The sequence below is a fragment of the Heteronotia binoei genome, chromosome 8, assembly GCF_032191835.1.
Source record: "Heteronotia binoei isolate CCM8104 ecotype False Entrance Well chromosome 8, APGP_CSIRO_Hbin_v1, whole genome shotgun sequence".
Taxonomy (NCBI): domain Eukaryota; kingdom Metazoa; phylum Chordata; class Lepidosauria; order Squamata; family Gekkonidae; genus Heteronotia; species Heteronotia binoei.
The window spans coordinates 12,133,748-12,277,926 of record NC_083230.1 but is presented as its reverse complement, the minus strand read 5'-3'; the positions used below and the strand labels follow the sequence as shown (position 1 = coordinate 12,277,926).

The 144,179-nt window shown below is 46.0% G+C and overlaps 1 protein-coding gene across 1 annotated transcript; it reads left to right on the top strand.

The window, feature by feature from the left end:
- Positions 1-44,860: 44,860 nt before the first annotated feature.
- Positions 44,861-125,689, top strand: CERK (ceramide kinase). The gene is made up of 13 exons (XM_060244772.1): positions 44,861-45,120; positions 66,788-66,901; positions 73,233-73,355; positions 77,493-77,618; positions 86,126-86,189; positions 90,272-90,417; positions 94,954-95,028; positions 98,527-98,679; positions 107,223-107,328; positions 115,374-115,441; positions 118,582-118,793; positions 121,660-121,865; positions 123,911-125,689. Exons 1-13 carry the CDS (start codon positions 45,000-45,002, stop codon positions 124,023-124,025), a joined length of 1,629 nt encoding a protein of 542 aa, XP_060100755.1. The 5' UTR covers positions 44,861-44,999; the 3' UTR covers positions 124,026-125,689.
- The last annotated feature ends 18,490 nt before the right edge of the window (positions 125,690-144,179 follow it).

Here is a 144,179-nt window from a genome sequence, read left to right as displayed (position 1 = left end):
TTCCCTTCACTAACTGTATTACTCTGTAGGAAGGGGAAAAAAGCACAGGCCATACATGATCATTTCAGCTCTGTGTGCATATGATGCTGGGAAGCTGTAGACAATTATATGCATTTGTCACATGTTATTATATGTGCATGGTTCTACATAGCCTGGGATGGCATTGGCTTTGTGTTGTTTGAGGGCCTACAGATAGAAAGGTTGTGAGGACCAACCAGGCATATTGATCCTCACAGTCGGGATAGCGCTCAGCTTCCAGCGTTTGGAGGCTATCAGAAATTATCTATATATCCTTTGCCTAGCAACAAGCATTTTAATTCCTGCATCTTGGTCCCAGGTCTGGAAGGCGGTGATGTGACGACTTTTGGAAATACCTTAAATTCCCAACCCATCTTGGAAATAGTATGTACATTAAAGTGAGGGTTCTTTTGGAGGATTCCGATCACTCTGATGCTTTTGAAGAGCATCCTGCAGCTAAGGCATAGACTAAGCAGTTTGGTGTGGAGAGCCAGTTTGGTGTAGTGGTTAAGTGTGCGGACTCTTATCTGGGAGAACCGGGTTTGATTCCCCACTCCTCCACTTGCACCTGCTGGAATGGCCTTGGATCAGCCATAGCTCTGGCAGAGGTTGTCCTTGAAAGGGCAGCTGCTGTGAGAGCCCTCTCCAGCCCCACCCACCTCACAGGGTGTCTGTTGTGGGGGAGGAAGGGAAAGGAGATTGTGAGCCGCTCTGAGACTCTTCGGAGTGGAGGGCGGGATATAAATCCAATATCAAAAATGTTTAAAAACCAACGCAATAGCACCCTTGTGGCCTACTGACAGATTAAATTTGCAGAGCAAGAGTGCCTTCTCAAGATCTTGTATCGGCCCACAATGACTAAACATATATTGTACTTCAATAATACCACCACCACCCTCGCATGAGGAAAAGGATTCATGCAGTTTATTAATATGGCTGATTCTTATGAAGTTGTTTTTCACTCACTCTTTACTGTTGTTGTTACATCCTTTCCATAGTTTGTTCTCTAGAAAATTGTGAGTGAGGACCAGCAAACAGGGACAAATGTAAATTAAGGTTTTGAGGCAAGGGCTCTTGATATAAAAAAATGAATGCTCCTACATGGCTTTTACTGTCTACAATAAAGAGAGAGATGCTTTGAGTGGGTGAAATGGAATAAATAAAATACTGAGGTAACTTCCTGCCGATAATTATTTCTGGAAATCTGAAATCATATTCTGTGTGATTGTTGTGAGGATAAAATGGAAAAGAAGAGAATGATGTTGTAAGCAGCTTTGTGTCCCCCTTGAACTGAACTGAACTGCAGCAGCATTCTACAAATTAAGAGAGCTTTTCTGCATAAAATTAAACTGTATAGACTTACTCACAAGCTCACAAGCTATAAATAGGCCAGGCTTCCTGTCTGCAGATGGTTTGAATTAAGTTCCTATTAATCTCCCTCCTAAGCTTCAGTAGCATGGGAGGTGACAGGCATAATTTCTTACACAGTTTGGCAGCATGTTCAAACACAGCCCCTTTGTCTAAGAGATCCAGGTTCAAAATCTCCATCTTCTACAGAAGCTTGCTGGGAGACCCTGAGCCAGTCACAAACTTTTAGCCTAACCTACCTTGCAGTGTGGTTTTTGAGGATAAAATGGAGAATAAGATAATGAAGGTTTGAGGGGTAGAAAGCAATGCAAGGTGAGCAATTTAAATTTGGAAAGAGGAAGCGACCTTACAGAAAAGGCCAGGGAAGAAAGCATGGATTTCTAGGGTAGAAATACTAATTTTGATCCAAACATCATTCTTCCTGCTGAAGAATGCTTGACATTGTGTTGATAGAACTGGTCTGTACAACAGCTGTAATTTCTTTTTAAGTTCGAAATTTGACAGGAAGCCCATTTGAAACACAAACCACCAACATACACAAACACAAGCAGGAGAAGTGATGAGCTGCTAATGGGACAGCAAACATTGAACAGCTTTTTAATTTATTTTGACAGCTTTTATATCAGTGACAACATTAAATATAGAAGGGAGCTGAACCTAAACGTTTGAGTTGCCTAAAGTTTCCAAATACGAATGCCAGCCTCCAGGTGCGATCTAGGGATCTCCTGGAATAACAGCTCAACTGCAGACCGCAGGAATCAGTTCCACTAGAGAAAATGTAGTGGAGGGATGTCAAACTCATTAGAGCAGGGATGTCAAATTCATTTGTTATGAGGGCCGGATCTGGCATAAATGAGATCTTGTCAGGCCAGGCCATGTATGTCATAAAATGTAATGACAGGTAGCAGAGATAGAAACTTTAGAAAGGACACAAACACAATTAGATATTTTTTAAAAAAAAATCCTGAAAAGATTAGCACTTGCAATATTTTTGTTTATTTAATAGTTTCTGATAACTATCACCTCTTTGCTCTGAATTATTACATCAAAATCTGGAGACGATGTCCATGGTGTAGCAATCTTGAGTATGCTGTTCTGGTGTGTGTCTGTAAGTAGCAAAGCTACTTTTGATTTATTGACATTCATTACAGAGATCTCATAGTCAGTGCTTTGAGCCTAAGACCCAGGGGAAAACATGAAATGGCTGGGCATTGCGAGCTTTTGTACACAAGTTGCTTCATGTGCTGGTCAGCCAATGGAGAAAATAGAGGCTTTGCTCTGTAGCTCCTGTGAGATTGAGCAAGCCTGGCAAAGCAAGCTGTGATGCAGAAGGACGCAAGAGAGAGAAAGAAGGAATCAGGTGACATTGGGTTTCTTGTGGTCCTGATACGAGCCCTCCAAGGGCCTGATCTGGCCCTCAGGCTGCAAGTTTGACACCTCTGCTTTAGAGGGTGAAATGGTGTTGGTGTTGTATCCCACTGAGGTCCCTATCCTCCCCAGGTTCCACCCCCAAATCTCCAGGAATTTCCCTCTCTAGAGCTGGCAACCCATGGCTTGTCAACCCTAGAGCTGGCAACCCATGGCTTGTCAAGGGGGATGTGACAACTCTAGGGCTTTTTTATTACATGATGGTAACTAGAGCTGCTTGTTAGGGTTTTGGGTTTACCTTTAATCATGTATTCCTCCCCTCCCAGTTGGTAGACACAGAGGAGCAATAATGAATCCCAGCATGCATAGACACCATGAAGTGCACAGAAAAGAGGAAAATATGATATGTTTTTCTGTGCATACAAGAATTTCCTCTGCAGGTTGGCTGTGGTTATTACAGAATTTTCACATCATACAGGTGGTACTACAAAATTAAATCAATATACAGATTGCAGTACCAAAAAAATCAGTTTATTTGATAAAATATCCTTGCAACTTACTGTATACTAGGAATAAGGCCCATTGTGGACTAAAATACAAAGGGCTCTAGAAAGAGGCTCTAAGCAAGCGCCCCCCTACACTTGCTGTCTTCCTATCCACCCACCCAACTTTTCACCACCCTCCAACTACCACCCATTCCCAACCACCTCTTCCTCTCTACTTAGGCTTCCCAACCCTCCCGCCCTGGCGGGCGACCCCAGGATTTTCAGCCTCTTCCCCCGCTCCCCCAAAAAATGGTTGCGGGGGGAGGGGGAAACGGCGCCAAGGAGCGCGGCGAGCCGCCCCATCTCGGAGCGGGCGGCCACTGCACTGCTGCCACCTCTTCTCGGCTTCATTTTAGCTGCTCCTCCGAGATGGGCTCAGGCTGAGCCCATCTCGGAGGAGCAGCTAAAACGAAGCCGAGAAGAGGTGGCAGCAGCACAGCACCAACGCCCGCTTCCCCTCTGAGGTAAAATCAGAGAAGAGGAGGGTGGAGGCAGGCCAGGAGCGTGGCGAGCCGCGAGTCCAGGTCCTAGAAGGGTGGGTCCTAGAAGGTCTTAGAAGGACCCAGATTCGCGGCTCGCTACACTGGGTCCTTCTAGGACCCACCCTTCTAGGACCCGGACTCGCGGCTCGCCATGCTCCTGGCCTGCCTCCACCCTCCCCTTCTCTGATTTTACCTCAGAGGGGAAGCGGGCGTTGGTGCTGCACTGCTGCCGCCTCTTCTCGGCTTCGTTTTAGCTGCTCCTCCGAGATGGGCTCAGCTTGAGCCCATCTCGGAGGAGCAGCTAAAATGAAGCAGAGAAGAGGTGGCAGCAGTGCAGTGGCCGCCCGCTCCGAGATGGGGCAGCTCGCCACGCTCTTGGCGCCGTTTCCCCCCTCCCCCTAGCTCCACCCCAGTGTCTCCTGGCTCCACCCCCAAAGTCTCCTGGCTCCACCCCCAAAGTCCCCAGATATTTCTGAAATTGGACTTGGCAACCCTATCTCTACTACCCCTGCATCCTTGGCACTCTATTACTCCCCCCACCCATGACATTCACTCACCCTCTACCCTTGCTGTCTTTGCCCCCCAGCCCTTGGCCTTCACTCACCTCCCCAGCCTTGCTGTCTTCCCACCCACCCCCATCCGTTGGCATTCACTCAGCCCCTGAAACCTCACTGTCTTCCCACTCACCCTGAAGCTGAATCAGATGCTGGCTTCCCACTCCCCCTTGCATATATGTGTGTGTGTATCCCCATGTCTGTTGTGGCTCAAAGCCCTGAAACAGTCCCAGAATGGAGAGAAGGAAGAATAATTATGGTGTGGGGGAGGTGTGGGGGGGGCATGACAACGGTCACACAGATGCTGAAGCTCAGCATTCCTTTTGTTTGCAGTGCATTGTTACCACTTTTCCTGTCACATTCAGCCTTGTAAAAAACAAGAGAGATCGCTCAGGGCTATTTAAAGATACACAACCCTCAGGTTATAGTGCCCACAATGACTAAACATATATTGTACTGCAATAATAATTATTACAGGCAAGAACAGACAATATTCCAAAAATACATTCACATCTGAAAAATATATAGTCCCAATAAAGTTCAAAGTCCCAATGTACAGGAAGTCGACTTGGTATTCCTGCTTCGAGAAATCGTCTAGCAAAGGTGAGCTCCGCTTCTTCCCCAATAAAGACAGCTTCAATCAATGAAGACAGATCTAAAATCTTCTTCCGTCATACTACAATACTTTACTTTAAAAGTACATTGAGTGTCCTCTATTAACGTACTTTAAAAGTATTGCAGTAACTTGTGTGAAAAGGAAGATGAGTCCATTCAGACTGTACATAGTATAACAACAGGATTTCTTACTAGATGCTTATGCAAGCGATTCTTGAGAAAGGGGAAGTTGAAACGGAAGGAGACAACCGGGGCTATCCCTTGGAACACAGTTAAGCTGGAAGGAAAGGCTTACTTTCTACATTATAAAGCACTCTTTGTCATTCTTAGAGAAAGAATATTGTTGTTTCAAAGTGCATTGTTAGCTTACAGAATATATTCAGACTGCCTTTTCAACGTGGTGTTCTATAGTTCATTTGGTGTGTTACTCACCGACAGGCCTCAGGTTCAGCAGGAGCTCACAGGAGCACAGCTCCTGAACTTCTCTGAAGGTTCCCCCTCTTCCTCCCCACCTACCTTGTCCATTGAAAGTAGTTGCAGCTACATAACAATCCCTGCATTAGGAGAGCAGGCAGGCAGCCAGCCACCAGGAGCTTTGCCCTCGTTTACCCCTGGAGAAGTCCACACCACCCTTTCTCCACTTCCTTTGTGATTTTGGTGGCAAGTGGGTTTGCTGGCCTTTTGTCTGGTGGCCCAGGAGAGCCCCAGGCGAGCAAGACCTGCTTAGGCTGGCTGGATCTCTAGCCAGCCCAAGCAGGCCTCACTTGCCCAGGGCTCTCCTTTCTTGCATCAGGTTGCTTTTGGCTGGGGGGGGGGGGGGGCAGAATATGCTAATGAGTTCTGCTAATGAGCTTCCCCGCCTGTTTTTCTACAAAATGACCCCTGCTCATTGCATTTTCCATTTGTATTCACTGTCACCCTCAGGTAGGGTTGCCATATCTAGCTGGGACCTCATCGGGACACCCCACCCCAACTCCACGCCACGTTGCCCAGAAAGTAACGGGAAGGCAATTGGGTGACCATTAATTTGTTTAGCTGAGGCGCGTGCAGCGGCTGCTCCCCCGCGACATTCTAAAGGGGATCTCGCGCCTCCTCTCAAACTGCCTGAAGAGCACGCGCCGCTGCCGCCACTGCAGCCACAGCAGCCACCGCCGCCACTGCTGCTGCTACCTCAAATGCCAGTTTCGAAGTGGGAGGGGCGGGGGGAGAAAATGAGCCAAACTCTCCTTAGTTGTCTTCATCCTCCCCCTCCTCCTGGCTTTGGCACATGCGTAGAAGAAGCAAGCATTTCGCCGGCTGCTGTTGCCGGGCTTTCTGCTCCTCCAAAAAAGCCGCTGAACAGGATGGAGGGGGCAGGGCTGTGTCGAGAAGCCCAAGAGCGGTGCGAAAAGGCTGCTGGGGGCTGTAGTTTAGCATTTCAGTCAGTGTTCAAAGCGCTTTGCACGGTGCAAATCGGGACAAAATTGGGTCTTGTTGGGATGTCGGGACAAGGAGGTCCATAACGGTGACGGTCCCGATATATCGGGACGGATGGCAACCCTACCCTCAGGGCATCTTCCCTTTTAGACCCATACTGTTCTGGCCTCAAGAGGCACCATTTACTGCTGTTCTTCCTGTCCCTTTCTTGCAACCCACCCCCCCCCCCCACAAACGTAAAAACAACCCAACAACATTATTTCTTATGGTCTCCATGGTTCCTTCTGTCAGCTCCCTCTTAGTCTTATCCTCCATACCAGCATGTTGGCCATCCTGGGTGCTTTGCAAGGCAGCAAACTCAGGTACCCATACCACTCAGCTTTTTCACTTCCCCCCTCCATGCATTACCATGTTGAAAGCTATATATGTGTGTGTAAGGAAGATAAAGCAGCTGTGTGACTGGGTACTGGAGACGTCTGGCCTGCTTTTGCCAAAAAAAAAGGCATGAAAAGGACAGCAAAAAAAAAGACACGTGTTTTGCATACCAAACGTTTCTAGAGGCTCCGCCCATCAAGACTCCTGCAACTGAGTTCCAAAGTTACTACAGTTCTTTCTCAGCTAGGACTGCTTACTGTGACTTCTTGCCCAGCTCGCTTCTGTCTCTCCACCCCCACCCACTCCAGCTAGGAGTCTTCCATTCATCAGTGATTGCAGCAGCCGGTGAATGGCCCCTCGGGTTGAAACTGAAGGAGTACTCTCTTAGCAGGGAAACTTATGGGATTCCCTTTTCCATATCTTCCTCCAGCCACGTTCCCCTTCCCCAGCTGCCATTTTGCTTCTCATAAGTGAGCCTTGGATGGCAGGCAAGTGCTATGTATGTATATTCTGCATGTAATTTGAAGCCAACTTAACGGCATATCCTCTGCTCCAGGTGGGAGGCTGCCCTTTCATTCACTTTGTCTCTCTACCTGCCCTTTTTGGGGAAAGCCCCTCCCAATTTTAAAAGCAGTACCATGTGTAGATTTAAAACTCGAGTCAGTATGTATCCTTTATAATAAAAACCTAACAGTCCTCTGGTGAAGCTAAATCCGGGCCCCTCATTGGCTAAGCCTGCACTCCATGAGCCACTGGCCCATCATGTGTCCATCAACCCCTCTGGCCTCACATTGGCTCACTGTCCTGTCCCCCGCCCTATGCCCTCCCTTGCCCACCGCCAGCCCCGACAGGCAAGAACACCAACAGATGGCCACTGACCTCTGATGCGGACAGTTCTCCGCTGCCTCTCCTCAGGACCCTGTCTCGTCCTAATTATTTTTCTTTCTCTCACTCCTTTCTCCCCCTCTTTTTCTACCTCCCCCTTCTGTTCTTTCTCTCATTCTTTCTCTGATTCTCTATCTTTCAGTCTCTTTATTTCATTCTGTCTGTCTACCTTCCTCCCTTTAATCCACACAAACAGTAGCAGTTAACATCTCTTCAACTGAGAAGGAAAGTTCGTTCACAGCAAGGAGGGACCACTTCAGGGGGAGCGAAAGGGAGGCTTGCAGTGGCTTTCCTCCCAGTGTCAGCCATTTCCTCCCAGGGAACCACTGTTGTCAACCTCCAGGTACTTGGCTCCCTCCCCCACCCTGTGAAGAAAGACTGCCTTTTTCCCATGTAGAGGCTGCCAGGTTGCCAGCTCCAGGTCACCTCCCCTTGAGGTATGTATGTATGTGTGTGTGGGGGGGGGGAATTAATGCCTTCACTTGGATGGGTGGGTGGGAAGACAGCAAGGCACTCCAGAAACCATTGCCTGACCACAGCTCAGTCAGAGTCTTTCGCCTCTGCTCCCTCACCCAGTTTGGTGTAGTGGTTAAGTGTGTGGACTCTTATCTGGGAGAACCGGGTTTGATTCCCCACTCCTCCACTTGCACCTGCTGGAATGGCCTTGGGTCAGCCATAGCCCTGACAGAGGTTGTCCTTGAAAGGGCAGCTGCTGTAAGAGCTCTCTTAGCCCCACCCACCTCACAGGGTGTCTGTTGTGGGGGAGGAAGGTAAAGGAGATTGTGAGCCGCTCTGAGACTCTTCGGAGTGGAGGGCGGGATATAAATCCAATATCTTCATCTACCTCACAGGGTGTCTGTTGTGGGGGAGGAAGGTAAAGGAGATTGTGAGCCACTCTGAGACTCTTCGGAGTGGAGGGCGGGATATAAATCCAATATCTTCATCTACCTCACAGGGTGTCTGTTGTGGGGGAGGAAGGTAAAGGAGATTGTGAGCCGCTCTGAGACTCTTCGGAGTGGAGGGCGGGATATAAATCCAATATCTTCATCTACCTCATAGGGTGTCTGTTGTGGGGGAGGAAGGGAAAGGAGATTGTGAGCCGCTCTGAGACTCTTCGGAGTGGAGGGCGGGATATAAATCCAATATCTTCTTCTTCTTCTTCTCCCACTGGCTGACTCCCCTGACCTCGCCTACTCGGGCCCAAGTATGTTGAACAAACTGCCAAAAGCAGTCTTACATCTCCCACTCTTCTCTGTGTCCTCTCTGTCAACTGGCCTCAGAAAGGACTGCTGCTGTACTGCAGCCTCATAAAAAGTGTCATGGCTGCCACCGGCAACAAGCCTCTTCCATCCTATCAACCGCCCACACAGACAGCCTTCCAATATAGACAGCCTCTGAAGGCTGCTAAAATAAGCCAGGGAGCTTACTTCCTTTCTTTCCTGACTCTTTCTTCATTCCCTGTCTCCCTTTACCGTCATCCCACGATGGTTGGCTAAGAAGGAGATAGGGTTGCCAACTCCAGGTTGGGAAATTCCTGGAGATTTAAAGGGTGGAGCCTGGAGAGGATTGGGTGTGAGGAAGGATGGGGCCTCAGACAAGGCCACCCTGCAAACCAGCCATTTTCTCTTGAGGAACCTTTGTTGCCTATCTCCAGGTGAGGGCTGGAGACCACTCAGAATGGCTGAGATCATTTCCCCTTGAGGTGGGGGGGAGTGAATGCCTTCACTTGGGTGGGTGGGAAGACAGCAAGACTGAGGGGGGCACTCGCCCAGAGGCCTTTAGTGATACTTTTCCAGGTTGGTGGGAAATTCTTGGAGATTTTGTGAAGGACTTTGAGGAGAGCATACATGTTAGAGCTTCAGGGTGTGGTCTGCCAGACCCAGATTCTTGCTGTGTTAGCTGACTGGGTGATTTTGGACCAGTCACAGAATTCCAGCCTAACTTGCCTCACAAGGTTGTTGTTCAGATCAGAGGGGGGAGAGGAGAATGATGTAAGCTGCCTTGGTTCCCCCCACACACTGTGGAGAAAGACTGTCTTTTTCCTATATAAAAGCTGCAGGAGGGGGGAAGGTGATGGAAAGCTGAAGTCAGACGGGCAGATAAAGGGAAAGAGATAGGGTTGCCAACTTCAGGTTAGGATTTAAGGGGTGAGGTTTGGAGAGGGTGAGGTTTGAGGAGGGATGGGACCTCAGACAGGTACAATGCCATTTCTTCCTGGGAAACCACTGTTGCCAATCTCCAGGTGACAGCTGGAGAACACTCAGAATTACAGCTGCTCTCCAGATGGCAGAGATCCACTCTTCTTGAGGGTTTTTTTTTTGGGGGGGGAGGGGGTGAATGCCTTCACTTGGATGGGCGGGAAGACAACAAGGGTGGGTGGGGTACTCACCCGAAGCCTCCTTCTAGAGTCCATTGTATTTTTCTTCACAACAGGCCTTGCTCCTAGTTAAGAAATAAATTACACAGTATTCTATATACTTAAGATTGCAACTCTGCCATCTGGTAGGTTGGACTCATAATCCATGTTGAAAAAATTCTTCCTAGCCTGTGCATATGACCCAAGACTCCTGAAAATTGTAGTTGCGCTGATGGTACAAGAAATGTGGTGTTAAATAGCAGAACTGGTGTAGTTGCAAGAATTAATGAATATATATTTTAAATGGTACACTTCCCATGCAATTTCACAGCGTCAGCAAGCCTGTGTAGTAAGATCCTTCAGTGGGAAAGTGTGATGCTTATTGTCGTACCCAGCATTAATTACATCAGGCATTATGGCCTTGCTCATCATCAGTTTCAAAATTATTTCTCAGAGATAGATGCAGAATATGGAGATGTATTGCACCATGTAGAGGTCAGATGGCTTAGCAGAGGCAAAGTCCTCTCCTCAAATGTTCTTTTCAGTCTTCGTCATGAAGCTGATGTCTTTCTCAAGGAGAAAAGAAAAGGTCAATAGGTACTTTCTGGATGGATCTTTTATTTGGCTTTCTTAACTGACATCACAGAGCATTTGAACACACTGAATCTAACATAGCAGGGGAAAGGAAAGCTTGTTTGTGACATGTATTCTAAATTGAAAGCTTTTGAAGCAAGTTAGCGAAAGTAACTTTTCAAACCTCTCATGCTGCAGTGGGAGGGACAGGAATTTGAGACGGACAGGAATTTACAATTCAGTCGAATTGAATTTGCATTGACAACTGAATTTACAATTCAGTTTACAACTGAATTTACAATTCAGTTGAAAGTCCAATTAAAATGCTGAACCTTTCTGCAAGTGGAATTCCAGAACAGATCCACTGATTGCCATAAGCACGGAAAGGAAATATTGTTTCAGAATCCATTTGATGTAGCACCAGAAGATGCAAGTAACTTTTTCCCCTTTTTAGGTTGGCCTTTGCGGACCGCTGATTAAGGATTGCTGAACTGATGGATTCGCCTAAGTGATTTTGACTGACAGAATAGCGCCAATAATACCAGTGTTATTGTTAAATTATGTTAATTCTATTAAATGTGAATTAGAACGGTTTTTAAGATAATGCTGATTTTAAAGTTTTTGTATAGCTATCGTATGGATATGTTGTTAGCCGCCCTGAGCCTGCCTAGGCGGGGAGGGCGGGATATAAATAAAAATTTATTATTATCATCATCATCATCATCATCATCATCATCATCATCATCATCATCATCATTATTTCAGATGGAACTGATTGACTTGCAGGCCAGTGAGAATCTCAGAAACATTTAGAAAGAAAATAGTCTGTTGGATTTCTATTCTGGTGTGCCTGATGCATTTATCAACCTAAATAAATTTGGAACAGGCATGTTCACAGTCTTTGGCACCACATACACCTGTGAACAAATTTTTCCTAAGATGAAAATTGTGAAATCCAAGATTTGGTCGAGACTTACAGATGAACATTTACACGACATTTTAAGGGTGTCTGTCACAATCTTGACTTGGATATTAATGCCTTGGCTATAACAGAAAACAGCCACAAAAATCACACTGACTAGGTAAACGTGTGTAGGTAGATAAAAGGATTTCACAGTATATACCGTTCCAAAATGGACTGCATTCAAGTTAACATTTCGTCATTGATCTCTGAATGTTTACTTTCGATCGAAATACGTAGGTTAGACATTTGTTCTATTTTGATGTAAGATGTGGCCCTCTTTAGGCATTGGGCACTCTGATGTGTCCCCTATGGGCCAGAAGGTTGGGGACCCGTGATGTAAGGACATTCATAAAACATTCACAGTATATATCCTTATGTAGCTCGAAGACAGTTCTTACTGTCAGTCACATGGGCTATTCCAAAAGGAAAATACGCTGCCATTTGTACCTGTTTTTTAGTCAAGTAAGTGGATGAGTATGGACCCGATATACAAAAGCAGTGACTGGATGCCATTATGGGCAGAAACACGGTGGGGAATACTGTTGATTGTTTTTAATAAAAGTGAACATGATGCATTAATTTTATAATTGCCACTTAAAAAAAAAAACAATAGTAAAGAATGAAGCCCTGTGTCACGGGCTGGGGCCAGGCCAGGCGAAGTCCAGGGGCAGTCCAAGGTCTGTAGCTGGGTAGCAAGGAGGGTCCAAAGCGCCAAAACCAAATCACAGTCCAGGTATTCGAGGTCAGAGGTTCAGAAGCCGAAGTCAGGGGGTCCAGAAGTCAATGCCAGAGTCAGGGGGTCCAGAAGCCAAAGTCAAAAGCCGGAGTGGATGCTAGAACATCAGGTAAGTGACTAGTTGCTTCCACAAAGCCTCCTCCCAAAGCCCACAGCTATATAGCCCTCTGCTGTCTGTTGCCCATTTGGGCTAATTGCTGGCTCAGAGGGCAGCCAGGATCCTGCTGAGACTCAAGCACCCTCACTCCTAGAAGGGCCAGAATCCTTTCAAAACTCAGGGCTCAGGGAGCGTCTTGCTCGTGAGCGTGCCGCCCTCCTCCGATCCCTGAGGTCCTGACGAAGGCGGTCACGCACACGAGCCACCCGAGAGGGCGAGGCAAGGGGGCTTGGATCTTCTCCAGCAGGAGGCAGGGGCACTGGTGCAGGTGGCAGGGGCACAGTTTCTTCTGCAGGCTCGGCTTCTTCTGCATGGCCCCCAGCACCCATGACACCCTGAAAATGTATAATTACGATGGTGGCTGCATCCACACACACAGTTATGTTGTATCAGTCACTGCCATATATTTGTCCCAGTGAGCACTACTGGTATGCTGCCTGTTGGATATGGAGTGAGCAGAAGCCGCCACTGGAGCCCTATCTGCTGGTATTTTTTTTTATTAAAAAACAACAACTTTGCGATCCCAGAAGTAGAAACCAGAGGTCTCCTGATGCATAGCTCTGTGTCTGAGGATATGTGAGAAGTATGAATATGAGAAAGCAAATATAGCAGCACTGTGCTATGTTATCATCAGCAAGCCCCACAGTATGGTAGCAGAAGCTACACTGGCTGAGGATGGCTGAGATGATATCTTCTGGACAGGTGGTTGTTTCATTGGTCACATGAATGTCCTTGAAAGGACTGTGTCAGCACTCTGGAGGGAGTTTGATTGGTCAGAGCCCTCCAGGGCTGAATTTTTAGCCAGCAGGCTAGCTTTCAATAGTGAGGGGAAAAGGGGGCTTATTTACACCTAGTTCCTTCTCCCCTGTGGACAGTCTAGGCACTCCCCCCAGCATCTCTGGGTTTCTTCCTTCCTTTGCTTCCTAAGTCTGCCTTGTCCCTTCTGTTTAAATCTCACCAATCCTTCCCTCCCCAGGGTGAGATTCGTGAGACTGAAGGCCCCCAAACCCAGTGGAGTACTGCCATTCTGTCTCCACCTCCCTCTACCCCACCTCAGCATTGGCAGGGTTAGCATTGGGAGGGGCTATCAGTTCACTGCTACAGTTCACTGTCTCCTTGGAGGTGCATTGTGGGACAGCAGCATGGCTGCTACACATTTTGTCCCACTTGCCACCAATCTTCCTCCCCTCCACGCTGACCCTGGGAAGTCCTGGCTCATCAGGCCTGGGGACATCTTGGGCATGACATGGACTATCAGTGGTCTCCCTGAGAAGCCAGCAATCTTTCTCTCATTCCTCCACTGTTTTCTTCACTCCTGTTTCCTCACTGGCCACATGATTACCCTCGAAGATAACTGTTTGACACCCTTGTTCCAGCCACTGTTCTTCATTAGCTGCCCTGTCACGTAGAACACAAGCTGACATGGGAAAGGTAATATACATGCCACTGGGACCTCTAGATTTACATCAATCATCTCTCTACCTCTTGGCTTCCACAGACTGTTCTCTATAGGTATTTTGGACCCTTTCAAAGTGGGAAGGATGGTAAATGAGGTGAAAAGCCTAGAATAGCCATGGTTGATTATTTGCCATTCCTTTTTTTTGTCATTTAAAATTTTTTATTAAGTTTCAGTACAATGGAAAGGAATGATATGGGGATACAGAAGCAAAAAAGGGAAAGAGTTGGGGGAAGAACAAAACAGGAAAAAAAGAAAAAGAAAAGCAGTAAATATAGCTGTTACATTTCTACCTTCCAAACCTGATACTAAATTCTTTCTGCCTGCAAGTTTTAACAATACAACCATTACCTTATACAGTCTTATTATTTTATTATATATATATTTTTACTGTTAATTTTAACAATATTGACAATAGTCATAAGCAGAGAAGATGAATATAATTTCTTTATCAATACTACCTTAATTGCTTCCAACAGAGAAAAAATGAAAAAAATAACAAAGGACCAAAATAAAACCTAGCAGTACTTTATTTATTTCAATATCAACAGGTTCTATTGCTAAAAAAGGGGGAAAAGGAAAAGAACCAGGAGCAGAACTTTAACATTTTAAAATACCTGTGTTGTCTACCTTATTATAAATTGATCCAAATTAATTGTTTGTTTAGGTTGAATGTTTAAAATTTATTAAACTTTTTGGAGATTATATCTCCTATTTTCATATTGCTCTAAGAAGCACAAGTTTAATAAACAGTGACAGCCTCATTTCCCATACTTATTATTTTACCTAAGTAAGAAATCATACAATCTCTATAATCCACTCTCTATTAAATTGCTCTATTTAACTTTATAAAAAAAAGTAGGATCCCTAGATGAAAATGGCCCCCTCTCTCACGCTTATTTATTTTTTCCTATGGAAAAAATCATACACCTCCATAACCCTCTCTATTAAATTGCTCTATTTAGCTTTGAGAATATACGATCCATAGATAAAAATAACAAACAGAAGAGAAGCATTCAGATTTTAAATGTCTCGTTTGCCATTTCAAAGCCATACACCTCTAGAAGTCTCGCTTGTCATTTCAAAGCCGTTTCAAGGCCATACGCCAGTTCCCTTTTATTAATTCCATGTTGACCAATTACAAGAAAGAGCAACAGTTTATAATCCCTTCTTTTTGAAAGCTTTCCAAGCCTTGATCTTCATGAAGTAATCTGCCTTTTCTCCCTTTGGCACATAGATCCATTTTACTAAAAGCGATGAGATCTCCATGCCATCACTTCCTTCTGTAAAAACTTTAATCAGGCTTGATTTCTGCCTCCTTTTTGTAACTGCACACAATGTCTCCATTTTGATTTCTTTCGACTCCTTTCCCACTGGATCTTTATCCACCTCTCTCATCTCCGTAGACATCACTGGGATCCCTTCACCACTTCGCTCATGTAAATTTTCAGTTTCGCTGTGTTTTAAAATAAAGGTTTCCACCTTGTCTTGTATCAACTCTGTCAGCAGACTGATTTCCTGCTTTAAGGAGGATATGGCAACCATAATATCTTTTTTATCAAACACTTCAGGTTGATTCGCCATCTTCTCCACAGTATAACTCAGTCTGATAATCAAAGTTATAAAGCAACTCAAAGTCCCAGATAGTCTCTCTTTCTAAACCTCCTCCAGTCTTGTGCTTTTTTCTTACAGTCCGGTTGTAATCATTTCAGTCCCAATAGGGTATCAAAAGCATTTCTCTTAAAGATATATCTGACTTTTATTCAGACCGTATTGAAATAAAATAATGCTCTCATTATAGCTTGTTTAATTGTAAGCCAAATCCATTCAAATATGCATGTTCAGTCCAATTTAAATTATTGAGAGTTCTTAAATTTGTTCTTTGTCTTTTGGAAGCCTCCCTTGGGGGAAAAAGGGGGAATATCCTCCTCTTCCCCTTTTTTTTGAACAGTCCCAATTGGCGTTATAACAAAAGATCCATTAATCGGTAGTAGTAAAAAGAAAGACTTACTTGCATGATAGCATTTTGATTATTAAGGTAGAAATATGATGTGATAGAAGCTTGTTAAAAGAAGAAAGCAGTCGGATGTTTATCAATGAAAATCCATTGCAAGTGACACCATTGTTGTTAAAGAAAATTAAAGAGTATGGTGAGTTAGCAGGTTTTCATATTAACAAAGAAAAATCAAAAATCCTTACTAAGAATTTGTCATCAGGCAAACAGAAAAAGTTACAAAATGTTACAGGTTGTGAAGTTGCTTCAAAAGTAAAATACTTAGGTGTAGAAATTACGATGAAAAATATTGATTTATATAAGAATAATTATGAAAAACTTTGGCATAAGATTGAAGAAGATATGCTAAAATTGAATAAATTGAACTTATCTATGTTGGGGAGGATATCTGCAATTAAAATGAACGTTTTACCAAGAATTATGTTTCTTTTTCAAACCATTCCAATTGTGAGAGATAAGAAACAATTTAATTGTTGGCAAAGAAAGATCTCAGAATTTATATGGGCGGGGAAGAAACCAAAAATTAAGATGAAAATCCTGACGGATGCAAAAGAAAGGTGACTTCCAATTACCTGATTTAATGCTATATCATGATGCAGTATGTTTGGTATGGATTAAGGACTGGATGACTTTGATCAACAAAAAATTATTGGCTTTAGAAGGGCAAGGAAATATTTTTGGTTGGCATGCATATTTGTATTATGGGAAAGAGAAGATGGATGGTTTTTTCTCACACCATTATATAAGGAGGAACTTGTTGAATACATGGAAAAAATATCATAAATATGGTGATGAGAGAAAACCGCTTTGGATAGTGCCGACTGAAGTTATAAAATTATCTCAAAGTCCACAAGAGAAATACGTATCATATGAACAACTGCTAAAATTTCAGGGAGGTAAAGTAGAAATGAAATTGGCTGAAGAATTGCAAGGAAAATTTGATTGGTTTCAATTGCTTCAAATTAAAAGTATGGTGGGAAAAGATATTAGAAGTACAGGTATAAGATGTGAAAAAACGGAAATGGAAAAAATGCTGTTGGGTGAAAATGAAAAATTGATTTCAAGGACTTATAAGTTGCTATTGAAATGGTCTACAGAAGAGGAGGTTGTGAAACCTCAAATGATTAAATGGGCAATAAACTTTAATAAAGAAATACAAATAGAGACGTGGGAACACCTATGTAAAAACTCTATGAAAATTTCAACGTGTTATAATATAAAAGAGAACTGTTTTAAAATGCTGTATAGGTGGTATATGACACCTAAAAACTAGCAAAAATGAAGAATCAAGCTTCAGATAGGTGTTGGAAATGTAAAAAACATGAAGGTTCTTTCTTCCATATGTAATGGACTTGCAAAAAGGTGAAACAATTTTGGCTAATGATTCAACAAGAGACTTCGAAAATCTTGGGATATAATATTAAGAGAGCACCGGATGTCTTTCTGGTGGGATTACAAATGGAAAGCTTTCCGAAGCAAGATAGGACATTGTTGTGGTACTTGCTTTCAGCTGCGAGGACATTGTATGCGCAAATGTGGAAGCAAGATAAATTACCAGAAAAATGGGACTGGATCTTAAAGGTTCTTAATTGGAGTGAAATGGACAAACTTACTAGAATCTTAAAAGACTGTAACCTGGAGAAATTTAAAGAAGATTGGAATAAATTCCAAAACTATGTGGAAATACAATGGAAGGTGAAGAGCCATCTAGTGGTTTTTGATAATATTAACTGAACTTTAAAAGAAAAAAAAGGACTGTGATTACTGAGTATTGTTCTAGTAGTGTAATATAAGTAGCTAAGTTTATATAGTAAGTTTATGTGAAGATAAGATTAAGATTTGAATAATTTTTAGTGATGATTTAATGACTACAAAATTTATGTTTAATGTTTAACAAGTAATAATTGAATTTTTAAAGTGCTAAGAAGAATAGATTATGGCTATCTGATTAAATGTGTAATATTGATGATTAAGTAGAAAGTATTAAGTAAAGGAATAAGAATAGTAGTTATATTGGAGTTAAGATAAAGCTAAGTGAATGATAACGTTTAGTTAAGATTTTATAAATGTGAATTTTTACTTTTAAAAGGCTTTTAATTTGTTTTGTAAACCGGCGGAGGTCACAATTTGGAGGGTGGGATGGGTGGGAAATTGTGTAATGTATTGATGAACTATATTTAGATTCTGATGATAGAATACTTTTCAATATATTGCAAAATAAAAACTTTGTTACAAAAGAAGAAGAAGAAGAAGAAGAAAGCAGTCGGGCATTCATCTCTTACTGCCATCATGGAGATGCAATGGTGAAGCATCGGGGCAGACAGGAGGAACAGGGACCAGCCACCGCTGTTTCCCTGGCTCCTGTAGAGCCTCTTGCTGTCAGAAGACCCCACCAGGGTCCCCCTCAAGATGCCACAGCTATGGCACCCCTCCTACCGCCCGGTTAGGAGGGCCGCCAAGAGCGAGCTCTGCAGACCCCACCGAGCTCAAGATGCCAAAACCCAGGAGTCCCCTTTATTTGTCATTCTTCATACAGTAATAAATCTTTTGTGTGCTAACTTTCTGTTTATTATGATAAAATTGTGGAGACGCTCGCCAGGACAGCTGATGACCATAACTGTGCTAAAGAATGTGATACTTGTACAACCCTCTTTATATACTTCCAAACATGGTAATGAAAATAATGCCAAGGCAAGATCGCTTAGTTTCTAAACCTTCAAAATTCAGCGTCAAGCTCCCATGAAAGAGTTTGACAGTTGCTTCAGGGTCTTTCTATCTTGTTACAAGCAGTGTCCTTAGAATAGTGACAGACTATCACCCGAGAATCTGTATTTTCCTGGAAAGGAGCAGTCGGGCTACCAGAATTTATCAGAAATCAGAATAATTCTTAATGGGGAAAAGTTCACAAGATTAATCTCTTTGAATGAGATACTAAAGTACTATAGTATTACTTCTGGCATGTTATCATCATTAAAATGAGATCTCACAAGTAGCCAGAGGAAAGGAACACGTCATTCGTCATCATCTTTGAGAAGTTTCTCCAAATTGCAGTCAAGAAGAAAAATGTTTCAAATACAGATAAAAATTCTAAATGTTCTTCAGTACCTTGTTTTCCTATCCTGAAATTCTGTTGATGAGTTGTTAGGGTATTTTTAGTCTGTATTCACATAACCTGCTACATACATTGACATATAATTAGAGCCAGGAGGAGTGAATGGGAATGCTATTATTATACCACACATTCTCACTAATTAATAGAGCCAGCATGGTATAATGGTTGGACCGGGATCTTGAAGATCTGAATCTGAGTCTCCACTCTGCCACAGAAACCTGCTGGGTGGCTTCAGGCTAGTCATTCTCTCCCAGCCCTACCAGCATCTCACAGGGTTGTGGGGACAAAATGGAGAATGAAAAATGATGTAAGCGCCTTTGAGAAGAGCATAGTATAAATATCAGAATAAATAAAAATTAACTTAGTTCTTCTGTACAAGCCTCATTGAAATGAATCAGAGCCTATTTAATGAGGCTTCCATAACAGGACTTCAAGGAAGGTCATAGGCACAAAGGTCAGAGCTGTTTGTAGGGTTGCCAATCCCCAGGTGGGGGCAGGGGATCCCCCGGTTTGGAGGCCCTCCCCCCGCTTCAGGGTCGTCAGAAAGCGGGGGGAGGGGAGGGAAATGTCTGCTGAGAACTCTGTTATTCCCTATGGAGATTTATTCCCATAGAAAATCATGGAGAATTGATCTGCGGGTATCCGGGGCTCTTGGGGGGCTGTTTTTTGGGGTAGAGGCACCAAATTTTCAGTATAGCATCTAGTGCCTCTCCCCAAAGTACTCCCCACGTTTCAAAAAGATTGGACCAGGGGGTCCAATTCTATGAGCCCCAAAAGAAGGTGCTCCTATCCTTCATTATTTCCTATGGAAGGAAGACATTAAAAAGGTGTGCTGTCCCTTTAAATGTGATGGCCAGAACTCCCTTTGGAGTTCAATGATGCTTGTCACAGCCTTGCTCCTGGCTCCACCCCCAATGTCTCCTGGCTCCGCCCCCAAAGTCCCCAGATATTTCTTGAATTGGACTTGGCAACCCTACTTGCAAGTAATGTCATCACTCTGGCAATATTGAGAGGGGATCCCCTACTGGCCCACTGCGGGCCAGTGGGTTGGGGATGTCCAAAGTGGGAGAACCTCCACCCTGCCCAGGAGTTTGGCAGCCCTCCCTGGCAACCCTGTCTACAGCCCATGGGTTGAAGATGATTCCTATAATTTTCAGTATAGCATCTAGTGCCTCTCCCCAAAGTACTCCCCACGTTTCAAAAAGATTGGACCAGGGGGTCCAATTCTATGAGCCCCAAAAGAAGGTGCCCCTATCCTTCATTATTTCCTATGGAAGGAAGGAATTGAAAAGGTGTTCCGGCCGTTTAAATGTGATGGCCAGAACTCCCTTTGGAGTTCAATTATGCTTGTTACAGCCTTGATCTTGGCTCCACCCCTAATGTCTCCTGGCTCCACCCCCAAAGTCCCCAGATATTTCTTGAGTTGGACTTGGCAACCCTAGCTGTTTGCCTCCCCTATGCCACTTCTAATGGTGTCCCAAATCTTCCATTTGAGGCAGTGTTATGGTAAAGCTGACACTCCAAACATAAATCTTCTTCCTGCTGCTTTGCCTTTGGCCTCAGATGGGAGTCTTAACTTGGTTTAAAGGCAGGAGCAGGCAGCTTCCATCTCGCATGCCAAAAGCCTATTACATCAAAACATTTTGCTCGCTCAGCAGGGCCCGTCCTCTGTGCCAAAGCAAACCCCTGAGGTCCTGGCAGGGCCACTGGTGCTGACACTACGGAAGAAAGGAATGAGGGCGGCTTATGCTTGCCAACGCCATGCCAAATTACTTCAGGAGACCATGTGATAAAAGGTTGAAGACAAGCTCTTGAGGAGACGAACAAGATCCACGTCCCTTGTGAGCCCCAAACACTGTCAAATGGACCAGTCCACTCCACTTATTTTTCAACGTGTCTATCTCCTACAGATAGACCAGAACTCAGGTAAAGACGTGCAATTAAATGAAACATAAATCGACTCTTTCTGCTCGAATACATGCCTCCATCCCTCCTGCGTTTTGAGGAACACTGCAGGTTCCCATCCAGCACTCTGGCGAGATCACCTGAGGAGAAAGACAGGGTGCGGACACCAGTGAACTCGGTTTGTGGTGGCCAGAGTCTCAGAATATCTTGATTTGATCTCAAGATTCCCAACTGATTTTCAGGGCAAAATAATCCAGTTAAAATCTATATGCATTGTTTTATTTTTATTTTTTACTATGTATTTTTGCCTTTAAGATAGCAATTCAACGTGTGCCATGAATAAAGATGTGTCACTGCTGCTATCCCTATCCTGCCATTTTCCCGAGGAGCTCAGGGAGTTGTACCTCATTTCCCCCTCTCTATTTTATCCTCTTAATATGAGGTCAGTTAGCCTGAGAGAGAGAGTGACTGGCCCAGGGTCACCAAATGATCATGACGGAGTGGGAATCTGAACTCATGACTCCCAGATTTGACCCTAATGACTACACCACACCAGTTCTCTTTATGCGAACTTTTTAAACAGCCACTGCTGCTGTGCTTGTAACAAAAACTAGGTCAGCAGACTTCAGCAGAGATTCCATGCTCCCAGAAACTTCAGTGATGGATTTCTGCAGGTTCATAAATCATAAGAGGACGGCAGAAAACTTTTCCAGGTAAGCTAGTCCTAATCTATGACTATAAATATCTCCATCCCTTAATGTTTCAGAAGCAAGTCTAACTGACTGTTGCCTAATCCAGGTGGGCAGCCGTATCTGAAGCAGTAGAACAGATTTTGAGCCCAGTGGCACCTTTAAGACCAACAAAAGTTTATTCAAGGTAACTTTCACGCGCACGCACACTTCTTCAGACACATAGAAATGGAAGCTAAATTTTAATATATATAGGCAGATGCCTCTACATAGGTGAACAGCAAATTAGCATACAGCTTAACGACATCTTCATTAAATTGTATGCTAATTTGCTGTTCACCTACATAGAGGCATCTGTCTATCTATAATAATTCTTTTTTTTTTTCATTTTTTTTTTTATTATAACATTGCACAACAACAAAAAGAAGACAACAACAATAAACAACCAAAGAAGTAACAACTAAACAACAATTCAGCATTTACAACAATAACAACAACAAAAAAATATGTTATTCATAATCCTATATACATTTTATCTTCTGGAGCGAATATACAAGAAACTAAATATTTGTAATATTAATATCTCTATTCAAGACCAATCAAATCCCAATTTTTTTGCCCATTCATACATTGGATACCACGTTTTCTCACACTCTTCCATGTTCCCGTCATTCAATCTGCATGTTAACATATCCATTTCTGCAGCATTTAAAAGATTTAACATAAACTCTCTTTTGGATGGTATCTGAGACGTTTTCCAATATTTAGCAAATAAGGTCCTCGCTATTGTAGTAATATAAAACAATAACTTTTTCGCTGTTTTAGATATAGGGATTTTACATATGTTCAAAAGGTACAATTCTGGCACATGCGGGATATTAATCTTTAACATCTTTTTACACCAAAGCGAAACTTGCACCCAGAATTTTTTTGCAAGGTCACATTTCCACCATATGTGGAACAAAGAACCTTTTACTTTACCACACTTCCAGCATTTATCCGATACATTTGGGAAGGCTTTGGAAAGCCTTTCTGGGGTAAAATACCATCGATGAGCCATCTTATATAGATTTTCTTTTAGCTGGGCAGATTTTGTCAATCTTAAATTCTCTTTCCATATTTTCTCCCATTCGCTTAGTTCGATGGTATAACCAAAATCCTGTAACCATTTAATCCAATTTTCCTTCACATTTTCGTCTTGCATTTTCAAATCGAGTAACCAGTTATATATTTTTGAAGTAAGCTTCCGGTCAGTTCCTAGTATAATGCAGTCAAATTCATTTAACTTTTTGGAGAATCCTACTTCATTGTCCTTTTTATATCTTGATTTAACTTGCATTTTAAGCCACCAATCCATATCCACATTTTCCTCGATTTTCAATTCGTGTTTGGGATCCAGTAGCGATTCATAAGTAAGGTGGTTTCCCCAACAAAAAAGATTGGGGTGCACTGAAGCTTCCACTGGGGAGAGCCATCTGGGAGTATATCTATATACTTGTTTTTTAATTTCAGCCCAAATCTTGAACAAAGACTTTCTTATTTCGTGTCTAAAAAAGATGCTCCCTTTTTTGGGGTCTTCGTACCATATATACGAGTGCCAACCTTTAACAAGGTCCGCACCTTCCAGAGTTAAAAGTCTTTTATTTTCTAATAACAGCCAGTCTTCGATCCAAGTCAAGATGCACGCTTTGTGGTAGATCTGCCACTCTGGTAGGGCAAACCCACCTCTTTCCTTCTTATCTTGTAGGACTTTCAGTTTGATCCTAGGTTTTTTGTTTTGCCAAACAAATTTTGCCACTATTTTGTTAAGTTGTTTGAAAAAGGATTTTGGGAGGATGATAGGGATCATCTGAAATAAAAACAGCACTCTCGGCTATAATTATCTATAATAATTCTCCTGCCATGGTGGCAAATCTGACCATCCTGATTGGTTGTGGCTCAGTGGGACTGTGGGGTATCAGCTTTGGCCCATCAAACTGTCAGTCAAGAGTACTTGCGTGCCATCGGTTCAGTCTCCCACCTGAGCCGCTGTCGCTACCCAGCAAAGTTGATTCTGTCAGTAAAAGGCAACCAACATTAGCTCTGGCAGTTACTGCAGGAACACACTATTGGCCCATCACACGACGGTCACATTCTCTGGCCTCTCATTGGCTGACTCCCCTGCCTCCACCTACTGCTGGACCAGGAATGTTGAACAAACTGCCAAAAGCAGTCTTACCTCACAGACAGCCACATCTCCAACTCTTCTCTCTGTCCTCTCTGTCAACCAACCTCAGAAAGGGCTGCAGAGCTACTGCAGCCTCACAAACGGCTTCCTAGCACATGCAGCCTCCAAAGGCCACAGAAATAGCCAGGGAAGCCAGGCCCTGGTAGGAGTGTCTCCTTAGAGCCCATGGCTGCCCCCTGGGAAGTGCTAGCCAGAGGCTGTTGCTAGGCAACCCAGGCTGCTTTTGTCAAGAAAGACAGAGGCCTTGGAAATATAATACCATACAGTCCACTCTCCAGATCAGTTATTTTCTCCAGGATGGTGAGAAAGATCTGTTGTCTGGAGTTCAGTTGTGATCCCAGGAGATCTTCAGGCTCCACCTGGAGATTGGCTACCCTACATCTGGCTGCTTGCTACTGTTCAACAGCAGCCCCCCTATGACAGTCAGTGTGGCATAGGAGTTAGGGCTTCAGAGTGGGGTCTGCCAGACTCAGGTTCTTGCTGTGGAAACTGACTGGGTGATTTTGGACCAGTCACAGACTTTCAGCCTAACCTGCCTCACAGGGTTGTTGTTCAGATCACATGGGGGAGAGGAGACTTATGTAAGCTGCTTTGGTTTCTCTCCCCACACACACACACTGTGGAGAAAGACTGTCCTTTTCCTATGTAAAGGCTGCAGGGAGGGGAAAGGCGATGGAAAGCTGAAGTCAAAGGGGCAGATAAAGGGAAGGAAATAGAGTTGCCAACTCCAGGTTAAGAAATCCCTGGAGATTTAAGAGGTGGGGCCTGAAGAGGGTGGGGTTTAAGGAGGGATGGGACCTCAGACAGGTGCAATGCCATTTCCTCCTGGGGAACCACTATTGCCAATCTCCAGGTGAGGGCTAAAGATCCCTCAGAATTACAACCGCTCTCCAGATGGCAGAGATCAGCTCCCCTTGAGGTGGGGGGGGGGGAGTGAATGCCTTCACTTGGGTGGGAAGACAGCAAGGGTGGGGGGAACTCACCCAGAGCCTCTTTCTCGATCCCATTGTATTTTTCTTCATAATGGGCCTTATTACTTGTGTGTGTGTGTATGAAATGTTAGTTTCCATTTCCATGTGTCTAAAGAAGTGTGTGTGCACTTCTTAAAGGTCTTAAAGGTGCCACTGGATTCAAAAGCATGAGGGAAGAAGAAGGGGGGGTGACGCCTTCCAGGCACTCAACTATGCTGAGGGAGCCAGAGCAAAGGAACTAGGAGAGGACGTATGTTTGTATTTAAAGTAAAAAAGGATGTGAGGGGTATTTGTGATTTTCCTAGAAATAAAGTGCACAATTGTATTATTCCGAAACCATGGCTTCCCCCACCCCAGTCCAGGAAAAAATCATCTTATATAAATCCCTGTTGCCAAAAAGGCTGGGGACCACTGCTTTAGAGGACCTATTCGGGACTAGATAGAAAGCCAAAACCTACTATTGCCAGAGTATTATAGGAGTGTGAGAGACAGAAGTTGTCAGAAAGTTGTGTCAGGAAGGAGGATTTGAAAGTGAGGAGTGTGTAAAGTGAAAGAGTGACACCTCAGTCAGACGTTACTATTATTCACTGACGATTGAAACTATAAACATCTTGAAACCGATACGCTTATTGTACAAATAAAGTTTTATTTTGTTTTCTATTAACCTGGAGTCCTATGATTTTAAAATATAAGTGTTTCATCCTCCAGTAGGGTTGCCAATCCCCAGGTGGGGGCAGGGGATCCCCCATTTTGGAGGCCCTCCCCCCGCTTCAGGGTTGTCAGAAAGCAGGGGGAGGGGAGGGACATGTCTGCTGGGAACTCTGTTATTCCCTATGGAGATTTATTCCCATAGAAAATCATGGAGATTTGATCCATGGGTATCTGGGGCTTTGGGGAGGGGCTGTTTTTTGAGGTAGAGGCACCGAATTTTCGGTATAGCATCTAGTGCCTCTCCCCAAAATATCCCCCAAGTTTCAAAACGATTGGACCAGGGAGTCCAATTCGATGAGCCCCAAAAGAGGTGCCCCTATCCTTCATTGTTTCCTATGGAAGGAAGGCATTGAAAAGGTGTGCCGTCCCTTTAAATGTGAAGAAGAAGAAGAAGATGAAGATGATATTGGATTTATATCCCGCCCTCCACTCCGAAGAGTCTCAGAGCGGCTCACAATCTCCTTTCCCTTCCTCCCCCACAACAGGCACCCTGTGAGGTGGATGGAGCTGGAGAGGGCTCTCACAGCAGCTGCCCTTTCAAGGACAACCTCTGCCAGGGCTATGGCTGACCCAAGGCCATTCCAGCATGTGCAAATGGAGGAGTGGGGAATCAAACCCGGTTCTCCCAGATAAGAGTCCGCACACTTAACACTACACCAAACTGGCTCTCCACAGTGATGGCCAGAACTCCCTTTGGAGTTCAATTATGCTTGTCACAGCCTTGATCTTGGCTTCACCTTTAATGTCTCCTGGCTCCAACCCCAAAGTCTCCTGGCTCCACCCCCAAAGTCCCCAGATATATCTTAAATTGGACTTGGCAACCCTATCCTCCAGGCCACATGAAGGTCCAATGAAGAAGCCTTAGAGCTTGGGCACAATTCAGTTGGGAACGTTAAATAAAGTGTTTGGAATTAAATTCCTGGTTGGTAGCATTGCGTACATTAAGAGGGAAGTTCTCCAGCGCAAAACACAAAATTAGTATAGGCTTTGTTCCCTTTTTTCAGGCTCTTAAATTTACATGGCACATCAACAATTTACAGACAACAGATGCGGTCATCCACGTTGTTAATTAACATATAAATAAGATGGCTTCATTTGGCTTCAAGGAGAGGTTTCAACAAAGTTTTGAAAGATCACACACACTTCTCATATGAAGATCTAAATTCTAAATAAGAATTCACCACAGAATATTTTGTTCTCGTTATTTTGGGCTTCCAAAGGCTGTTAACTTGAAAATATAGAGGGCTTTTCTTTCTGAAATTAACGTTTAGCAGTTTAATAGCCGGAAGAATTTCACAGCAATCGATGAAGCTATCAAAGGAAGGGCAGGAAGCAGCTGGGCTCCTTCCGCCATGCTGAGTCCAGTTTCAATCATCACCAGGGGACTGGATCGTCAGCTTGTCTGGAGAATAATGTCCTGTCCCTTTAAATCAAAAATGTGTGGAAATGGGCAGTTGAGGCTGTTCATGGCATGGAACAATGACCTCTGCCTTCAAGCCAGTTGGCAACCATATCAGTAAAACCATCTGTGAGAGGGCAGGAAACAGCTAGACTCTGTTCCATCATGTCTGGATACATGTACTGCTATGGTTGCCAACTGGCCTGGAGAAATTTGTTTAACAGAGGCTTAGTGGAATGTCATTAACCAAGTGAATGGTATTTATTAACACGATGGGAAAAACCGTAGCTGTCTATTTCTGCATTAAGCCTCTATTCAAGGGACACAGCATATTTTTTTTTCCAGGCCTGTTGGCTACCCTACCCCAGTAAGCAGAAACCCATCAGTTGTTTGAGAGGGTGACTGTTTCAGACTACAAAACAGAAGGAAAACTGAGAAAATTCCTTTCCAGTTGCATATGGCTTTGCTGATCTACAGGGCTATTTGAAACTCATCAGCCTATTGCCGCAAGGTAATTGCGCTGACTGTTCAAGTTTGAAGAGATAGGTAGGGTATAAATAAAGTAAGAAAGCAGGAGCCTGCTAAACTGAACAGTATAGCTAGCACAGGAGGGGACTGTAGTATTGTGCTGCGTCAGAACGTTTGGGAAGATTAGGAAATATCTAACTCTGACTCCTAATCTCCCCTCTTTCAGAACATTATAAAAGTCTGTGGTCTTCTAGCTTTCCATACCTGCGACTCACTAAGTATGGGGAAATCAGAAGCATGACAGGAAGCCACCTGACAGAAAAAGCCTGCATCATGATCTCAGCGATGTCCAGGGCTTTTTTTTGTAACAGGGACTCCTTTGCATATTAGGCTGCACACCTCTGATGTAGCCAATCCTCCAAGAGCTTACAAGGCTCTTAGTACAGGGCCTACTATAAGCTCCAGGAGGATTGGCTACCTCAAGGGGGTGTGGCCCAATACGCAAAGGAGTTCCTGCTACAAAAAAAGCCCTGGTGATGTCAATGAAAAGATCCATGGGCAGTAGATCAAAATATGTGAGGTCAGGAAATATAAGCAAAACATTAGAAGATGTATCACACTGAAGGGCAGGTTAGAGTCCTGGTGGAACCCTATCCACCACTGTGTGACCCCTCACCTTGCCCCCCTACTGTTCCTTTCAGCATACTTGGAAAGAAACAAGAGGCGTAGAAACTACTGTCTACACAGCAGGTGGTTCCAAAAGACAAAACAATAACTACTGTAGAGAAGCTCATGACCCATCTGAGGGTACCAACCTCTTGTGGCTACCCAACCTCAAGTTTGGGCTTGGAGTTCTCCCAGAATTACAACTGATTTCTAGAGTACAGGGATCAGTTCCCTGGATGAAACAGCACCCTCAGAGAGTAAACTCTATAGTGTCACATCCCTCCCCAAACGCCATCCTCCCCAGGAGCCAGCCCCTAAATTTCTAGGAATTTCCCAAGATAAAGCCATCAACATTTCAGCTAGGGTTGCCAGACCTATATAGCAGGAGGTTTTTGGCTGGCAACCTTCACTGCTCACCACCACTCCACACAGCAGCAAAAAATGTCATAGCTCATCTTAAGTCCTTTCTTTACCACTGTGTTGTGAGGGCATTCTCTCTCCAGATCTCACTTCTCTGGGGCTGCTACAGCTTCAGCTATGTCACAGAAGTTGCTGTTTAAAAAAATGTGCCCAATGTGGTACTAAAATGACTTGCTCAGACGAACACCTTTTATGCCTTCTCTGTCTTGATGAAGTCCATAATGACAGCCGCGTGTAAGATCTACCTTCAATTCACTCCTAAAGCCTGCTCTGATTGAGCAGCTCACTTAAAGGCCATTTAATGAGAGAAGGGCTTTCCTGCTCCAGTAGCCCAGCTACCGAAACCTCTGCTCCAGTGAAGCATACCCAATAGCTGCTGTCCAAATCACCAGTGGAAACTGGCAGTTTTACAAGACTGCCATCAAGCATCTCAGTTCCATTGGTTCCAGGTTCCACTTCCTATATAAGGGGGGGGGGGAAGCCCTCCATCCTGGGGAACTGAACCTGATTTGTGAGAAAATCTCCAGGAAAGTCCTGGAGACTGCCTCCTAGGGTGCATGGGAAAGAGACCTATCTCTTGGAGAGAAAGGGCAGCCCACTTCCTCCAAAAAGTGTGTGAGGGGAAAGCCCTCAGTCCTCTCCCCTGGGGAACTGACCTGATTTGTGGAGAAATCTCCAGGAAAGACCCAGAGGCTGGCTCCTTTGCTGAGAGAGGGCGGGATGAGAAAAGAAGATATAGAATCCCCCTGCCCCCTCCAACAGAAGACTCCCATTCACCCAGTAGCCCAGGATGGCTGGGCAGGCCTTGCATGGGCAGGGAACTTTCCTGCACCCCCCCCCCCACACACACCTGAAAGGTGAAAGACCTCCCCCTGAGATCTCTGCTCTCTTGGCAAAGTGTAGGCTGAAGGCGCCCCCCACCCCACCCCAATGCTTCCTCCGCCAAAGCCTGGTTGACAGGGCAGGCCCCAGTCTTGTCCTGCTGTGGTGGCCCAATGCACTTGCCTTCAGCAGAGGAGCGCTCCTCCCCCGAGGGCAAGTGCACCCAGCCAAGGCAAGGGAGGCCTGGCCTGCAATGGAGACCAGAGATCACACACACACACACCACCGCTGCCGCCCTTGCCTCAAGGGCAAGCGAACCCAACAGAGCAAGTGAGGAAGGCCGGGGCCTGCAATGGCGGCCAGAGATCACACACACACACCCCACCGCCGCCCTTCGCTAGAGGACAAGTGCGCCCAGCTAAACAAGGCAAGGAAGGACAGGTAGGGTTGCCAATCCCCAGGGGGGGGCAGGGGATCCCACGGTTTGGAGGCCCTCCCCCTGCTTCAGGGTCATCAGAAAGCGGGGGGAAGGGAGGGAAATGTCTGCTGGGTACTCATGATTCCCTATGGAGAATTGATCTGCGGGTATCTGGGGCTCTGGGGGGCTGTTTTTTGAGGTAGAGGCACCAAATTTTCAGTATAGCATCTAGTGCCTCTCCCCAAAATACCCCCCAAGTTTCAAAAAGATTGGACCAGGGAGTCCAATTCTATGAGCCCCAAAAGAAGGTGCCCCTATCCTTCATTATTTCCTATGGAAGGAAGGCATTGAAAAGGTGTACCGTCTCTTTAAATGTGATGGCCAGAACTCTCTTTGGAGTTCAATGATGCTTGTCACAGCCTTGATCTTGGCTCCACCCCTAATGTCTCCTGGCTCCACCCCCAAAGTCCCCAGATATTTCTTGAATTGGACTTGGCAACCCTAAGGCCAGGCCAGCAATGGAGGCCACAGATCATCTCCCCCCCCCCCATCCGCTGCTGCCCTTTGATTGAGGACAAGTGCGCCCAGCCAAGCAAGGCAAGCCAGGCCGGGCCTGCAATGGAGGCCAGAGATCACACACACAAGTGAGCCCAGCCGAGCAAAGCAAGGAAGGCAAGGCCTGCAATGGAGGCCGGAGATCACCCCCCACCCCCGCCGCCCTTCCCTCGAGGGCAAGTTTGCCCAGCCGAGCAGGGCAAGCAAGGCCAAGGCTTGCCTTTTAGTGTGGGCTGATGACCACCCTCCCGCATCCAAAAAAGTCCATCCCCCCCCTCCTCACAACTTACTGAGCAGTAGCAAGTCCAGCAGGATCACCAAATAGGCAGGAACTTCAAGCAAGGCCTCAACCTCTCCCTTTGCAGGGCTGAGGGGGTGGGGCCAGATTTACAAAGAGCCTGCCTTTGAAGAACTCATAGCCTTTGAAGCTCCAGCTGACTGCAAGCGAAACAGAGCTGGAGCAGAAACAGGCACAGAGAACTTCACCATGTGCTGCTGCCTTATTAGGTAATAAATACATAAATACTTTGTTTCTTCTCTCCCAGAATGTTGTTCCTGTGCGTTCCTGCTGGAAATGAGCCCTGCAGGTTAGGAAGCTTAAAATGTTGCCATTGCACTCAGTTTTACAAATGCCGACATTAAACTGTTGGTTTTGCATACTTGACTTCCAGGATGCTTATTTTCACATTGCCATTCACCCTGGTTATTACAGATTCTTGCACTTTAAATATAACCACATATCTTACCAACGCATAGCCGATCTCCTTGGGCTGGCAACTGCCCCATGAGTATTTTCAAAGTATGTTGCTGTGGTGATAGCCCACCTAAGACTGAAAAGGGTGTTCTATTTACCCATAACTTGATGAAGGGCTCATGAAACTAGAGTCACAGATGTCCTCGATTATCCAGACCTATAAGGAATTAGGCCTGATAATAGGGGGAGAAATCACATCTGCAACCATCTCAGAAAGCTTCCTTTATTGGTTCCCTTCTGGATGCCACAGTGGCCAAAGCATTCCTACCAGGGAAAGAGCATTACATATTAAGGCTCTGATCAGCCACTTACTTAGCAATAGGTTCCGATTAGCCTTATTCTTTCAGAAGCTATTGGGAATCATGGCTTCTACCACAGCCGCTAGCCTATCTGCATGCCTGGGAATGAGAACCCTGCAAAATTGGTTTTTAAGTAAATTCTGTCCAAATTTGCATTCACAACACACTAGGACCAAATTCGCACTAGACCTTTAATCCTGGTTTAGTCCTGTCCCCAAGCTGACATTTTATACTAAAATCATAGAATCATAGAGCCATAGAGTTCGTTTCTGTGAATCTCTGATTCTGGTGTAGAATGTCAGTTTGGGGACAGGGCTAAACCAGAATAAAAGGTCTAGTGCGAAATTGGTCTAGGTTTACAGTGTCCAGAGCTATAGTGTGGCTGTTGGATTGGTGGGCATGCAATAGCAACCTCCTTGAGGGGATTCCATTTGGGGAAAAGTGCCCCAGCTCTCCAGATGCTTCATTACAGGGCTATGGCGCTCACTTTGGGTCCTTTTCAGCACAGGATGTATGGTCCCCAGAAGAAAAAGGCCTTCATATTAATCTTCTAGAATTGTGTGTGATATGTTATGCTCTTACCTCATTCCCAGGGAAGGTTGTCCATACAGACAACATGATAGCAGTGACCTACATAAATTGACAAGGGGGCACAGCATCATCAGTTCTATGCAGGGGAGCCAATCTGGGAATTGGTGATGACTCAAAGATCCTCCCTCCGGGCAGTGCATACAGCACACACTGCCAATACTAGGAAATCTTAGAAAAACAAATGGACTCATTTCTCTAATTGGGCCAGAACACAGAGTTCAGGCAGAGCGTTGCCCTGTTGTTTTAGTTTTTGAATATCTACTGCCACTAAAAGAATCTGGCTTGGCAGTCTCCTCACTTAAGGTTCATTTAGCTGCCAAATCAGCTTACCATACTAGAGATCAGGACAAGGCACTATTTTCACACCCTGTGTCCAGGAGTTTTTTTTAAAGGTCTTTCTTGATCAATTTATTCCCATGTCCACCGATAGTTCCTCAGTGGACTCTGTTGTTCTTTCTCAACTTATGCTAGCCCCATTCAGACAATTAGGTTCTTGCAGCCTATGGCTCTTGTCCTTTAAGACTGCGTTTTTAGTGGCTATAACATCAGCCCAAAGAGTGGAAGAGTTGGCAGCTCTGAAGTCTGACCACCCATTTATTAACATATGAAGCTGCCTTATACTAAATCAGACCCCTGGTCCATCAAAGTCCGTATTGTCTTCTCAGACTGGCAGCGGCTCTCCAGGGTCTCAAGCTGAGGTTTTTCACACCTATTTGCCTGGACCCTTTTTTGGAGATGCCGGAGATTGAACCTGAGACCTTCTGCTTCCCAAGCAGATGCTCTACCACTGAGCCACAGCCCCATTCATGGCTCTCCAGGGTCTCAAGCTGAGGTTTCTCACACCTATTTGCCTGGACCCTTTTTAGTTGGAGATGCCAGGGATTGAACCTGGGACCTTCTGCTTCCCAAGCAGATGTTCTGCTACTGAGCCACAGCCCCATTCATGGCTCTCCAGGGTCTCAAACTGAGGTTTCTCACACCTATTTGCCTGGACCCTTTTTTGGAGATGCCGGGGATTGAACCTGGGACCTTCTGCTTCCCAAGCAGATGCTCTACCACTGAGCCACCGTTCCTCCCCAGTTCCAAGTTAGTCACATAGTATTAAAGTCCAATGTAAGGCTCTTGCCTAAAGTGGTCTCAAAGTTTCATCTGGCACAAAATATTGTTCTACCAGTATTTTTTCCATCCCTTACTTCAGAGGTTTTGACTTAGAACAATGGGTTTTAGGTAGTCCCAGAGAATTTGTGTGTGTGTGCGCACACCTGGAAGTCATGGTGACCTCTGGTGACTGACGCCCTGGGGACATGGAGGATATTCAGAGAGGTGGCTGAATAAAGTCTGCCCCTGACTCCCAACTGCTGATATTCCAAGAAGATCTCCCATCCAAGTACTTGCCAGTCAGCCCTGCTTAGCTTCTGAGATCGGATGAGATTGGGCTTGCTTGGACTATCCAGGTCAGGGACAGTCCCACAAAATTTTGGTCTACTACTCTGGTAGTTCTAAGGCAGAGCAGTTTCTTCGCAACCACTTCTAGGTGGATAGTTTCAGCCATCCATTTGGGGTATGAAAAGGCCAATCCGCCATGCCCATTGGAGCTCCGAGCTCATTTGACATGAGTGCAAGCAGAATCTGCAACATTACGGAGAGGCTCTTCCTTTGAAGACATCTGCCGAGTTGTGATATGGCCATTACCTTCGTAAAGCAGTACTCTGTGGATATGAATGTGAGAAGAGATTCAGCAGTTGGCAGAGCTGTGCTGCATGCCTTGTTCCACTGAGACTCACCCCACCTCCAAGCTAAGGAACGTTGTAGTCTCCCAATGTGGGACTGAAGAGGAAAACAGTATTGCACTTACCTGCAACCAGGGCTTTCTTTTTTTTTTAGCAGGAATGCAGTACAGGCTGGCTTGGTGTCAGAGGGTGTGGCCTAACATGCATATGAGTTCCTGCTGGGCTTCTTCCACTAAAAAAGCCCTGCCTATAACTGTTGTTCATCAAGGTGTCTTCTGCGTAGAAACACATTCCCTCCCTCCTACCCCACTGTGAGTTCATAGTACATTAGAATCATGATGCTCACAGTGGCTCAGGGGGACTGAGGAAGAGGGGGACTCCTCCCTGCAGAGCATGTGACCATTGGTGGGAAAATGGCCTCTAACGAGCTTTGCAGGGGAGGGCCTACCCAGAGTGCTAGAATATACTAGAATAGCTGTTGAAAGCCTCCATTGGCTGGCCTGGCAAGCACAGTCCCATAAGACACCTCAGTGAACAACAGTTAGAGGTAAATTAAACAGTTTTATCTGTACTGTGCTGTCATTTCTGGAGGAAACCTGGAAGTGATGTCAGGTAGCTCTAGGAATTGCTGGAATTTCCAGTGATTTCTAAAGCTACCCATCATCACTTCCAGGTTTTCCCTAAATGTGACATCATGGTGCAGATGATGATGGTCCCCCATGTTCCCACCCTCCAAGCTCCCACTGGTTCCTAGACATGGCCTGGCAATAGGGTTGTCAAGTCCTCCATGGCTTTCAATGGGGGACATCACAAGTCACAAGTGATGTCATCATGCCGGTGATGTTGTGAGCCAGCCACTCTAGGAACTTCTGGGGAAACTCTATGGTTTCTCCAGATGCTCTAGCAATTGGGGGAGCGCTATAGTTTTCCTCCCAAATTGCTAGAATGTCCAGGATAACCATAGAGTTTTCCTAGAAGCTCCTAGAGCGACTGGTGCGCAATGTTGCCGGTGCGATGACATCACTTTCAAGTAGGTTTGCCAATCCCCAGGTCCCAGTAGGGGTTCTTCCACTTTCCCAGACTCCTTCCTGCCCCCAGTCAGCTGGCCGGCAGGGGGAAGCCCCGCCCCCAGAGGACCATGTGCCTTTGCACCTCCGGAGGCTTTAGTCTCCGATTGAAAGGCTTCCTCTTCGGATGGTGTTTGTGTTGCTGTGAAGAAGTTGGCAGCAACTCGTGAGTAGAGAGGTCAATCCCCTGCTTCAGAGTCACCAGAAACGGGGGGGACGGGGACGTCTGCTGAGCACTTCATTATTCCCTATGTGGAGATCAATTCTCATAGAGTGTGATGGGGAATTGATCTGGAGGTTTCGGGGGCTCTGGAGGAGCTGTTTTTTGAGGTAGAGGCACCAAATTTTCAGTATAGTATCTAGTGCCTCTCCCCAAAGTACCCCCCAAGTTTCAAAACAATTGGACCAGGGGGTCCAATTCTATGAGCCCCAAAAGAAGGTGCCCCTATCCTTCATTATTTCCTATGGAAGGAAGACATTTAAAAAGGTGTGCTGTCCCTTTAAATGTGATGGCCAGAACTCCCTTTGGAGTTCAATGATGCTTGTCACAGCCTTGCTCCTGGCTCCACCCCCAATGTCTCCTGGCTCCACCCCCAAAGTCCCCAGATATTTCTTGAATTGGACTTGGCAACCCTACTTGCAAGTAACGTCATCACTCTGGCAATATTGAGAGGGGATCCCCCACTGGCCCACCGCGGGCCAGTGGGTTGGGGATGTCCAAAGTGGGAGAACCTCCACCCTGCCCAGGAGTTTGGCAGCCCTCCCTGGCAACCCTGTCTACAGCCCATGGGTTGAAGATGATTCCTATAACCTGTGGAGGCCAACGTAGGCCATTTCCCCCACTCCCTTTGTTTCCTTTTTAAAAAGCTGACTTTCCTCAAAATTTTATAACATCAAAACAGCATTAAGCACATCTCCCCTTTCTTTTTTTAAAAAACTAGAAATCGGTATTATTCTGGAGTTCTCCGACGATATAGAAACCCAGACCATGGCTGCGAATTGCTCCATTTTACTGTCCTGCAAATGGACAATTTCCTAGCCGCTGTGGCCAAGCCAGCTGAAGAAAATTCTTTGCTTCTCAAGGCCTTTTGAGTCACAATCGCTCAGCTCTAACGGGCCACAACATGACAAGGCAAAAGGGTGATTTGCTCAACGTTCTCATCAGCTGCTAAGGAAGTAAAGCATTAGCTTATTGCTTCGGTTTAACCAGCCACTGTGAGTGACTTGCCTCCCGCTCCTCATCTCTCATAATATCTCATTAAACTCTAATCAGGAGACTACACTGATGGAGAAAGGAAACAGTTTCCGGATTCTAGAAGGATTAAACGATATCTCAGATTTAAAAGGATAGAATAAATGGATTATATTGCACATTATCGTAAAAGATAATACAATTAGCATCTTCTCTGCATTCGCTAACCTCCTCTAGTACTACATATATTTTGCACCAAATATCTTACTGTGTCAACTGATTAGCTCCCTAATGCTGCAAAGAGAGTCGGCTAATCGACTCAGCTTTGAGTTTAATATAAGCCACATCCATTAAAAAATGGTTTGGGTTCCATTCTAGCTGTAATTCAATTCTGATTATTACCACTCGTCTTCTTTCTACGATAGGCCAAACAGCATCTTTCTGCATTTACATCACTATAAGAAAATGCTAATGTCGGGGTTGCCGAGTCCCCCACGGCCTCCGACAGGTTGGGAACCTCCAGGGCGGGAGAACCCCCGCCTGGCCCAGGGGCTTGACAGCCCTAGTGAATGTATGCCACAGTCATGTCCCGTGCGTTACACAAAACGGATCCTACATTGAGTGAGCCCTGGCCTCACTCAATGCACAGCAGCCAAGAAGGTCAGAGCGCCAGAAGGAGACCTGCACTTTAAGAAGGAGACCACGTCATCCACTTTGAAAGAACGGAAGCCCTTTCTACGGTCCCACATTATCATACCCGCCTGAACAGAGAAGCTATTGAGATTTACAAACACCAGCACAATGTTAACAGAAAGGAAGAAGGCATTTTCATCCACCAATCTTGGTACCCAGCTCTGCAAAACACCCTACAGACTAGAAATTGCAGAAAGTCTCAGAACAACCAGCAAATTCCACAGAACAATCAGCACAGTCAACAACCATCTTCCTTATCTTCAAACCCCTTCCAACCTTCCCAGCAATTAACACAGAACAATGGTCACATTCAACAGCCAGTTTCCTTATCACTACCCTTCCAGGAAGCCCCACCAAACAATGGGCACATCCACAAAACAATGGCCCTTTCATCACACCCCCTCCAGCCTACAAATAGCAGCTCTCCAGCAGCTCTGGCCCCACTCAATGCACAGCAGCCAAGAAGGTCTGAGCGCCTGCTCCGGCTGCAACGCCACTGAGGATGTTCTCCGCAGCTGAGAACGAAACGTCTGGAAGGAAAACTTTCTCCAGCAGAACACGGCACTTGAGCCCGAAAGATTCTACAAACTCTAATGAATCCTACATTTGTTCTTTCATTTCTTGCAAAAGGAAAACAAGAAGTCTTTTCTATACGATCAGCTCTTGCAGACTAAAATTAAAAATGTTGGACCATCGCGGAAAATTTTTGCCCAGCAGACTCTGCCATAGCCTATTTACAAATGGGAAAGAAAAGGAAAGGTCCCCTGTGCAAGCACCAGTCGTTTTCGACTCTGGGGTGATGTCGCATCACGACGTTTTCGTGGCAGACTTTTTTACGGGGGTGGTTTGCCATTGCCTTCCCCTGTCATCTACACTTTTCCCCCCAGCAAGCTGAGTATTCATTTTACCAACCTCGGAAGGATGGAAGGCTGAGCCAACCTTGAGCTGGCTACCTGAATCCAGCTTCCGCCAGAATTGAACTCAGGTCATGAGCAGAGAGTTCAGACCGCAGTACTGCAGCTTTACCACTCTGCACCACAGGGCTCCATGTTTACAAATGAGTAAACCACTCTGAGACTCCCAAGTGAAGGGTGGGGTATAAATCCAATACTTTCTTCTTCTGAACATTGATATATCTACAAGGTGATAGCTCTATTACCATCAAATGCAATTAATAGTTCCTAAATCCGTGGATCAGGTCCACACCGAGAGGAGAGTTTTCTCCAAATTTGGGGGGACCCTCAGGTTTACAGAAAAACCAAAAACATTTTTAAAAATACATTTAGGGGGTTTAAATCTTCCCAGGGCTTTTTTTGAGAAGGACACACAGGAACGCAGTTCCAGCTGGCTTGGTGTCAGGGGGTGTCAGGGGGTGTGGCCTGATATGCAAATGAGTTCCTGCTGGACTTTTTAAACCAAAAAAGCCCTGAATCTTCCCAAAACAAAACACGATAGAGGTTTACAAGATTATGCATGGGATGGAGAAGGTAGAGAAAGAAGTATTTTTCTCCCTTTCTCACAATACAGGAACTCGTGAGCATTCGATGAAATTGCTAAGCAGTCGGGTTAGAACAGATAAAAAGAGATACTTCTTCACCCAAAGGGTGATTAACATGTGGAATTCACTGCCACAGGAGGTGGTGGCGGCTACAAGCGTAGCCAGCTTCATGAGGGGGTTAGATAAAAATATGGAGCAGAGGTCCATCAGTGGCTATTAGCCACAGTGTGTGTGTGTGTGTGTGTGTGTGTGTGTGTGTGTGTATATATATATATATATATATATATATATATATATATATATATATATATATATAAATTGGCCACTGTGTGACACAGAGTGTTAGACTGGATGGGCCATTGGCCTGATCCAACATGGCTTCTCTTATGTTCTTATCCTCTGCACATGTGCAGGAGACTTACTGGAAGAGAGCCCTGCCGCACTTGACTTCACTGTGGCTCCCAGGGGCCTAAAACAGCTACCAGAGACCCTTCTGCCAACATAGCAGCTCTGAGGGCCGTGCCAACTGCCTGAGGCCCTGCTCTACCACTGTGGAGGGAGAGGAAGTGTCTTTAAGAGCCCTTGCCACCACTGCTGCTGTAGACAGGAGCAGATGGGTGGCCAGGAGAGCCCCCATTGCTGCTGCAGAAGGAGGGGGAGAAAAAAGAGGTAGGCAGTGACTATAGAGGTGTGGAAGAGGAATCTGCTTCTCATCCTCAGGATGAGAATCCTCAGAATTCAGGGGCAGTAGCACTGGAGGAGGAGGAGGCTTCCTTTCCCTAGCTTCTTCTTCCCACAATTTGACTGATTAGAAGGCAGGAGAAAATTTTAAAAGGACAGCTGAGCCAACAGCTATAGAGGGCTGAGAACCAGCTTCCTCTCACACTTCTCTGCAGTCACCTGCTCAGCTACCCTTTGAAAACTTCCCTCCCCCTTTCTAATCAGTTAGCCTGCAGCTGAAGAGGTGAAGGTAAGAAGGGGAGGGGGGTAATGGGAAATGGGGGGAATACTGATAGAGAGGAGGGTAAATTATCATAAGGAGAGGGGAGAAATATAGGAGGAAGATTGACAGAGAAAAAGCAGTGGGTAAGATTGTTAGGGGAGGGGAAGGGAGGGGGAGAAAGGGTGTGGAGATAATTTGAGAAGGGAAAAAGGAGGGAGCAAAGGTGGGGGATGGGATATACATAGATACAAGATTCCCATTTGTATCTATGTATATTTCATTTTGAATTGTATCATAAGATTTTCAAGGTATTAGATTTCGGAAGTGGTTTACCATTGTCTTCTTCTGCACAGTACTGACCAGGGTGTAGTGGTTAAGCGTGCAGACTCTTATCTGGGAGAACTGGGTTTGATTCCCCACTCCTCCACTTGCACCTGCTGGCATGGCCTTGGGTCAGCCATAGCTCTGGCAGAGGTTGTCCTTGAAAGGGCAGCTGCTGTGAGAGCCCTCTCCAGCCCCACCCACCTCACAGGGTGTCTGTTGTGGGGGAGGAAGGTAAAGGAGATTGGGAGCCGCTCTGAGACTCTGAAATTCAGAGTGAAGGACAGGATATAAATCCAATATCATCATCTTCTTCTTCTTTCTTTCTTCCTTCTTCTTCTTCTCCGCTGTCTATGATAAATTTTCCACCAGTGTCATTTCCCACTACTGCTGCTGCCCTGTAGCTCTCTTTTGAGTATTCGTCCACCCCCATCACCACTGAAACTGTCTGTTCTACTGTTGATGTGGCAGAAAACAGCAGGAAAAGAGAAAGACCCAACATGAGATGGTTTGACTCAATAAAGGAAACCATGTCCCTCAGTTTGCAGGACCTGCGCAAAACTGTTAACAATAGAACATTCTGGAGCAAGACTATTAATAATAGGACATTTCATTAATTCATAAGGTTGCCATAAATCAGGAGTGACTTGATGGCACTTAACACACACATACAAACCCATTCCTATCCCCCCTTATCTTCTTAAACTCAAGGTAGCTAACAATGGAACGACCAGCTTGAAATGATATTAAATATACTAGTCCAATAAGGTTAAAAGCACAGATTTAACATGTACAAATAAAAAAAGCACTCTATTTTTAATGCATAATTACGTACCATAACCAAATTTGTTGAAACAAATTGCCCTCCACCAATTGCTTTCTGGAATGATATGCCTTCCTGAATATAGCAAGTAAAGCTTCTTATGATGCCCTCCATACCCACTTCGGTAGGTCATCCCAAAGGGCTGGGTCGACCATGGAAAAAGTCCATGACCTAGCTGTAACCATGTGGCCAAACTTTATGGGCATCATAAGAAGCCTAAAGAAGCCTAAAAAATATAGCTGGAACTTGGAAACATACCAGGAGATGCTGTTTGATAATTCTGATGGCCCCAGGCCAGAAAGGCCTTTAAAAATAATGATTAACACTTTGAATGGGGTCTAGAGGCAAATAGGTAACCAGTGCAGTTGATGCAGCATTGAAATTACACGTTCCAAGGGCTTGACTCCAGACAGGAAACATTGCTGCATTTTGTGCCATCTGACCCTTGCAAGACATCTTCAAAGTAGGGTTCCCAGCCTATCACTGAGAGTGGGGGTTCCCCCAGTTTTGGAGCCCCCAACCTGCCAGCACGGTGCTGGCCAGCAGGGTGATCCCTGCCCCCGAAGAGCTCCATTGGTGCTGACATGATGACATCACCCAGATGTCATTATGCTGGGCACATCATGTGGGAGCACTCTAGCATTTGGGTTAAAACTCCATGGCACCGTAGATTTTTTTTTTTTTACCCAAACGTTAGAGCATCCCCTGTGTGATGTGCCTGGCATGATGATGCCACTTTCAGGTGACATCATCACATCGGGCACATCAGGTGTCAACTGAGCTCCGCATCAGCCAATTGTTAATTAAGAGAAAGCTGAGATTGCTCAATGACTTGACTCCCTTTAGGAAAATATCCCACGCCACAGACAAAGCTTGTACTATTACAACATTTAATTTACATCAAGACTCAAGAGACAGCATTCCTTGATAGGTGTTTACTTCCTTCTAAGCACTGGACAAACAACATCACTGCATAGTCCAAAAAACAAACAAACAAAGGGTAAGCTGACGTACTAAGGCAGTGATTCAGAAAGCCCAGGCATTAATCCAGTTAGGAGCATGTCTGTGGCAGGCAATGCCAGAAGAGGCCAAGGGAGAGAGCAGCAGAAGCCCTTCCCGGAGAAAAAGCTGCCCAAGACCGAGGGCTTCACCACGGGAGAGGCCAATAGCCTAGGTTCTGGCTTTAATTAGTGGGGCCATAGGCTTTAATTAGTGGGGCCATAGGGCTTTAATTAGTGGGGCCATAGGCTTTAATTAGTGGGGCCATAGATGAAGAGCTGATGGGAAGGGAAAGGAAAGGATTCTCTTCAGGCTGTGGCATAGGTGATGAGAGAGGGCTGAACCTTCTACTGGACTGCTCCTTAAGGGATGCCAGCCCACTGCCTCAAGAAGCCTGGGGTGGTCGAACGAAAGGGGAGACAGAGGAAGGCAGCTCAGCTGCAGAAAGTGAGGGAATTTTTCCAGGATGCATACCTGTTCCTCACAGGAAAACTGTATCACTATCAGAGAAAAGTGTGGAATAAAAGGAGGTCTGCACTACATTTCTGGGTCCGAGTATCCAAGGGACCATGGATGAATGACCACCATCCAGCCTGTTGCGCCCTCTGCAACGGAATGTCTTGTTCTAGTTTCTTACCACTAGCTGGCTAGCCCAGTCCGAAGGAATCAGGAGATCAGTAGGGATCTTGATACATCTGATTTCCTATGGGCACATAGACTTGGATCCACCAGTGTTCCCACAGGGAGAAGAAGTACTATTCGCATCTAGCTCTACTGCCTCAAATGCCCCTGAAATGTTGTTCCTGTGGGGGCCCTATTCCCCAGTAGGGTTGCCAGTTTCCAGGTCATGGCTAGAGATCTCTTGGAATTACAATTGGTCTCCAGGGAAAAGAGATAAGTTCTTCTAGGGGGAAAAATGGCTGCTTTAGAAGGTGGATTCTAGGGCATTACACCTCATGGAAGTCTCTCCCCTCCAGAAACCCTGACCTTCCCAGACTCCACCCCCCAAATCTCCAGGATTTTTACAATCCAGAGCTGGGATGCCTATTTCTTGTATTTATTTCATCTGTGCTCTATTCCCCCCCCCCCCCCGGTGTTCTAAATGGCCAAGAACCAAGTATTAACACAATTTATCATCTCAAAAACCTCTGTGACATGTCCCACCATAGAAGCTTGAGGGATGCTAGGGATGCCAGTCTCCAGGTGGAACCTGGGGATCCCCCTGAATTACAGCTCATCTCCAGACTACAGGGATCAGTTCCCCTGGAGAAAATGGAAGCTTTGGAGGGTAGACTCTATGGCATTGTACCCCCACTGGGTCCCCATCTTCCCCAAGCTCTATTCCCAGAACTTCAGGAGTTGCCCAAGCTGCATCTGGCAACCCTAGTGATGCCATGGGACCAGTCACAGGTTTTCAGCCTAACCTACTTAAGCCAGTTTGGTGTAGTGGTTAAGTGTGCGGACTCTAATCTGGGAGAACCGGGTTGGATTCCTCACTCCTCCACTTGCACCTGCTAGCATGGCCTTGGGTCAGCCATAGCTCTGGCAGAGGTCGTCCTTGAAAGGGCAGCTGCTGGGAGAGCTCTCTCAGCCCCACCCACCTCACAGGGTGTCTGTTGTGGGGGAGGAAGGGAAAGGAGATTGTGAGCCGCTCTGAGACTCTTCGGAGTGGAGGGCGGGATATAAATCCAATATCTTCATATACCTCACAGGGTGTCTGTTGTGGGGGAGGAAGGGAAAGGAGATTGTGAGCCGCTCTGAGACTCTTCGGAGTGGAGGGCGGGATATAAATCCAATATCTTCATCTACCTCACAGGGTGTCTGTTGTGGGGGAGGAAGGGAAAGGAGATTGTGAGCCGCTCTGAGACTCTTTGGAGTGGAGGGCGGGATATAAATCCAATATCTTCATCTACCTCACAGGGTGTCTGTTGTGGGGGAGGAAGGTAAAGGAGATTGTGAGCCGCTCTGAGACTCTTTGGAGTGGAGGGCGGGATATAAATCCAATATCTTCATCTACCTCACAGGGTGTCTGTTGTGGGGGAGGAAGGGAAAGGAGATTGTGAGCCGCTCTGAGACTCTTCGGAGTGGAGGGCGGGATATAAATTTAATATCTTCTTCTTCTTAACAGGGTGGTTGTGAGGATAAAACTAGGGGGGGCATGTTCATTCCTGGGAGCTCCTTGGAGCAACTGTCTTAAATAAATAATATATATCTTTGCCATCTCCAGGCTTCACTTTGTGGGGGTATTCATGCCTTTGAGAAAAGCATCACTCCAGCTCCTTCATTCTGCCTCCCGCAAATGCTTACACAGAATGACTAAGGGTCTGTTCCCACTCCAGGAATATTATTGCTATTAAAATTATTGTAAACTCTTTGGGAGAAATTCTCGTAAGACTACCTGTGCGTGTGTGTGTTTTTAAATGATGCCTTCTGCTTCTTTCTCTCCTGAGGTAACTTTATCTCCTGCCCTCCTGATATTTGTTGCAGATCCTCCCTATCTCAAGCAGATCTTGCACTCGCAGGGTTTCTACTTAGGGTTGCCAATCCCCAGGTGGGGGCAGGGGATCCCCCGGTTTGGAGGCCCTCCCCCCCCCGCTTCAGGGTCGTCAGAAAGCGGGGGGAGGGGAGGGAAATGTCTGCTGGGAACTCTGTTATTCCCTATGGAGATTTATTCCCATAGAAAATCATGGAGAATTGATCCCCGGGTATCTGGGGCTCTGAGGGGGCTGTTTTTTGGGGGTAGAGGCACAAAAAATGGCTGCTTTAGAAGGTGGATTCTAGGGCATGACCTGGCCATGATCTGGAAACTGTCAACCCTACTGGGGAATAGGAGCCCCCAAAGGAACAACATTTCAGGGGCATTTGAGGCAGTAGAGCTAGATGTAAATAGCAGTTCTTCTGCCTGTGGAAACACTGGTGGATCCAAGTCTATGTGCCCGTAGGAAAACCCAGGGAAAGGGTTTTCCAGGGAAATTTTCAGTATAACATCTAGTGCCTCTCCCCAAAATACCCCCCCAAGTTTCAAAAAGATAGCACCAGGGGGTGCAATTCTATGAGCCCCAAAAGAAGGTGCCCCTATCCTTCATTCTTTCCTATGGAAGGAAGGCATTGAAAAGGTGTGCCGTCCCTTTAAATGCGATGGCCAGGACTCCCTTTGGAGTTCAAGGATGCTTGTCACAGCCTTGATCTTGGCTCCGCCCCCAGAGTCTCCTGGCTCCACCCCCCAAAGCCTCTCCCCAAAATACCCCCCAAGTTTCAAAAAGATAGCACCAGGGGGTGCAATTCTATGAGCCCCAAAAGAAGGTGCCCCTATCCTTCATTCTTTCCTACGGAAGGAAGGCATTGAAAAGGCGTGCCGTCCCTTTCAATGCGATGGCCAGAACTCCCTTTGGAGTTCAAGGATGCTTGTCACAGCCTTGCTCTTGACTCCACCCCCAAAGTCTCCTGGCTCCACCCCCCAAAGTCTCCTGGCTCCACCCCCAAAGTCTCCTGGCTCCACCCCCAAAGTCCCCAAATAGCTCTTGAATCGGACTTGGCAACCCTATTTCTACCCCACCCCGCCCACCCCCAGCGGCTTCCCCTTCCTTTCCCCCGCGCACAAGAGACAGAAGCAGCAGTGAGGGCAACCAGGGGAAGGGCAGCGGAGGCTTCGGCGGGGCGGCTGAGCGTGCGCAAGTCTCCGGGCGCGCATGCGTCTCCGGCGGCGGAGGAGCCAATTCCGAAGGATAACCGCTTCTCGGCTGTCACGCAGAGACGCGCTTGCCGGCTCCACCATCTCCGGCCGCCGGCCGCCCCCCTCCATCATCATGGCACCTTAGCCGAGGGAGCCGGCCTCGCGACGGCGATGGGCGAGCGGCGCCGGCTGAGCTCTCCGCTGCTGCTGGATCAATGCACCTGGCGGGTCACCTTAGACGGCGACACCTTGCAGTGGCGCGATCCCCGGCCGCCGCCGTCCCGCGGGGAAGGTGAGTGGCTGCCCGAGGGGGCGGGAGCTCTTGCCATAGGCGGCAGCTGAGCAAGGGGCGCGGAAGGAAGGGTGGGACGCTGAGCATGTGCAGAGCGCCTCTCGCGCCCCCTTGCGGGTGGCCGCAGCCGCGTTTCCCCTGTAGCTGAAGGTTTCACCCAAGCTGTTATGCGCGGGGTCCTCCTTGACCGTTCATTTCGTGGCTACAAAGATGCAGAGTCCTTTTGCGCCGGTGGGAAGGCGGGCTGTTAGGTGGCACCCGCATTCTCCTACACTACTGGGGAGAAGGGAGCTGCTGCATGTATCTGCAGAAGAGGGTTCTGGTCCACAAAGGATGACCTTGGGCTCAACTTGTGTTTTGGCTTTGAAGGGGCCACAAGGTTCTTGTTTGCATTTGTGGAGACAGACACAATTGTGTTCCAGTATCAGCTTTTTTAATTTTTATTATTTATTTATTCGTGATTTATATCCCGCCCTTTCACATTCTAAGCTGCATCTGAAGAAGTGAGCTCCCCCCCTCCAAGGAATTGATGCTGGGAATAAAACCTTGTTAATCTTTTAAGGCGCCGCTAGAGAAGCCTCTTTGCTGCCGTAGGCTGTCACAGCTACTCCTCTGGAATTACAGGCTGGGAGAGAGAGGAAGGAGATGTCATTGGTGTAGTGGTTAAGTGTGCTGACTCTTATCTGGGAGAACCGGGTTTGATTCCCCACTCCTCCACTTGCACCTGCTGGAATGGCCTTGGGTTAGCCATAGCTCTGGCAGAGGTTGTCCTTGAAAGGGCAGCTGCTGTGAGAGCCCTCTCCAGCCCCACCCACCTCACAGGGTGTCTGTTGTGGGGGAGGAAGGGAAAGGAGATTGTGAGCCGCTCTGAGACTCTTCAGAGTGGAGGGCGGGATATAAATCCAATATCTTCATCTACCTCACAGGGTGTCTGTTGTGGGGGAGGAAGGGAAAGGAGATTGTGAGCCGCTCTGAGACTCTTCGGAGTGGAGGGCGGGATATAAATCCAGTATCATCATCATCATCATCATCATCATCATCATCATCATCATCTTCTTCTTCTTCATTGGAGCAGCTTTAGTTCAGATGGCTTCAGGGCCGAGCAGTTTTTGTTCAGATGGCTTCAGGTCCGTAGCTAGGAGATGTGAAGTGGAGAGAGGCATAGGGAAAGTGGCGGGCGCCAGAAACGATGCCACAAAAATGACATCACAGGAGCACTCGCCTGCCCTGCCGTTGGACAGGCAGGCTGTGGTTTTTGGGGCCGTTCCCAGGAGGCTGGTGGGTGGGCAGGCAGGGCACACAACCCTTTGCAACTGGAGGGGTGGGGGGGCACCTTACTTGCTGCTGCTGCTGTCAGGCTCCAGGGCCGTGGCTGAGCAAAGGTGGCGGCAGTGAGGCCAAAGTGGCTGCAGCCAGCCTCCTTCACCTGGGTGGATGGCATGGCGCAACACAGGGGAGGGTGGCAGATGGACAGGCCCATTGCACTATGCTCTCTCCTCCCCAGCAACACCTCTGGGAGCCTGGCAGCCACCGCCACTGCCTCATGCGCCACCCCTTCCCCTCTGCCCACCTTTCAGGCACCCAGCCTGACTGCCAAGCATGACAAGTCACCCACCTCACCTGCCAAAGATCATCAGAGCTGTCTCCTTGGGGAAACCCTCCTCACAGCAACCTCACAAGGCAGGCTCCCCTTCTTTGTGCGGTGCTCTGAGGTGTGTCAAAGAGGAAAGTGGGGCCTGGAAGGGGGGGGCAGGGAAGTTGGCAAGTGGTGGGGCTAAGACCCTTGCAGTTGTGATGAAGTGACGGGGCCAGGACCCTAGAAGCTCCACCATGGCTACGGGCCTGCTTCGGAATGGCCTACATTTTTATATAGTTGGGTATTCTTTTCTGAAATTGTGCCTCAAACCCTTCCAGGGAAAGGCAGGATATGCCTAGTTAAAAATAAATGTGTATGCTTTCAATCCAGTGTGCAACGTTTCAAGCATCCTGACTTTAGGAAGTGGCCTTGCTTTGTGGCGGTGCTGAGGTGGTGTCAGCACTCCTGAGAAGTCGCTGAGAAGCTTCCTAGTCACAATAAAGTTGTTCCTTCTCAAAGTCAATTAGAGTCTGCAGACCCTCCCCTGGGATGGTGCTCTAAAGGAAATCCCTCAAGATTTCCGCTGGGCTGCGGTTTGTTTTCTGTCATTTCCCTATCAGAGGCAACATTGTTCGAGCAGCATTTCCCATCCCCCCACCCCAGAAAGGTTTTTGTTCTTATCACTGTTCTGTTGTGATTTAAAGTCTAGTCAAAAAAGTGGTTATAAAGCATACTCTAGAACAGGGGTGTCGAGTTTGGTGTAGTGGTTAAGTGTGCGGGCTCTTATCTGGGAGAACCGGGTTTGATTCCCCACTCCTCCACTTGCACCTGCTGGAATGGCCTTGGGTCAGCCGTAGCTCTGGCAGAGGTTGTCCTTGAAAGGGCAGCTGCTGTGAGAGCCCTCTCAGCCCCACCCACCTCCAGGGTGTCTGTTGTGGGGGGGGGAGGGTAAAGAAGATTGTGAACCGCTCTGAGACTCTTCGGAGTGCAGGGTGTGATATAAATCCAATACCTTCATCTACCTCACAGGGTGTCTGTTGTGGGGGAGGAAGGGAAAGGAGATTGTGAGCCGCTCTGAGACTCTTTGGAGTGGAGGGCGGGATCTAAATCCAATATCTTCATCTACCTCACAGGGTGTCTGTTGTGTGGGGGGGGGGGAAGGGAAAGGAGATTGTGAGCCACTCTGAGACTCTTCAGAGTGGAGGGCGAGATATAAATCCAATATCTTCATCGACCTCACAGGGTGTCTGTTGTGGGGGAGGAAGGGAAAGGAGATTGTAAGCTGCTCTGAGACTCTTCGGAGTGGAGGGCGGGATATAAATCCAATATCTTCATCTACCTCACAGGGTGCCTGTTGTGGGGGAGGAAGGTAAAGGAGATTGGGAGCCGCTCTGAGACTCTTCGGAGTGGAGGGCGGGATATAAATCCAATATCTTCATCTACCTCACAGGGTGTCTGTTGTGGGGGAGGAAGGGAAAGGAGATTGTGAGCCGCTCTGAGACTCTTCGGAGTGGAGGGCAGGATATAAATCCAATATCTTCTTCTTATTATTATTATTATTTGTTATGAGGGCCGGATCTGACAGAAATGAGACCTTGTTGGGCGGGGCCATGTCAGGCCGGGCCATGTGTGTAACTATTTAAGATCAGGTAGCAGAGATATAAACTTTATAAAGGACACAAACACAATTAAAGATTTTTTTTTAAACAAAACCACCTTAAAAGAAAACATGCTTAAAACATTAGCACTCGTTGGTCTTAAGGGTGCTTTCTTTGTATCTCTCCCATGGGATCCAGGGAACTGGGCAAAGGAAGGTCTGGCTCTTTCCTTTCTTTCCCAGAAGACCAGGAGGTAGAAAAACTTCCGACAATAGAAGGAAGAGAGGCTTGGCTCAGTAACTGTGCTGTGCAATTCAGAGAGCCTGGCAAAGCAAGCTTCCCCCCCCCCTTCTCCAAGGGAGGAGCTTCAGCCAATGGAAAAGATATAGACTTTGCTCTGTAGTTCCTGCGCAATTGAACAAGCCTGGCAAAGCAAGCTGTTATGCAGAAGGAAGCGAGAGAGAAGGAGAAGGAAGCAGATGACAGCCAATTGCTCGAGGGCCTGATAGGAGTCCTCCTAGGGCCGGGTTCGGCCCCCAGGCTGTATGTTTAACAATCTTGCTCTGGAAGATTCTACTTGTAGGTTAATGAATGGGGGGAACAACACATATGGGACTTTGAACCCGTCAGTTGATGGGTTTTAGTGACTGGCAAGCAGCCCCAGAGCCTATTAGGAAAGCCACATGTGCAATGTTTGTATGTTGGGTGTATCTGAAGATCATTATTAAATAACTGAAGATCATTAACTGTATGAACATATATAGATTTGGCTTGGATGTCCACCATTTAAAATATAGCCCGCACTCTAAGCTCAGAGAGCCCTTGGGCTGACTTGAGTACTTGAGACAACAATCAGTAAAAGTTTGGTGAAGATTATGCCAGGTTTCAGTTGTTAATCTTTCCTATTTGACAGTATGTCTTAAGTCTCTGCAAGAAAGACAGACTATAAATAACATCAATGAAATAAACATTGCAGTCAGTCAACAGTTAAAGACCTTGCAGAAGGTAATTTCTCTAAATGGCACTTAAGAGACAAAGCCCTAGTTTTTTCCCCACCTGCATACTGCTGAGAACCTGTTCATTTATTGGATACACACTCACATCATTTGGTTTACACAAATTAATCACACTTATGCCATTGGCAGTTCTTGAGATCACAGGAGCTATAGCCACAGAAGTTGCTTGCAAGGTGATCATGGCATGGGCTAAGTGCACATATTTACTTGTGGATCAGATTCCGTTGCAGACAGCAGATCACTTTTGATTTAATGACCAAGGCACAAATATGGTCCCTGTTGACTTCAGAGTAGTGCGCAGTGGCTGCCATTCATCTGCTGCAGCTCAGACAGAGAATCATTGCTCTGAACGACCAGGAATGCTTACGTGGTCAAAGCACATTTGATAGGAACCACTCTTTAGTCTCCTTACTGATGTTGTATGTAACTGTCGACCAATTATGACATGTATTGAGTCGTATAATTTAGCACTCACAGTCACATCCGGCTACAGTTGTCAGCCCCTTCTGTGCCCCAGAGCCTACTATACTTTCCACTTATGGGTTTCACTTGGATCTCGCCTCTACTCAAGCTGCAGGTTTCAAATCTTCCATAGTGGATGGATCTCTCTCAGCATCCGCCTCATGAAGACATTGCACATTTGTTTCACCTGTGGTCTTGCAGCAATCTCTTTGCCATAAAGAACTGCCCTCAGTGAATTCTGTCTCCTGGGGCTTGTGAAGACCTGGGTCATTGTATCAATTCCGCCTGGTAACTTTAGATTTCAGTGGCCTCTTCGAGAATGTATAGTTTTTGACTGACTGGCAAGTAACTGATCCCACTTCAATATGAAGAACTGAAGCAGAGAAATAACGAGGTCCGCACAGACTTACTGGTATGAAGCTGGGTTTACTTTTTGGTACCAAAAAGGTAGGACCCAGTCGGGCTTAGCTGCCCCCAAAGACTGAGTTAAAATCATTCTACATACAGACCATTTTATTCACACAGAAACAAGCAGGCAGCCACATAAGCTTATCTGACTTCAAAGATCCCGCCTCCACGGACCTCTCTCCAGTAAATTTCCATGACATGATTCCTTTACTCTATCTATTTATAGCAAGTCGCCTGTAGGAGTCTGCTCCCTTATCTAATCTTCCAGCTGAAGCTCACAGCCGCTGGACGGTGGTCAGTTTCTAACGGCAGTATTGCAGCAGACACCCTAGTTTGGGGGCAAAGCATGCTCTTATTCAATATAGCAATTATTATTATTGGGGGTATTAATTAATTATTCAGGGGCTCTCCTTCAGAATGTTTGCACATCATTGGTCTCTGCCGTGTGGTTCCCCATAATTCTGCTAGCCCCGTCCTTTGTTTCTAATACCAAAGAGAATGTAAGTAATGGTCTCTGTCAGGGCTTTTTTTTATAATGGGAACGCCTTTGCATATTAGGCCACACCCCCTGATATAGCCAATCCTCCAAGAGTTTACAGGGCTCTTAGTATAGGGCCTACTGTAAGCTCCAGGAGGATTGGCTACATCAGGGGTGTGTGACCTAATATGCAAAGGAGTTCCTGCTACAAAAGAAGTCCTGGTCTCTGCCATATAGTTCCCCATAATTCTTAGGCTGTCCTGCCATGTAAGGGAAGCTACTAGAATTTCAAGTCATTTTCCAGGTGTTTCTGAAGCTAGCATCGGTACACGATCAGGCATTACCTATCTGCGGAGCACCAGCTGCAACGGCTATTCTTCCAAGTCTTATTTCTCCTGAGTTTGAGAAATTTTCTATTCTTCGGTTCCTCTCTGTGCCACAAACACACATGCACATCCTCCCCACCCCCACTGAATAAAGACCTTGATCATAGCATTTTCCACGCCCTGAATTTAATACAAGTCTTAATTAGGATACTCTGTCAAAGTTTACAGACGATGCAATTAATGCTTTATCTGAAATGATGTTTCCTTATAACAGAGACTGCACCCATCAAAGTATCTCTTGAAAGAGCTCCTGCTTATTTTAATAATAAGATTTTAATAACAAGGGAGGCACACCTAGTTTTGTCTACATTTTTTAAAAAAAACTTTCCCACAGCATTCTGTGCTATTTGTGCAAGTTCTGCTTATTATGCAAATGCTTTCTGGTCTGGCTTTTGCTTTGTATGTCAGTTGGCTAATTCTCAAATGAATATAGCCTCCATCACCTGGAGCTCAGCTTTTTGCTTAGGCTGTTGCGTCTCATGGTTGGAAAGGATTAATGATACTCCTCATGTTTTTAAATCTGAATTTGCCATCACAGAACAGGAATTTCTGTTATGTAATCAGAATACATCAAAATGAAACCAAAACTCCATAAATAATGAAGTGGAAGACTTTAAAGGGGGAAAGGCTTCGAGGTCAGCTATGTAAAGCATAGGGTTCCCAAATCCCCCGCTAGGCCTGGAGACCCCCGATTTGGAGCCTCCTCCCCCCGCTGGCCATAAAAGGGAAAGCGGGGGGAGGGGAGGGGGAAAACGGCAGCCCTTTCCACCCAGCCCCGATCGCAGCAGCCAGAGCTCTTCCGTTTTCTCAGGCTGCTTCCCGCCCCCAGTCAGCTGGCCGGTGAAGGGAGGGGAGCCCAGCCACGCCCCCAAAGGACCATGTGCCTTTGCACCTCCGGAGGTGAGTGAGTTCTGTCCCTTGCATCAGATTTGCCAGAAACGGGGGGGGGGGGGTGGTGGAGAGGGAAACGTCTTCTCATAGGGTATAATGGGGAATTGATCTGGAGGTTTCGGGGGCTCTGGGGGAGCTGTTTTTTGAGGTAGAGGCACCAAATTTTCAATATAGTATCTAGTGCCTCTCCCCAAAGTATCCCCCAAATTTCAAAACGATTGGACCAGGGGGTCCAATTCTATGAGCCCCAAAAGAAGGTGCCCTTATCCTTCATTATTTCCTATGGAAGGAAGACATTTAAAAAGGTGTGCTGTCCCTTTAAATGTGATGGCCAGAACTCTCTTGGAGTTCAATTATGCTTGTCACACTCTTGTTCCTGGCTCCGCCGCAATGTCTCCTGGCTCCACCCCCAAAGCCTCCTGGCTCCACCCCCAAAGTCCCCAGATATTTCTTGAATTGGACTTGGCAACCCTAGTAAAGCACCAAGATCAAGCCGAGGGCTAAACATTTCTTACCTGGGAAAAAGTTGGTAGTCAAATGAAGTCATTTGCTAACAACGAAGTAGGGAATAGGGCAGGTCTCCCTTATAGGAAGTAATCTAAGAATGTAAAGTGTTTTAATCCTGTAAATACTCCTGCTCATAACTCTCATCAAAAATGAATAATTACGACTTCAAGTATGGCTGCGAATGAACTACAGACTGTGCTCACTTTGTTTGTAATAAAAGAACATTGAATACAATGGGTTTCCCCAGGAGGCTAAAGTTGGTTCCAGGATCCTTATTTCTTGCATATTTGTGCCTTATTCATTAATCCAACCAAAAACATTGAGGATAGTTGAAAAACTCTGACCCCCCCCCCCCCAAAAAAAAAGGTGTCAGAGCACAACACATAATTCATCCCCACATTTGGAGGACTCTGCTCTTCAAGAATCCAAAGCCCAGTTCTTGTACCAACTGCTACAAAGTGGGGTGCCCCCAGGACAATCACACTGGCAAACACTGGGGTCAAGCTGCACCCAAGGCCGGCCTGCCCACTATGCAATTTAGGCATTTGCCTAGGGCACCAGGAGGTGGGCGGTAAATTGGGCTCTCCCCCCTGCTACCGGTACCAAGACAAATGCCTAATTTCCCTCCCCTGCTGCCGCTGCGATTGCCGTTTGTCCTCTGGCTCGTGGCAGTGGCGGCGGACAGGCCACCTTCCACACCCTCCCTCAGCCCTAGGGTGCGCTCAGAAAATGCATGCCTATCAGTACAGCCTTCCAAATTCAGTGTTACCCTTCCATAAAATGCAAGGAAAGGCAGTCTTCAGCAAACTGCATCATGCTTCAGCCTTAGCATTTTATTGGTGACACAGACATTAGAGGGTTTCTTAATTATATATCATCAGCCTGATATACAAGAACTATATATTTGTACTCGTTTTACCTCTCTTGTTTCTACTAGTTTCACCTTAGCAATTTCAACTGCAGATTCCACCTGACCCTTCCCCTGGATGTTAAATAAAACCTTTTCTTATTTTTGAATTTTAAAAGTATCTCAAGTGCCACTTTCAGGGGTTTTAAGTTAAAGGGTGATCCTATCCCTTCCTTCAGGTTCCTGGGCTGAGCAAATAGCCAAAATATATCTTACTCAAAGGGGTTGCCAAGTCCAATTAAAGAAATATCTGGGGACTTTGGGGGTGGGGCCAGGAGACATTGGGGGCGGAGCCAGGAGCATGGGTGTGACAAGCAGAATTGAACTCCAAGGGATTTCTGGCCATCACATTTAAAGGGACAACACACCTTTTAAAATGCCTTCCTTCCATAGAAAATAATGAAGGATGGGGCGCCTTCTTTTGGGGCTCGTAGAATTGGACCCCCTAGTCCAATACTTTTGAAACTTGGGGGGTATTTTGGGAAGAGGCACTAGATGCTATACTGAAAATTTGGCGCCTCTACCTCAAAAAACAGCCCCCCCCAGAGCCCCCGATACCCGCAGATCAATTCCCCATCATTCCTTATGGGAATTGTTCATGGAGGTGCATAATGGCTGTGGGGGCGGGGCTTCCCCCTCTGGCCAGCTGGCTGGGGGAGGGGGGAAGCCTGTAAAACCGGGGGATCCCCCGCTGGGACCTGGGGATTGGGAAGCCTAGGTGGGACAGCCAAAGTGTTTTCAGGGGAGAAGGAAACACGTTACCAAGGCTGTTCAGTCTGTGAAGGGACAGAAAAACAGGGGAGATTTTGCCTCTAAGGGAGAGAAGTAGATGGGGTGCATCACAATTGCCAACTCCAATTTGGGAAATTCCTGAAAATTTGTGGGTGAATGTTGGGGAGAGTGAGGTAAGTATGCTAAAGAGAGCTACACCATCCTAAGGTAGGGTTGCCAATCCCCAGGTGGGGGCAGGGGATCCCCCGGTTTGGAGACCCTCCCCCCGCTTCAGGGTCGTCAGAAAGTGGGAGGAGGGGAGGGAAATGTCTGCTGGGAACTCTATTATTCCCTATGGAGGTTTATTCCCATAGAAAATCATGGAGAATTGATCCGCGGGTATCTGGGGTTCTGAGGAGGCTGTTTTTTGGGGGTAGAGGCACCAAATTTACAGTATAGCATCTAGTGCCTCTTCCCAAAATAGCCCCCAAGTTTCAAAAAGATTGCACCAGGGGGTCCAATTCTATGAGCCCCGAAAGAAGGTGCCCCTATCCTTCATTATTTCCTACGGAAGGAAGGCATTGAAAAAGTGTGCCGTCCCTTTCAGTGTGAGGGCCAGAACTCCCTTTGGAGTTCAATAATGCTTGTCACAGCCTTGATTTTGGCTCCACCCCCAAAGTCCACAGATATTTTTTAAATTGGACTTGGCAACCCTATCCTACGGTCACTTAGAGCAAATGATTTAGCAGGGCATAACAATGCCTAGGATTGCAGTGTAAATATGCAGTAAGTACTTTCATATGTTTTTTTTGGGGGGGGGGTGTTGTATTTGTGTGTGTGTGTGCGTGCGCGCGCGCATACCTCTGTATGTGTGTGCACCTGGAAGTCATGGTGACCTCTGGTGACTGACCCCTCCTGGGGGCATGAAGGATATTCCGAGAGCTGGCTGAATAAAGCCCGCCTCTGCCCTCCTGACTCCTCGTATTCCAAAGAGGCCTCCCATCCAAGTACTTGCCAGATATGGCCCTGCTTTGCTTCCAAGATCTAACCAGAACAGGCTTGCCAGGTCAGGGTATAATAAATATTTTCTTATAACCTGGCGTCGTGGTTCGTAGAGGGACGGTGGCATGGTGTAGCCTGGCCTTGTCAGATCTCAACAGCTAAGCAGGGCTGGTACTTAGAAGGGAGACCTTCAAGGAAGACTACACGAAGGAAAACAATGGCCAACCACCTCTGCTTCTCACTTGCCTTGAAAATCCCTTACTGGGTTTTCCGAAAGTCAGCTGCAACTGACTGGCATTTTAAGCGTGTTGAATCAGATTCGGACCCCCACTTTGCCATAGAAGCTTGCTGAGCGATCTTGGGCCAATCGCACACTTTCAATCTAAGCCAACATATAAGGTTGTTGATCAAGATGGGTAGTCGTGTTAGTGTTTTTGTAGCGGTAGAAAAGAGCAAGAGGCCTTAAAGACTAACAGAATTTGTGGCAGGGTATGAACTTTCATGAATCACTGCCCACATTCCGATACTGAAGTAAATAAATACAATTTTGTTTTTGCCTTCATTGACTGCCATGTTCAAGCTGCATTCCACTGATAGGAGCAAGCAAATTCATTTTCCAGGATTTACATACCAAGGCCAGAGAATGCAGATCTTCAATAAACATGTCAGCAACTTAAAACATTTTGATTTTTAAATATGGAGACACAACGCTGTTGCTTATAATTGTTTCCAGTTTCACATCAGTGTGCTCTTCCCATTGTCTCCGTTTCTCATTCATTAGGTCTACTCCCCCCCCCCTTCCAGCATCCTTATTTATAGATATAAAAGGCAAGTAATTACGACAACTCACCTATCCTCCCATTGGTTGATCCGTGTGTCACTCACTGTCCATGGAGAACAACCCCACCTTCCAGCCCCAGGACAGATGAGGATTGGGACACTGGGGAAGCTGCCTTTGCGTCCTATTGGCCTGTCCTGCCTGGTCCTCCATTGTCCCTCAGTGGCTGTTGCTAGGCAACCATAGTATTCCAGGCTTGGTTCTGTCAGTAAAAGGCAGCGGGGAGGCCCTTTGCAGGCTTATTTTTACCTTTGAGGGAGAACTCATTGGGGCCAGTTCTGACTAGGGTTGCCATGTCCAGGTTGGGAAATTTCTGGTGATTTTGTGGTGGAGTCTAAGGAAGCCAGAGTTTGGGGAGGGAGAGACCTCAGCTGAATATAATGCCATAAAGTCCACCCTCCAAAGCAGCTATTTTCTCCAGGGGAGAGAGATCTGTTGTCTGGAGTTCAGTTGTGATCCCAAAAGATCCCAGGCTTTACCTGAAGGTTGACTACCCTAGGCCCAGCAGCACCCTCTGGGTGATGTGATGCCACCAAATCGACATAACTAAACTTGGCCTGGCTGCTTGCTACTTTTCAGCAGCAGCCCCCCATGACAGCCAGTGTGGCACAGCAGTTAGCACTTCAGAGAAGGGCCTTCCAGATTCTTGCTGTGGATGCTGACTGGGTGATTTCAGATCAGTCACAGAGTTTCAGCCTTACCTACCTCACAGGGTTGTTGTGCAGATCAAAAGGGGGTGAGGAGAATGATGTAAGCTGCTTTGGTCCCCACTTTGGAGAAAGATGGTATTTTTCCTAGGTAGAGGCTGCAGGGAGGGGAAGGCGATGGCAAAGCTGAAAGAGGGGCAGATCAAGGTAGGTTGATGGCAGGTTGGGAAGGAGATAGGGTTGCCAACTCCAGGTTGGGAAATTTGGGGAGATTTGAGGAGTGGAGCTTGGAGAGCATGGGGTTTGAGGAGGGGTGGGAACTTAGGTACAATGTCATAGACTCCACCCTCCAAACCAGCGATTTCCTCCTGGGGAACCATTGTTGCCAATCTCCAGGTGAGCAGGGGAACAAAGCCAGACAAGCCTCTGTGAAAACCAACCTCACAATAATAATATACTAGATATAGTTTTATAAAAAATGTAAATGTAATAATATACTAGATACAGTTTTATTTTATATATATATATATATCTCTCTCGGCTTGGCTTCGCGAACGAAGATTTAAGAAGGGTGCAATAGCCCACGTTTGCTGCAGGCTCGCTGGTGGCTGACAAGACCAATGTGGGACAGGCAGGTCCGGCCACAGCGGCTGCAGGGAAAAGTCTGATTTGGGGTTGGTGCTGTAGCAGTGCGATTCTTCCTCAATCTCCTTTTGTCCTCAAGACCAGCTATGCGTGCGTTCTCAAAGGAAGAGACAGCCTGGTGGATGGTGTGCCTCCATGCTTTGCGATCTGAGGCTAGGTCAGACCACTGGTGATGGTTGATGTGACAGGTGCTAAGGGATTTCTTCAAGGAGTCCTTGTACCTCTTCTTTGGTGCCCCTCTATTTCGATGGCCGGTGGAGAGTTCGCCATACAGGGCAATCTTGGGAAGGCGGTGGTTTTCCATCCTAGAAATATGCCCTGCCCAGCGCAGCTGCGTCTTCAACAGCAGTGCCTCGATGCTGGTAACCTCCGCCCTCTTGAGGACTTCAGTGTTGGTCACAAAGTCACTCCAGTGGATGTTGAGGATGGTGCGAAGGCAGCGCTGATGAAAGCGCTCAAGGAGTCGCAGGTGATGACGGTATAAAACCCACGATTCGGAGCCGTAGATGAGGGTTGTCATCACAACCGCTTTGTAAACATTGATCTTTGTGCCTTTTTTCAGATGCTTGTTGCTCCACACTCTTTTGTGCAGTCGGCCAAAGGCACGGTTTGCCTTTGCCAGCCTGTTGTCAATCTCCTTGTCGATCTTGGCATCTGAGGAGATGATGCACCCCAGGTAGCTGAACTGCTGGACGGTCTTCAGAACTGATTCACCCACAGTGATGCAGGGAGGGTGATAATCTTCCTGGGGTGCAGGCTGGTGGAGAACTTCTGTCTTCTTCAGACTAACTTCTAGGCCAAATAGCTTGGCAGCCTCTGCAAAGCAGGACGTCATATGCTGCAGAGCTGATGCCGAGTGGGAGACGAGTGCAGCATCATCAGCAAACAGTAGCTCTCGGATGAGTTTTTCCATTGTCTTGGAGTGTGCCTTTAGTCGCCTCAGGTTGAACAGGCTGCCATCGGTGCGATAGCGGATGTATACACCATCGTCATCATCTAGATCTACTGCGGCTCTTTGAAGCATCATGCTAAAGAAGATCGTAAAGAGAGTTGGCGCGAGAACGCAGCCTTGCTTTACACCTGTGCCTATTGGGAAGGGCTCCGAGAGGTCGTTGCAGTGTCTGACTTGGCCTCGCTGGTCATCGTGTAGCTGGATGATCATGCTGAGGAACCTTGGGGGACATCCTAAACGTTCCAAGATTTGCCACAGGCCTTTCCTGCTAACGGTATCGAAAGCTTTGGTAAGGTCGACAAAAGTCACATACAGAGCCTTGTTCTGTTCCCTGCATTTCTCTTGGAGCTGCCTGAGAACAAATACCATGTCGGTGGTGCTCCTGTTAGCTCTGAAGCCGCACTGGCTCTCTGGGAGGAGTTCTTCTGCAATGGTGGGCACCAGTCTGTTCAGGAGTATTCTGGCAAGGATTTTGCCTGCGATGGAGAGCAGGGTTATCCCCCGGTAGTTGGAGCAGTCTGACTTTTCCCCTTTGTTCTTGTATAGGGTGATGATGATTGCATCGCGAAAGTCCTGTGGTAATTTGCCTTGTTCCCAGCAGGTGACAAGTACTTTGTGAAGTGAGCTATGTAGTACTGTGCCCCCATGCTTCCAGATCTCTGGTGGAATTCCATCAACTCCCGCTGCCTTGCCACTTTTCAGTTGCTTGATGGCTTTAACAGTCTCTTCTAGGGTGGGGATCTCATCCAACTCTGTTTTCACCGGTTGAAGTGGGGTGAGGTGGATTGCTGAATCTTGAACTACGCGGTTGGCACTGAAGAGAACCTGAAAATACTCCGACCACCGGTTCAGTATGGATGCCTTGTCTGTGAGGAGCACTTGGCCGTCTGCACTATGCAAGGGACTCTGAGCCTGATATGATGGACCATATACTGCCTTCAGGGCTTCGTAGAACCCTCTTAAATCACCAGTGTCTGCACACAGCTGGGTTCTCTCTGCAAGCTTGGTCCACCACTCGTTCTGAATGTCTCGAAGCTTGCGCTGGAGGTTGCTACATGCAGCGCGAAAGGTTGCTTTTTTCCCAGGACAGGAGGGCTGAGCAAGATGTGCTTGGTAGGCAGATCTCTTTTTTGCCAGTAATTCTTGGATCTCTTGATTGTTCTCATCAAACCAGTCCTTGTTCTTCCTTGTGGAGAACCCGAGGACTTCTTCAGAGATCTGCAGGACGGTAGTTTTTAGGTGTTCCCAGAGTGCTTCTGGAGAAGGGTCTGTGGGGCAACTGGGGTCCTCAATTCTTGACTGGAGTTTTGCCTGGAAGGCAGCTTTAACTTCGGCTGACTGGAGGCTGCCAACCTGAAACTTCCTCCGAGGGATACCTCCTCTCCTGGGTGTGGGTTTAAAGTGAAGACGGAGATTGCAGCGTACAAGACGATGATCCGTATGACATTCTGCGCTGGGCATTACTCGGGTGTGTAAGACATCTCGAAGGTCTCTCTGGCGCACCAGAATGTAGTCGATAAGGTGCCAATGCTTGGACCGTGGGTGCATCCAGGTTGTCTTCAGACTGTTCTTCTGCTGGAAGATAGTGTTGGTGATGGTGAGCTGGTGCTCCATGCAGAATTCTAGCAGGAGGCGCCCGTTGTCATTGCAGTTGCCAATGCCGTGTTTGCCAAGTACTCCTTTCCAGGCTTCCGAGTCTTTACCTACTCTGGCATTGAAGTCGCCAAGGATGATCACCTTGTCCTCTGTAGGGGTCTTCCGTACGAGGTTGCGTAGATCAGCATAGAACTTGTTCTTTTCTGCAGGATCTGCTTGAAGGGTTGGGCCATACACACTGAAGAGTGTTGCATGCTGCTTGTTTTGAAGTGGGAGGCGCATGGACATGATGCGATCTGAGTGACCTGTTGGCAGGTTTTCGAGTTTGGAGGCAATGGAGTTCCTGACCATGAAGCCAACGCCAGAAAGGCGGCTCTCAGCCTTTGACTTACCCGACCAGTAGAGGGTATAGCCAGCACCGTGTTCTTGAAGACTACCTTCCTCAGGGAAACGGACCTCACTGAGAGCTGCTATGTCGATATTCAACCTGAGAAGTTCGTGGGCAACTAGAGCAGAGCGTCGTTCAGGGCGACCACTGCCTACTGTGTCAAGCATGGTTCTGATGTTCCAACACGCAAGCTTTAGTCTTTGCACACTTTGTGAGGCAGGTGCATGCCTTTTCTTTGTTGTTATTTTTCGACCGCAAGTAAGGATGCCCGTTGACTGCGGCTAGCCAACTGGGGTGGGGGAGACGAGCTTTGTTTAGGCCACCTTTTCTAGGCCCCTCTCCGTGTGGAGCAAGCAGTGCTGTCCCTAGATAAGGCTGCTTGGTCGTTCAGGGTGCTGCCGAAAAATGCTTTCGTCTCCGGGTTAGCATCAGGCGACCAATATCCTGAACCGCCTACATGCAGGATCGGGACTGCGGCTTCCAGTGGCACCTTCCACCTGCCGTTTCGCCCCTTGCCCATCGCTGCAGGACTTGATGCGTTGTGGGTTGTGTGTGTGGATATGCCCTTCAGGCCTGCGCAGAGGAATTTTTTAGGTGAAGCGCAGTGTGCGCGGTACTGGCTCCACCCTTTCACCTGGGGGTCATCTGCCATGGCCCAGTAAGCCGGGACGCCGGCAGCGAGTCCTCCAGGTGGTAGGTGTTACATTAACGAGCTCTATCTGCCCGGGTTTGATGTTAGAGTTTTCCTTCTCTTAGGCTGGCGAGGTTGGTGGGCCCAGCCTGCCCATCCGGTTATACCGCCGGACATTCGGTCGCACCATGACGTAGCAAACTCTGTGAAAACGGGGGGGACCAGCGAGAAGGTGTTGCTACGGATGCAGTAATGCAGGAGAGGCCATTGCAGTGACCATCTGCCAGGCATAGCCAGACAGTGACCACGCGGCGTTCACTACACCGGGAGAGGAGAGGCTATGTATTGCGCATGCACTTTCCCTGGGGGGGTAGGATTCCCAGAGGGAGCCCACCCCCCACCCCACCCCATATATATATATATATATATATATATATATATATATATATATATATATATATATATATATATATATATATTAAGGCACTTAAGAATAACCATACAATTAGTAATAAACCAGAAAGTCCGTTCCCCCGCACCCAAAGTACTTCACTAAGCAATAAATGCCACTTCTCCAAACAGAAGGGTTGGGAGGTGACTTCAAAGGTGAGTGTTTCCACAAGGGTCCAACACTCCAAAATGCAATATTCCACTGCAGCTTGGCACAATAAGGTCAGCGACAAGGTCGTACTTGAACCCTTGTTTCACTTCAGAGCTTTGACATGCTGCGTACAAGAAATATTCATAACAATTTTTAATTAATTAATATTGGGGAACATAAGACATCTAAAAACCATACCTTCCAAAAAACATTCTCTAGAACAGTTCAAGATGCGAACTTCAATATTCTTTCTTCCATTGTCAAAGTAAAGTTACTATTGACTCAGTATCACATGACTATATATCCCCAGGTGCATCAAATCACAGAGTTCCTTAAAGTGCAATTCAACAATTATACAGTATTTCTCCAATATTAATTTTGTATGTATAAAAATTGTTATGCATATTTTTCATATGCAGCTCCCTCTTAGTCTGAAGAAGTTGACTGAAATACAGCAGATGGATGCATTCAGCAACCTGTGGGTAAATTGCCCCAGTGAGATCACAAAAGTGTGTGCATGCTAACTGTGTTTATTTTGGCTGCTTTGTGAAAGAGTGTGTGTTCACTTTCAGTTAGTGGAAGTGCAGCTTCTGGGGGATGAAGAAATGAAGACTGTATCCAGGGAACTGCTCTGCTGTATTTTTACTTATTTTAGGGAATGGGAAAGTCTCCCAGCTCCACCCCGAAAGTCCCCATATATGTTCTGAGTTGGTCCTGGCAACCCTATCTTATAGACGAATACAAATAACAACTAAATACAAAATGAGACAAAGTTTCAATTGCAGCTCTACTACAGGTACAGAGTCTCTGGGGGCAGCTAATACTCTTAGAGCAACCTGCAAGTGGCAGAACATTTAGTCAAGAAAAAAAGTTGGTGACAAATTGGGACTGTTAGAAACGTAAAATAACTTGACAAAACAGGTAAAGGGGGCTGGCAAGCCTCAGAAAAGGGGGAGGGGGGACAATGTATCCTAGCATCTATATTAATAACCTCCTGATCTAGTCTCCTCGGTGATTCCAAAACCTTATTTCTAATATTTGGTATATCAGTAGAAGGACAAATTGAACCTAAACCCAATGGCTCCATTAAATTATTTCAAGATCTATGGAGTCAAGCTGAGTCCATCTTAAAAGCACTGGTAAGGCCTCACAATCCAACAAGAAGAGTTTAAAGTTTGCCGCAGCTACCCAAGCAAAAAGAGAAATATGCTTAAAACCAGTTTCCAGCAGTAAATTAGAATTTGAAATGTATTTAGGAGCTCACAAAAGAGTACACAAAAAGGATACCTGCACTGTCTAAAGTTGCTGAGATCCAAATAGGGGCTCCACATAGTGAGAAGGACAGGATTTTTGCTTGATAGACCTTCAATACCATCAGAATAGATTGACTGAGGGGGTAACCGGGATTCTCCATCTATGTTTACAGGGATCTTTCCCTTAGAAAAACTCTCAAATAAAACCAGTCAGATGTTCAACTAGAAAGAGTTTGATTGAAATAGGAATAACAGGACAAAACACACACATACAAATACACGGAAAAAACACAAACTAGCTAAGAGGGATTTATAAGAACATAAGAGAAGCCATGTTGGATCAGGCCAATGGCCCATCCAGTTCAACACTCTGTGTCACACAGTGGCCAAAAAACCAGATGCCATCAGGAGGTCCATCAGTGAGGTCAGGACACCAGAAGCCCTCCCACTGTTGCCCGCCCCCCCCAAGCACCAAGAGTACAGAGCATCACTGCCCCAGACAGAGAGTTCCAACAATACACTGTGACTAATAGCTACTGATAGACCTCTGCTCCATACATTTATCCAATCCCCTCTTGAAGCTGTCTATGCTGCAGCCACCACTACCTCCTAAGGCAGTTTATTCCATGTGTTAATCACCCTTTTAGTGAAATACTTCCTTCTATCCATTCTAACCCGACTGCTCAGCAATTTCATTGAGCGCCCACGAGTTCTCATATTGTGAGAAAGGGAGAAAAGTACTTCTACTTTCTTTATCCCATGTATAATGTTGTAAACTTCTATCATGTCACCCCTCAGTCGACATTTCTCCAAGCTAAAAAGCCCCAAGCATTTTAACCAGGGGTGGAATTCTAGCAGGAGCTCCTTTGCATATTAGGCCACACATCCTGATGTAACCAGAGTTTACAAGGCTCTTTTTTGTAAGTTTTTGGAGGATTGGCTACATCACTGGTGTGTGGCCTAATATGCAAAGGAGCTCCTGCTAGAATTCCACCCCTGGTTTTAACCTTTTTTCATAGGGAAAGTGTTTCAACCCATTAATCATTCTAGTTGCCCTTTTCTGCACTTTCCCCAATGTTATATCTTTTTTGAGGTGTGACCGGAATTGTACACAGTACTCCAAATGAGGCCACACCATCAATTTATACAGGGGCATTATGATACTGGCTGATTTGTTTTCAATTCCCTTCCTAAGAATTCCCAGCATAGTGTTGTCCTTTTTTATTGCAGTCACACACTGTCTTGACATTTTCAATGAGTTATCTATCCCAACCCCAAGATCTCTCTCTTGGTCAGTCTCTGCCAGTTCACAGCCCATCAACTTGTATTTATAGTTAGGATTTTTGGCCCCAATGTGCATTACTTTGCACTTGGCCACATTGAACCTCATTTGACACGTTGACGCCCACTTGCCCAGCCTCAACAGATCCCTTTGGAGTGCCTCACAATCCTTTCTGGTTCTCACCACCCTGAACAATTTAGTGTCATCTGCAAACTTAGCCACTTCACTGCTTACTCCCAACTCCAAATAATTAATGAGCAAGTTAAAAAGCATCAGATCCAGTACTGAGCTCTGCGGTACCCTACTGCTTACCACCTTCCACTGCGAAAATTGCTCAATTATACTCACTCTCTGTTTCCTATTAATTAGCCAGTTTTTGATCCACAGGAGGATCCTTTTACCCCATGACTCTTGAGCTTACTAAGGAGCCTTTGATGAGGAACTTTAACAAAAGCTTTCTACAACTCAAAGTAAACAACATCTATTGGGCCCCCTTTGTCCACATGTTTGTTCACTCCCTCAAAGAACTCTAACAGGCTAGAGAGACAAGATCAGGGAGGAGATGAGGGAAAACAACTTCAGGGAAGGCTATAGTTCAGTCTGGAAGAGGAGGTCTGCAGAGACAGTAGCAAAATGACCAGCATTTCATGGAGTGAAGTAGAGAGGACCCAAACAGATTTGGGGGGGTGAGGTATAGGACTGAGAACACACACACAGGCAGCTAGAGACACCAAATAATAGGGCAAAATACTCCCTGGGGCAAACTGACATGTTTGTGTCAAGCCCCAATATTCTCAATAATGAATTCCTTTGTTTTGTTTCAAATAGACTAGTTTATTTAAAAACTCGAAAATGCCCAGGCAACATGGTCCTTGGAAAGACTGAGATACCAGAGGTTACATGATGCTATATAGGGTATAATAAACCATTAAAAAAAAGCACTGTATTCAAATCTAAGGTTCAAAGGGTACAACAGTAATTTTCCTTTATTCTACAAAAGCATTCTGTCACTAACCCATAGGTTTGCCAATCCCCATGTCCCAGCAGGGGTTCTTCCTCTTTCCCAGGCTCCTTCCTGCCCCCAGTCAGCTGGCTGGCAGGGGGAAGCCCCGCCCCCACAGCGACCATGTGACTTTCCACCTCCGGAGACTTCAGTCTCCAAATGAAAGGCTTCCTCTTGGGATAGTGTGTCTCTGTGTTACTTTGAAGAAGTTGGCAGCAACTCGTGAGTAGAGATGCCAATCCCTCACTTCAGAGTCGCCAGAAACGAGGGTGGGGGAGAGGGAAATGTCTGCTGGGCACTTCACTATTCCCTATGTGGAGATCAATTCTCATAGGGTATAATGGTGAATTGATCTGGAGGTATCGGGGGGCTCTGGGGGGGGGAGGCTGTTTTTTGAGGTAGAGGCACCAAATTTTCAGTATAGCATCTAGTGCCTCTCCCCAGAATACTCCCCAAGTTTCAAAACGATTGGACCAGGGGGTCCAATTCTATGAGCCCCAGAAGAAGGTGCTCCTATCCTTCATTATTTCCTATGGAAGGAAGGCATTTAAAAAGGTGTGCTGTCCCTTTAAATGTGATGGCCAGAACTTCTTTGGAGTTCAATTATACTTGTCACACCCTTGCTCCTGGCTCTGCCCCAATATCTCCTGGCTCCACCCCCAAAGTCACCAAATTGAACTTGGCAACCCTAGTAGCCCGTGAGCTGATAACAAGCCTGTGAATGTTGGGTAGTATACACTTCAGACTCAGCAGGCCATTCACAGTAACATAAACATTCGTAGCCAGATGGCAGGGAGGACGTGGAGGATGGGTTGTAAATAATGGAGGAAAACCAGAGTCTGGGGTTGACATTTGTTCAACCGACTTACGGGCTTGACAGTTCACTCCAGAAACAATAACTTGATGGGATTTTCAGAGTTGGATTATAGGTGTTAATGGTGTTGGATGACCCTGTAAGTACCAGCTACAAGTTTTTGTGAATAGTGTAACGTGTTGCCTAATTAGGGTGAGGAAAAGTGAGATTGGGTGTGGATGGGATTAATCCAAGGTGAGGAGATAGTTTCCTTGGGAAACCCATTGTCCTAAATTATGCATCTCTCTAGGGTGGGGAGGAGCCAGTTTGGTGTAGTGGTTAAGTGTGTGGACTCTTATCTGGGAGAACCGGGTTTGATTCCCCACTCCTCCACTTGCACCTGCTGGAATGGCCTTGGGTTAGCCATAGCTTTGGCAGAGGTTGTCCTTGAAAGGGCAGCTGCTGTGAGAGCCCTCTCCAGCCCCACCCACCTCACAGGGTGTCTGTTGTGGGGGAGGAAGGGAAAGGAGATTGTGAGCCGCTCTGAGACTCTTCGGAGTGGAGGGCGGGATATAAATCCAATATCATCATCATCATCTTCTTCTTCTTCTTCTTCTTCTTCTTCTTCTTCTTCTTCTTCTTCTTCTTCTTCTTCTTCTTCTTCTTCTTCTTCAGACTTGGTTCCTGACTGGCATCCATTTTGCATTATTTTGGGCCAGGCAGTGTGTTGCATTTATGATATCTGAAATGATTTCTGAGGAAGTGTATGGTTGTCCAGCTATAAGCTGTCCCTTAGTGAGAGAAGGGGTCTGACTGCTCACAGATGCAGCATCATATATTAATCTACAATTAAACTCATGACTGTTCAAGTATCAAATATTTTTTTGTCTCAGCCCTGTGGTTCTGAATGTTTTTTATTTATTTAAAAATATCTAAGGCCAGGCAGGTAATCCGTACCACAGGAAAACCACATGCCCTCCAGTTATATTTATATTATATCTAGCTTTGCTCAAATCTGATTCTTGACAAGCCATTTTCTAATTGATTTTCCTTTTACCAACTATATCTTTCTGACATGGGTGATACGTTTTTGCAGAGGGATTTTCAGTGCCCGCCTCTGAGATTATTGCCGTGGAGGAAGCAGAAACTGACAAGAAACAATCTAATGGTCGAAGATGGCAAAAAATGGCAAAGCAGCATGCTTTCACAGGTAACGTTCCTTCTAGAATTTTGTAAGGATCATGGAGATGGTGCATGCATTTTGAACACTAAAGCGGCTCTCCAGGGTCTCAAGCTGAGGTTTTTCACACCTATTTGCCTGGACCCTTTTTTGGAGATGCCGAGGATTGAACCTGGGACCTTCTGCTTCCCAAGCAGATCCTCTACCACTGAGCCACCGTCCCTCCCCATGAACATATGAAGCTGCCTTATACTGAATCAGACCCTTGGTCCATCAAAGTCAGTATTGTCTTCTCAGACTGGCAGCGGCTCTCCAGGGTCTCAAGCTGAGGTTTTTCACACCTATTTGCCTGGACCCTTTTTTGGAGATGCTGGGGATTGAACCTGGGACCTTCTGCTTCCCAAGCAGATGCTCTACCACTGAGCCACAGCCCCATTCATGGCTCTCCAGGGTCTCAAGCTGAGGTTTCTCACACCTATTTGCCTGGACCCTTTTTAGTTGGAGATGCCAGGGATTGAACCTGGGACCTTCTGCTTCCCAAGCAGATGCTCTACCACTGAGCCACCGTCCCTCCCAGATGTAATCCTGTATGGTTTTGCAATACCAAAGAATGTGCAAAACACCAACCCTAACATGGAACTGGATACCTGAAAGGTTGAGGTTACCGGTATAGATTTAAAAATTTAAACAAAATATATCTTTAATAATACAGTACACTTTAAAAGATAATTAAAAACAAAATTGGCCTTTAGGCCGTAGAGGTCACATGTTGTGTAGTACACATTGCATATAATACAGTATAAACTTAGTAGCACTGATTTGAACTAATAAACCAATGTAATCAGACCAGATACGTTTTAGCCAAAAAAAGGCCTTCTTCAGTGGCCCCAATTTAATATCACATGCATGCTTTCATAGCTAACATAGAGAAGCCATGTTGGATCAGGCCAATGGCCCATCTAGTCCAACACTCTGTGTCACACCTGTATAATGGTGTATAATCCCGTATGCCTAGCACATGGAAGGTTTAATAAAGAGCATGCTTCATTGCATTCTTTGGGCCTAATCTTGGCTATCTTAAGAACATAAGAGAAGCCATGTTGGATCAGGCCAGAGGTCCATCCAGTCCAACACTCTGTGTCACATAAGAACATAAGAGAAGCCATGTTGGATCAGGCCAGTGGCCCACCCAGTCCAACACTCTGTGTCACATAAGAACATAAGAGAAGCCATGTTGGATCAGGCCAGAGGTCCATCCAGTCCAACACTCTGTGTCACATAAGAGAAGCCATGTTGGATCAGGCCAATGGCCCATCCAGTCCAACACTCTGTGTCACATAAGAACATAAGAGAAGCCATGTTGGATCAGGCCAGTGGCCCACCCAGTCCAACACTCTGTGTCACATAAGAACATAAGAGAAGCCATGTTGGATCAGGCCAGAGGTCCATCCATTCCAACACTCTGTGTCACACAGTGGCCAAAAAACTCAAGTGCCATCAGAAGGTACATCAGAGGGGCCAGGACACTAGAAGGCCTCACACTGTTGCCCCTCCTAAGCACCAAGAACACAGAGCATCACTGCCCCAGACAGCGAGTTCCAACAATACACTGTGGCTAATAGCCACTGATGGACCTCTGCTCCACAGCAACAGAGCTAGATGAAATAAAGAACAGCTATTATTATTATTATTATTGCCTTATTTAGGTCAACATATATAGTTACCTATGTAAGATATTGTGGGGGTGAGGTTGCCAGACCCCCAGCCCAGCCAGGGGATCCTCCAGTCTTTGGGACTCCAACCTGCCACCAGCCAGCTGACCAGTGGGGAAAACCTCACCCCCAAGCAGGGATGTCGTCACACGACAACCCTGACGCAATGATGTCAGTCGGAAGTGACATCACCAGGAGTCTTTGGAGGTGGAGCCAGGAGCAGGGTTGTGACAAGCACGACTGAACTCCGAAGGTAGTTCTAGCCCATCACTTTTAAAGGGACTGCACTCCTTTTAAATGCCTTCCCTTCACTGGAAATAATGGAGGATGGGGGCACATTCTTCTGGGGCTCATAGAATTGGATCCCCTGGTCTAATCTTTTTGAAACTTGGGGGGGTTGTTTTGAGGAGAGGCACCAAATGCTATGCTGAAAATGTGGTGCCTCTACTTCAAAAAACGGGGCCTGCCAAGCCCCAGATACCCACAGATTAATTCTCCATGATACCGTATGGGGACCAGTCTCTAGAGGGTATAATGAAGTGCCCAGCAGACATTCCTTCCCCCCCTTTCTGATAACCCTAAAGTGGGGGGAAGGCATCCAAACAAGTGGGTCTCAACTGGGGATTGGCAACCCTAGTCCCAAGAGGCTTGGAGAAAACTGTCCTGTCCGTAATGTTAAGAAATGGACAGTGGAAGCAGGATTGTCAACTCTGTGTTGGGAAATTCCTGGAAATTGGGGGATGGAGCCTGAGGAGGGTGAGGTTTGAGGAGGGGAAGGACATCAGCAATGTAGTCCACCCTCCCAAGCAGCCATTGTCTCCTTGGGAACTGATCTGTGTCATCTGGAAATTCTGTGAGACCTCCAGGCCCCACAAGGAGGTTCAGAACACCTAGAGCAGGTATGTCCAACAGGTAGATCATGATCTATCAGCAGATCGCGGAGGGGTCAGAGGTAGATCTCCAGCCCCACTTGGTCTCATGGCTTGCTGGACAGGTGTTTGGGTTTCTTTGATGATTGTTTGGTGTGGTGGTATTTGATTATTGGTGCCAGTATGATGAATTCTTACTTTTACTTTTAGAACTGCATGTTTGGTTTTGGCATCATCCAAAGGTCCTCAGTTCTTGTTGATCTTTAATACTTTGGGACAGTGACAGTTTTGGACCAGATTCAGCCAGTATTAACTTAGCACCCCAGCCACCCCAGTATAACAAAGATGAGTGTTCCAAAAAAAGAGCAAAACCTACCACTTTTCTGATGAATGGGAAATGGACTACTTCATCATGGTGAAAGACAAATGTTGTCTACTTTGTAACGGCACTGTATCCTTGCCCAAAAAGGGTAATCTGGAGTGTCATTATAAGTCTCTGCATAGCAATAAGTTTGATGCTGATTTTCCACCCAAAAGTGAAATTTGTAAACTGAAGCTCAAAGAACTTAAATCTAAATTGGCTGCACAGCAACAGTTGATGGTGAAACCAAGGTCACATTCGGTCAATGCTACCATGGCATCCTTCAAGGTCAGCAACCTGATTGCAAAGAAATGCAAACCTTTCAATGAAGGAGAATTTGTAAAAGATTGTTTTCTTGAAGCAGCAGACAATCTTTTTGAAGGATTTAAGAATAAGAAAGAGATCATAGCTGCTGTTCAAGATGTACAATTGACAAGAAACACCGTCGTGTGGCGAATAGAAAAGATGTGTGGAGACACCACTAAACAATTGTTGGAGGATGTTTCAGTTTGTGTTGCTTTCTCACTCCAGCGGGATGAATCTACAGACATAAGAGATATAGCCCAGTTACTTTATCCAGATGGTTTTCGAAGACTTCAGTGTTAAAGAAGAACTACTTGGAATGATTTCTTTAAAAGGGAGAACTACTGGTCAGGAAATATCCAGCTCTTTCCATTCTTTTGTGACAAAGTGTAATCTTCCATTGCATAAACTTGTTTCCATCACTACTGATGGAGCAAGAGCAATGACAGGTGAGGTTAACGGTTTCATAGGCCTCTGTAGACAGCATGACGACTTTCCAGATTTCCTTTCTTACCACTGCATCATTCACCAGCAAGTTTTGGCAAGCAAGAGACTCAGTACAAAGACTGTCATGGACATCACTTTCAAAATTGTAAATTCAGTTTGTGGAAGATCACTTCAAAGACAGCTTTTCAGTCTTACTCTTGATGAAGGGGCAGCAGAAATCTTTTTGCACACAGATGTAAGGTGGCTAAGTAGGCACAAATTTCTGCAAAAATTTTGTGATTTGCTGAATGAAATAAGAAGGTTTTTGAAGGAGACGGGAGATGACAAAGCAGAGTTGGGAGATGAGGAGTGGTTATGTGATCTGGCATTTCTTGCTGACATTACAGACGAACTAGGTGATATGAACACTGAACTACAAGGTAAAAACAAATGCATTGGTGAGATGATGAGTAGTTTCATCCTACAAGAGCAAATTTGAGCTAATCATGACTGACCTTGCAAACAACACTTTTGATCATTTTCCTAATATGCAGGACCATCTGGGACAATATGCAAATTTTGTTTTTCAGAACGAGAAGTATGTGACAGAAATCTGCTCTGTTATCCAGGAATTCGAAAAAAGATTCTGTGACTTCCAAAGAATTGAAAAAGTTGTGGAGTACTTGTCTTACCCATTCAAAGCAGATATGGACATTAAGGCAACTGCAGCTCTATCAGTAAAAATTACTAATTGAACAAGGCATCTCTTGAAAACGAAATAGTAGCCCTTAAAAATGACATTTTTCTCAAGACCCGTGCTGAGCAAGAATCGTTTTGGAAGCTAGTACCTAGAGACAAATTTCCCAACTTGAGAAGATGCAGTGAAGCTGAACACTCCTGTTTTGGTTCAACTTATTTGTGTGAATCTGCGTTTTCCCATCTTTAAATGACAAAGAGTACACAGCATTCCAACATGACAGATGAACATCTCCAGGATTCCCTGAGACTGGCCCTCACGCAATATTCACCCAACTTCAAAAAGCTGGTGGATGAAATGCAGGCTCAGACATCTCGCTAATAAGCAAGAGCGAAGTTTTGAAGATTGCGCAAGATCAGCCTGGATCAATACTTGACCTACTTTTAACACAAATTACTCAATTAAAAGTTAAAGAAAGTTATTAAGACAGTTAAAGAAAGTTATAACAATAAAAATGTCCGCAGTTCTTTCTGGATCTTCGTCTCTCTGTTTTGTTTTTGCTTATTTTGCTTACCAGTAAACGACAGAAGGTGAATTCTAAATGGGGAGACCCAACTTTGGTGGGTTAAAATCTAATTTGAAACTTAATTTTCATGGTGGTGGATCATCAGCACTTTTGTCCGGAAAAAATAGATCACAACCTGTTCGAAATTGGACATGCCTAACCCAGAGTATCACAGGAAGGAACAAAGACAAAACAACCAACTGTGAAATGAATAACGAAAAAAACCCAAAAGCTTAATAACTATTTAACAAATGCTTAAAGCAATACAATGCTAATATTCCAAATATTGTAAATTAATTACAAACACTACAGTTACAATAATCAATAGTAAATATCCCAAACAACAATGTTATTCATTCAAGTCCATTGAAAGGAGTCAATTTCTGACTTTTAAAACTCTCCGTGCTTGGGTGCTATGCGCAAGTGATCGGTGGAAGAACTTTTACAGTGGGATATGCCTCTCTGAAGAAGGGTTTTCCCACGTTCCGGTCGGAGCTTATATCATACCCACTTCAGCTTTGTGTGCAAAAAGTTCTTTTATGAACACTGGAAGCCACGCATTTGGATGATTAAGGAAAATGTGGGCACTATAGGAACTTTTTTCACATGGCCATATTGGGAGCACCAGCGCTTTCATTCAGCCCATCGGAGCGGGTGAATTGTCGTGAGTTTTAAATGGTTATTAAGCTTTTGGATTTTTTTTCCCCGTTATTCATTTCACAATTGGTTGTTTTGCCCACAAGAAGGTTGGCAACTCTGAGCAGAAGCTTTTCATGGCATAGAGGTAAATAATACCACCAGGTAAATGATATCCCATTAAGCCTCTATTAAAGAAGAAGATTAAGAAGAAGAAGATATTGGATTTATATCCCGCCCTCCACTCCGAAGAGTCTCAGAGCGGCTCACAATCTCCTTTCCCTTCCTCCCCCACAACAGACACCCTGTGAGGTGGGTGGGGCTGGAGAGGGCTCTCACAGCAGCTGCCCTTTCAAGGACAACCTCTGCCAGGGCTATGGCTGACCCAAGGCCATGCTAGCAGGTGCAAGTGGAGGAGTGGGGAATCAAACCCGGTTCTCCCAGATAAGAGTCCGCACACTTAACCACTACACCAAACAGGACATTTTTCTCCAGGCCTGGTAACAAGCCTGGTGAAATAGTAATGTATGTGAAGTGTTTCGAACACTGATAAAGTATATATTTTTACATAGCTTTTAAGCTGCATATGTGTATTTTAATGGCTTGTGTCTTGTACTGTGGGGTTTTTTTTTAATTATAACCCTCCTCGAGTAGGCCTTTGAAAAGCAGCATAGAAATATTCTAATTAACATACATGCTAACTGCTGCGATTATTGTATTTGAGCATATTCCCAGCAAATGTGTGTGAAAATCCTTTATCTCCATTTCTTTTTCTTTTCCTTTTTTTGGCAGTATATTATGTGAAAAGGAAACAGCCTCACTGCTGGCAGTGCAAGGAAGCAATATTTTGGTGCGTTGATGAGCAGCTTTGTAATCAATGGATACAGGCACTAAAAGAATTACTGGATTCGCAGAGTAAGTTTGGGATTACAGAAGTCATCCATGCCGTCATGACGAGAATTAAATATGAAGCTGCTGTTGCCATTTAAGTAACAGCAATGGCTACTTAGTGTTTGGGGACTCCTGCGCTTCTTTTGCTTGCGATAAACAAATACTGCATCGTCAGGACTCATTGCCTCTTCCTAAATATTACCCTTTGGCCTGTATCCTCCACTGAGCAAAGTTGGAAGCCTTCCTCCAGCCTAAGGAGCCTTCCTCCTACTTAGCTTAAGTCGGAGGAAAACTCTCTGGTAGGGTTGCCAGCCTCCAGACAGGAAATTCCTCCAGATTTGGGGGTGGCTGTGAAATCTAGTTGTCATGGGGCAATGCCATTAGTCTCTGTGCTGTTCCTTGTGGGTCAACCAGGGCCTTTCTGGGAAATGGGATGCTGGACTAGATGGAGCACCAGTGTGATCAGCAGAGATCTTCTTACATTGTTCATCTTAGATGGAACACTGGGTGTGGTGAGGAAGCTATGTGCGATACAAAGGAGAATGGTCCTGAATGCTGAATGAGGGTGGCCGATTCCATGTTGGGGAAATTTCTGGAAATTTGGGGCTAGAACCTGGGGAAGGTGGAATTTGGGGAAGGGATGGAGCTCAGCTGGGTATAGTGCCACAGAAAGATTGTCATATAGTCCACCCTTTAAAGTTGCCATTTTCTCCAGTGGACTGATCTCTGTAATCTGCAGATCAGTTATAATTCTGGAAGACCTCGACTTTGCAGGGGCTCAGCATGCGCCTGGTCATCAGTGGCTAGGGTTGCCAAGTCCAATTCAAGAAATATCTGGGGACTTTGGGGGTGGAGCCAGGAGACTTTGGGGTGGAGCCAGGAGACATTAGGGGTGGAGCCAAGATCAAGGTCCTGACAAGCATAACTGAACTCCAAAGGGAGTTCTGGCCATCACATTTAAAGGGATGGCACGCTCTGGGAAGTTTGAGGTCAGTAACACAACTACTTGAACTATCAGCATAGTTTTGAACATGACCATCTGCATATAAGGCTGATTTGCGCTTTCACGTTCCTTTTTAAGAGCTACCCCCAGTCAGGAAGAGTCATAAAGCAGATTCACTAAAACAGATTTAAAATAACAACTCTCCCCCTCCCCCCCCTTCCTTGCACTCAATCCGAAGCACATGCTCTGTTTGGAAGCACAAACAGCTAAGCAGCCCCACCCTGTAAGAAACATGCAAAGCGTTCAGAATAGTAAATAGTTGGGGGGGGGAGATTGCTTACCGCTTGCAATTCTAGTCTCAAAGTCCCGGGCCGAGGCCACGCCTGGGCTTCCAATCGGACCCAGGGAGAGGGGGGAAGGACCAGCAGGCGCAGAGGCGCCCTGGTGTAATCGCGGGGTGGATCCTGCCTTCCTGGTCGACCTGGCTGCGGTGCGCCCCCCCCCTTCCTATGCATACCGGCCAAGCCTCCCCCCCACCCCCAGCTTCCCCATTCCAAGGCCTTGATGAAGCCCAACGGCTCCTTGGCAGGTCCCAGGTTGAACTGCAGCCCGGACATTTTCTGCCGAGAGAGAAAAGAAAGCAAAGGGGGTGGCGTCTGTCTCCCGGGAAGGGAGGAGCAGGGAGGGAAATAAGAGGGAACGATCGCGGGCCGCCGCTTCTTCCTCCCTCCCGGGCCGGAACGCAAACTTGCCAAGCGGGAGGGAGGCTGCGAGGCGGCGGGGAGAAGTGGCGGAAGCAGCAGCAGCTGCAGCGACGAGAGGAGCAGCAGCAGAAGATCCCAGCGCCCGGCCGGCCGGTCTCGGCGGTGGCCGGAGGAGGACGAGCGTGGCCGCGCTGCCGCCTCCCCAGCCCAAGCCGCCCCACCGCAAGCCCGCCGCCGGAGGAGGAGGAGGAATCGCGGCCAGGAACCCCATGCCCCCGCCGCTGCCCGCCGAGCCGCCCCCCCCGCAAGGCCCGCCCGCCGGCCCCCTGCGAGCCGGGCTGCCAGTGCAGGGCGCCCATGGTGTCGGTCTCCAGCGAGCGCCACCCGCTCTACAACCGGGACCCCCCTTGGCAATGCGAGGCCCCCCAGACCCCCCAGACCTGGGGCGACCCGCCCCCCCTCCCTACACCACTGCCTCCGCCTCTGTCGCCTCCTCCTGCTGCTGGGCGTCGGTGGGCCTGCCGCCTACGGCCTCACTGGGCGGGAAGGGGGCGGCAGCAGCGCGGCGGCCTCGCACACTCCGGGACGGGGCGGCTCGCCATTTCCCCCCTCTCCCCCCACTTCCATTTTTGGGGGGAGCGGGGGAAGAGGGGGGAAATCCTGGGGTCCCCCGCCAGGGCGGGAGGGTTGGGACCCCTATCAGAAGCATGGAAAGCAGTGAGCATCACCTCCTGGAGCCTGACTGCTGCTAGCCAGATCCTACCTGGAATTTGCCAACCCTTCTCCTTGGCCTGGAGGAAAGTGGAGCACTTTATTGAGCAGAGTAGTAGAGTACAGGCCATTGGCTTTACTTGCAGTCCCATATATTTGTCTCAGCAGAGACAAATGACATTGCTTCTGGTCCCAGTGGAAATACACAGTTCTGAACATTCATATACCTATTTTTTAGCCTGTTGACTTCAAGAGAAGAGGAAGAAGATATTGGATTTATATTCCGCCCTTCACTCCGAAGAGTCTCAGAGCGGCTCACAATCTCCTTTACCTTCCCCCCCCCCCCAACAGACACCCTGTGAGGTAGATGAAGATACTGGATTTACATCCCACCCTCCACTCCGAAGAGTCTCAAAGCGGCTCACAATCTCCTTTACCTTCCTCCCCCACAACAGACACCCTGTGAGGTGGGTGGGGCTGGAGAGGGCTCTCACAGCAGCTGCCCTTTCAAGGACAACCTCTGCCAGGGCTATGGCTGACCCAAGGCCATGCTAGCAGGTGCAAGTGGAGGAGTGGGGAATCAAACCCGGTTCTCCCAGATAAGAGTCCGCACACTTAACCACTACACCACACTGGCTCTCCAAGTCTGGCACACTTAACCACTACACCAAACTGGCTCTCCAAGTCTCCGCACACTTAACCACTACACCAAGTCTGAAAGGCATAGACTATTTGTCACTAGTTAATTGCAGCAGCTGTTCATTCTGGTAGAAAAGGTTACAGAGATTCCTTGTGTACCATTTGTGCAGTATATCTTGAGAATGGGATGGTTTTCATATACGACAGCAAAGAGGGTTAGGAAATTTTTTCCCCCTCCCTCAGCTTTTAACTACAGCTTCAGAAGCTGTTTTTAATCGAAAGGAAATTAACATAAGACCAATTTATGCCTCTCCCATGTAATATTCCATTCAGGATCTTGGAGTAGGAAGGGTCAGAGAGAAATGAAGTTTTGGGGAAAGAGCAATAGCGCAACCATTGTGTGCCTTGCTGCAATGTTGAATTATTGCCAAAGTCCCTGCACTCTCCACCTTTGCAGGTATATCTCATCCCTCCAATGGGTTCCACCTTACAGTTTGATATGTAGGCAACTTAAATGTGTTCTTAGAGTCACTAATGAAAGCAGCCTTGTGGTGCACTTGGTGGCCTAGGTCTAAAGATTTAAGAGCCAGGGTATGGTTGTCAGATGAATAGAACACCACAAACTTCAGGTAACAGTGAGCTAGTCATTCTCTATCAGTTTAAACAACCTCGCAAGGTTGTTGCAATGAGAAAATGACTGAAAAACCAGGTATTCAACTCTGAATTCTTTATCAAAGATTTCAGGTTTTCACGGCTGGTAACATCATTAGGGTTTGTAGAATCTTTCGGGCTCAAGTGCCGTGTTCTACTGGAGAAAGTTTTCCTTCCTTCTGAATTCTTTGGAGGAGAATGTGTCGGGAAAAGGGAATAAATGGAGCCACAACTCCTGTTGACTTTTAGATTTAATAAAAACATGGACCTTTAATTGAAAACGCTTAAACTTAAAGTTAAGACATTATAAATACAGACTGATTTAAATGGGGAACTTTTCCTTTTCTGTTCTAATAATGGCAGCATCTTCTCCATTTTAACGGAGGCTTAAAATGCCCTCACTGTGCTTGTTACGTACAATGCTACGGTTCTGACATGGATTAGAAGAATTGAAAATCAAGTAATTCTATAACTTTAAGCCTTTCTGTGTCCTTCATTTCCTTCTCTTGGCAGCATCTAGACCAAAGCACTTGCTTGTATACATTAATCCATTTAGTGGGAAAAAGCAAGGGAAGAGGATATATGAGCAAAAAGTCGCTCCACTGTTTCGTCTGGCTTCCATCTTCACAGAAGTCGTTGGTGAGTCATGTAACGCAACGTGCTTCTAGCGTTTTCTCAGTGTTAGGTAATGAGTTCTTTCAAAGCAGCATTAGGCTGTGCAATCTGCGGTAGTATCGTATATGGATTTAGCATGAAGAAATGAAGTTGATTTCCAGAGGTCATAACTCTGTCTCTTGAATAAAAAAAGCAATGGTTTTTGTGGCAGAGGGTTTAGCTTGTGGTCCCAGGCCTTAAAGACACAGTCCAAGGTTGTAATTGCATTTGAGATTTAAAAGTTGGGAAAGTGATAGCTGTCAGTCAGTTCTCTTGGCAGATAAACGATTTTAGATCAGTTCTACATTGTCTGGAAGGAAATACTGCTAGCCGTACTGCTGTTCAAACCATCGAACAGAGAACTTGTCCTTTGCTGGGCAGCTGAGTTTTTCCATCCAATTTCTTCTCAGTGCTGCTCCCCGTTTCTGAGCATGCCTGTTTTAAAGTAGCTTCTCAGAGCAACAAGTGAATGAATGGAGATTCTCCCTCTACCCATTTTTAATCGTTGTATCGGTGCCTACGATATGGAGCTTGAATAGTTCTGTCGAGCCCAAAATCATCAGAGCCTGAAAGCCTAAGCAGGCTCAGCTGTGACTGGTATTTGGTGGGACACCACCAAGGAAGAACAGACAGAGACACGGAATGGCAAACCACCTCTGTTCATCTCTTGCCTTGAAAACCCCATGAGAGGACATTATAAGTTACTGCTACTTGACACCACTTAATTATTCTATTAAGATACAGACAGTATAAGGAAAATACAGAAAGGAAAATAAAGGTTATCTACCATAATTATATATATTAAAGATGACTATATGCAGGGCTTTTTTTGTAGCAGGAACTCCTTTGCTACGCCCCTGATGTAGCCAATCCTCCAAGAACTTACAGGGCTCTTAGTACAGGGCCTACTGCGAGCTCCAGGAGGATTGGCTACATCGGGGTGGGGGGGGGTTGACCTAATATGCAAAGGAGTTCCTGCTACAAAAAGAAGCCCTGACTATAGGTAACAAAGTATAAAAGATAGAAAGTATTTGTCCCCAACAGTGGGGAAAAAATGGGACTTTTAATGATATTTACTTCTAATGGGGTACATTTGTATTCATCATTTTACATCCCTAACTTCATAACTAGTCTGTTTTATAGCTACATTATTAGTTTCATTATTGCTGCATACTCAATATTACATGTATTCACCTCTTCTGCATACTTGCTATTACTTTTAACAAGTAGGTAATATAACAGAAATACAGACGGAAAGTCTATTATATATCACATAATAAGAAAATAAAGTGTTTCTGTCCAGAATCCACTTCCTTACACACATTTGTATTCAAGATGTTACATTTAAAACTGGTTCACATTTTGTTTCTTCTTCATTACCATACATTACATTACATACATTAAATTAAATCTAACATATTTGTATACAATAGCAGCTTCTCATTCTACATTTGTCTCCTGCTTGCATAGTACACACTCCATCTCTCCTCAAATTTTGTAATTGACAAGTTTCTCAAATAATTTTACCATTACTGCACATTTGGCAAGTTTGTTTTCCCATTCTAGGCGCGGACAGATACACAGTTTCCGTTTTGCTGTGTAGATAATTTAGGCAGTATACCTAATAGCATATTCTTGGCTTCCGTAGGGAATTTGAACTTTAATATATTTTGCATTTTTCCATGTATTTCCTTCCAATTTCTTTTTGGTTTTTCTTTTTTCATATCCACCACATACGAAAGAAGGTTCCATCTATGTCTTGACAATTTCCAGCCCATGCCCGCGTAAGTCACCTCTCCTCCTATGTAAGTGGGCTTAGAGTGGCGTAACTCTGACTTACGCAGGTGTGGGCCTTAGTTTGTTTCCAAAGGACTTTCGCCCCCCCCCCTTAGGATTGCGCTGTTTATCATTCGAGTTTTTTACTTGTTCTGTTTCTAGCTGGAATCAATCGTAATAAATGCTGTTTTTGTTTTATAGTGAGCCGTTCAAACTCAGTTTAGGAGCCCTACCTTCAGTGTTAATTATCTTCTTTAGTCTTGAGACTGATTGGTAATATAACAACAATTCGATGTTTATTCCTTCATCTCTGATGCCTTGCCATGACTTAATTTTCCCCTGAACATTTATCATAAATCCATATGTTAAAAATCATTATTATTTCTTGTGTTCTTATCATGATAAGCTTCTATTGAGGAATTTGAGCAGAGAATTTGGAGGACTCAGTAGGTTCTGGCATATAAACCATGTTCTCAAAAGTCCATCTCTGATTATATAACTTCTTTCTTTTGTTATGGTTGTTTTAGTTGATTTCTTAACACATAGATAATTGTGGAAGCTTTCATTAAGGTCCGTTGATTTAATTTTTACTATTATTTGTCTTGGGTTTTTAATGTAGTCCACAATCCAGACCAAGTCTGCCGCTCGGTACTATAATTTCATATTTGGAACTGCTAAACCTCCTCTCTTTTTCTCATCTTGGAATATTTTAAACCTTATTCTTGATTTCTTGCCATTCCAAAAAAAATTATTTATTTGTCTCTGCCACTCTTTCAGTATTTTTTTCCTTCTACCTGTGTGGGTAACATTTGAAACAAAAAAAAAAAATAGTTTTAGTAATGTATTCATTTTGATTGCAGAGATTCCTCCCAGTCACAAAATTTTTAATTTTTTCCAACTAGATAGGTCTGCTTGTATCAATTTCCAAGTCTTCTGGTAATTGTTTTAATTGTTTACTTTGTCCACTCACATTTATTTCCAAATATTTAAGAGGGTCAATGACTGCTGTGCGCTCTGTGCTCTTTATATCTTGTTGTTTGTTATGTTTTGTTATCATCTTTGTCTTCTTTCTGTTGATTTTGTAGTCTGAAAAAGATCCGGATTTTTCAATGTATTCTATTACATACTGTAATGATTTTTGGAGATTTGAAACTGTCAAAACCACATCATCTTCATAGCTTTACATTTTAAACTCTGCATCATCCACTTTTATCCCCTTTATACTAGCATCCTGTCTGATCTTTGTGGGTAGAATCTCCCATCACTAGGATAAATAGTAAGGGTAACAGAGGGCATTAAGAGAAATATTATTAAGGCAACGTTGGTACTTTCAGGAGTTTGATGTTAGATCACACGTCAAGCCTCTTCAATCCAGAATGCTGTGCCGTGATTCTTCACAGCACTAGCACTCCTTATGTCACTGGAAATGCTGCACAAACTCTAAAATGAAGCAGGTTGGGGGCCCAGTCAGTGCCTGGATGGGAGATGCCCCAGAAATCCCATGTATGCCACTTTAAGTTCCAGGAAATGTAAAAATAAAGAACTGTGCCAGACTTCTTGTCTATGTACAATGTGGATTGCGCATCTCTCCAGTGTGCATCTAGTTCACAGAACAGACCCTTCAGATCCACTTGTCCATCAGCACATAGTGGATCTATAACTAAAAGAGTGCTATCGTTGTAATAAAAATGGCATTTCAGTGAGACAGAGCATCTGTTGCACAAAGCATGCCCTTTTCAGGAACAGGCCTGCCTCCATCCAGTGCAATGTACCACGGAATAGCTGTCACACCTGCTAAGTTTGAAAACAATTTGTGCTTGTATTAGCTGTCAACAAGGCAACTAAATGGCCACTTCGAGCTGAACATAGCTCCGTATCACTTCAGTCTCTCTCACTGCCTGTCTTGTGTGCACCAAGTATACACACAGGCTGTGCTGAGTTCTGATCGTCATCACTGTACTGAGAAATGCTCGAATTTAGATGCTAAAGGGCTTCCAACAGATTATTTTAATATTGATAATAGCTTAGTTTTAGAAGACAGCTGTGAAAGGCTTTTTCTGGACATGTGGCATTTGAATCTGTAAATCAAAAGCGCCTTTTAGAGTCTTCCCCCTTCCTTTTAAGTAGATTGGCTGTTGTTTGATAACTGCTAGTCGTTTTTACCATCTTGGCTTACACAACTATTTAATATTAACTTTTCTGTTTTGGGATCTTAATTTTCAGTTTCGTCATAGAAAACTATATGGTAATCTGTTGGGGGAAAAAGCAGCTGCCAGGGGATTTTTGTGTGTGTTTTCTTTTTAAAATATCCGTTCAGCCTCTAGGAACAGTAGTGCCAGCGATGGATTTTTTTGTTCTGATATGTAAGCCCCAAATGTACTCCAAACAATTTGCTCTTTATTTGGGGCCCATGAAATAACTGATTTCCCTTGTCAAAAAAGAGCTTCTGCTAACTACTCAGCGACCATTGCACGGGCTAGATGTTTGTTTTTGGTCTGTTTCTGTTCCTGTTGTGGCACATGCGATGCGCAGTATCACATAAGCATGATGCGCATGCAATGCATTGTGCTGCAGTTTGCCACCAGAAGCGGGTGCGTCTCCGCTTTCTACTGCAACCCGCCATGCCTATTTTTATGAGCGAACACTTGCATTCTATGACATCATAAATCGCAGTACGGCATATATTTAATAGCCGTCAGTGTCTGTCCCCCGTTCAAATCAAAAATCTGTACCCAAGCTGAAGGTATAGCTTCGTGCAGATTTGGGATAACCCCTGGGTTTGCCGATAAATATTTAAAAATTAGGATTCAATAAAATCAACACCATTTTAAATTGCTGATATTTTTTCAAGATTTCCTGGTGAGATCTCAGCTGCTATTTTTGGCTGCCCAGGCAAACTAAAATAACTTTGTTGAGGCTCGGAGTAAGAAAGGAGAATTGGATTTTCCATCTCTCAGTTGTTCTCCCAGATGTGTCTTTTTTCTCATAGGGTTCTTTCGCACACGCTGTAATGCACTCTCAATATGTGAGCCAGTTTGGTGTAGTGGTTAAGTGTGCGGACTCTTATCTGGGAGAACCGGGCTTGATTCCCCACTCCTCCACTTGCACCTGCTGGAATGGCCTTGGGTCAGCCATAGCTCTTGGTGAGTTGTCCTTGAAAGGGCAGCTGCTATGAGAGCCCTCTCCAGCCCCACCCACCTCACAGGGTGTCTGTTGTGGGGGAGGAAGGGAAAGGAGATTGTGAGCCGCTCTGAGACTCTTCGGAGTGGAGGGCGGGATAGAAATCCAATATCTTCTTCTTCTTCAATCCACTTTCAATGCACTTTGCAACTGGATTTTGCTGGGTGTCTTCCAGACAGTCTTAATGTTCCAATTTCATTTCCCTTTGTTACTGCTTTTTCCCTCGTTTCCACACATCCTTGTCAGCAATTCTTTGCTGTCCTAGTTCTTCGTTTTTATTCCCACTCGTTCTGAAACCTGTTTTTCCTTGATTTTTTTTTTTAAAAAATGGCTTGATTTCATTTTTTTCCATCAGTCTGAAGTGCCTGTGCCATTTTGCAGTGCTCCACCCATCTCACCATTTTGTCTTGGGGCAAGGTGGGCTGAGAGTTCTTTTTTTTTTTAAATGCATGCTAGGGTTACAGTGGGCCGGCAGTAGACCATGCATGCACTGAACAAACTGCCCTGCTTGTCAGAAGGTCCAAAACAAGCAGGCAAGCGTTGCCTTCCTGCCTCATGGAATATTCCGTAGAGAACACTTGAGCAATGTGCCTGGGCACTGTTTTAAAATTCTGTGGGCAATGCAGGCAGGGAAGTCACGTTGGCAGGGAGAGAGCCAACATCCAGAGGAGGACACTGTGGCCAAGTGAGGGAGCTGGCTGCATAACGAGCTCAGAGTGGATGGGAAAGCAAGCCAAGACCCTCAGCGATAAACTTTCAAAGCAATATTCCTGTAGCTTTGCAATCAGCCATAATCATAGTTATGCTGAACTCTTTAGCTACTGTCTATTGTTCAAAAAAAAAGGAAAGAAAGGCGCCCTGACCTGTATAGCCCTGATCTCAGAAGCTAAGAAGGGCCAACTTTGGCAAGTATTTGGATGGGAGACCTCCTTGAAATACCAGCAGTCAGGAGGTGGGGGCAGGCTTTATTCAGCCACCTCCCTGAATATCCTCACCAGAGATCACCATGACTTCCAGGTTCTTCTCTGGCAAGTGCTTGGCTGGGAGACCTTGGAATACCAGCAGTTAGGAGAGCAGGGGCAGGCTCTATTCAGCCACCTCTCGGAATATCCTCCAGGCCCCCAGTAGGGGTCCGTCACCAGAGGTCACCACAACTTCCAGGTTCTTCTCTGACAAGTACTTGGATGGGAGACCTCCTTGGAATACCAGCAGTCAGGAGGGCAGGCTCTATTCAGCCACCTCCCTGAATATCCTCCAGGCCCCCAGTAGGGGTCAGTCACCAGAGGTCACCACGACTTCCAGGTTCTTCTCTGACAAGTACTTGGATGGGAGTCCTCCTTGGAATACCAGCAGTCAGGAGGGCAGGCTCTATTCAGCCACCTCCCTGAATATCCTCCAGGCCCCCAGTAGGGGTCCGCCACCAGAGGTCACCAAGACTTCCAGATGCACACATAAATACAAATATTCCAAAAGGGGGGGGGGGAGGCAGCACAACCAATCAGAACAGCCAGTCTAATGTGAGAAAGCAGGTAACCAAGGAGACCAGTGGGGATTTTAAATTGCCTCATTGCTCCAGCACAACAGTGCAACCCCCCTCCCCCCAAAAACCGGACAATTTGTAAACAAAAGTATGACACATACAGAGGGAAGTTCTACATAAACACACAGGCACTGTGGCACGATCACCCTGTTTGGTTTGTGATCAGAGGCCCCGTGGAGGCGAGGAAAGGCCAGACGTGGGCTGCAGTCTTGAAGACACCTGTGTGAAATGGCAAAATATCATTTGCATTGAAAGTGGAATGAAAGTGCATTCATCAGCACGTGTAAAAGCACTTTTTAAAAAGTCTGTCATCTGTGGGTTCTGCCGTCTTCCGAGGAGGTCAAGGCAGCCAATGTGGTTGTCTTTGATAGTCTCATTTTGCTCCATTAAAGCTACTAATTGCCCACCTATGGTGGGCAATCCCCGGCCCCCCTCCCCCCACCACTCTCTCGGAGGTTATTTGAGGGCAAAAACCTGGAAGTGGTGTTACAGCCCCTCCCCACCAATCTCTGTGTTGGCGATGGTGATGCCATTTCCCCAGGGCTCTGACCAGAAGAGCCTCCTGGGGTTGGCAGCAGTGACCTCGCAGCCCTGTGCTCTGTTTTGTCTCATGCTTCTCGCAAGTGTTTTGTGCTATTTACTGTCTTGGGCAAGTAACACAGACTTAGCATCCTATATTTTCTTCCCGCTTGCATAGCGCTGTCCTCCATTGGGAAGAGTGTTCCCTTGGATGGTGGTGCCCAAGCAGGACGAAAGTGCAGGATCCAAGCCAGACTTTTCAACTCCTGGAGAAGAAGAAGAAGATATTGGATTTATATCCCGCCCTCCACTCTGAAGAGTCTCAGAGCGGCTCACAATCTCCTTTGCCTTCCTCTCCCACAACAGACACCCTGTGAGGTAGATGAAGATATTGGATATATATCCCACCCTCCACTCCAAAGAGTCTCAGAGCGGCTCACAATCTCCTTTGCCTTCCTCCCCCACAACAGACACCCTGTGAGGTAGATGAAGATATTGGATTTATATCCCGCCCTCCACTCCGAAGAGTCTCAGAGCGGCTCACAATCTCCTTTGCCTTCCTCCCCCACAACAGACACCCTGTGAGGTAGATGAAGATATTGGATATATATCCCACCCTCCACTCCAAAGAGTCTCAGAGCGGCTCACAATCTCCTTTCCCTTCCTCCCCCACAACAGACACCCTGTGAGGTAGATGAAGATATTGGATTTATATCCCGCCCTCCACTCCGAAGAGTCTCAGAGCGGCTCACAATCTCCTTTACCTCCCCCCCCACAACAGACACCCTGTGAGGTAGATGAAGATATTGGATATATATCCCGCCCTCCACTCCGAAGAGTCTCAGAGCGGCCTACAATCTCCTTTCCCTTCCTCCCCCACAACAGACACCCTGTGAGGTGGGTGGGGCTGGAGAGGGCTCTCACAGCAGCTGCCCTTTCAAGGACAACCTCTGACAGAGCTATGGCTGACCCAAGGCCATTCCAGCAGGTGCAAGTGGAGGAGTGGGGAATCAAACCCGGTTCTCCCAGATAAGAGTCCGCACACTTAACAACTACACCAAACTGGCTCTCCCAGAGAAAAGCAATAAGAACCAAAACTTTTGTGAACGTAAGAAGAGCTCTGCTGGATCAGATCAGTGGTCCATGTAGTCCGGCTTCCTGTTTCGCAGAGCAGCCGAACAGCTGCTGTGGAGGGCTAGCAGGCAGGTAAAGGCTAAGGGCTCCCCCCATATTGCCCCCTGCTCAGGTATTGAGAGGTGTGCAGCGTTTGAATATGGGGGTTTCCGTTAGTCAACATGGCTAGCACCCATTGAAGGACTTCTCCATTAATCACTCTGATTCCCCTTTAAGGCCACCTATGGTCACGGCCATCACTACATCCGCTAACAGTTACATCTCTTCGACAACCACTAAACTTTACAGATTTCTTGCGAAGTATTATGATTTAAACAATTTATTCATTTCCCCCCCCATATAGTCACTGAACGTGCTAATCACGCTAAGGACAATTTGTCTGAAGTTAATCTAGCGAAGTACGATGGGTAAGTTCTTTCTCTTATTAATTTTCCTTTGTATGTTTGCGGTCCCCACCTGATATTCCCGAGGAGGTCTGGTGGTTTCAGGCTACTCTTTTAGAAAATCCAATAAATAAATAGAGGACGATAGAGACAAACTAATTTCCTTTCTGTCTCCCATGTCTATGCGTGTTGGGATGTGTACAAACTTCTGCAGCACTTGAAAAGGGGGCTCTCTGCTGCTACCTCCTTCTCTCTCCGGGCCTTTGTGTCCCCTGGAATACTGGGGTGTGTGGCACAGTGGTCTGTAGACAGAAGTGGATCTGGAAATCACATATCATACACATATAGTCTCCTGGGTGAACCATACTATGAAGAAAGAAAAAGACTGTGTCAGATTCCACCTCCCACCCCCTACATCCCAAAGTAGTAGTAGAAAATACACTACTGGTTTGGCACATCCACTATACTGAATTACGCCTTGTGCATACATTGCTTAATTGAACTGCCAGGTACACTGCTAATCTAGGGACTTCCTACAAAATTACTATACTTTGTGCATCAGTCTCTCCTTAATTGCTACAACAGAGAATCAAATAGTATTGAAATTCCAATTACACTGGGCATGGAAATTGCTGTTGGAGGAGACAGGTGTCTTGAATTATTTGGGAAGTACCAAATATATGGATGCACTGGTTATTATAGACAGATCAGTGGGCAGTTGCAGGCCAATATGTTATCAGCCTTCTATACCAATCCTGTACCATTGCTGGCTGCAGGCCTTGTCCTTTGAGTTTCTCTAACCTAAGAGAGGGACTCAGATAAGAGCTCATGGACAGGTTGCATCTGTACAGTATGCATTGGAGATGAGAGAAAAGTAATCCTCTCCTAGGGTTGTAAAGCCGTTGTGGGGGAGAGGAAAGGATCTCAATTTATCGTTTCAAAGATAGCAAATATTTCACAGCAGACGACGAAGCAGTGGACATAAAGCCAAATATACAGACCTCTCCCTGAGTCTCACTACAGCCCATCATGGCCACTTAGTGGACTATTGGAGAATTCAGCCATCTCCAGTGAAAGATAGCCAGCATTTTCAGTGGTCCAGGGCGAGGCAGTCTAAACTTCTGAGAGAAGCAGTCAGGATCACTGCTTTCTTTCTGCGATTTCTGTAAAGGAGGGGCTTCTCTCTTATGCTCCAGTGTTCACATCTGCTTCAAGGCAGAAGGAAACCATGGGCAGCACTCCATTCTGCAATTCCGGCACTCCAAAGGGATCTGTTGAGGCTGGGTGAATGGGCGTCAACGTGGCAGATGCGGTTCAATGTGGCCAAGTGCAAAGTAATGCACATTGGGGCCAAGAATCCCAGCTACAAATACAAGTTGTTGGGGTGTGAACTGGCAGAGACTGACCAAGAGAGAGATCTTGGGGTCGTGGTAGAGAACTCACTGAAAATGTCAAGACAGTGTGCGTCTGCAATAAAAAAGGCCAACGCCATGCTGGGAATTATTAGGAAGGGAATTGAAAACAAATCAGCCAGTATCATAATGCCCCTGTATAAATCGATGGTGCGGTCTCATTTGGAGTACTGTGTGCAGTTCTGGTCGCCGCACCTCAAAAAGGATATTATAGCATTGGAGAAAGTCCAGAGAAGGGCAACTAGAATGATTAAAGGGCTGGAGCACTTTCCCTATGAAGAAAGATTGAAACGCTTGGGACTCTTTAGCTTGGAGAAACGTCGACTGCGGGGTGACATGATAGAGGTTTACAAGATAATGCATGGGATGGAGAAAGCAGAGAAAGAAGTACTTTTCTCCCTTTCTCACAATACAAGAACTCGTGGGCATTCGATGAAATTGCTGAGCAGACAGGTTAAAACGGATAAAAGGAAGTACTTCTTCACCCAAAGGGTGATTAACATGTGGAATTCACTGCCACAGGAGGTGGTGGCGGCCACAAGTATAGCCACCTTCAAGAAGGGTTTAGATAAAAATATGGAGCACAGGTCCATCAGTGGCTATTAGCCACAGTGTATGTGTGTATATAAAATTTTTTGCCACTGTGTGACACAGAGTGTTGGACTTGATGGGCCGTTGGCCTGATCCAACATGGCTTCTCTTATGTTCTTATTTTATTATTATTTTTTCTTCCTAAGCCCACCAGGCTGGCTCTCCCAGCTGGTGCTCATCTTGTCCCTGGAGATCCTTTAGGGAGTGAAAGAACTTCCTCTTTCCCACCTCTCCCCAGTGCAGAAAAGACAAGGAGCCACTCACAGCAGCGGGGATTCTTCCCTCCAGCTCTGGGCTCCACAGGATCTCAACAGCCATGGGGTTTTCAGCCTTCAAGCCAGGAGTTTCCTCATTTGCTCACTTCAGGAGCATCGGCAGCCACCACACTGGAGCACACCAGGCCCCTCCACATTGCTTGAAATGCTAATGGAGATTAGCCTGCATATTGTCCCCAGAAAGGTCCAAATTGGGAACCTCTACCTGGTCCGAGCTGTATTGGAACTCACTAGGAGAAGCCTGCCAGGGAAAGGAGGGAAGCCTGAGGCTAGAGGGAATTCCATCCTGGGGCATGGACTCAGATAGGCCTGCATGCACCAATCCATAAGCATGGCGTGTGTAAGAGATTTTCTATAGTATATATTTATTCGGCTTATGGAGAAAGTTCTATCCAGTGAAACGTGAATCTTCAAGCTGGTGATCACGTGAAGGAAAATTAGCCTTTTGAGCTGATCACTGCGTATAGACTCCTGTTCATTATTTGAATGCTGGCTCTTTTACGACTTTTCAACGACAAAAAAATTCCTGGAATCATACAGTGAAGTAGACTTTCGTTCTGTGGGATACTGTGCCCGTACGATACGTATTTCTATTACTTATATCATTTTTGTGATTGTTCACCTATGAGAAACTATTGATACTTCTACCATGTGAAGAATCTTTATTGCACGTTCCTGGTAATATCGATTCTGGTGCAGAGACTTTCAGATAATAGGGCCAGTCCATGTAGGCTGAGTTTTCAAACGTTTTAACTCTCTTGTGGTGCTCTACATACATGTGTTTTCAGGACTTTTTTGTAGAAAAAGCTCAGCAGGAACCTATTTGCATATTAGGCCACACACCCCGACACCACCATTGTTTCACACAGGACTTTTTTGTAGAAAAAGCTCAGCGGGAATTAATTTGCATATTAGGCCACACCCCCTGATGCCAAGCCAGCCGGAACTGTGTTCCTGTGCATTCCTGCTCCAAAAAAGCCCCGTGAGTTTCTCAGTCGGTCTTCAAGTAGTTGTGAAGTAGCTCTGTGAAAGACCAAATTCATACAAGATATTAGCTATGTGGTAATTGCTATTCTGACTGCATAATCTGTGAATGTGTGAAAACGCCAATATTTGGGGGCCTTTAAATAATTACCCAGAGACACATGGTAGCTGTTTTTCCATTCACAGTTCTTCTGTGGATGGGAGAGCATTTAAGTGAGTCAACCATACAGACAAGGCCAGTGACATATGTCTTAACTCCAGATTCAGCTTTCACCTTGGAAACCTTGTGACAGCTCTGTGCTTGTGCTGTCAGCCACTACCCTATGTAGCTAAGTCATTCAAATGTTCTCCCGGTCACATGGAAGTCAGTCACAGATGTGTAACTACCAGGTGAGTGGCTGGGAGAACATCTCAGAAGGGCCTCCGCCCATTTCAGATGACTGTTCACTGCTCTGTCCACGTCCATTGACTTAGAAGCTGTCTCTCCAGATTGACAGCTAAATTGGAAGGTAATGGTTTATGGTGGCTTTAAATGGTAGACATCCAGTTGAGTGAAATCCTTCACAATTAGACGACGAGCTTCTTTCAACTGTGTACTTCCTATGTCAATGTCTGTCTCGTGCTTATGATTTTGTTTCCGCTTATATTTGTACAGCCATTCACATAAGAACGAGATAAACGAGAGGTTTTTAAAAAAAAAAAAATCTGAAGTTTTAATATCAGAAATTGTTTTGTATTAATCACTCGGTTACCAATATCTGCACATGTCTCTTACGTTGGGGCACCTGACATATTCATGGATTGACTTGTCTGCATGCGTTTTCATTTGTGTGTTTCCTGACAGTATTGTTTGTGTTGGTGGGGACGGAATGTTCAGTGAAGTGATGCATGGTCTGATTGGAAGAACACAGAAGGATTCTGGCATAGATCAGAATGATCCCACAGCACCATTAGTCCCTTGCAAAACAAGGATTGGCATAATCCCCGCGGGTAAGAATTGCAACAAGTATAAACATTCACCATACATTCTCATTTCATAATGTACTGACATTCTTTTGGGCCCAGATGCACATTTTAGGGAGGAAGAAGCATCAGTCTAATAATTTACAGTGCCATCCCAATATACCCCTCTAAGCTTGTTGACATCATTAGGGTTTGTAGAATCTTTCGGGATCAAGTGCCGTGTTCTACTGGAGAAAGTTTTCCTTCCAGACGTTTCGTTCTCAGCTGCGGAGAACATCCTCAGTGGCGTTGCAGCCAGAGCAGGTGCTCAGACCTTCACTCAATGCACAGCAGCCAAGAAGGTCTGAGCGCCTGCTCCGGCTGCAACGCCACTGAGGATGTTCTCCGCAGCTGAGAACGAAACGTCTGGAAGGAAAATTTTCTCCAGTAGAACACGGCACTTGATCCTGAAAGATTCTACAAACCCTAATGATGTTACCAGCCGTGAAAACCTGAAATCCTTGTTGACATCCATTAACTTAGAAGGTTGCAACTTCAAACATTGTTAGGGCGGAAACTTAACAGTGCCATCTTATGCATGTTTACACAGAAGTTTGTCTCACTATATTCAATGTGACTTACTCACAAGTGGATATGCAGAGTGAAACGTCTCATAGAACCACTGGAATCTATGAGCTAAAATTCTTATTGTGGCTGTACAAAGACAGAAAAGGGGGCAAAGGGGGAGGAGTTGAATTTATACGCTGCCCTTCACTTGGAGTCTCAGAGTGGCTCACAATCTCCTATCCTTCCTCTCCCCACAACAGACACCCTGTGAGGTAGGTGGGGCTGAGAGAGCTCTGAGACAAGTGCTCTTGAGAGAACAGCTCTGAGAAAACTGTGACTGATCCAGGGTCACACAGCTGACTGAATGTGGAGGAGTGGGGAATCAAACCCAGTTCTCCAGATTAGAGTCCACCGCTCTTGACCACTACGCCAAACTGGCTCTCAAGAGAAACCCTTCAAATAGTTTCATGGATTCTGAACCAGTGCTCTTCCTTCATCCCCCTTGCGCGCGAGCACATAGGTTCCTTCCCTGTGATCAAGAACGTTGAAAAATATTGACGTTTCTAATCATGCGCTGGGGAGAAGGACTACATGCATACACTTCCTGTGCACACAGACTCCATGCTCACGAACTGACAATCACACATATGGGGTTTTTTTGGCTGCCCTCTCTACCTGTGGTGATTTCAACACATATAATGCCATGCCTAGAGGGTTGTAGTCACACAGCCAAATACAACAAAACAGTCCTGCGTCACTCTTCCTTTAGAGACCAGGATGCTGACATCTGCTAGACTAAAACCCCTACTGTCCGCTACAATACATACACTGTTACCTCAGCTGAGCATAGGATCAGTCTTTGTTTGAGTGTCAAAGCTATCCATTTTGTCTTTTGTGCAGAGCTAACATTGTCGTTTTATTCACAGTGTGCCTGCACCTTTGATGTGCATTTTCCAAGTTTCCCTGTTGTCAGACCACCTTGATGGTAAACAAAGATTTCTGATCGATGCCTAAGAAACGAGGCACATTTCCTAGTATAACAGGCACGGAGTGAGCACGTTTCTCATTCAGTTTTAAGAGCCGCGGACTGCTTTGTGAGATTCTCACAGAAAGAAAGGATTCATATCTTGCCAGTGTAGAACGTGCACATATATGTTCATCAGAATATTCACAAGCCCATGCAACAGAGATGCATTTTAGCTTTGTGGTAGAGTGGGTCTGCTCCAACCTGCAAACTCTGTTCCACCCTGCCCCCCAAGGTTTTTGCAACACCCGAAGAGGCTTTTCTCTCTCTCCAGTAACCCACTACCACCATCTGACCTTTGTATGAAATTGCCCTCTGGGAGGAGACTTCCAGCTTCCCTTCCCAGTTCTGAGGCTTTGCCTTTGTATCTCCCACTGTCCAGCATCTGGTCCCCGTGGAAACAGTTGTGTGCCCCTGGAGGAATAGCCACTTGTCAACCACTTGCCTTTCCCCTGGCACTCCTTTTAAAATAGTGTGTCCAGGACAGTGAAGGTCTATGTGGTACGGAGAACCACTACCAGCATTCAAAGTTATTAAGTATTCATGAAAAAGAAAATGTTCATAAGCATATTTTGGCCCCCAAATGGTGGAACAGCAGGAACCCAGCAGGAACAACAAGAACAGCAGGAATCCACAATGGCCCCCGAATGGTGGAACCAACTACCAGAGGAGGTGCGAGCCCTGCGAGACTTAAATCAATTTCGCAGGGCTTGTAAAACCACCCTCTGTCAACTCGCATTTAAGATGGCACCCGGAGATGACACCTAGCCATCCTATACATATCCTGAACTGTGGCACTTTAATTTAATTTTATATTTGATAAATTTTAATTGTTAACTAACTTAATCTGAATTGTATCTAATTATTTTAACTGTTTTAATGTATTGATGGATTTTAGTGTAATCATGGTGTAAACCATGTCATGTGAGCCGCCCTGAGCCCGCTTCGGTGGGGGAGGGCGGGATATAAGAATAAATTTATTATTATTATTATTATTATTATTATTATTATTATTATTATTATTATGTTAGTACAGCATCAGACGGAGCAAGGGATGCAAAAGAAATGAGTAAAACACAATTCTTCTGTTCCTCTCTCCATACATGCCCTGTCAGATGTTAAAATAGAACACGTGCCTTAGCTTAGGAAGTTACAGATCTCTGCAGATTCTGTCACCTCAAAGCTTTTCCCAGCTGTTTCAGGCCAGCACATGTTCAATGGCTACCTCCTCAGTTGAGAGTTTTGTCTCTTCTTCTGGATTCTACACCCAAAGAAAGAGACCTCCTCCTTGCTGCAAGGAGTTATCATCTCTCTTTCCCCTCCCAATGAGCCAGTCAGGCCAGGTCAAGGAGTCTTTTCCTGACATCTCCAGAAATGTCCTACCTGGAGATTATTCCTGGAGCGTTTCTAGTCTAAAGTTCTCCCAACCTCTATTCCCTGCTTGGAGAAGGGGGACAGTATGACCCACCCATTATCACTCCTTCTAGATCTATTAGCAGTTGTATGAACGTGGGCTGAGATACGGCTGGAAAGCAATTGAACTGACTTCCCCCTCCTTGCTTGTTCTCTGCCAAGAAGGGGGGGGGGGCTTTAAAACTCAGAGCAAAGGTTACTCATTTCAAATCTCCAAACGAAAAAAAAAATGTGTTTCTTCACAAGCTTCAACAGGGATCTCATATCTTCCACCCTGAAAATTTCCTGGAACGTCTTTCCTGAAATTGTTGAGAAGAGTCCTTTTGTCTACATGTAGATTGCCTTTGCCTCACACATGAGTAGCCTTATCTAGACTGCCTTTGCCTCACACATGAGTAGCCTTATCTAGTCCTCATACATGGTAAATAAGGTGCAAAAACATGAACTTCAGTAGCTTACATGTTAGATTTAGAGCCCTGTCCCACATTTCAGGACTGACTTTTAAGGCTGGTTCCAGAGGTTTTATGTAAGTTTTATACATGATCGGGTTCTCTCCAAATGGAGGCATCCTCCCCTCCGTCTGCTTCCCTAAAAAATCACTTCTGTGGGACAGTCAGATTATGAATTCTAACTTTGTGAGATGGTGATAAAACATCCATGCCATCAAATCAAAGCCGGGCTTTCTTTTGTCAGGCTGCTGCCCTGGCATGTCCCGTTGGAGCCAGAAAGAACCACTTGACTTGACTTGACATTAATGAACTTGCAGGGGATTTGCCAGCACACAGAGAAACCTTCTGTATACGAAACAGTCCAAACTGCTAGAAGTCTAGTTGAACGGCATTCATCCCATCAGCCTGCTTGAGCAAATCAAACCATTTGCTTAAACACACACTAAGCTCATTTCTTTGATTCCGCACTTGGCAAACAGTCCCCAGCTTGACAAAACGATTGCCACTGTAACAATGGATTGATCTCCCTCTACACTCTTCTAGAAAATTGCATTGACCCCTCTGTGGACGAAGGGAAAGCAAACACCAGCACTTTGCCTTGTCACGCTGCATAAATGGGGGAGGCTGCGTTTCTGCTTTTTGAACTGAGGAGAGAGGAAGCTTTCAGCCTGGGCTCTGCTTGCCAAGGACCGCATCCCCAACACTACATGCCCTTTCCAGAATTAATGTAGGGACCCCCATCCTCTGCCAGTGGCAAGAGGGAACCTGGCGACCCTAGACTTTCACCATTCCTGGTCCCCTGGTACCTCCATGACTCAGCTGGCCCAGGCAAATGTGGACATGGCCAGTGTGGAAAGGCCACCGTACTACTGAACGTGCAGATTTCATAGCTCCGGATGTCTCCAGAACATGAGCTAAGCCTCATTTTAGGGACCCCTGCCCTCTGCCTGCAAAGCAAACAGAAAGCGTCACTTGTCCACGCAGTCAAAGATTTTCATGACCTTAGATAATCAGTGGTTAAGGAGAGAAGAGAGCGCCAAAGTGGGCTGTCACACATCTGTAAAGAAATGTCTCTTTTCTGCGTGTTGATAGAATGCTGTCCAAATATTCTAGTATCTGCTTCTTCCCTAGGTTCAACAGACTGCATATGCTATGCAACGGTTGGTATCAATGATCCAGTAACATCAGCATTACATATAATTGTGGGTGAGTATCTTAACTCTGCAAATGGGAGATTAGTGGGAGCGGGATTTTCCCTAATGTTGATATTCCACCACAATTTCGATGAAATTGCTGAGCAGACAGGTTAAAACGGATAAAAGGAAGTACTTCTTCACCCAAAGGGTGATTAACATGTGGAATTCACTGCCACAGGAGGTGGTGGCGGCCACAAGTATAGCCACCTTCAAGAAGGGTTTAGATAAAAATATGGAGCACAGGTCCATCAGTGGCTATTAGCCACAGTGTGTGTGTGTATATAAAATTTTTTGCCACTGTGTGACACAGAGTGTTGGACTTGATGGGCCGTTGGCCTGATCCAACATGGCTTCTCTTATGTTCTTACAACATCGCTTCTGACCAAATAAACAGCAGTGACATCACCAGGTTGCTGGACACTCTACAATTTACCCAAACTCAGTTCTGTCAAAACCCGTCTTGTGGTGATGCCTCTTCCAACTACATAGCTAAAATTGACATTGCAGCAGTGGATAGGGTTGCCAATTTCCAGGTGGGGGGCAGGGGATCCCCCCGGTTTGGAGGCCCTCCCCCCGCTTCAGGGTCGTCAGAAAGTGGGGGGAGGGGAGGGAAATGTCTGCTGGGAACTCTGTTATTCCCTGTGGAGATTTATTCCCATAGAAAACCATTGAGAATTGATCTGGGGCTCTGAGGGGGCTGTTTTTTGGGGTAGAGGCACCAAATTTTCAGTATAGCATCTAGTGCCTCTCCCCAAAATACCAACCAAGTTTCAAAAAGATTGGACCAGGGGGTCCAATTCTATGAGCCCCAAAAGAAGGTGCCCCTATCCTTCATTATTTCCTATGGAAGGAAGGAATTGAAAAGGTGTGCCGTTCCTTGAAATGGGATGGCCAGAACTCCCTTTGGAGTTCAATGATGCTTGTCACAGCTTTGATCTTGGCTCCACCCCTAATGTCTCCTGGCTCCACCCCCAAAGTCTCCTGGCTCTACCCCCAAAGTCCCCAGATATTTCTTGAATTGAACTTGGCAACCCTAGCGGTGGAAGATTGCTGTTTTGCTCACCTGTTTTCCCCCACTGGCCCATTGAGAGCCAGCGGGATACGGGAGAATGACACTGGGGAGTTCTTTTGTTGGCAGTGGGCAAATGTCAACTCTATACTGCAACCTTCTGCAGAAGTTTACCACTCTTAATTCCATTGATTTCACACTGCAAGCTTAACGTACCTTGCTGGCAAGGTGTTTGTCTGCCATATCCTCCACAGCACAATGGGGATTTAAGATTCCAGTCCAAAACTCCAAACACTGTGTCCTACTGCTCTTGTGGGGGAGACTGCTTTAGAATAGTAGCAAGCAGCCAGCCCTGGGTGAGTCCAACAGTTCAGATGGTTGTCCATTGGTTGCTGCCAAGCCTGGCCCCATTGAATCCTCTTTCAAAGTCCAAAACATCCCTGGAAAAGACCCGCCTCCCTCCTCCTCCTTGCTTTTACTGACAGAAACCAAGCCTAAAATTCTGGCCAACTATTGTGGTTGCCTAGCATCTGTTTGTTAAATCTTCAGGCAGTCCTTTTATAGTTTGGGTTTTTTTTAAAAAAAAACCCCTCTGGTGTATTTTTTTTTTTTTTTTTAGATTTCAGATTTTCCTCAGCCTCTGGATTTAAGTATCCTCAGATAGGGCTGCACTTCACTATTAGAATTTAAAAGTGAGGACTTGTGATACTTGGGAACTTGTGATACTGTAACAATGGATTGATCTCCCTCTACACCAGTTTGGTGTAGCGGTTAAGTGTGCGGACTCTTATCTGGGAGAACCGGGTTTGATTCCCCACTCCTCCACTTGCACCTGCTGGCATGGTCTTGGGTCACCCATAGCTCTGGCAGAGGTTGTCCTTGAAGGAGCAGCTGCTGTGAGAGCCCTCTCCAGTCCCACCCACCTCACAGGGTGTCTGTTGTGGGGAAGGAAGGTAAAGGAGATTGTGAGCCGCTCTGAGACTCTTCGGAGTGGAGGGTGGGATATAAATCCAATATCTTCATCTACCTCACAGGGTGTCTGTTGTGGGGGAGGAAGGTAAAGGAGATTGTGAGCCGCTCTGAGACTCTGTCCTTGAAAGGGCAGCTGCTGTGAGAGCCCTCTCCAGCCCCACCCACCTCACAGGGTGTCTGTTGTGGGGGAGGAAGGTAAAGGAGATTGTGAGCCGCTCTGAGACTCTTCCAAGTGGAGGGCGGGATAGAAATCCAATATCATCATCATCTTCTTCTACTCATGGTGGGGATTTTCCCCCAACCTTTATTCCACCCCTACCACTATAGGCCCCCTGATTTAAAAGGCCCTAACCTGCCACCACAGAGCTGCCCACTGGGGGGAGCCCCACCCCCGAAGATCACCAGCATTCCATAACTTGCCCGGTGGAATTATGTCACTCAGAAGTGACGCTATTGCACTATGCATGTTGCTGGGGGGATGATCTATCACTTAGGAAAAAAAACTTTATGTTAAGTGATAGTGTTCCCCTGGCAATGTGCCCGGCATAGTAGCATCACTTCCGGGTGATGTCATCTCACCCTGCATGCTTTGCACGTGCAAGACGATTCCCCTGGCCCGAGCCAGGTAGGACCTGGGAACCATAGCCACAAGTCTCCTGACCTCCCAAGGTTTCTTCCCCCCTCAACACTAGCATTGGAGTCTAAGAGCTATGTGGCTCCCAACCCCTGTGGCCTCTCTTTCCTCCAACACTGGCATCGGAGATTGAGAGCTGCATTGCTTCTGACCTCTGAGGCTTCTCCCCTCCTCCATGGCACAGGCATTGAACCTTGAGATCTGCATAGCTCCCAACTTCCTAGGCTTTTTTCCTTCCACACTGTCACCAATGATGCCCGCAAGATCCATGTGGTTCCCAACCTCCACCATAGGGGCTGCCAAGGCTTCCTTGCCTCCTCATGACAACGAAGCTTGTGAGGACTGCATGACTCCTGGTGATGCCACTGCTGAGACTTCTTCCCATCCACATTGTCATCAGCACAGCGTGATAGAGGAGGAAGAGGAAAGTGCCTTACCTTTTATTTTATTTATTTAACCTCCAGTGTGTGTGTGTTTTTTTTAATTTTCAGATTTTTCTGCAAACCTGTTTTCTTTCTGTGTGGCCCCGACCTGCAAGTTTAGATCTCCATAGATGGGGGGGCACATTTTGCTCTTAGATATACAGATGAGAAAGTACCAAATTTAAATTCCTGGCCACTCTAGTGAACTTAGGTTGCTGACATTGGGAAAGATTATTCTGTGCTTAAGAGCGGAGAAAATACTACCAGCTAGATTGGACAATATTGAGCTAGAAGCACTAAGGGCCTTCACTTTATTGAGCTAGAAGCACTAAGACAGCTTCACAGTATTGAAAGGTGCCTGCACAATTCCATAATTATGTATTTAACGTACTACTTCCAGAATGTGTACTGGATCACCATTCTTAAAGATTAAACCAGGTTAAAACTTCTGAAATGTCTCTCATTGACCAGGGGACAGTCAACCTCTGGATGTCTCTTCAGTACACTGCAATAAGATATTTCTGAAGTACTTTGTGTCACTTTTGGGATATGGATTTTATGGAGATGTTTTAAAAGACAGTGAAGAGAAACGCTGGATGGGGTCTGTCAGATATGACTTTGCAGGTAAAAATTAACGTCTTGACACCATTCATCCTACAGAAAGTCAATCCATTGATAAACCACTTTTAAAGTTTTTTGGGGGGCAGGGAGGAGAGTATTTCAAGCTTAATTAACCATGACCTAATACAGGAGTGTGTGTGTGTGTGTGTGTGTGTGTCTGTCTGTCTGTCTGTCTGTCTGTCTGTCTGTCTGTCTGTCTATCTATCTATCTATCTATCTATCTATCTATCTATCTATCTATCTATCTATCTATCATCGTCTGTCTGTCTGTCTATCTATCTATTTATCATCGTCTGTCTGTCTGTCTGTCTGTCTATCTCTATATACATACTGTATATAGCAGAAGTGAGTACACCCCCCTCACATTTTGTAAATATTTAAATATATCTTTTCATGTGACAACACTGAAGAAATGACACTTGGCTACAATGTAAAATAGTGAGTCTACAGCTTGTATAACAGTGTAAATGTTCTGTCCCCACAAAATTACACAACACACAGCCATTAATGTCTAAACTGCTGGCAACAAAAGTGAGTACACCCCTAAGTGATAATGTCCAAATGGGACCCAAAGTGTCAATATTTTGTGTGGCCACCATTATTTTTCAGCACTGCCTTAACCGTCTTGGGCATAGAGCTCATTAGAGCTTCACAGGTTGCCATTGGAGTCTTCTTCCACTTTTCTATGATGACGTCACCTAGCTGGTGGATGTTAGAGATCTTGTGCACCTCCACCTTCTGTTTCAGGATGCCCCACAGATGCTCAATAGGGTTTAGGTCTGGAGACATGCTTGGCCAGTCCATCACCTTTACCCTCAGCTTTTTTTGCAAGGCAGTGGTCATTTTGGAGGAGTGTTTGGGGTCGTTATCATGTTGGAATACTGCCCTGTGGCCCAGACTCCAAAGGGAGGGGATCATGCTCTGCTTCAGTATGTCACAGTACATGTTGGCATTCATGGTTCCCTCAATGAGCTGTAGCTCCCGAGTGCCGGTATATATATATATCAGGGGTGGGGAACATCAGGCCCGAGGGCCGTTTATCACTTGATTTGGCCCTCAGGGATTACTAGGCCGAGCCAAGCCACATGGTGGCCTCCCTGGGGCCCGGCTGGCCGGTGAGGATTGTGTGGCCCAGCTGCACTGTGCAGCAGCCTCCCCAGGGCCCAGCCGGCTGGCTGGCAGGGATTACGGGGCCCAACCACGCTGTGGCCTCCCTGGGGCCTAGCTGGCTGGCCAGGATTGCTGCAGGGCCTGGAAAAGTCACTGTCACAGTTCAGGTAAGTTTTCCCCTCATTTCTTTATTTCTATTTCTTCCCCCCATTTCTTCGTTTCTTTTAATTCCCCCCATTTCTTTATTTCCCTTTATTACCCTTTCTTCCCTCCATTTCATTTTCCTTTCTTCTCCCATTTCTTTCTTTCCCTCCCTCCCCCTCCCTCCCTCCCTCCCTCCCTCCCTCCCTCCCTTCCTTCCTTCCTTCCTTCCTTCCTTCCTTCCTTCCTTCCTTCCTTCCTTCCTTCCTTCCTTCCTTCCTTCCTTCCTTCCTCCCTCCCTCCCTCCCTCCCTCCTCCCTCTCTCAGCCTTCTTCCCTGTCTATTTGCTGTCTATTTGCTTTATTTTCCTCCCCTCCTCCCCTGAGTGGTGGGCATTGTGAAGGACTGCTGCTGGGGTATGTGGGTGCCTTTAAATGTCTGCTGGGAGCAGCTGCAGTTTCCACATGAAGAGAGGGAGGGAGAGGTGGTAGGGGTGGGGGGTGGGAGCTAGCTACCACCAGTTCCAATTTGCACATGATTATCCCAGATGGTGTGGCCTAATATGCTAATGAGTGTGTGACCCAATATGCTAATATTAGGGGATGTGGTCTAATATGCCTGAACCTAGGCATTTGCCTAGGGCGGTGACCTGTGCGCGCGCGCAGAATTAGGCTCTCCCCACATGACTTCAAATAGAAAAACAATTATTTGCATTAATTTTGTCAGTGTGGATCGTTCTCCCTCGGCGGAGCACTGTTTTTTAAGTTGATAATTCTCTATGACCCACGAATGATGTTATAAATATCCAAATAGCCCTTGGCAGAAAAAAGGTTCCCCGCTCCTGATATATATAATGCCCCTGAAGTTTGCTTCGGTCTTCTGAGTAGGCACTTGAAAATGTGAACTATTTACAGCAGGGTTTTTTTTTTTTAATAAGCAGATCATTTGACTTTCATATTTCTTTCCTAGAACATATGAACATATGAAGCTGCCTTCTACTGAATCAGACCCTGGGTCCATCAAAGTCAGTATTGTCTACTCAGACTGGCAGCGGCTCTCCAGGGTCTCAAGCTGAGGTTTTTCACACCTCTTTGCCTGGACCCTTTTTTGGAGATGCCAGGGATTGAACCTGGGACCTTCTGCTTCCCAAGCAGATGCTCTACCACTGAGCCACAGCCTCTAGCTAGACTGGCAGCAGCTCTCCAGGGTCTCAAGCTGAGGTTTTTCACACCTCTTTGCCTGGACCCTTTTTTGGAGATGCCAGGGATTGAACCTGGGACCTTCTGCTTCCTAAGCAGATGCTCTACCACGGAGCTACCATCCCTCCCCGAAAGCTACAGTTTGATAGGATCGGTGTTTCAAGAACACATTGAGATTAGGGGGATTCAGTTTCCACATGGTAGAGCCTATTCCCACCTATTTTTTCATGCCGGGCTTCGGTTTGTCATGATGATTTCTCATCTCTTCACTTCAACATCCAAAGCCACTGTCCCTTGTACACAGAGATGCTAATTGTTATCCAGGGCACAGGGACTGCTTGCCACCATTAGATATATTAGAGTTGCTAACTGCATGTTGGGAAATTCTTAGAGATGTGGGAGCAGAGTGTGGGGAGGGTGGAATTTGAGGAAGTGAGACGACTTAGCTGGGATGTGATCCCATAGAGTCTGCTCTTCAAAGCTGCCATTTCCTTGTGATCTCTGTAGTCTGGAAATCAGTTGTAATTCCAGGAGAACTCTGGGTCCCACCTGATTGGCAACACTATGCTGGATGGGGAGGTGCAAAGTCGTCAGAGAAAATGCCAGGTGCCGTGAAAGCCAAAAGTTTCTTCAGGTGAATTGGAAAGGAAACCAAGGGCACTGTATAAACCAAGGGACCCTATATGTTCTTATGTGGCAGCTTCATTTTTCAAAGCAAGAGTTATTCTCGGTACCTCCTTTGTCTAAGGCATGTTCTGCAACAGATTGGATTCAGGCTCTTTCAGTGGCTGCCCCATACATGTAGAGCAGCTGCCTGAAAGAGACTGGGGGATTTCTACTTGCCTGCCTTTCTGGTGAGGCTGCAAAATACTGACACTCCGCTGCCAGTCTGAGTAGACAATACTGACTGTAACGTACTCGAAGCGGAGACGAGAGTAGGGCAACATAGTTTATTAGGAGCACGTTGCAAGAGAGAGAGCACGCGGGCCGGGCCCCGCTTATATACAATTCCCGGTACAGCCTACTGGGTCGGTCAGGCCAATCCTGACCTGTTGAACTACCCGCCGCAACTGTTGATTGGCGGGTGATTCCGCGCCCTGCGCTGGAGGCTTCTGGGACAGCCCAGTTGCCTCTGCGCGGGGCGCATGTTGTTACTGATACACTACACCCCTCCCCCCCTAGTTAAGGAACATAGTCCTTGAGATACGCGGGAGGTCGGCGCTCCTGGGTGGACCGTCTAGGGAGGTCCGGTGGGGGAAACGCTGCTTCCGCGTTTGGTGCTTCGGCGGCCTGTGGTGTGGCCGGAGGCGGCGGGGCTGGCTCAGCGGGTCTTTCGGGCTCGGACCGTTCTGGTGTTCCCTGCGTCGGCGTGATGGGCGTTGGGGCCTCGTCCTCAGGTCGGCTCTCGGTTGGCCCCTCCCCGGACCACGCCTCTTCTGTGTCCGCCGGCTCCTCCGGTAGCGTGCGGCGGCGCAACTGGTCTATGTGCCGCCGTAATACCTGGCCCCCCTCGGTTGATATATCATAGTGGCGGGACCCCGTCACTCGTAGCACTCGGCCCGCCACCCAATCAGGCCCCCTTGCATAGTTCCGGGCGTAAACTGGGTCGCCCGCAAAGAACCCCCTGACTGCGTCCCGAACCTCGGGACTCTCGCGGGTGTCTGACGCCCGGTCGGGGTGTAGTCTGTCCAGTCGGGTTGTCAGCTTGCGTCCCATTAGGAGCTCTGCCGGGCTCACCCCTGTGACCGGGTTGGGGGTGACCCTATTGTCGAAAAGGAATGCCGCTAATCGGTGGTCCCAGTCACCCTGCACAATTCGGCCCAGGGCTTCTTTCGTGGTGCGGACCATCCACTCCGCCTGGCCGTTGGTGGCTGGGTGGAAGGGGGCAGATCTTATGTGCCTAATCAGGTATCTATGGAGGAACGCCTGGAAGTCTGCAGACGTGAACGCGGTCCCGTTGTCTGAGACTATGGTGTCCGGGATACCGTGTGTGCATAAGACCCTGCGCAGCGCTCGGATTGCGGCGGCGGATGAGGTGGACCCTACGGGGATGACCTCCAACCACTTGGTGTAGGCGTCCACTATTATCATGAAGATCTGCCCCTGGAATGGCCCCGCGAAATCGAGGTGGAGTCTCGACCATGGTTTCCGGGTTGACTCCCACCTAGTGGCGGGGGCGCTGGGAGGCTCGGGCCGCGACTCTTGGCACATTTGGCACCGTCGGACCCAGCTCTCTATCTCCCCATCCATCCCCGGCCACCAGACGTAGCTTCTGGCCAAGGCCTTCATTCGGACTATGCCGGGATGGGTCTCATGTAAGGATTCTAGGACACGCTTTTGCAGCGGGGGCGGAATCACCACCCTACTTCCCCATAACAGGCACCCCTTGTGGGCTGCTAGTTCCTCCCTCCTGGTCTTATATGGCTTGAATTCTTCCCCCATGTTCCCCTCCGGCCAGCCCCTCACCACCCAGTCGAGCACCCGTGCTAGTGTCTTGTGTTTCTGGGTGGCCTTGGCGACCTCCGCTGCGTGTAGGGGCGGCTCCGGGAGGCTCTCCATTAGCATGACCTGGTGTGCGGGGGCGGGGTCTGGACCCGTTTCCGGAAGCGGCAAGCGGCTGAGTGCATCCGCGTGACCCATAGCCTTGCCGGCCCTGTGTACCAGTGTGTAAGTGTAGGAGTTGAGGAATTGGTTCCACCTCAACACGCGCTGCGACAGTATTTGGGGGGTTTGACGGTCAGGGGCCAGCAGACCTAAGAGGGGCTTGTGGTCCGTAGCTATGGTGAACCTCCGCCCATACAGGTATTCATGGAACTTGCGGACCCCCGCCACGATTGCCAGAGCCTCCTTGTCTATTTGCGCGTAGTTGCGCTCAGCTGGTGTCAGTGTGCGGGAGTAGTATGCGACCGGTACCTCCCTCCCGTCGGGGAGTTGGTGCCCCAGGACTGCTCCCACCCTGTATGGCGACGCATCGCAAGCCAGGATGACGGGGAGGCCCTCGTCAAAATGGTGGAGCACCGCATTAGACACCAAAACATCCTTGACTGCCTGAAACGCGGCTGCTTGGCGTTTGCCCCAAACCCAAGGGGCTTTTTTGTCCAGCAGGCGGTGCAGGGGCTCTGCTAGGGCCGCCTTGTGGGGGAGAAATGAATGGTAAAAGTTAAGCACCCCCAAGAAGCTTTGTAGCTCCGCTTTGCAGGTGGGGGCTGGCGCTTTCACAATGGCTCGGGTCTTTTCTTCCGTTGGGTGGATTCCCGCTGCGTCTACGGCGAACCCCAGGAACTCCACCTGTGGGACCCCCAGCAGGCATTTCTCCCGCTTGACTTTGAGCCCCGCTGCCTGGAACCGGCGGAGTACCTCTCTTAGGCGGTTGCCGAATTCTTCAGGGTCCGGGGCAGCGACTAGCACGTCATCAAAAAACGGCTGGACTCCGGGGATCCCTTTCAGGAGAGCGTCCATTATACTCTGGAAGATCCCAGGAGCGACGCTAACCCCGAATTGAAGCCTCCTCACCCGGAAGGCCCCCCTGTGTGTCACTATAGTTTGGGCTTCCGCCGTCTTAGCATCTACCGGGAGCTGTTGGTAGGCCTGTGCCAGGTCCAACTTCCCGAAGATCTTGGACCCCGCTAGGGCAGCCAGAACGTGGCTCACCACCGGCACTGGGTAGGGGTTATCCTGCAGTGCCTTGTTTATCGTGCATTTATAGTCTGCACAGATCCGCACCTCCCCGTTTGGCTTGATAGGGGTTACGATGGGGGTCTCCCAGGTGGCGTAGTCCACGGGCTCCAGGACTCCCTGGGCTGTGAGGCGGTCTAGTTCGGCCTCTATTTTTGGCTTTAAAGCGAACGGGACCCTCCTCGCCTTGAGCCGAATCGGCCTGACCGTGGGGTCTAGCGGTAGGGAGATGGCCGGCCCTTTGTAGCTCCCTAGAGAACCATCGAACACGTCAGGGAACTCTTGGCATATCTCCCCGAACCCCCTGGGTGTTAGGGTTTGCCCCAACCTTTCCAACCGGATCCCCAAGGGTTTGAACCACGCCAGTCCTAGCAGGGTGGTAAGCTGGCGCTTTACCACCAGGATGTCCAGCGGGCCGTAGAAGGACCCCCGCTCGACTTGCACCCGCGCCCACCCCGCGATTAGCACCGGATTCTTCTGAAAGTCCCGGAGTATGAAGTTCGCCGGCCTTAGTTGCAGCCGCTGGGGGGGACACAGCTTCCTCAGGGTTTCCTCCGCTATAATGGAGATGGAGGAACCAGAGTCCACTTCCATTTGGCAGGGGTTCCCTTCGATGAGGACCGCCATTTTGATTTTATCGGGGGTGGAGAGGGGCAAGTTCAGTACCTGCAGGGACGTGGAGTCCGTGGAGTGGAACTCCGCCGACTCGTGATGCGTGGTCGGCCTCCGGCGGTTGGGCTTGGCTCGGCAAGCCCTCGCAATGTGGCCCGTTTTTTCCGCAGCTCCAGCAGTCCCAGGTCCGGTACCGGCAGTCCCGCCTGTCGTGGGGGTCGCCGCAGCTGGCGCACTTGGTGGCCGGGACCCTCTCCGTCGCTGGGGGTCGTTCGGCCGCTCGGGGGCGTTGGGCGGCTCTGCTGGGTGGCCCGGCTGGGCGGCGCAGCTGGTGGGCTTCTTCCTCCTCTGGGCAGTCGTGGTCCAGCTCCTCGTGGTGGGCGGCTTCTGTCCGGGCCTTGGGGAAGGTCCTGGAGGTCCTCTCGAACGCCACCACCTCGCTGAAGGCGCTCTGGAGGGTGAGCTCTTCTTTGGCGAAGAGCTTCTGCTGGAGCCTCTCGTCGCGGAGGCCCCACGTGAATCGGTCGGCCAGGGTGTCTTCCAGCTGGGGGAAGTTGCAGTTCCCGGCGATTCCCCCACTGCCTGGTCCCTTCTGTGGAACAGGAACCGATGGGCCACCCGCGAAGGCTGTGGCGAGAAATGGCCGGTGAGGAGTCTGATGATCTCCTCGTAGGACTTCTCTGTGAGGCGGACGGGAGCCGAGAGACCCTTGGCGATCTCGAATGTGGCTGGCCCGCAGACGCTCAGGAGAACGTCCCTCTTCGTGCCCGCGTCGGTGACCTTGTTGGCCCTGAGGTAGAACTCGACCCGCTCCGCGTAGGACTCCCAGCCCTCGGGATTGGCGGGGTCGAATGTCTCGATGTAGCCGGTGGTTCCGTTCTGTGTGGCCATGGCGGCGGCGGTCAGGACTCGTGGTTGCCCTAGATCTCCGTGGTATCCGCTGAGGCTAAAATCCCATCCTCGTCGCCAGTGTAACGTACTCGAAGCGGAGACGAGAGTAGGGCAACATAGTTTATTAGGAGCACGTTGCAAGAGAGAGAGCACGCGGGCCGGGCCCCGCTTATATACAATTCCCGGTACAGCCTACTGGGTCGGTCAGGCCAATCCTGACCTGTTGAACTACCCGCCGCAACTGTTGATTGGCGGGTGATTCCGCGCCCTGCGCTGGAGGCTTCTGGGACAGCCCAGTTGCCTCTGCGCGGGGCGCATGTTGTTACTGATACACTACACTGACCTTGATGGACCAAGGGTCTGATTCAGTATAAGGCAACTTCATATGTTCATAGGGGAGGGACAGTGGCTCAGTGGTAGAGCATCTGCTTGGGAAGCAGAAGGTCCCAGGTTCAATCCCTGGCATCTCCAAAAAAGGGTCCAGGCAAAGAGGTGTGAAAAAGCCTCAGCTTGAGACCCTGGAGAGCGGCTGCCAGTCTGAGTAGACAATACTGACCTTGATGGACCAAGGGTCTGATTCAGTATAAGGCAGCTTCATATGTTGTTCATATATGTTCATGTGTTCAAGATCTTTTGTAGCAACGTCAGCTGGGCAATGGATCATAAAGTGGTTTTGGACTGGTGGTTTAGTATGTTTTATATTTGATGTTTTGATGTTTCTTATTTTATTTAGTAGCTTTTATATTGACATTTTACCTGCCTTGGGCCCTGAGATACTCAGGAGGAAGGTAGGCGTATACATATTTGAAACAAATTAAATTGGGGAGAGGGTTTTCCAGTCCGCAAGAAAATTGGCAGAAAAATAATGTATGTGTTGCTTGAGAATAGTTCATCATTCCTAGCTCTTCTCTCTCTAAGGTTTCAAGAATTTCCTTTCCCATCAGTGCTATGAGGGCACGGTATCCTTTCTTCCAGCAACATATACAATAGGATCTCCAAGAGATGGACGAACCTGTAAAACTAAGTAAGCTAAATATATTAATGTTTTATCCTTCTGACTTCAGAAGATGTTGCCTCCAGGTGGACAGTTTACTTGGGTTCTTGATTTCTAGCTTTAAATCCAAGGTTCCTTCTCTAGCCAAATTAAACATTACAGTGGTAGTATACTGTAGATTTGGAAGGACTAGAACTACGTAATGTTTCCACTTCCTTTTTCAGCATTTGACACCATCAGTTTCCCCACAGTACACAAAGTACTGCATTTTTACTGCAAAAGAAATACAGCTATATTTGTCCACACTACTCAAGCAGGAGAGCCATAAATTTCTCAAAGGAGAAAAGCCAAGTATTTTCTCTCTCCGGCAAATCTGACATAGAGTATCTGTGAATTTGAGAGGGCAAATGCAAGGCTTTTTTTGTAGCAGGAACTCCTTTGCATATTGGGCCACACACCCCTGATGTAGCCAATCCTCCAAGAGCTTACAGTCGGCCTGCAATAACAGCCTTGTAAGCTCTTGGAGAATTGCCTACATTAGGGGTGTGTGACCCAATATGCAAAGGAGTTCCTGCTACAAAAAAGCCCTGAGTAAATGAATGGAGGGCATACAGACTGAAGCTCAATCTAGACAAGGCTGAGGTTTGGTTGGGTCAATGAAGAACCTGCTGAAACACTGAGTAATCAGTATGGTGGGACACTTCCCCTAAGGAGCGGGCTTGGGAGTGCCATTAGATTCTAGCCTACATTTCCATAGCAGATAGGAACTTTTAGCAGCTTAAATTTATATGCCAGTTTTGGGCATTCTTCAAAAAGCATGATCTGGCCACAATGGTCCATGTTCTGATCATATCTAGGTTAGATTATTTTAATGTGCCAGGTCTCTACAGCCATTGACGAGATCGCTCCTCGACGTCCTCTTCATCTTCGTTCACGATCCGCTCCGTGGTATACCCCGGAGCTGCGATCAATGAAACGGCGACAGAGACAATTAGAGAGACAATGGCAACGCACTTGCGACGAAGCTACAAGAACATCTTATAGGTCATTTATGCGGACCTATGAGATGGCAGTCCGGGCCACAAAGAAGGCTTACTTTGCGTCCCGGATTGCATCTGCAACCTCACGCCCAGCACAATTGTTTAGTATAATTCGGTCATTAACAACTTTACCGCAAGGTAAAGCAAACGTTAGAGCATTGGAAATTGGCTGTGAGGCTTTTGCGAGTTTTTTCGCAGATAAGGTCTCGTCTCTCCGACGTGACCTTCCCGCCATAATTGATACAGTGAAAGAACTTGAGGCACCGAGTCTTCTGGTCCAATTTTAGATTCCTTCAATTCACTCAGCCTGGAGGAAGTCGATAGGATTCTTTTCGCTGTACGCCCTACGACCTGTGGGTTGGACCCATGCCCGTCCTGGCTTATAAAAGCTAGCCAGGCGTTGTTACATGAGCCACTGCAGGGTATTGTCAACAGGTCCCTGGTAGAAGGGATCTTTCCCACACCTCTTAAAGAGGCTGTGGTCCGTCCCATCTTGCAAGAACCATCTGCAGATCCGGCCGTATTGGCGAACTATCGGCTGGTATCAAACCTTCCCTTTTTGGGTAAGGTTATAGAGCGGGCAGCGGCAACTCAGCTACAGGGATTCCTGGATGTCACTTCCTCACTGGATACATTCCAGTCCGGCTTTCGACCAGGTCACAGAACGGAGACGGTTTTGGTCGCCCTCATAGATGCTCCTCTATGGAGCAGAGGTCCATGTGTGTATATATATATAAAATTTTGCCACTGTGTGACACAGAGTGTTGGACTGGATGGGCCATTGGCCTGATCTAACATGGCTTCTCTTATGTTCTTATGACCACATGCGACATCTGGATCAGGGCGGCTCAGCGGTGCTGTTATTATTAGATCTGTCAGCCCCATTTGATACAGTTGACCATCAGCTACTGACTAGCCGCCTTGCTGATGTGGGGATTCAGTGGTTGGCCTCTTTTCTCCAAGATAGGGGACAAAGGGTGGTGATAGGGGAGGAATCATCCCGAAGGCACCCACTTATATGTGGTGTGCCATAGGGTGCAGTTCTGTCCCCGATGTTATTTAACAGCTATATGCATCCCCTTACCCAGATTGTCAGGAGGTATGGGCTGAGATGTCACCATTATGCAGACGACACCCAGCTCTATCTATTGATGGGTCGTCAATCCGACTGTACCCCAGAAAATCTAGACCTGGCTCTTCAAGCCATAGCATCTTGGCTCAGGCTAAGTTGGTTGAAGCTGAATCCGACGAAGATGGAGGTTCTCTACCTGAGCCGGGGTGGTCCAGTGGGGGAGATCCCTCTGCCGGCTCTTGACAGGGTGTCACTAATACCGGCCCCTAAGGTCAAGAGCTTGGGTGTGCTCCTTGAGTCCTCTCTTACAATGGAGGCCGAAGTAGCAGCCACTTCTAGATCCACCTTTTTTCATCTTCGGCGGCAGTTGGCCCCTTTCCTGGAGCACGACGACTTATCAATGATGATCCATGCTACGGTCACCTCAAGAATAGATCACTGTAATGCTCTCTACATGGGGCTACCCATGGTGCTGACTCAGAAACTACAGCTAATGCAGAATGCTGCGGCACAGCTGTTAATGGGGCTTCCCCAGTGGGAGCACATTTGGCCAGTGCTGAGAGAGCTGCACTGGCTACCTATTGTGTTCTGAGTCCGTTTCAAGGTGTTGGTATTGACCTTTAAAGCCCTCTATGGTCAGGGGGCTGTCTATCTGCGGGACCGCCTTTCTCCACATGTTCCCCAGAGAGCACTGCGTTCAGGGACAAAAAATCTATTGTCCATCCCTGGACCAAAGGAGGCTAGGTTGCGGCTGATGCGAGCTAGGGCCTTCTCGGTGGCAGCACCAGAATTGTGGAATGCTCTCCCGGAGGCCATAAGGGCCCTGCGGGATCTCTCTACTTTCCGCAGGGCCTGTAAGACCGAACTGTTTCCACAGGCCTTTGAGATCTAACCAGGAGAGAGCTGCCACCCTACATCGTTATAGAGTACTATGTGATCACCGCTTATATTATATTGTAGTGATACAGCACCATGAAGTGAAATATTTTTAAAATTTTAAATTGTAATTATCTTTTATTGGTTTTAATCTGTAAAAATGAATGTTGTTAGCCGCCCTGAGTCCACTTGCGGAGAGGACGGGATAGAAATTTAAAGTAATAATAATAATAATAACAACAACATGGGGCTGCCTTTAAGTACTTTCCAGAAACTTCAGCTGGTCTAAAATGTGGCAGCCAGGTTGGGTGAGATATAAAGATCAGATCACCCTACCGTTGAAAGATGTGCACTGATTGCCCAGGAGTTATTTATCTATCTAAAGCATTTATTAGCTGCTTTCTCCCTTGTGGCTTACAATATAAATAAAACATTATAAAAAGACACGCTAAAAACAACAATTATAAAACCCATAAAAGTCACAGTTAAAAAACTTAATTGAAAACTGCCATAGCAGTAGTCCAGTCTGGATGCAAAGAAATGGAAGAGGAGGAGATTGGATTTTATACCCCACCCTTCACTTGGAGTCTAAGAGTGGCTTACAATCTCCCTTACTCTTCCCACAACAGACACTCCTGTGAGGCAGGTGCAGCTGAGAGAGCTCTTTCTAGAACTGTGACTTTCCAAGGTCGCGCCGCTTGGATGCATGTGGAGGAGTGAGGAATCAAACCTGGTCCTCCCCAGGGCTTTTTTTAAATAGCAGAGTCTCATTTGCATATTAGGCCACACCCCCTTGATGTAGCCAATCCTCCAAGAGCTTACAGGGTTCTTAGTACAGGCCCTGCTGTAAACTCCAGGAGGATTGGCTACATCAAGGGGGTGTGGACTAATATGCAAAGGAGCGCTTGTTACAAAAGAAGCCCTGGGCCTCCCAAATTAGAGTTCATGCTCCTAATCACTACACCAAACTGGCTCTCCTAACAACTAAGACATTGATCACTGAGTCTAGATCTGATTGACCCAGGAACGGATGTAGTTGATGCCAGAGCTGGGTAAACACACTCCAAGGCATCACTGCCACTTGGTATTCCAAGGTGTGTGTCAAGCAGCACTCCCAAGCTGCCCCTGACTTTTCAACAGAAGTATTACTCCCTCCAAGCCAGGGGAGATCTGAATGCCTTTCTATTAAAGCTGGAGCACTTCTGTCTTGCCAGTATTATGTTTCAGCTTGTTCACCCTCATGCAGCCCGTCACTGACTCCAAGAACCATTTCAGGACGCCAATAACATTCTCAGAATTAGGTGGGAAAAGGAAGATTGAGCTGAGTGTAATCTCATATTAGTGACATTGCAGCTCATCCCTACTTACCTCTCCCAGTGACTTCATTAAATAGCATGGTGGATGAGATGGAACCCTGTGGCACCCCTCAGGCCATTGGGCAGAGTAAGAAACCCCCAGCACTATCTCATGACCCCCCCATAGGATTTTAACCACCATAATGTGGTCCCCCTTAGCCTCAGTGCTGAAAGGCAGCTCAGTCGATAAGCTCAAAGGCTGCTGAGAAATCTAGCAGAACTGGCAAGGTCATATTTCCCCATCTAGTTCTCAACAGAGGTCTTCAGCCAAGGCAACCAAAGCAGTCCCTGTTCCAGATCCTGACCTAAAGCCATATTGAAATGGGTCCAGAAAACCAATCTTTTCCAAGAACCCATGGAGCTGAGAGACAACAACCCACTCAAGCACCTTGCCCAAGAATGAAAGATTGGAGACTGGTCAGAGATTTTCTAACATAGTAAGGATCAGGGAGAGGTTTTTTTTTTTTTCAAACCAGGTCTAATCACCACCTCCTTGAGCACGCTCTGCACAACTCTCATTCTCATTTACCATTGCCCTTTCCTTCCAGTCCCCCTCTGTTAACTTTTATCAGCCAGGAAGGGCAAGGGTCAAGAGGACAGGTGGTAAGTCTTACCTGTCCAAGGATTTTGTCCATATCCTTGGAATCCACAAGCTGAAAAGCATCTATCTAAATTGGGCAAGCGGATCATCTGGAAATGCATCCACACCAGCATCTCACCCAGAGTGGATCTGAGCGACTTTGTTTGCAAAGTTAGTGGCAAATTGATCGCAGCGGTCTGTTGTGTGGTCAGATTCCAAACCCTTGGAGCTGTGATGTAAAAGTCCATGAACCACATGAAACAGCTCTGCTGGATGGTTGCATGCAGACACAATGATGACAGAAAAATATTGCTTTTTCACCATCATCACCTTCCACAGAAGAGAGTCTAATATGGGCTCTATACCATCTTGCTTTGTGTTTCAGTCTTGCTCTGAGTTTTCCAACAGCTGCTCTGTAGCTGTCATCCCTTATGTTTCATCACCCTCAGCTCCCCAGTACACTAGGAAGACTGTTTGGCTCTGCCAGAAGGAAAGGGCGCTTAGGGGCAGTTGTGTCCAGGGCATCTCCCTATTCCAGATAGTCATCAGAGCCTCGATAGAATCATCAGCAACCAAGGTCAGAACAAGAATGCGTCGGGATCAGTCAGAAACCTGGGGTGGACCATCTTCATGGGTCTCGCACCCCTGCAGAGGAAAGAGGAAGCAGTAAGTCTGAAGTCTTATCATATAATGATCTGTCAGTGACAAGGGATTCAGCTTTAACTCCCCCACCTCCAGATCACCCTCCCCAGCAGTGTAACAGATCAAATCCAGTGTGTGTCCTGCTAAATGGGTGGGGCCGGTAATCACTTGGAAAAGGCCCAAGTTTGTCTTAAAGGCCATGAATTCCTGAGCCTCGCCTGACAATCTGGCCTTGGCATGGATGTTAAAGTCAACCAGTATCACTAGTCTTGGGTCCCCACTAGCACACCCAAGATAAGATCAGCTAGCTCAGTAAGAAACGGCTGGGCTGCAGGGTGAACAGTACACCAGCAGAATCCCTGTTCTGTCCTGGTCACCCACCTTCAGGAGCACACTCAAAACTGGCAGACCGCTGGATGAAGCACCTTGATACCACCGTACACCACTGCAACCCACCCCCATCTCCCTGGCCTGGCCTGCTCTTGTACAGAGAAACCTGAAGGGCAGAGCTCGATCAGATTTATACCTCAGCCTCCTCCAGCCATGAGAACATAAGAGAAGCCATGTTGGATCAGGCCAACGGCCCATCCAGTCCAACACTGTGTCACACAGTGGCAAAAAAATTTATATATGTTTCTGTAATGCTTGCTAGGTCAGCCTGCTCATCCAAGACTGAATCCTCAATGGCAGTAGTTTTTCCATTTCCTGACCTGGCATTCGGCAGCAGGATCTTAAGACCAAGGGCCCAGCCTCAGCGTAACCAGGTCTCTGTGGCTGGGAGGCAGACTTGAAGGAGGAATGGCCAACCAATGGCCAGGCCTTCTTCTCCCTGAATGCCCTGTCTGTATCCCACGACCGCGTCTGCCAGCATCAAGGGAACTGACTAACCAAATGAGAAGCGCAGGGAAATTACAAACAAAAAGGCAGAAAAACCTCTGTGCAATAAAGGTCTCAATTACACATATTACAAATGTATGAATATATTAAAATTTCCTTAAACTCACAAATGCATCAGTCATTGAACCATTCACAGAATGGAAACCACATTTAGGAATGGGTAACCTGAAACACACAATTACTATTTAAAGGGAATCAGTCTCACTCTTAGCGAGTATCCTCCATTCCAACTTGCTTGTGGAAAACCGTGTTGTATAAGAGATTGCTTTATCAGGACAAAATAAGTCCAGAGAGTCTTGAGGATGTATACAGTTGAGTTTGAAGAAGTCCAGACTCAGCTAACGAGAAGTACCAGTCTCAGCCCTTGTTTCACTGATGCTTTTTCAAAGCTACAAATCTTTAAAAATTATTCAATATTTTCAAAATACACATATTAAAAGTAGGAGAAACAGCATTGGAAAACAATACTTTGACAAACACTACAACATTCTCCAACAATTTCACAATACTGCAACCTTTGACATGGTGATTCTATTGAATTCTGTTGAATTGAAATGACTTATTCACACCCTCTAACATATAGCCATCCTATATGCACAAAGTTAGCTGCTTATACGTTCCATTAAAGACACAGTTATACATAGCCATATATTAACCATATCACATTTTATAAAAAACCAAGGCAGGTCTCATTCTGTATTTAATCTGTTAGGTGTTAATGTATTCAGATGAAAAAATCCATCTTCTTTCTTGATGTAACAGAAATTTTGCACTGTCTTGGATATTATAGGGGTGGGGAACAAATGTAGATGATACAAAAAACCTAAGTGAATCAGGATCATCTCTACAAAATGTTCTGTAAAGTGGACCTCTTTCGCCTGATCTTTCACCAGTTTGTATATATAAACTGGTATACAATCAACGATAAAATGTAGGAGTATATCAGAAACAAAATAAAAATGCATTCAAATTTATAAATTCCTGGCTGTCAAGCATTAGATCTCAAAGTAACCAGTCCTTGAATTATGAAACAAAGTTTGGTTTATTGATAATCCATGTGGCTCAGAGGAGCTAGGTATTGGAACTGATACAGAGTAACAGTAAACTGCATACTTAAAGATGGCACATCAAAGGTTCCATAAACAATCCTACATTCTCTAAACAAATCTCTATTCACGTGTGAACTTTCTCACTGTAACTTCCTTATCTCCCTGCGATCAGCGCTTCCTGGGCTCCAGCCTTGCTGGCATGGGAATTAGTCCCAGGAGGTTTTATCTTCAAAGAGTGCATTCCTGCATTTGTTAGTAAAAGCGAAAGGAGCCGGGGGGCGGGGGGGGGGGTTGCTACTTTGATGTGCTCAAGCTAAATTTATGGTTAGTAACATTTCTATATTCTGGCAACTATAATCAATAAAGAATAGACAATGCTTGACACTGGCAAACTGATGACTTCAGCTAAGTCCGCAGCCAAATGGACCAAGTTCAAAGAGCTCTAAAATGTGACGGCTTGGCTGCAGCCACCCCCTCCCCCAAAGTCTACCATAGGAAACTTCAAAGCACATATAGTTCAGTTTCTTCCCTGTAGGCAAAACTAAATGGACTTTTGTCTTCCAGGTGCTGCATTTGCAAACAAAGCAAGCGACAGCTGGAACAGCTGCAGAGATTTGAAAAAGAGCCACATGGTAATTGTATTATTGCATGGAAGTCAGCCCTGGATGGTTAGGCAATTGGGCCTTCGCCTCTAGTGCATTTGATGCATGAATTAATATAAAACTGAACTCTAAATGCAGATGGGTAAAGGCAGAGCTCAAGAAGTCCAAAGCTCCTTAAAAGTTACATTTTTGGTGGTCAGTATTAATGTTCATTCTGTGTAGAATGATGGTTGTATGTGACAGACAGGGCACACTAAAATACATCTATCTTAGTTCCATTTTACATATCTACGATATACTGCAGTGTGTTCAACATACAATACCACTGTTAAAAGTATACTGACAAGGAGTAAATGCAACCCCAAATTTCCTGTCTCTATTACTCTAACGATCCCCAGTGTGGAGCCTATGAGTGAGTGTAGTCTCCAGTTACATCTAAAGGGTCTCTCTCTACAGCCTAACTAACTGGCAGGCCACTGAGCTTATTCTAGGCAGGTTCTTCACCACCATATACTTTTGAGTTGGATGCAGATACAGACTTTGTTCTGTCTCTGGTCACGGAAACGTCTCCCTGTAGTCATTCAGGGACCGAACTCTCCCAAACCGTATCTCTTCACCGAAGCAGAGAGACAGAGTCCTGTCCCCAGTGTCAGCGATTTACCCCACCCCTATTGCCACAATTTCCTAACACTGCCTGCCATCCTTTCTCAATTTTTTTTTTTTTTAAAGCTCGCAGATTCAATAGGGTTGAGGACCCACAATCTCATACGGACGCTGGAGTGCCCTTTATCGAGCTACTGTTCCCAAGCTCACCTCACCAATGGAATCCAAAATAAACATTGGAGCATTGCAGGCGTAGCTGAAGTTTTGTGTGTACTGTCATCCTCAGGGCTTTTTTTTGTAGAAAAAGCCCCCAGGAGCTCATTTGCATATTAGGCCACACCCTCTGATGCCATGTCAGCCAGAACGGCATTGGGGGAGGGACGGTGGCTCAGTGGTAGAGCATCTGCTTGGGAAGCGGAAGGTCCCAGGTTCAATCCCTGGCATCTCCAAAAAAGGGTCGAGGCAAATAGGTGTGAAAAACCTCAGCTTGAGACCCTGGAGAGCCGCTGCCAGTCTGAGAAGACAATACTGACTTTGATGGATCAAGGGTCTGATTCAGTATAAGGCAGCTTCATATGTTCATATGTTCACCCCTGATATAGCCAATTCCTCAAGAGCTTACAAGGTTCTTTTTAGGGGAGGGACGGTGGCTAAGTGGTAGAGCATCTGCTTGGGAAGCAGAAGGTCCCAGGTTCAGTCCCCGGCATCTCCAAAAAAGGGGTCCAGGCAAATAGGTGTGAAAAACCTCAGCTTGAGACCCTGGAGAGCCGCTGCCAGTCTGAGTAGACAATACTGACTTTGATGGACCAAGGGTCTGATTCAGTATAAGGCAGCTTCATATGTTCATATTCCTGCTCAACAAAGCCCTGGTCATCCTTAAAGACATGCTAAAACATTTGACTTATTTTACATAATACAATCCTGACTGAGAAAAAAAAAACCCAAAACAGATATGTACACCAGCAGCTCCGAATCTAGCTGAAAACAGCACTTTCACCAATGGATTGCGTGTTAACGAACCAGCAGTGCGGCAGGACTGCGGCTTCCATTTGCGCAGGAACGAAGAGGGCTTGCAGCCTCCTAATCCACTTTACTGGCTGTACTCGATAAGCATGATTCTTTTAAATTTTATTTTTGCCTATAGCCAATTCTAAGATGCTATTCAGTGCTATTTAGTGTTCTAAAAGGCATCTTTTTTTATGTGACTGGTTCAGTAATTTCATCAGGATAAAGTACTTCTATATAGTCCTTTTCCTAGACAGAGGAGAATATATGCTAGTTGATATACTGTTGTTTGCTCTTAATACATCCAAGTGACGAAGGCAGTTCTTTTTTTGTCACTGTACCCACCCATGGCCTATGGACACTTTTGGAATTTGAGAAAATGTAATGGGCACCACCACCACCACAAAATGGCCGCCAGGATAACATGGGCAATCACTAAATGTCTACCACTGAAGGTGCATTGAGGAGGAAACTAGTTTTCTATTTCCAAAGAAAGTGGAGGGTTTGGTACCTCTTCTCCATTTGTGGAATGTATTTATTCTGGTTTGCTGCCTGGGCAGCCAGAGGAAGAGACAGCCAATCCCAGAAAATCAGTCGCTGTGATGTGCCTGCCTGGGATGAATTCAGTGCCTTGGCATGGTGTAACCTGAAGTTTTCAGTTTATTTTCTATTCCGTTCAGCACCTTTAAGATTTAAAAAAAAAAAAAGATTTAAGGAGCAAACTGATGTCAGGAAACACATTGATGGATGCCATGTTGGCGTCACAGAGGGAAGACAGCATGGTGTCGCCCAGTCTCACCAGATCTCAGAAGCTAAGCAGGCCAGTACTTAGGAGAGAGACCACCAAGGATGTCTTTGCAAAGGAAGTTAACGACAAACTATGTCAGCATCTCACTTGCCTTGAAAGCCCTTGCTGGGGTCTCCATAAATCAGCTGTGACTTAGCAGCACTTTACAAACACACATGATAGGGATTGGATGTGAGGATTTTCCTAGATAGAGGAGAATATACGCTAGTTGATGTACTGTTTTTTGCTCTTAATGCATCCAAGTGACAAAGACAGTTCTTTTTTGGTCATTGTACACACACACACATGACCTATGGACATCTGTCACCCCATTGATAGCCAGGGTTTGACTGATCTGGATGGCTTGACGGGTGTCTCCTACTTCCCTCACCACTCCATGTGTGTCCCTCCCAAAAGCTGCGCACGTGGTGGAAGAGGATGACCATCCCAGATAGAAGGAGTGTGCCATTCTTTGGTGAAGGGTATATGATAGATGAGCTCCTCTGCCAGAACCACCAAACAAGCTCAAGGTCCATTATGGGGATCACTGCTATTTAGCAGTAGACACTGGCAGTGCAGACAAAAGTCTTCTTTTAAAAACTATAAAGTCTTTTCACCTTCAATGTCTTGCCACTAATAATCCCTGCGTCGTAATGTACATCATTATCTATTGCACAAATGGTGGCGTCGACTGTACTTTCAAATCTGTTCAAAAGCCCAAAGTGCAGCAGATGTTTCTTTTCACCCTTATGAGCATACCTGTTTCTTCCTTAAGGGCATGACAGAAGAGATCAATGGAAGGTTATTAGAGGAAAGTTCTTAGCCATCAATGCAGCCAATATGAGTTGTGCCTGCCCGCGGAGTCCAAAAGGCCTTTCACCATCTGCTCATTTGGGAGACGGCTGTGCAGACCTCGTTCTTGTTCACAAATGCTCCCGATTCAATTTTCTGAGGTACCTCATAAGGCATACTAATGAGGATGATCAGGTATGTATTCTGTCTGCAGGACTGCAGTATTTTCAGAAGCTAAGGCTATCTTTGTTCTTTTTAAAAAAAAAAAAACCAAGATTTTTTGTAACTTATAAGAAATTGTGTTAAAGCACTAGTTTCTGGAAGCATCCAAGTTACAGTTCCTACATCCTTCCTAACAAATGCAAATAGCAGGTCCTGTCCCTCCCCCCCCCCAAAAAAAAAAAGTTATACAGATGTATAGCTCTGGGTTGTGGGGGGAGCAGGTTGCTAAAATTATTCTGTATAGAGCCAGGTACCTTCATGGTGTTATACACATTATGGTAATACTAGGAGTAAGGTCTGTTGTGAAGAAATGGCATTGTATCTGTCTGAGGTTCTCCTCAAACCCTACCCTCTCCAGGCCCCACCCCTTAAATCTCCAGGAATTTCCTAACCTGGACTTGGCAACTCTCTCCTGTTTGTCTGCCCCTCTGACTTCATGTTTCCATTGTCTTTACCCTCCCTGAAGCCTCTATATAGGAAAAGGACAATCTTTCTTCACAGTGTGGGGGAGACCAAAGCAACTTATATCATTCTCCTCTCCCCTCTTTGATCTGAACAACAACCCTGTGAGGCAGGTTAGGCTGGAAGTCTGACTGGTCCAAAGTCACCCAGTCAGCTTTCACATCAAGAACCTGTGTCTGGGCAGACTCCATTCTGAAGCCCTAACTCCTGCGCCCTCCTCAAACTCCACCACAGAATCTCTAGGAATTTCCCACCAACCTGGAAAGGTATCACTAAAGGCCTCTGGGTAAGTGCCCCCCACCCTTGCTGTCTTCCAACTCACCCACTCAAGTGAAGGCATTGAATCCCCCCTCCACCTCAAGGGTAGCTTATCTCTGCCATCTGGATAGCAGTTGTAATTCTGAGTGATCTCCAACCCTCACCTGGAGATTGGCAACAGTGCTTCCCCAGAAGGAAATTTTTGGTTTGGAATCCATGACACTGTACCTGTCTGAGGTTCCATCCCTTCTCAAACCCCACCCTCTCCAGGCCTCAACCCTTAAATCTCCAGGAATTTCCTAACCTGGAGTTGGCAACTCTATCTCCTTCCCTTTACCTGCCCCTCTGACTTCAAGTTTCCATCGCCTTCCCCCTCCCTGCAGCCTCTACATATGAAAATGACAGTCTTTCTTCACAGTGTGGTGGGGGGGGGGGACCAAATCATACATCATTCTCCTCTCCCTGTGTGATCTGAACAATTTTGTGAGGCAGCTCAGGCTGGAAGTTTGTGACTGGTCCTAAATCACCCAGTCAGCTTCCATAGCAAGAACTGGATAGCAGTTGTTGCAATTCTGAGTGATCTTCTGCCCTCACCTGGAGGTTGGGAACAGTGGTTCCCCAGGAGGAAAGGTCTCTCCCTCAGAAATTTCCCACCAACCTGGAAAGGTACCACTGAAGGCCTCTTGGTGAGTACCCTCCCCAGCCTTGCTGTCTTCCATCCACCCAAGTGAAAGCATTAATTCCCCTCCATACCTCAAGGGGAGCTGATCTCTCTGGAAGTTCCTAACCTGGAGTTTGGCAACCCTGCAGCCTCTAAGGAAAAGGACAGTCTTTCTTCACAGATGGAGGGTTGAGAACCAAAGCAGCTGGCATCATTCTCATTTCTCCCCCCCCCCCCTTTGATCTGAACAACAACCTTGTGAGGCTTCCCTATCTCCTTCTCAGGCAACCATCTTGGGGCAAGGAGGGAGAGAGGAAGTGAAAGACAGTAAAGCCATGGCCTCAGAGGTGGCGCCAGGCTCCCTAGCTATTGCAGTAGCCTTCGGAGGCTATGTGTGTTGGGAGGCCATTTTGTGGGCTGTTGATAGGGCCTTTCATGAGATCACAGGAACTTTGCAGCCCTTTCTGAGGCCAGTTAACAGAGAAGAGCTAAGAGATGTGGCTGTCTCTGAGGCAAGACTGCTTCTGGCAGTTTGTTCAACATTCCTGGGCCTGCAGGAGGCGGGGGCAAGGGAGCCAATGGGAGGTCAGAGATGGGTGATCCACCTGTGATGGGCCTATAGTGCGTTCCCACAGTAACTGCCAGAACTGAGGTTGGTTGTGTTTTACTGACAGAATCAGCTTTTTTGCTGGCTGGCAACAGCCACTTGGATGGGAGAGAGGAGCAGACTCAACAAAACGGCATGTACTCTTGATTGATAGTTTGATGGGCCAAAGGCTTGTGTCATACAGTCCCACTGAGCACCAACGAATCAGGATGGTCAGAATTGTCACCACGCCTGGAGAATTATTTATAACAGATGCAAGCCAGAAACCTGTGGAAGGGGAACAATTTGAAAACCACACACTTCCAAAACTCCCCCACCAGAATTCTTTACATCTTCTAGGGTTTAAGCAAACTGATTTCCTTTACCCCCCTCCCCCTTTAACTGACCCCCAGGTGCTCATAACGTTCCATGCTTAGTTCTCCTCAGGATGGTTGGTGTCCCCCTCATTTTGTTTACTTGACCTGGGGAGGTCCTCTCTGAATATGCAAATTGTAGGCTGCTTTTGTGATCGTTGCAACTGCTTTTGTGATCGTTGCAACTGGTGAGCCAGTTTGGTGTAGTGGTGAAGTGTGCGGACTCTTATCTGGGAGAACCGGGTTTGATTCCCCACTCCTCCACTTGCACCTGCTAGCATGGCCTTGGGTCAGCCATAGCTCTGGCAGAGGTTGTCCTTGAAAGGGCAGCTGCTGTGAGAGCCCTCTCCAGCCCCACCCACCTCACAGGGTGTCTGTTGTGGGGGAGGAAGGGAAAGTAGATTGTGAGCCGCTCTGAGACTCTTCGGAGTGGAGGGCGGGATATAAATCCAATATCTTCTTCATCTTTTTAAGTCACCTCATATTATGTCTCTATAGTTTAACTTCACCTTCGTAGAGGTTTATCGAATCAGGAAGTTTAATTTTACATCACAGCATTTGGAGGACAGCAATGACATCAAAGACATGCAAAAGAAGCACTTTGGGCAGTTCTGCAGAGACCATCCCACTTGCTGTTGCATCCTTTCCAGCAGCACCTGGAACTGTGATGGGGAGACTCTGGAAAGTTCAGCAATCGAAGTCGAGTGAGCACCTTCCTTTCTCAAATGGATCAATGTATAGAAAAAATGCCAAGGGGGAGATGCCTCATCACTAGTTCTCTTGTTGACAGGGACATCCAACTTTTTATGGGATTACCAGAAAACAGAACACTGGAATTTGGTTCACACATATAGACAAAAATAAAAGATGTGAAATAGTTTTAATGTGCAAGCTTTCGGATTTTCCAAAGCTCTTTAACAAAATTAATTAAAAGAAAGGGAGGGGAGAGAGAAAAAAGGTGTCTGAGACCGTGATTGTGAGACTTTTTGTCCACATCCAGAACAATGGGAGGGGTTGGTAACAAGCTCTACATTTTAAGAAGTCAAGATAACAGCAACCTCCCAATGAAAATATGAAAAAGTAGTGGTTAACCAAATGCACCCTTAACACAGGAGTCCCTATGCCTGTTGAGTTAGTGGAAAATTTTGGAATGTTGAGGGAGAGGAGCGGCCATTGCCACAATATGCCTGTCATAGGGATCAATCTCAAAATGGCTGGCATGGGGTGCTGGGGCCTGTCACAAAATCTTAGGAGACTGCAAGATGGAGGCAGTTATTTCTGAACAGGAATGCTTCCTGTTTTCTTCTTAGAGCCAGTTTGGTGTAGTGGTTAAGTGTGCGGACTCTTATCTGGGAGAACCAGGTTTGATTCCCCACTCCTCTACTTGCACCTGCTGGAATGGCCTTGGGTCAGCCATAGCTCTGGCAGAGGCTGTCCTTGAAAGGGCAGCTGCTGTGAGAGCCCTCTCCAGCCCCACCCACCTCACAGGGTGTCTGTTGTGGGGGAGGAAGTTAAAGGAGATTGTGAACCACTCTGAGACTCTTCGGAGTGGAGGGCGGGATATAAATCCAATATCTTCATCTACCTCACAGGTTGTCTGTTGTGGGGGAGGAAGGTAAAGGAGATTGTGAGCCGCTCTGAGACTCTTCGGAGTGGAGGGCGGGATATAAATCCAATATCATCATCATCTTCTTCTTCTTCTTCTTCTGAAGCATTTCCGACTTCAAGAATATGCATGAAAGCCACACTGGTTCTTTGCTTGAGGAAGAAGTCAGTGGGTGCTAGGAAACACACCAGTGGGCACCATGGTACCCATGGGCAGCACATTGAAGATCACTGAGTGGAACACACGGGTTTCTTAAAAGGCTTTGAAAACAAGAATAACAAGGTAGTTATTGTATAGTGGGTCCAATGGATCGATGAGTCAAGGGGGAGTGAATCACCAGCTCGTTATTGATTTCAGCATAGTAAGGTCAAAGTACACAAGTCTGAAAACCGACCCCACAGGCCCAACTATCTATACAGACAGGGTTCCCGCACAAGCACTCTATTGGCCATTCAAACCTGCAGGGGGCCCCTGATTGGAGCAGGGCAGCAGGGATTAGAATCCTGCTGCCCATTGTTCCCAAGTCCCCAAGCTCAGGTTGTCCGGCTCCAATGAGTCAGACAGGAACACCATTGCATAGCATGCAATTACTCACACAACAGTAGTCTTTCTATTAACAATGTAACATTTTATTTATTTATTTTATTTATGATTTGTATCCCGCCCTTCCCACAAGTGGCTCAGTTAATAGAGTAGATTAAAAGTCAAGATCGAGTAATATTATCTAGGTTTTTGTTACAGGCAGCCAATTTCCCATCAGCTTACTCCTTTCCCAGGTCATTTTCCACCAGGTGAAGAACCTTGATGCTGAAAAAGGCACTTCCATAATAGGTACAGCATCTTGGATCAAACAGAACCATCAAGCCACCTCATATCTCAGAGGCAATACTTATCAGTAGCATCAATTTACTCATTCAGCTATGAGTTACTGAATGCTTTATCATTTTAGAAAATAAAAGCATCGGTTGAGGAACATATACATGCCTGAACTGAACCTGACATTTCCAATTTTATGGCATTTCCTGGGTTTTTTTTGGCAGTATTCACCCAAAATGTGTGACTCCTACTGTTGAGGAGTAGCAGTTGATCATTATTAATGTGATTATAATCTTGTCAAGACTCTTCATTGTCTTTCTGTTGCAGGGTTCACTGTCAGTTAATCAACCTCTTTGCAAGAGGAATAGAGGCCCCATCAAAATACGAAGAATCACCTTCCATGTTAGGAGCTCCATCAAACCCGGGACATCTGAACTCTTAACTCTCTACAAAAGCCAAGCAAAAGAAAAGAATAAGCACTTCGGGCAGGAAAATAAATATTTCAAAACTGGATACTTTTTTTGGGTTGAATTTTAATTTTGGTAAATACTCATTTTCAATGGGTATTTTTGAAATATTTATTTTTGTGAATTAGGCTATAATTTTAGAATAATTTAACATGATCAATATGGTAGGAACTGGAGAACCCTTTCAGAACAACTGCATTTTTGTGCATTTTTAAAGATCTAATTCCACGGCTGTATTGCAATAACAGTGGTGCAAAACAAATGGCATGAAGTTCCGTAAGAACTTGGCCACTGAATTTGTGTGGGATGCATATTTACCCTGGATGTCACTGTGCAAATTGTTTTCATTTTCTTCATTTTCTTAGGATCTGGTCACAGTCCGATTTTTATAAAGGCTCTATTATATTGGCTGTCATTACACTACTCAAAAGTAGCAAGTTCTTATGTTATTAATGGCTCCAGTGTCTCCTTAAATTACAGCAAAATCATTCAGTGTGACAGTATTTTGCAACTTATCAATGCAATTTAGATACACACATTCCTGGCTTTAAATAATAACCTACAGTTTATATGCATACATATATATTTTTAGTAAATTCAAGAGGCACGACTTCGTATGAAAGCCACACTATTGCTCGAGAAACTCCTTTGCTCTTTGTAATCCTTAAGAAACTATAAAATTTACCTGAATCTGCTTGTATGGCTACAGCAAGCACAAATATATGCGAAAGCCATTCAAGATGGCTGTTACGCAGTATCTAGGAATGGAAAAGTGAAGACATTCCAGGACACCAGCAGATCTTTGAGATATTATTTTCAGTTCATTTGAAATGTTTCTCATAGCCAGTTTATACAATCAGCAGGATTAGTTACACTTTTCCTGGCCTGCTCCATTTTACGTTGTATGCTGCTCCCCACAAAACGCTTTATAAGTTAGGCTTCTCCTTGATATACGAGGTTTCCATAAGTATGGAGTGATTTTCAAGTGGGATCATTCAGTCGCCCAACCTGCAGCCTGGATTGGGACAGTCCTAAGAATGTTGATAATATTAGCCAACCCCAAGACAACGCAGCATCATTCTAGGAGATTCCTCCGCACCGGAAAGAATCTCTTCATAACAAATTAAGCGTAGCATGCCGAGACCGTCAGCAATGTGGCTGGCAGACATTGTTTTTTTGTATTTAGTAACTACTGAAATCAAGTCAAAAGTGGGTATTTATTTTGATGTGTGGCCATTTTGGAACGAAACTGATGTTGGAGAAATCACAAGTTTGCTTTGCATGTTAATTTCTGATACAGTAAAAGAGAAAAAGGCTTGCAATGATATCAGAAGTGTGTGTGTGTGTGTGTGTGTGTGTGTGTGTGTGTGTGTGTAATTTGTATTGAAGAAGGAAGGGAGGGAAGAGGGAGGGATTTTATAACAATTTGGACCAAGCTCTACTGTGTCATTCTGGTTTTTGACTTGCTTAGAAGAGAAAGCAACTTTGTACCATTTGTCACTTTCCCCATTTTATGCTTTTCTTAAGAATATTCTGTTTTCCAAACAGTTAAAGTGGCAATACTGTGTTCATTTACTAGGAACAATATGCTGTTGCTCTCAACAAGATGTAAGATTTGGGAATAAATGCCTAAGTGCTCCCTGCTGTCATCCTGAGTTTGTTTGGACTTCATTAAATGGATATTATTTCCAGGTTGTACATGCTGAAAACCTTGAGAATGGTTCTCCCAGTGAAGTTTGGGAACACCATTTTACTAATCTATATAGTTCAATATGCCCACTATGGCCCCCTTAAATTATATTCCATCGTGGCCACTTGTTGCAGCAAGCGATGTATTACAACTGAAAAACAGGAAAGCTCCAGGAAGCGACTTCATAGTAGCAGAACTACTTAAATTGCATGTAGATTGTTGGGCCCCAATATTGGCCAACCTCTTTACATATATAGATTTAACAGTGCAGATACCAAAAGATTGAGGTTTGGCCATTATTGTGCCCATATTTTAAAAAGGGAACAAGTATGCTCTGAATAATTATAGACCGATAAGCCTTCTAAATACCATTTGTAAATTATACACCAACTATCTATGTGTGAAGCTACGTAAATGGTTAGAACAGGAAAATTTGTTGGAAATGGAGCAGGCAGGATTTCTTCGGCACTGTTCCACTTCAGAGTACTGCTTGCTTCTAGATTATCTTACCCATAAATATACAAAGATATCTAAGGGCAATCTATATAATAATAATAATAAACTTTATTTTTATATCCCGCCCTCCCCCTCCAAGGCGGGCTCAGGGCGGCTAACAGACATGGGGATCCCATGATTCATCTAAAACAATATAAGCAATTTTAAATATATCAATTACATAGTGATTATTTAAAATAGATAAAATACATAGAATAGGTGCTAAAATACTGTAATCATAATATCCACGAGATGGCTAGATGTCCACACGTCGGATTAATCAGGTTCTATCTCGAAAGCCAGCTGGAAAAGAAATGTTTTGCAAGCCCTGCGGAATTGGTTCAGATCCCGCAGGGCTCGCACCATCTCTGGAAGGTCGTTCCACCAACGAGGGGCTATCACTGAGAAGGCCTGCTCCCTAGTAGCCTTCAACCTAGCTTCTCTTATGCACCATTTGTGGACCTTAAAGTCGCATTTGACAACATCTAAGGGGAAAACTGGGCTAAACTGGAAGATACATCAATAGACAAAAGACTGTTGATGTCAAGCCCTGAGATTCCCAATAATAAAGTCCTTGTGTTTCTTTCAAATAAACTTGTTTATTCAGGAATTCAAAGGTGCTCCACGAACAGTGTTAGTGGAAATACTGAGATACAAAAAGTTACATGCTTACTATATAGGGTATCATAAAATGTTACTAAAGGCACTTCATTTGAATCCTAGGTTCAGAGGTTAAGGCAACAAACTTTCTACTACAAAAGCATTCTCACACTATACTGTGAAGAGATAAGCAAGTTTGTGAATTGGGGAGTATACTCTCACATTCTTTGAGACACAACAGACCCTCTCAGTATCCTAAACATCCTGTAGCCAGATGGTGATGCCTACGTGCCCTCTAGGTCGTAAATAATGGAGAGTGGCTAGGGCCTTGAGTTATCAGTCAGTTGTCAGTCAGTAGATGAATATGGGTATAGTAACAGGGCTTGACATACTGACCCCCTCAGGCTGGCCCCCGGGGTTTGTGTGGATATTGTTTGTAAAACTGCTTGACCAGAAACGGAGTTTTTACGTCCGTTTCAACCACCCACTTGTCATGTGAAGGGGAGAAATGTTTCCATCTGATTAAGTAATGTAAAATGCCTCTCTTTATTTTGCATCTAAAATTTCCCCCACTTCATGATGATTCAAGTTCCCAATTGGGATCAGGTCCGGTGCCGGGGGTCGAGGGTGCCAGCGCGTTGCACCAGGGTCTTTCCGAAGTAAACTGGAATGAAAAATAGGGTGAATTTTACTAAACGTCTTGGGTAAATCCAGTTCCACAGTCGCTTTATTCATAATCCGTTTTATACGAAGAGGTCCCAAATATTTGTACGCCAATTTCTTAGATGGTTGCGGCGGCGGTAAGTTCTTTGTAGATAAGAATACAGTGTCACCCACTTTAAAGTCCCAAAGGGCTTGCCTCTGCACCTTGCCTTCCTTTACTCCAGGGCTGTCATCATTTCTAAGCGAGAATCATGGTACAAATAGCCTTATTCAAAACACGTGGAACCAGAATGTGATACTAGAATGCCCCTCTCTCACAAACACAGCTTCTGACCTCTTTGTTTGGAAGAGGAACGTATTGTGGCGGCCTGCTGTGTGTGCTAACAGTTCACAACAAAGGCTGGAAATGAAAAAATGAAATGAAATGAAACAACAGAGCCTTCCGTTTAAAGGCCGCCTTATGGGAGAAAGCCCTATCATCCTCTGAAAAGCCCTCTGAGATGGCTTCACTGAGTGTTTGGCCCTCAAAACAACCTTCAGTAGCATTGGTTCCATCAGCCTACTGTTCTTCTGAGCCTACCCGCTGCTGTTCCATATCTCCCTCCATATCAGTTCCTAGAACTGTATTGGAACAGCCCACCAAGAAATCTAAAAAACAAGCATACGGATAAATCTAAATCTGATCCACTTTTAAAATAGCTTTATTAGGTTTTCAGGTAAAATAGGGGTGGGGGTAAAAAGGAAGGGGAAAAGGTGCGGAAAATGATTCAATATTATAGCATTTCTAGTTATACATTATTCATTTCATATGCTCCCAATCATCATCAGTCATCATATAACATTTTTCTGCATTTTCGTCTTATAGTTCATTAATCATTAACATCTCTTAAAGCTCCTACTAAGACAAGAATATATTTTATACGGCAATATTTATCATACATCATATTTTTATCTTATTTGGGGGGATTCATATAGTATACTGTAAACAGTTATATAATGGTTCCCATATTTTCTTTGTTTTGCACAGATTAACATCTTTCAGCCTGGCTGATAAGGTATCTATTTCTGCAAGGTCTAGTAGTTGTAACTAACAGCTCCTCTTTTGTTGGTATTTCATATGATTTCCAATATTTAGCAAAGATTATTCTGGCTGCGGTCACTGCTTGTAATAAAAACGCTATCCTCAATCCCATCATTTCAGGTAGGTTCCTAAAGAACTGGTCCCAAACGTGAAGTGCCTGTTACTGAATTTTTGAGAACAACTTCAGTCCATTCAGCTTCACCCACACGCTCCACTTCAGAAGGTGACATCACCTCAGATACAGCTTCAACTATGGATCCTAAGCCAGTTTGTATGGATTTGAACCTTCTCCTTCCTGGTCTCAAGTGCATCCTCCGTTCCCTTGGCAGCCTTATCTTTATTATATGTCCCCTGCTTAGTGTACAGATTGGAGTGACTATCCTCTACCTCCACACCATATCAAACCAAGCTGTGCCTACTTTCGTATCGCTGGAACTGACCTTTGGCTTCGTTGTTGGCTCCACCACAAGCACATCTCATGAAATTTCAATTTAATTTAATTCTGATGAAGGAGAAAAGGCGATACTGGCCAGTTCCAAACAGCTCAGAAGTTCCTTCACCCAACGAACAGGTGGTGGACTCCACACCAATATCTCCAAATGAAGAACTATGCCTATATGCTGATCATATGGTGAGGATGGCTGAAGGATAGGAGATTGATATTACCATTACTGAACAAAGACCAAAAGACAAGATCCTTGGCCACCTATATTCAGATCCCCCAGGCACTGTGGCATTCCCAGAGTTAGAAAGGTTTAAGAACCTATCTAAAGACATCTGGAAGACATCAGCTTTGACATTTGCCACCTCCAGATGCACTGAAAACCTCTAAAGGGTAAAATAAGAGGATTCAACTTTTCTATTCACCCACACTCCACTATCTTCCTTGATAACAGAAAAACTGGAGGCTAAAGGATATCCCTCTTACCATGCTGCACCTACAGATAAGGAGGGAAGAAAGCTCGATACTTTGGGCTGGAAGAATGTTAAAGTCAGCTGCTTTAACATCCAAAATTTTGAACTATTAAGCCATGATCGCAGCATACCAGTTATTCTTATGGCAGAGGATTGTCTCCATACTTTTATCAGACAAAAAGGCAAAGATCCTGCTGACTGAAGCTGTTAAACTTCCTAAGCAGCAGATCAATGCCACTTGACATAGAGCCAATTCAGCGACCTGAACAGTCACATCCAAATATAGAAAACACCATCAGATGGTGAGATCCTTAGCAGTTGTTCATGCATCTCCCACTTACTCAAGACAATGTTCATCCTCGTTCAGACATTGGTGCCCACCCCATAGAAAACAATGTTTCTATTTCCTCCAGATACCAGCATCCTGCTCAGAGGTCTTTCTCCACCAGTCTTCTTCTAAGAGACATAATGGGCCAAAGCAGAAGACAGGGCAACAACCGTTCTCTGCTAAGGACACTCAAAGTCATCACTCAAAGTCTGCCTTTTGATCAAAACAGTTCAATTTCCATAATCCTACTTTTAAGGACAAATTATGCCCATTCCTTGCTCATTGAAAAACAAAAAAAACCCCAGTGTAAAAAAAATCAAATGAAAATATATATCTAAATAATTCTTTATAATATAATACCCAATTATGTCTATATCTTATTACAGGTATTAATACTATTCCATTCCAATTAAGATCACAAGCCCCAAAGTCTCCATTTCAAAACATACTTATGAGTGAAACAACTGTCTTTAGTGAAAATACACTTAACATATTGTCCCCTCAAACACCAAAATACAGATATTTTTCTTAACTGTAAGAATTATAGTCCATTTGGAATCCTGTGTCAAGGGATTATATCCATACACTAGATCTGACAACCTGCTGGCTTCTGAGGAGCTGCTCCGTCACAATCTTAAATCTTCACGATGTGTTTCCAACGTCTCATATCAAAATCTCGCCTTGGAGTCAGTATGTATCGCTAACTGCATCAAAAATACAGAATGCAAATTTCTTAACTGCTCATAAGAATTATTCAGCATCGGTGTGTAAACTGAGATAAACTGTATCAATGCGTAAACTGCTTGTGTTTGTGTTCTTAACTAGAATGGAATAGTGTTAATAGTTGTAATAAGACACAGACACAATAGGGTATTACTGGTATATTATAAAGAATTTATTTAGATACATATTTTCATTTGATTTTTTTTTACATGATGACGGGGGTTTTTTGCTTGCTTTTCATAGATACTTTACCCCGTGGTTCCATCCCCATTCATTCTTTTTTCATAGGCAGGGCATTATTAATAATAACTGGATCCTGCCATCACAGCCCATGGTTCAAAGAGTTTCATAAGCAGAAAATGACCTCTTACTTGAACTGTGGCCTCAGCTTCTATCTCTTCTTGAGAAGGAAGCGACCGAAGAGGCCCCGGACACCCATTTATCGCTAGGCTTTTTCTCCTAAGTTTTTCCTCATAGATAAAAAGAATAGAGGTTCTTATCCTACGCTAGACCTCTGAGTGTCAAATCTGTTTCTCTGGTTAACCAGGTTCAAGATAGTTTCTGTTTTATATTTATTAAAGTACAGCATTTGCTTTGTTATAATTGATTTACAGGATGCCTATCTTTTTATGGCAATATGTCAGAGGTAGGGAACGTTGGGTTTCCAGATGTTTTTTTGCCTACAACTCCCATCAGCCCCAGCCATTGGCCATGCTGGCTGGGGCTGATGGGAGTTGTAGGCAAAAAAAAAATCTGGAGAGCCAACATTCCCTTCCCCTGTAATATGTGAAGAACACAGAACATAAGAGAAGCCATGTTAGATCAGGCCAATGGCCCATCCAGTCCAACACTTTGTGTCACACAGTGGCAATTTTTTTTTGTGGCTAATAGCCACTGATGGACCTCTGCTCCATAATACAGAAAATACTTTTATTTCCAGTATGAAAGGGAGGTCTGTCAATGCTGTGTTTTACACTTTGAGTTGGCAGCTGCCACCAGAATGTTCACCAAGCCTATTTACCTCTTCAGGGATGCACGGGGGAGGGACGGTGGCTCAGTGGCAGAGCATCTGCTTGGGAAGCAGAAGGTCCCAGGTTCAATCCCTGGCATCTCCAAAAAAAGGGTCCAGGCAAATAGGCATGAAAAACCTCAGCTTGAGCCCCTGGAGAGCTACTGCCAGTCTGAGAAGACAATACTGACTTTAGGGAGGGACAGTGGCTCAGTGGTAGAGCATCTGCTTGGGAAGCAGAAGGTCCCAGGTTCAATCCCCGGCATCTCCAAAAAAGGGTCCAGGCAAAGAGGTGTGAAAAACCTCAGCTTGAGACCCTGGAGAGCCGCTGCCAGTCTGAGAAGACAATACTGACTTTGATGGACCAAAGGTCTGATTCAGTATAAGGCAGCTTCATATGTTCATATGTGACATCATTATAGGGGAGGGACGGTGGCTCAGTGGTAGAGCATCTGCTTGGGAAGCAGAAGGTCCCAGGTTCAATCCCCGGCATCTCCAAAAAAAGGCTCCAGGCAAATAGGTGTGAAAAACCTCAGCTTGAGACCCTGGAGAGCCGCTGCCAGTCTGAGAAGACAGTACTGACTTTGATGGACCGAGGGTCTGATTCAGTATAAGGCAGCTTCATATGTCCATATGTCCATATCTCAACGATTGTCTTCTAGTCGCAGATTCAAATGAATTGTTATCAAACTACATAGCTCTCACACTCAAAACCTGCCATAATTTAGGCCTCACTATAATTGCGGGGGGGGGGGGGGGGAGATCTAGGTTAGAGCCTGTTCAGAACATTCAGTTCATTGGAGCGACATTAGATTCCTTAGCTGCTAGAGGCTGCCTCCCTGCCAACAGAAGCTCTGTGATTAAATCTCTAGTTCATTGTTTTTCACACTGCCATTTCCAGCAGGCTTAGTCTATCCAGCGCTTATTAAGATTAATAGCCTCAACAACAGCCATCTTTACCTACAGCCAAGCTTTTTATGCAGCCACTACAACTCTGGTTTGTGTTACAATTCACACCAGGTTTTCACTCCCCCTACCAATATTTCTCTATACCTAGAAATGTGGCTCAATCCCTTTCCTGGTGATCGCATGATGACAATATATTTGCAGGTACCCTCTTTGGTCTTGAACAACATGAGGTGGTCTTCACCATTGATGCCTCTCTTCAGGAATGGGGAGGACAGCGTGAAGGCCTTACCGTACAAGGAAGGTGGCTTTCCTGTGAAAGGAAACTGCACATTAATACACTTGAATTGAGAGCCATAAGGTATGTTCTTAACTCATTTTCAGATATTGTTCAAGGGAAATCAGTTCCAGTATAAACGATGTTTCCACGATGTTCTATGGCAACCAACAGGGAAGCACAGGATGCTGTTGAATGAGGAGGCTTCAGAAGCATGATGTTGGGCCTGGAAACACGGTGTTCTTCTTTGAGCTATACATATTATCGGGGAACACAATTTACAGGCCAATACCTACAGCAGGCTCCATACCTCGAACCAGAAGTGGTCCCTTGCAAACCAGTACAGTCTACCTATTTTCGACCGGTTGGGTCTCTCTGCAATGGACCCTTTTTGCTACTCAACACAATGCCAAGGCCCCAATTTTTTTCCTATGACAGGCAAAGGATGCTTTTCAAGTCACCTTTAAAAAAACCCAAACCAAACAAACATGTTTTCTCTTCTACTCCTGTGGACCAAGATGACTCACAGGCCATCCTAATAGCTCCCTTTTGACCTTGTCAGATATGGTTTGCTCCTCTACTCAACTCATCCAAGGGGAACGACACCTCTCAAATATTCCCGACTTACTGGTGAACGGACGTCTCTTACACCACAATATTCTACATCTGTGGGATCTGCTCCAATTCTGCAGGGCCTGTTAAACAGAGCTCTTTTGCCAGGCTTTCAGCTGAGGCAGTGGACGTCACTTGTTACCGGCTAAAAATAAAAATAAAGAAATCTCCGCCTCATGACTTAGATGTTGATGAACAATTGACTCTCCCTAGGCATGTTCAAGCGGTTATCCAAAATTAACCTAAAGTGTCTACCAGATGCTCCTGTGAGAACAAGTGGGAATGTTTTTCAACATGGGCTCTATCTGGAGACGCCTCGTCTAGGTCATGCCCCATCTCAGCAATCTTTCATTACCTCTATACCTTAAAGCCTCAGGACTTAGCACATTCATCAGTCAAGATTCACTTAGCTGTCATATCTGCTTACCATAATCCAAAAATGGGCACTGCAGTGTTCTTCCATAGACTGTCTAAACCAGGGGTGTTAAACATACAGTCCACAGGACAGAATTGACCCTTCTAGGGCTCTTATCCAGCTCCCAAGCAACTGGTCGTTACCTTATTGCCAGATAACAGATGCTATGCATTATATCCCGGTATACAGTCCGAGTGTGGTAGAAGTAGGAGGGTGGGAATCAGGGAGATGCTGTGAAGAAAATACTGTAGGAGTGTTAATATTTAAAGCATGCTTGTGTTTAGAGTAAAATATAATATTGATTGGGTTTGCTTGTGTTCTTTATAAAGTTTATATCTCCCATACTTGCCATTACATTTTGGGACAAACATGGCCTGGCCCAACAAAGTGACATTCACTTGTAACAAATGAGTTGGACACCTCTGGTCTAAACAGCTTCTTAAGGGCTTCATTAATATGTACCCTCCCCTTTTTAGTCCCACAGTGGTCTGTCAGTAGCGCTTCCACAGCTTATTTAAAAACCCTTTGAGCTACTGGCCATCTGCTCTTTGGAGCTGTTATCTGTCAAAGTTTGTTTTCTGGGAGCTATACCTCCATCCGGAAGGTAGGCGATCTATCTGCCTTGTGTATTGACCCTCCATTCCTCAAATTCTATGTAGAATGTGTAAAACTTAAAAGCAGTTCAGAATTGTTGCCTAAGGCGATATCCAGTTTCCACTTACTTCAGGATATTGTGTTACCTGTCTTTGTCCCCAACCCATCTTCCCTGGCAGAGTGTGCTCTGCATATGCTAGATGTAATAACCTTTAAGGTAATAATCTTTAAGGACATGAGCAGCCAGGGACAAACATACCTTTGGGACTGCCTCTTCCATATGTGCCCCCATCGAGCCTTGCGCTCAGCAGATCAACATTTTCTTGGGATTCTCACCCCCAAAGACATCTGACTAGCCTTGACTAGGGCCAGGGCATTTTCACCCTGGCCCCAACCTGGTGGATTGAGCTTCCCCTAGAGGTCAGGGCCCTGTGGGACCTTTTGAAGTTCCACAGGGCCTGCAACACAGAGCTCTTTCATCAGGCTTTCGAATAAGGCAGTGGGCATAGCTTATCCATTAGGCCCCTCCTGTCACTTTCTCTGCAAATGAACTTAATTATGTAGACTCAATCCCTCCAGAGCTGGAGATAAGTTATGCCTCACTGGATCGATTAGAATATATGGAGTTAATTTTGGTTGCCATCTTTGTATCTTAGATTGTTGTTTTAAATTTTGATACTTTTTAAATTTAAATTTGAAATGGCTGGTTTGCAGGATGGAGTCTATGGCATTGCACCTGTCTGAGGTCCCACCCCTCCCCAAACCCCGCCTTCTCCAGGCTCCACCCCTCAAATATCTAGGAATTTTCCAACCTTTCCTTTATCTGACTCCTTCCCTTTATCTGCATTTCTGACTTCAGCTTTCAATGGCCTCCCCCTCCCTACAGCCTCTACCTAGAAAAAGGACAATCTTTCTCCACAGTGGGGAACCAAACAGCTTACATGATTCTCCTCTCCCCCTTCTGATCTGTATTTTATTTTATTTTTATTTTACTTTTGATTTATATCCCGCCCATTCCAAACGGACTCAGGGTGGCTAGCAATTATAATCATAATAAAACCAACATCTCAATTTCAGGTATAAAACAATAGGACAAACAATTATAATTTAAAACAATTTAAAACAAAGTATTGGTGCTATACAGTATTGGTGCTGTACAACAACCTGCAGCCTCTACCTAGTAGAAGGGCAGTCTTTCTCCACAGTGGGGACCCATACAGCTTACATGGTTCCCCTCTCCCCCTTTTGATCTGCACAACAACCCTGTCAGATAAAGTCTGTGATTGGTCCAAAATCACCCAGTCAGCTTCCACAGCAGTAACTGGTATGTTACACTGACTGTCATGGAAGACTGCTGTTGAATAGTAGCAAGCAGCCAGGGATATGGTAGCCAACCTCCAGGTGGAGCCTGATGGTCTCCTGTTATCACAACTGACCTCCAGAAAACAAATCTGTTTCCCCTGGAGAAAATAACTGCTTTGTAGGGTGGACTCTATGGCATTCTATTCAGCTGAGGCCTTTCCTCTCCTCAAACCCTGCCCTTCTCAAACTCTACCACAAAATCTCCAGGAATTTCCCACCAACCTGGAACTGGAAGCCCTTGTCAGGACTGGCCCCAATGAGTTCTCCCTCAAAGGCCTTTAGTGACCATTCAGACCAATACTCTCTTTCTGATAATGTTAGTTTTAAACACAGAAGTTCATTCTCTCTCTCTCCCTCTTCCTCTCTGTATCTGTTCTGCTGCCACAGGATGTTCCCCCCCTGTCTTTGGCTGTTTCCCTTTCAGAGGAGGAGAGGAAGGAGCCCTCAGCCAATCAAGGGAAGGCTTTCTCTGGCTCTTCCCCTCCTCCCTCAGCCAATCGAAGGAAGACTTTCTCTGCCTCTTTCCTGCCAATTGATGGAAGGTTTTCTTTCTCTCCTCTGCAAAGCTTCAACAAACAGTTCAGCCAATGGAAGTGTATCTGATTTGTGACCACTCTGCTAAGGGGATTATTATAAGAAGAGAAAAGGGTCACAATAAAGGAAAACCAGTCTCCTCTCAGTCCTTATCAAATGGATTGTGACAGCAATAAAACTTTGTAATGAACAAGTGAGTGTACCTTTCCCTCTGCATGTTTGTGTACACTCTACCAGAAAGCAAGCTTCTTAAGCTGCTGTCCTCAGAGGTGTTCTGGAGATCAGCCATGTAGTCTTCTGCAGACACCTTTACAAAGCACTGTGTTCTGAATCTGCAAGTTAGAAGATAGTCAGCGGTCAGAAAAAACTGTTTTATTTATTTGACTTTTATCCTTTCCTTCCCATGAATGAGCTCAGGATGGGATACAACATTAATTATAAGACATAAAAACAGCTTAAAAACTGTAACAACTATAACTCTAACAGATGGCATTCAGATTGTTTCATACTGTTTCATACTACGCTAGTGGTGTCGCAGTGTTGATTTTAGTCGCCTTCCCACAGGTTGCCAGGCCTCAAGAAATTATGGCCCATATAATTAGTTAATAATAATGAATAATGACTGATAATGATAGTGTTCTTCAATCATTGTTTCATTAAGATGCCAGATGAGAACATTACCCCACCTCCTAAGGATATAGCTTGGCAAAATCCCAAAGTGCAACTGCACAGAAGACCAAAGATGAAAACAGGGTTGCACTTACCTGAAACTGTTGTTAATTGAGTTTTCTTCTGTGCAGGCACTCATTCCCTCCAACCTGCCTTGCTGTGAGTTCTTGTTGTGTCTTTATGCTGCTACTTATGGCAGCACAGGCAGAACTGAGAGAAAGGGGGTGCCCCTCATCAAACCATGTGTTTGAGCAGGAAAATGGCTCATAATGACTTCAAGAGGGTGTCAGAACTTGTAACTTTTGCTCTATTTGCCTTGACCAAACTGACTCCATGCTGTAACTTAGTAATAACATAGAGTGCCTGGCCACAGCAATTAACCCTGGCCCCTCTGCTATGCCAAGTATTTAGGGCAGCAAGGCAGGCGGCAGATAGTCTCTGCTTAACATCCACAGGTGCCCTTTGAAGACAGGCCGTTTGGCCTTCACAACAGGGGAGCATCCTCCCTTCTGATAACGAAGGCTGGGAAAAGAGACACTTGTCTGTGACCGTGTGAATGATAGCTTTATTGTACTTTGCTGATGGCATAAAATGTAACCAACTGCCAAGAATTGGCATTACTGTTATTTCGTTGCTCTAGTACTGTAGTTCTTCAATAAAGATCCTAACTTTGTAACAAGTCTTGGAATCGTCTGAAGTTCGTCCCAGTTCTGACAGAGGGAAGGAGCACCCTCTAGGTGAGGGTTTTTTTTTTAAGCTTGAAAAGGAATCCACAACAGGCCTTCCTAGCAGCAGTCTCAGTGTATGCCTGCACAGAAGACATTAGTGAACAATGGCTACAGATAAGTGCAACTCCATTTTCACTCTATATAACTTCAGGCTGTAATTCATTATTGAGTTATCCAACCTCCATAATCCACAGAAAATGATAATGGGTCATGAAAACTTTCGGTGGTAACATTCATGTCCTGCCTAATTTTTAAAAGTCATCTATCAAATCCATAAGTCTGAGAATATTGACGTGGCATACTCCAGGGCAAGTACATAACAGAATAGTCTTGATTTCTAAGCAGTGGCTAAGAGCTTGCACAGAACTAGCTAGAGTATTCAGTGAAGGAAATGTGCTATTTCTCCCCGTCCATCTCTTCCTTTATTTCTAGATTCAAATCCAGTAGCTCCAAAATGACTAGATTCAGTAGCTCTAACAAGATGTTCATTGTATAAGCTTTCAAGAATTAAAGCTGATGAACGGACCTTTGACTCTCAAAAGCTTGTATCCTGAAAATATTGTTGATTTCTGAGGTGCTACTGGGCTTAAATCTAGCTGTTCTGTTGTAGACCAACATTGCTAGCCTGCTGAAACGATCTTTACTGAAGACCCAACCCTTTGCTACTCTGCTATTGATAAGTCCAAGAACGAACTAAATAAAGGGTTCCCTAGTAATGGAAAAGATTCACATCGCAAGGGAAACGATTGCATCTACAACACTGGAGTCTACAGAGTAGAATGCTATAACTGAAAAGGGTCACGAGCGGCTTTTGAAAAGCAAATCCTTGGCCAGGTATTCTTTGAGGTAACGAGTCAACATTTAGAGGAACATGTTTTGTATTCACTGGAATTATTCTCATTTAGACACAGCAGATTCAATTTATATCCTGTTATCAGTCAAACCCTCAACTTACTGTGTGGTTTGACTAGCACATAAATATGAGGAGAAGGGCTGCGGCTCATTGACAGAAGCATCTGCACGGCATGCAGAAGGTCCCAATTTTGATTCCCAGCATCTCCATTTAAAAGGAGGTGAATTCCCAACATCTCCATTTAAAAGGAGGTGAATTCCCAGCATCTCCATTTAAAAGGAGGTGAATTCCCAGCATCTCCATTTAAAAGGAAGTGGCAAAAACTTCAGATCCTTTTAGAGTACTGCCCTTGAGAGACTAAGTCAAAGGCAGCTTCATGCATCCCTATAGCGTTTCAATGAGAAATCAAAAAAGATACACTAAAGATCACACTGGTAAGCAGTATCAATACCATATCCTAAGTATTCTTCATGTCTCTTAAAGACATCTGTTTTGCATCTATTTTGGGTTACATTAGGGTTACTAGCTCTGAGATGGGAGATTTGGGGGTAAAGCTTGAGGATGGAAGGGTTTAGGGCGGGAAAGGACTTCAGCGGGGTATAATGCCATATACTGCATTTTCCAAGGCAGCCATTTTATCCAGGGGAATAGTTGTAATTTTGAGAGATCCCCAAGCCCCACCTGGAAGCTAGCAATGATAAGGAAGAGGGTTCTGTGTTGTGAGGAAAGTTACACCCAAGTTGTAGCTGTGGAGGCAGAGGCACTTTAATACTGAAAGAGCTTCCTCATGGTGAATATGTTACATGTGAGCCACTGGACACTTTAGACAAATCACTTCATCACATAGGGAATCTCTACCAATGGAATGAGTTCAAGGTGCACTTCCTCCCATATTAGCTCAGCTATATCTATCAGCAGATCTGGTCTTGTTCCAAAAGCTAGTGTGTGATGTCAGACTGACTGACACAAACTACAGGACCTTCTTAGTGTGGGCTCCTCAGCAGGGAACTCCTCTTCCCAGCAGGCCTGTATCCATGGGGGGGGGGGGGCTGGGGGACACAGCCCCCCACCCACCCACCCCCCTTGGACCTTTATGGCCCCTCCATTCCCCAACCCTCCCTCTCCATGCTGCTTTGGTGGCCCCCACCCCACTCTGCAGACACCTGCCTCCTCCTTCCTCCTTCCCTCTCTTCCACCCTTCCTCCCACACACCCAACTCACCAATGTGGCAAAACAGGGAAGAGGGCTTCAGGGGCTCTTTCAAGACACCCCCGCCAATCACGTGACCGCCGGGAAAAGCCGCTCCAAGGCCGGCAGTTCATACGCTGGCTTTCCTGCATGCTCAGCAAATTCAGCGCTGGCCGCCCCAGCACTGAATGTCCTGAGCGCACTGGAAAGCTGGCCTCAGAACCGCTGGCCTCGGTGTGGCTTTTCCCACCGGTCACATGACCAGTGGGGGAGTGTCTTGAAGGAGCCCGTGAGACCCACTCTTCCCTGTTTTGCCATGCTGGTGAGTTGGGAGAGAGGGGGAGGTGCCACTCGGAGGGGGCAGGGCCACCAGAGCAGCACAGAGATCGGGGCTAGAGTGGGGGCTGCCAGAGGGGGAGGCCCTTCATCCAAATTTTTTCCCGCCCCCCCCCCCCCCATCTGCTTCCCAGAGAGAGGCCCAGACAGACAAGAAGCCATTGCTGTTTTTCAAACAGAGGCTATTACTAACAAAACAGCAGTGCTGCAAAAGCTAGTGTTGCCAGGCCCCTAGGGCAGAGGACATGAGCCTATGGTCTGATGTCACTGCCAGGGAAAACTCAGAAGCAACATTAATCCTCTCTAGGAATGGCCATGGTTTTATCACTGAGTTCCAGTGATTCCAAGAGAAGTGTGATACTACTTCTAGTTTCCCCCCAGAAGTGACATCAAGCCACAGTCCCAAAGGCCCTACCCTCCACTGAGGGACGGCAACTCTAGCTCAAGACCTTCCAAGTCATCATTAACACAGGGCTGAAATCATTTGGGATTCCGAGGTGGAAAATCTTTGTGATAATAAAAATCATAATAAAAACATTAAGTTCAGCTATTAAGGCAGGTTGCTCCATCTTGCCTTAACAATGAAGAGTTGTAGTCCGTCTTTAAAAATTAACCCATTTGTTCCAGGATAAAGCTTTCAAAGACATGTTTGTTTTATCAGATGCAGGCACAGCCTTAGACCTGTCTGTATAAGAAACGGTACAAGCAAGCCCGTACAGAATTTAGGGGATAACTCTGATCGCTGGTGCTCACTCAGTGGACATTGGAGAGCCACATTTGCAATTCACATTAACCTAAGGAGCCACATGACCATTGTATGACCTCAGCACCACCCCAAATGCACACAAACAATATATAACTTGAATATAGCCTTTTAAATTACCAGGATACATCTGAGCTTATCTCAGACCATTACTGTTTTCCCACACAGCTTACCTTGGAGTAACGTCCCTCTTCACCGCGCAGCGTCTGCTCGGATTTCCCACCATCTGCTCCGCAGAAGCAGGAAGAGCCGCGGCTTTTGCATCACTAATGTAAACTGGGTTTTAGTGATTTACATTTGCGATGCAGAAGCCCCGGCACTTCCTGCTTCTGCGGAGCAGATGGTGGGAAATCCGAGCAGACACTGCGCGGTGAAGAGTGACCTCTCTCCGAGGTAAGCTGTGTGGGAAAACGGTACATCTCTTTTGAAACTTAGCCAGCCTTTGAGTGTGCAAGTCAGAGTTATGACACAAAATAGCAAGCAAGCTTTTGAGTTCTTCAAAACTCTTAGGCTGGGCGGGGAGACTTTTCTTGGTTTTTTTTTAAATGCTTCTCTGTTAACATTTCCTTAAAGTTTTACTCTAGTTCTGCAGAAGAGGTGGTTAGAAACTCTCTCCATGTTAAGTTTTTTTTTGCTTGCATGGAATTGTGTTTTAATCTTCTACCTCATTCAGCTGCATATGTTGACTCAGCCTCATCCACAGAACCCCTACTATTCCACACATTGAAATAATCACCATGGACAATTTGTGTTGCCTTTTTAAAGCACAACCCATAACAGTGATGAAATTATCTCTGTTTACAAAGGAATTGTCCACTTTGCTGGAATGCAGGCTGGGTGCCATGGAGAAAGGTGCTAAGAAGAGCCATACTTGCCATGACAAAGAGCCAGGTGGCTCCTAAGCCACTCGTTCAGATACAAACTAAAACAGGAGATATGTTACAAAGACTGATTTTTGTCCTATAGCTCCCTCTACTGAAAATTCCCTTAAGATAAATGTATTCATCGACTTTCTTTTTTTCTACACCCCATAAAATAGGTGAAATTTCCCAGAAAATAAAAGTCTTTCTCCACCACCACGCCCCCCCCCGCCAAGGTTTTAGCTCAGCCTTTTTTGCATTCATTTTTACTTTAAATAATTTTGGCCATTACTTTCCTAACCACTTAGATCCACCTATTTTATACCAGTCTGTCTTCTTATTTCTTTCTTAAGTTGCTTTCTCTGCTTGCTATCTTGTTCCACCTGCAAGAATTGACCATACCAGTTAACTGTTGTGAGTATTAGCAATGGAATGAAGAAGAAATTTTTGGAGCAAGGCTCTTCTTGGAAGACTGTTCTACCGTACTAATACTTTCCAGAGTGTGGATCTCCGTATATATTTCGTCTGTGGTATTTTGCCTATACCCAACTCCTGAAGAATATTGAACATTGACTTGTCTTTTAAGTGACTTTGGGTGTGGGTTGATGTTCCTTATGCACTTTCATCAGTATTTAGAGAATTTTGTGATATGAGTTTGCAGCTATTAATGTAACCAATGAAAATTGTTATTTATTTATAATTTGGAGGCTGGTTTTTGCAGAGGGTTATTCCTGTTTTTCCTGCATAGCTCTTTGTTGGTTGCTCAATCCCCAGTTGAGGGCAGAGGAATCCCCAGTTTGGAGGCCCTCCCCCCACTTCAAGGTTATCAAAAAGTGGGAGGGGGAGGGAAATGTCTGCTGGGCACTCCATTATACCCTATGGAGACTGATACCCACCGGGTAGAAGAAGAAGAAGAAGAAGAAGAAGAAGAAGAAGAAGAAGAAGAAGAAGAAGAAGAAGAAGAAGAAGAAGAAGAAGAAGAAGATGATGATGATATTGGATTTATATCCCGCCCTCCACTCCGAAGAGTCTCAGAGTGGCTCACAATCTCCTTTCCCTTCCTCCCCCACAACAGGCACCCTGTGAGGTACATGAAGATATTGGATTTATATCCTGCCCTCCACTCCGAAGAGTCTCAGCGCCGCTCACAATCTCCTTTCCCTTCCTCCCCCACAACAGGCACCCTGTGAGGTACATGAAGATATTGGATTTATATCCCACCCTACACTCCAAAGAGTCTCAGAGCGGCTCACAATCTCCTTTACCTTCCCCCCTCACAACAGGCACCCTGTGAGGTAGATGAAGATATTGGATTTATATCCCGCCCTCCACTCCGAAGAGTCTCAGAGCGGCTCACAATCTCCTTTACCTGTGAGGTTGGTGAGGCTGGAGAGGGCTCTCACAGCAGCTGCCCTTTCAAGGACAACCTCTGCCAGAGCTATGGCTGATAGCGTTGCCAATCCCCAGGTGGGGGCAGGGGATCCCCCAGTTTGGAGGCCCTTCCCCCGCTTCAGGATCATCAGAAAGCGGGGGGAGGAGAGGGAAATGTCTGCTGGGAACTATTATTCCCTATGGAGATTTATTCCCTTAGAAAATCATGGAGAACTGATCTGCAGGAATCTGGGGCTCTGGGGGGGGGCTGTTTTTTGGGGTAGATGCACCAAAATTTCAGTAGAGCATCTAGTGCCTCTCCCCAAAATACCCCCCAAGTTTCAAAAGGATTGGATCAGGGGATCCAATTCTATGAGCCCCAAAAGAAGGTGCCCCTATCCTTCACTATTTCCTATGGAAGGAAGGAATTGAAAAGGTGTGCCGTCGATTTAAATGTGATGGCCAGAACTCCCTTTGGAGTTCAATTATGCTTGTCACAGCCTTGATCTTGGCTCCACCCCTAATGTCTCCTGGCTCCAGCACCAAAGTCTCTTGGCTCCACCCCCAAAGTCCCCAGATATTTCTTGAATTGGACTTGGCAACCCTAATGGCTGACCCAAGGCCATTCCAGCAGGTGCAAGTGGAGGAGTGGAGAATCAAACCCGGTTCTCCCAGATAAGAATCTGCACACTTAATCACTACACCAAACTGGCTCTCCATATATATAATGGGTATAATGGAGAATTCATCTGTGATTATCTGGGTATCCTCAGGGGCTGTTTTTTGAGGTAGAGGCACCAAGATTTCAGCATAGCATCTGGTGCCTCTCCTCAAAACACACCCCAAGTTTCAAAAAGATTGGACCAATTTTATGAGCCCCCAAAGAAGGTGCCCCTATTCTCCATCATTTCCTATGGAAGGAAGGCATTTTAAGGGAGCATGATTGATTGCCAGAATTCCTTTTGGAGTTCAATTGTGGTTGTCACACACTTGCTCCTGGCACCACTCCCAAAGTCTCCTGGCTCTACCCCCAAAGTCCCCAGATATTTCTTGAGTCAGACTTGGCAACCCTACATGAAGGCTGAACACTGAGGGGGATGACTTTAAGACTCTACCACACAGTTTTTGTAATTGACCATACATCTTTTGAAATTCCA

What these genes read in the sequence shown, in the direction of transcription:
- CERK (XM_060244772.1), top strand. Translation starts at nt 45,000, where the DNA reads ATGGGCGAGCGGCGCCGGCTGAGCTCTCCGCTGCTGCTGGATCAATGC. An exon ending in GCCGCCGTCCCGCGGGGAAG is followed by an intron (nt 45,121 to 66,787) that starts GTGAGTGGCTGC and finishes ACGTTTTTGCAG; the next exon opens with AGGGATTTTCAGTGCCCGCC. An exon ending in CATCTTCACAGAAGTCGTTG is followed by an intron (nt 77,619 to 86,125) that starts GTGAGTCATGTA and finishes CCCCCCATATAG; the next exon opens with TCACTGAACGTGCTAATCAC.